This window comes from Anoplopoma fimbria, chromosome 22 (genome assembly GCF_027596085.1).
Source record: "Anoplopoma fimbria isolate UVic2021 breed Golden Eagle Sablefish chromosome 22, Afim_UVic_2022, whole genome shotgun sequence".
Taxonomy (NCBI): domain Eukaryota; kingdom Metazoa; phylum Chordata; class Actinopteri; order Perciformes; family Anoplopomatidae; genus Anoplopoma; species Anoplopoma fimbria.
This window is the reverse complement of record NC_072470.1, coordinates 1,178,720-1,302,533: the sequence shown is the minus strand read 5'-3', so window position 1 is coordinate 1,302,533 and position 123,814 is coordinate 1,178,720. Positions and strand designations below refer to the sequence as shown.

The window sequence follows — 123,814 nt, the reverse complement described above, 5'->3', positions numbered from 1 at the left end:
AATTTCTGCTCTTCTAAATAATTTTACTCCTGTTCAGAAATATTAGCTCCATATATTTATTTTTTATTTAACTTGCTTTATCCTAAAGCACAAACATTTTACCTGTATTGAATCTGGATAAAATTAATATATAATAATTCTTAAATTCACAGAGGACGTGACCTTCAAATAAGATTTAAACATTTCCTATGTTTTGGGACTCGAGAAAATCACAATATCTGTTTTGTCGGCCTTGTTATAAATTCATCATCATCATCGGAGGAGGACAGGACACTCACTCTTTGGGTCGGACGCCACCGTCTCCAGTCGGTAGTACGAGTCCTGGCTGTTGGCCTCCAGCTTGGGGGAGATGTTCAGCAGGTCGCCGTCCATGCTGTACATCTTCAGGATGTGGTGAGGCCCCACCTCCGCCGCCGCCCGGAACACATCTGTCAGAGGGAGAGATCAGACACACACATCTGTATGAGAACTGATGCTGCACCCAGTCTGTCGGGTTATTGATCCGTCTCAGGGTGACAGCAGAGAGGACAGAGCCCTTTAAGTGGAGGACCTGTCAAAACCACATGGAGCTCCGGTTCTCCCTCCAGAGCCACAGGAACATCACAAAGATCTATTTTACACACCTCACTGCTCATACAACTCTTTCTCTTAAATATTGCCTGTTTAAATAACATAGTCACACTCATTTATGTTATGATTTACATAAAAATCATTGGAAAAAAACTCTCTCTCTCTCTCTCTTACCGTTGACGTCTGCAGCAGAGCAGTCGGCTCCAAACTCTGCCTGCTCCAGCCTCCCGTTAACAGAGAAATGGATGATTTTTGTTGTCATCCTAGTTCCAGGTGGGCCGTGACCCGCTCCACAAAATGATAAATGACACCTCTTGACTCTGACATGAGCACCTTGAGTCTGTGAGGGGTCACCTGTGGCTGACAGAGAGCCCACCCACTCACCCACCCATCCGGCCCTCCATTTCAGTCCAACAGGCTTCACTGGCATGACACTTTTAACTTGATTTGCCAAAGCACAATCATCATAATGAAGGGAATTAATTAAACGTATTTAGATAAATAAATAGATGAATAAATAGATGAATAAATAAAGAATGCTTGGTGTTGTGCAAAGCAAGACAAACAAAGTTTATCTACTGATTATGACCTAAGAAAGATATGAGTACAACTAATATATATTAGTTCGATAGAGATATTTATTATTCTATAAATCTACAATTAATAAAACAAAATAAAAAGATGGTTAAAATAGAGTGTGGAGGATACAAGACAGCAATTAATCTACAATTAAAAAAAAGAGTATCATTTTTTACAAAGAATTCAAAGGAAAAATAAAATAAAATATTTGTATTTTATTTTAAGGTATTGTTTAATTGTTATATAAATGTAATAAAAAATAAGTGAAAAATAAAATGTAATTTAATAAAATGTAATACAATTTAATAAAATAAATATAGTTAAAATTTTAATAAAATAAAATGAAAGTAATAAAATGTAATTTAATAAAATACAATACAATTTAATAAAATAAAAATAAATATAATTAAAACTTTAATGAAATAAAATAAATATAGTTAAAATTTTAATAAAAAGAAAAATATATATATAATGAAACAAAAAACAAAACTAAAATAACATTTAATTTAGTAAAATATAATACAGTTTAATAAAATAAAATAAATATAGTTAACATTTTAATTAAAAAAAATAAAATATAATAAAACAAAAATAAAATAAAATTTAATAAAATGTAATAAAATAAATACAGTTAAATACAGAGTCTGGTCTTCTTTTAACCTCACTGAGCGGCTGGTGGAGCTCCACGTTTTTATGGGATTGTATCATTGTTATAAAAATGTAAAAAAATAAGTGAAAAATACAATTTAATTTAATAAAATGTAATACAATTTAATAAAATAAAATAAATATAGTTAAAAGTTTAATAAAATAAAATATAATGAAGCAAAAATAAAATAACATTTAATTTAATAAAATATAATACAATTTAATAAAATAAATATAGTTAAAATTTTAATTAAGGAAATATATATAATGAAACAAAAATAAAATGTAATTTAATAAAATGTAAAATAAATATAGTTAAAATTTTAATAATGTAATGTAATTTAATAAAATGTAATACAATTTAATAAAATAAATATAGTTAAAATTTTAATAAAAAGAAAAATAAATATAATGAAACAAAATAAAATAAATTTTATTTAATAAAATAAAATATAATGAAACAAAAATAAATAAAATTAATTTAATAAAATGTAATACAATTTAATAAAATAAAATAAATATAGTTACAATTTTAATAAAAAGAAAAATATATATGATGAAACAAAAACAAAATACAATTTTATTTAATAAAATGTAATACAATTTAATAAAATAAAATATAATGAAACAAAAATAAAATAAATGTAATAAAAATAAATTTAGTTAAAAATGTAATAATAAAATAAAATATAATGAAGCAAAAATAAAATAACATTTAATTTAATAAAATGTAATACAATTTAATAAAATAAAATAAAATATAATGAAACAAAAATAAAATAAATGTTAAAAATAAATATAGTTAAAAATTTAATAATAAAATAAAATATAATGAAAAAAATAAAATAACATTTAATTTAATAAAATGTAATACAATTTAATAAAATATAAAAATTTTAATAAAAAAATATATAATGAAACAAAAATAAAATAACTTTTAATTTAATAAAATATAATACAATTTAATAAAATAAATATAGTTAAAATTTTAATAAAAAAATATATAATGAAACAAAAAATAAAATAATTTAATAAAATGTAATAAATTTAATAAAATAAAATAAAATGTAATGTATTTTAATAAAATGTAATACAATTTAATAAAATAAAATAAATATAATTAAAATTTTAATAAAAAAGTAATAAATTTGAATAAAATAAAATACAATTTTATAATAAAATTTAATTTTAATAAAAAAAATATAATGAAACAAATATATATTTAATTTAATAAAATGTAATACAATTTAAATAAAATGTAATAATGAAACAATTTAATAAAATAAAAATTTAATAAAATAAAATATATAATGAAACAAAAACAAAATACAATTTTATTTAATAAAATGTAATACAATTTAATAAAATAAAATAAAAATGTAATAAAATAAAATAATAATAAGGGTGTTGTTGCGCGTCCCTGCCGGTGGGTGTCGCCTCGCTGCGGGCTCTACGGTGTCCGCCACGGGCCACGCTGTGACTTACTAACGCGAATCAAGAGTCTGGTCTTCTTTTAACCTCACTGAGCGGCTGGTGGAGCTCCAGCTGAGTTTTATAAAGTGTTCAACTAATTGTAATAAAAAATAATAAAAATAAGTGAAAATAAAATAAAATAAAATGTAATTTAATACAATTTAATAAAATAAAATATAAATAAATCTTGATAGAAAAATAAAATAAAATATAATGAAACAAAAATTGTAATTTAATAAAATGTAATACAATAAAATATAAATAAATCTTGATAGAAAAATAAAATAAAATAAATGAAACAAAAATAAAATGTTAATTTAATTTAATAAAATGAAACTAAAATAAAATGAAATGTAATTTAATAAAATATAATAAAATAAAATAAAATAAATATAAATTTTTAATAAAATAAAATAAATATAGTTAAAATTTTAATAAAAAGAAAAATATATATAATGAAACAAAAAAAAATAAAATTTTATTTAATAAAATGTAATACAATTTAATAAAATAAAATAAATATAGTTAAAATTTTAATAAAAAAAATATAATGAAACAAAAATAAAATAACATTTAATTTAATAAAATGTAATACAATTTAATAAAATAAAATTATAGTTAAAATTATATAATAAAAAAAATAAAATAATAATAAAATGTAAACAAAAAATAAAATAAAATAATAATTTAATTTAATAAAATGTAATACAATTTAATAAAATAAAATAAATATAGTTAAAATTTTAATTAAAAAATATATATAATGAAACAAAAATAAAATAATATTTAATTTAATAAAATGTAATACAATTTAATAAAATAAATATAAATATTGTTAAAATTATAAAAACAAAAATAAATAATGAAACAAAAAAAATAAAATACAATTTTAATAATAAAATGTAATAAAAAAACAAAAAATTAAAATAAAATGTAAAAAATAAAGTAATAATAAGGGTGTTGTTGCGCGTCCCTGCCGGTGGGTGTCGCCTCGCTGCGGGCTCTACGGTGTCCGCCACGGGCCACGCTGTGACTTACTAACGCGAATCAAGAGTCTGGTCTTCTTTTAACCTCACTGAGCGGCTGGTGGAGCTCCAGCTGAGTGTTTTACACTTTAATGTAATAAAAAATAAGTGAAAAATAAAATAAAATGTAATTTAATACAATTTAATAAAATAAAATATAAATAAATCTTGATAGAAAAATGAAACAAAAATACATTTTAATTTAATAAAATGTAATACAATTTCATAAAATAAAATAAAATAAATATAAAGAAACAAAAACAAAATAATTAAAATTTTAATTAAAGAAATATATACAATGAAACAAAAATAAAATTTAATTTAATAAAATGTAATACAATTTAATAAAATAAAATAAATATAGTTAAAATTTTAATAAAAAGAAAAATATATATAATGAAACAAAAACAAAATACAATTTTATTTAATACAATATAATACAATTTAATAAAATGTAAAAATAAAATAAAATGAAACAAAAATAAAATTTAATTTAAAAAATGTAATACAATTTAATAAAATAAAATATAGTTAAAATTTTAATTAAAAAATATATACAATGAAACAAAAATAAAATAAAACTTAATTTAATAAAATGTAATACAATTTAATAAAATAAAATATAGTTAAAATTTTAATAGAAAAATAAAAAAATATATAATGAAACAAAAACAAAATACAATTTATTTAATAAAATGGAATACAATTTAATAAAATAAATAAATATAGTTACAATTTTAATTAAAGAAATATATATAATGAAACAAAAATAACATTTAATTTAATAAAATGGAATACAATTTAATAAAATAAATATAGTTAAAATTTTAAAAAAAAATATAAATGAAACAAAAATAACAAAAATAAATTTTATTTAATAAAATGTAATACAATAAAATGTAAAATTTAATAAAATGTAATAAAATAAAATAATAATAAGGGTGTTGTTGCGCGTCCCTGCCGGTGGGTGTCGCCTCGCTGCGGGCTCTACGGTGTCCGCCACGGGCCACGCTGTGACTTACTAACGCGAATCAAGAGTCTGGTCTTCTTTTAACCTCACTGAGCGGCTGGTGGAGCTCCAGCTGAGTGTTTTACACTTTAAAACACCTTCAGCATTCAGTATAAAGTGTTCAACGTGCTCAGAGGAGGACGGGGACCCGGGAGTCTGCAGGGCGGCGTCGCATCCGGTCACCGGCTGAGAGGAGAGCTAGCAGCTAATGTGGCTAACTGGAGGAGCTAACTGCTAAACACACTGCTGGGGCTGGAGGGTCACCTGGGCAGGTAAGTCTACGAGGGGCGGGGCTAGTGTCTGCGGGGCGGGGCTTATGAGCAGTCATGTGACATATGCATCTCATTATAGATCAATCATGTTACTTATAATGAGATGCATATGATCAATCATGTTACTTATAATGAGATGCATATGATCAATCATGTGACTTATGCATCTCATTATAGATCAATCATGTGACTTATGCATCTCATTATGGATCAATCATGTGACTTATGCATCTCATTATAGATCAATCATGTGACTTATGCATCTCATTATAGATCAATCATGTTACTTATGCATCTCATTATAGATCATTCATGTGACTTATGCATCTCATTATAGATCAATCATGTTACTTATGCATCTCATTATGGATCAATCATGTTACATATAATGAGATGCATATGATCAATCATGTTACATATGCATCTCATTATGGATCAATCATGTTACTTATGCATCTCATTATAGATCATTCATGTTACATATAATGAGATGCATATTACATACATTACATTACAGTCATTTAGCAGAGGCTTTTCTCCAAAGCGACTTACAGTCAGTAGTATGTTACATATCATTCACCCATTCACACACTGATGACAGGCTACCATCAAGGTGCCACCATCAGACTCTAACTAACATTCATCATCCAGTCCACACCGATGGCCTTCAGGAGCAACTTGGGGTTAAGTGTCTTGCCCAAGGACACATCGACTGCCGAAGCCGGGTATCGAACCACCGACCCTCTGATTGGAGAACTACCTTGCTCTCCACTACGCCACAGCCGCCCCGGCTAAATGAATGATCATTCATGTTACATATGCATCTCATTAAAGATCATTAAAGATCACTGCTGGCCTTCTTGACAAGTGTGTTTGGTAGGATCTAGTTTGTAAACGTCCCCCTCGTTGTGTTTGAACAGGAGCATGCAGCACAGTGTGGCTGCACAGCGGGAGGTCACGGTGCTCATAGCGGCTCATCCTCCATCAGCAGCCGCCTCTTAGGGACCAGAACCGGCGGAGAAAGCTGCAGCAGCTCCTGGAGACGGTGAGGGGGGACACAACGACCAGCTGGGAGTCTTGAATGGAGCAGGAGGTGAGCATGGAGTACCTGCTGGAGCAGGTGCTGCAGAAGGACGTGGGCACGAGGCTCCAGGTGGGTCAGGAGGTCACGGAGCTCATCCTGGACCCGGGGAGGTCACCCGGCATGGAGGAGGACCAGACCCTGCTGGACAGGACGGTGGACGCAGTGGCCAGCTCCTGGGTCAACTCCAGCAACTTCAAGGTGAGCTCAGTGTGTCGATTCATGGAGGTGACTTTCAGCTGTTGCATCACATCTGCTTGGTGCATGATAGTGGAACAAAGAGACCGAATCCAGAGCCTCAGACGTTTAAAAATATCACAAACACAGATGTTTTGTTGGTTTGATCTAGAGCACGGTGTGTACTGAGCAGAATATAACAAAACTTCATATCATTAGCTGCTGTGATCTTCTTCAAACGGAAACGGAATTTCCTTTAGTTAAATATAATGCAATCATTTTGTTATTGTGAAATCCACTTTATATTTTTTAATTCTTTGGTTTCCTGCTAACAAATGTCACGTTTTACATCTTACAACTCCTGTGACTCATCTGACTGAAACACAGAAACCTAATTCAGTTATTAGAACCAAACTACATAGTGGTTACCAGGAACCTTCTTTTAAGTTATAATTACATTTCAGACCAATAAATCAAACTCTTTGTGGGTTGAAATACACTTCACTATCCCAAAATAAGGATTAGATTTACAAAAATGAAAGAAATGTCCAGAAAAAAGGCTAAAAAATGGGTTGAAAAAAGACATTTACCAGCAGAGAAACAATGAGTTTGACATAAAATGAATCCCCAAAAGCAAATAACTCAATTTTAAATGTTTACTGTGAAAAACAACTGTGTTTCTCAGTTTTTCGGTCCACAAACGTGTCGCTCTATACAGAAAAATGAACGTTACCAAGCTCCTCTCCCCGTTAATCCCTCCAGCTGTGGAGTTATGATGACGGGTGACACTGCAGGAGGGGCTTTAGGTGTTAAATCAGCTGATTCCTGCAGGTGATCGGGGACAAACTGTCCTCGGGGAGCGCTTCATTTACTAACCTATATCTCCCTGTACATGCACTGCAGGCTGCTCCCTCCTCCCGTTACCATGGCGCATGATTTGCATGCCGTCCGTGAGCATTTGCGTGTCATTTATGCAGATATGAGGCACAGAAATGTGACACAGAGCTGCTGCAGTTTAATGAGGTGTTTCCGTGCTAATAGTACTTCAGTAATAGTAGTAATACACTGAAATGTGTCACGTAGCTTCACCATATTTCCCGTTTATGGATTAATTTGTAGTTCTGTGTTGTAAAAGGTACATTTTCCTTTTTGATTTCTCCAGATGTGCATCACTTTTTCCACTAACACGACTTTATTAAACAATTAAAAGCCTTTAGTGAAGTGTTACTGGAGCTAATGTTCCCAATTCCTTTATAATATCTTCTTAAACGTGTATTTTAACCAAATATCTATTACTTTATATTATATTTTGTTCAGATAAACTAGAGATAAAGTTCCATACAACTCATAGGGACCTTTATATTGTTAGATTTTGATCAATAGATTAATCAAATATGAACATTTAAATTAGTTGCAGCCCATTAAATGTATTTAGATTCATATAAATAGAGCCATGTGGTGAATCTCATGTGTATCTAATATTTAGTTGTTGACACCACAAGGTCTATTTAAAGCCTTCCCCAGCAGAGTCGGTCTGTTGTGGGACTGGAACTGCTGAAGAAGACCATGTGACCCCATAGAAAGCTCCAGAACAGACACTCTACTTTCTGTCTAGATATTTATTTGGGATTAGATTTTAGGAGGCACTAAAATGCCAGATTTGTCAATGGAGTTTTGTGTGATGCTCAGGCGAGTTGTACATGTACACACACACACACACACACACACACACACACACACACACACACACACACACACACACACAACCAATCACATCGCTGCCGTAATGGGGCCGAGGCTCTCGGGTGGCGTCTGCGGCGGCGGCGCGTCTTAATTTACCAGAACCATTAGCCCAGTTTCCTTCACTCTGTGACATCCAGCTTCCTGCTCCTCTGTGGCAGTAAAACCCTTCAATGTGCAGACACACAGATGGAGTTGATTTAGTGTGTGTGTGTGTGTGTGTGTGTGTGTGTGTGTGTGTGTGTGTGTGTGTGTGTGTGTGTGTGTGTGTGTGTGTGTGTGTGTGTGTGTGTGTGTGTGATTCATCAGCTGTTGATGACCACAGACAGCTTGATGGTGCAGGCCGACAGCTGAACCTTGTTTATTCACCCTTTAAAGAAACGGAGAACAACGAATTCATCTGTTCAGTAAATCACGCTGCCACGGGCGGCTACAGCTGACAACGCTTCATTTAAGTGTAGTCGTAGTTTGTCTGACAAACAGCATCAATATATATTCAATTTACCATTTAATTTACTGTTAATCAATAGTTTCAGCTCTAATATGAAGTCACAGGATAACATTTAGAGAAAGAAATGTTTGTCTTACACTCGAATTTCTGTGTTTTTGCATAAAAATAAACAAATGTAAACACATTTTCCTACTAAACATTCTAAATTTAACATAATTTGAATGCATAAAAATCACATATTAAACCTTTAATACACTTTAATAAGCAGTTTTAATCATTAAATGTAATATAACTGTTTGTTTTTTTACATAAAAGTATACAAATGTAAACACATTTTACTACTAAACCTTCTTTAAATATATATATGACAGCATATTCATTGTACATTAACATCAGTGTAACAAAATACACAATAAATGACAGTATTTCAGGAGTACTTTGTATACATGTAGGGTGTATTTTTAATATTTAAGTAAATGTAAAATGTCTGTTTACCTCTCAGGTCTAAATTTAACATTATTTTAATACATAAAAGTCACATATTGGACATTTTTGGAGCAGTTTTAATCATTAAATGTAATATATTTTTTTTTTTACATAAAAGTATACAAATGTAAACACATTTTACTACTAAACCTTCTTTAAATATATATATGACAGCATATTCATTGTACATTAACATCAGTGTAACAAAATACACAATAAATGACAGTATTTCAGGAGTACTTTGTATACATGTAGGGTGTATTTTATATTATATATATATATATATATAATATATAATATAGATTTATAAATAAGTAGATGGAAATGTCTGTTTACTTGTCACGTCTAAATTAACATACTTTAATACATAAAAGTCACATATTAAACCTTTAATAAGCAGTTTTAATCATTAAATGTAACACCACTGTTTTTTTACAGAAAAATGTACAAATGTAAACACATTTTACTACTAAACCTTCTTTAAATATATATATGACAGCATATACATTGTACATTAACATCAGTGGAACAAAATACACAATACATGACAGTATTTCAGGAGTACTTTGTATACATGTAGGGTGTATTTTATATATATATATATATATATATATATATATAATATATATATATATTTATTTATAAATAAATGATAAAATGTCTGTTTACTTGTCACTAAAATTAACATACTTTAATACAATAATAATAAGCAGTTTTAATTATTAAATGTAACACCACTGTGTTTTTTTTACAGAAAAATACAAATGTAAACAGCATTGTACATTAACATCTAAATTAGAACAAAATACACAATAAATGACAGTATTTCAGGAGTACTTTGAATACATGTAGGGTGTATTTTATATATATAGATATATTATTTATAAATAAGTAGATAGAAAATGTCTGTTTACTTGTCACTAATTTAACATACTTTAAAACACAAAAGTCACATATTAACCTTGAATAAGCAGTATTAACATGCAGTACCACTCGTTCTCCACCAGAGGTCGCTGTATGTAGTTCACATGTTTTTATGACGTGTAGTTTTCTCTCCTATTATAGAGAGTTTTTTCCAAAAATTGCGTCATAGCCCAAGCGTGACGCTCAGGTGACGCGTAAGTGTTGCTATGGTGTTAGCAGGGCGGCTCTCACGACGCGTTCATTGAGCCTCCCGTTCCACCCCATGACAAGGAAGGTTACAGCCCCGACACGGGAGGGCGCTTTGTCACACCCAGACACCGTCTTCACTCATGGTGGTGTTTTAAAAAATAAATCTGTGTTTTACTTCATGGAATGAAAGATAATATGATTGTATTTGTGTTTTACCGCAATAAAACTGTTTGTTTTGGTGTTTTTGTTTTATTTTTTTAATGAAAACTCTTGTTTTGGGAGGATTACCCATGATGCTTTGCAGCACACTATTCAAATCCGTCTCTCCTGCGCTGCTCCTCTGTTGGAGTTAAAATAAGATAATCCTTTATTAGTCCAGAAATGTACAGGATTAGTGCAAACAAGAGACATAGTACAAAAAACAAGATCAAAATAAGTATAAATAAGCAAATGAGCAATAAACAAAACAGTAAAAAACAGTAAAGAATCCACAGTAACTGAAATATTATATATACAGACATATACAGAATCCACAGTAACTGAAATATTATATATACAGACATATACAGAATCCACAGAACTGAAATATTATATATACAGACATATACAGAATCCACAGTAACTGAAATATTATATATACAGACATATACAGAATCCACAGTAACTGAAATATTATATATACAGACATATACAGAATCCACAGAACTGAAATATTATATATACAGACATATACAGAATCCACAGTAACTGAAATATTATATATACAGACATATACAGAATCCACAGTAACTGAAATATTATATATACAGACATATACAGAATCCACAGAACTAAAATATATAACAGACATATTCCACAGTAAATTTATATATACAGACATACACAGAATGTAACTTTGACAGAAACTATTAACTATTGTATTTCACAGTGTATTTGTATTGCACAGGTTTTTAGTGTCATGTGGTCTACTGTTGTAGTTGATGTGAATGCTTTTCTTTCTGTTTGTTTTGTGTCTCAGGTGGTTCTGCTGGGGATGGACATCCTGTCCGCTCTGGTCAGCCGGCTGCAGGAGAAGTTCAGGACGCAGGTGGGGACAGGTGAGCCGCTACACAGGGTTTTAAAGGATTTTAAAGGCACTAAAGAGGAAAAACAACATGATGATTTAAAGGTAGAGCAGTGAAAATCACTGTTATACTGTCTATAATTAATATATCTATTTATTATATGGATTATATGTAATGTAATGTATATTTGCATTATGCATTTAACAATATTTAAAGGCTCAATCTGTCATTCCTGACTATATGAAATAACGGTTTGTTAAAATATGTTCCTTTATCTCTATATTTACAAAATAAAAGAATATAAACATTTCAATATTTCATGTTATTTTATTACATAAATTTCATTATTTATGTTTTTTTCATGCTTTAAATATAAATGTCATGTTTAATTTGCATTTAAAATTTGCTTTATTACAAATCAGGTTTTTGACGCTCTCATACACTTTAGATGTTTATATGTTTATATGTTTTTTCATGCCCTGATCCTCTTAATTACTTATTTAATTTGATGTACCTGTTGATAGGTATCCAAAAGACACTTAAGAAGATACATATATATATATATATATATATATATATATATATATATATATATATATATACATTTTAATTACGGTTTCTCCTGCTCATCGCACACATTTGTATTTAATATATTAAATTAAATTAAATAAAAAGAAAACTCTAACTGATTTAATCTAAATATTAATCTTTTATTAAAAAAAATTAAATGTCTTTCTTAAAACTAGAACTACCTGGAATTTTATTTTAAAAATGAATAAATATGTATTTAATAGCGTACTGAACTGAAGACGTGCAGGCGTTTCTCTCTCTTCATGGTCACATTGTGTCTCTGGTCTCAGTTCTGCCGAGCCTCATCGATCGGTTAGGAGACTCCAAAGACCAGGTCCGAGACCAGGACCAGGCGCTGCTGCTGAAGATCATGGACCAGGCTGCTAACCCTCAGGTAAAGCACACCTTTTTAAAAAAACACTCACCATCTTTTGTTGCAGATTTCAACACTTTTCACAGACTAAAAGCTTCTCTTTGTGTCTTTCTCAGTTTGTGTGGGAGCGAATGATGGGAGGCTTCAAACACAAGAACAACAGGACCAGAGAGGGACTCTGCCTCTGTCTCATCTCTACACTAAACGTGTAAGTGAAGACATTTTACATGATTCTTATATTAAAAGTGGGGTGAATTAAAATAATATAAATATGATAATCATTCTTTGGTCTATTAAATATCACAAAAGACTGGAAAATTCCCCAGATCTCAATTTGACGGCTTACTTATTGTAACTTGTGTACAAACAATATTATTTAATTAAATGACTTTAAAACTAAGAAAAGCATCAAAATATTTTCATTTGAGAAGCTGGAACCATTATTACTGCTTGAAAAACAATTAAATACTATTTATAAACAATTAAAGACTATTTTCTAACATTATTTAACATTTATTCTGTATTTTTTGTGGGTGAATGTTTGATTTTTTATGAATTTTCTCATTTTTACAGCTTTAAATGACTTTTTATGTACAAATAAAAATAAATACATTTAATGTACTTAAATGTAAAACAAAGAAAATAATCAAAATCTTCACATTCAATAAGCTGGAATCAAGAAATTCTTATAAATTCTGCTTGAAAAATGATTAAATGACAATTTTATTAGCGTTACAAAACATCCACTCTCTGTTTTACTTATGTGGTTGATTTTTCAAAATAAAACAACTTTGTGCAGAAAGCAGCCTTATCAGGCGTTACAGAGATATTCTCAAATGATGTTGTGTCTTGTGTCCTCAGGTTTGGATCTCAGAGTCTGACGCTCAGTAAAATCGTCCCTCACATCTGTAACCTCCTCGGAGATCCCACCAGTCAGGTACAACACCTGGACGGCCCTCTGCTGGTCAGACACACACACTACAGCGTAGCAGAGGAGAACCCATGTTCTCTGTTCTCCTTCTTCTGCGCTTATAAACATGCAGTGAGTTGATTGGCTGCAGAGGTCTGTCATCACAGGAATCTGACTTCCTGTCCAGAACAGGAAGCCGTTCCCACGAGCTTCCTGTTTGAATCCAAACTCTCCCTGAAGCACTCGTCCTCTCCAACACGATGAGCACCATCCTACATTATTTATATCTGCCTTTGTGGTTGTTTTGAGGACAGAAGAAACTCCAAAAACACACATAAATATAATAAAAATGAAGGAAATTGGAGGCAACAAAAGAGCAAAAACATAACTTTAAAATAAATCATACATTTTACATGATTTTTAAGAGAGAAACAAACTTTTCTACAAACAACACATACCTGAACTGCTAATAAAACACACTTTCTCTTTAAAGGTGTAAACAAGGTGATAAGATGCAGTTTTGATTGACAGTTTGTGTTCACCTGTTGTTTTTTAGGTGCGTGACGGAGCCATGAACTGCCTGGTGGAGATTTACCGCCACGTGGGAGAGCGAGTGAGGATGGATTTGGGAAAGAAGGGTCTTCCTCAGTCACGGTGCGTTCAAATGCTCTCTGGGACAATCTGTGATTAACTTAATCCCCCTTGTGATCCGATGAGAATACCTCTGTGTTGGACGATTGTTAACAAAATGTTTATTTATTGTAAAATGTCAAAACAGTTAAGACCAAAATAGATTTAGTTTACAAAGATTTAAACCAGATAAAATCAGCATCTGTAAGCAGAGAATTAATGCAACCTTTGCCACATAAATGATTAAATAACTATAATAATAATTATTTCAGCCCCAGCGTGGATCGTTTGTTTTATTGTGCGGAAGATTGTGGCATCAGGAATCCTACAAAGTGACATAAAAGCCTCTCTGTCTTTGTTTTTATTAACATCTTTAGAGAAACATCTCTCCCTGAAATGAAGGTTGAGTCAACAGATACTTGGTGATTATTGATAATCAGATGTTTCTGTGTATTTCTGAAAGCACAGACTGTTTCTTTGACCTATGTAACGGCTCTGGGGAGTCTGACGGGAGCCGGATCTCTGCTGTGAACCTTCTGCTCATTCTCTGTCCCCCCCCCTTCCTTCAGGCTCAACGTCATCTTCAGTAAGTTTGACGAAGTTCAGAGGTCGGGGAACATGGTCCTCTCACCTGTGTCAGGTAAGACCCCGTCTCCTGCTTCTGGTTGCCATGGCAGCATGGTTTTGTTTTTGTTTGTGGATTTGTATTGTTTGTTGTTTAGAGACACCAACATGTGGTCATTTTTATGAATAAGTGACACTGTGAAACATTTGACGTTCTAACATGAATACCTGCAACGTACATTTATTTTATTATCTATGATGGCGTTTTAGGGCCATTGAAGGTTAAATAATAATAATAATAATAATAATGGAGACAGGAGAGTAATATTCTGAGGAAAAAGTCAAGAAAAAATAAGAATAAAGTAGCGAAATAAAACACAATTTTTATATGCTGTGAGATTAATACGGCATATTTCATATCAGATTATCAAATAATAAAATCTGCGATAAAAACTCAGAAATTCTCTGATATTAAATCAATAAACTAAAAGAGAGAAACTCTTTTGAACATGAAAAATACTCTAATATTTTCTGAGATTTTAATTCATTAATTTGCGAGAAGAAACCTGATATTAAAGTTCTTAATTTACAAACAAACCCCTCTAAAAGTTGTGTCTTTTGGTTTCACTTTTAGAGGTCGGCGTGGCGTGTTTTATTCCTGCAGTAGATGCAGATTCATCAATAAAAAAACGGCTCTCGGTTCGTTTGTATTTCTCTGTTGTTCTCCGTCACAATGAGCATGTTCTAACTGGGAACTCCCCGTTCCTGATTTCCACCGGTCCCAGTGGGGTGTGTTCACTGTCTCTCAGTAAGAACGCAACCTGAGCCCGTTCTCTTTGTGCTCGGGGAGCTTTTCAAACAGGAGAATATCACATCCACAGTTATCAGCAGCTGTACACGTTGAATTTGTCCTCTCTGGTTCAACAATCAAACACAGATTCAGAGACAATAATAGTCACAGATATAAAAGACCTTCCTTTGGGGGAAACAACATGAATGTGTCATTGTTATTATGTTCTTTTTGTGGACGGACACAATTAAAGCATTCTAGTAGTTTACGTGTTAAAAGCTTTTAATGTGAAGCGTGTGTGTTCATCACATCAGATTTAAAACATTAAAGCTCTTCACAGCTTTAGTTTGGGTGTCTGTTAAAAAAATAATAATATGAGAAGGAGAGAAATGGACTGAGGAGTTTGAACAAAATAAACTTTACCTACATTAAGATACAGAGAGAGAGAAAGAAAGGACAGAAAAAACTGAGAACCAAGGAGAGACACAGCCCAGGGCTCTTATTTTGTAGGAGTGGTGTCAGCTCCAGTCACAAGACCAGGTTTTAGGGAGGAGGGAGGAGGCAGCAGTGCTCTTGCTCCAGGTCAGGGTTTCTCCTGCAGCCGCTCCACAGAGGAAAGGTATCGCCTCACAAAAAGGTAAATCCATCTCAAACAAGAACCCGTCTGTCACGGAGAGGAAATGTCTTTTTGTTTTCACACGACTCTCTTCCTGCTCGTCAGCCTTGATAATTAATCTGGGATCATAATTGGGAAGTGAATGTCACAAGTGACTGGAGCTCAGTGATGCGTTTAATCCTCTGTAGCTTTCTGCGTCTAATATATTCTGATAATCCCGGTGATCGTGGTGGAAATAACGCTGCTGTTTGGAGGTGTGTTTGTGCTGCAGGTGTTCTGTGTCGTGTGACAGGTGACAGGTGAAACGTTGTGCAGCAGAGCAGGTTTATAAACTTTATTTATTTGGCACTTTTCTTGACATAGAGACAAAAGTATTCAGTCGACAGGAAAAAACAGATAAATCAGATTAAAAGGTGGGTTTGGAGCGATCAGTTGATATAAACTTATTTATTGGAGCAATAAAAATCCTTTTAGAATATTGTATATAAAGTTATAATAATCCACAGAGGAATAAACATCTCTCTCCTGCAGCCAGAAGCAAAAAGATGGTTTAAATTTAGAGATAAAAACAACTATTCATGAACGTCCCCAGCAGTCCCTTTAATACGTTCTTTTATTAAAGACAAACAGCCTGAAGGTTTTCAACAAAATGTTTTGTGTCCTTGTTCTAGATTTTCTTTTTAATATTTATAACTAAACTATTCATTAAGCAAACAATTCATTTTTTATATGAATTGTTTGCTTAAATAAATGTCAAATTATTCTTAATTTTTGGTGCATTTTTGTTTTGAGTAGTTGATTTATCGTTGCAGATTATTTCTTTTTCTGTCACTAACAAGTCAAGCTACATAAATGCTTGATGTTCGTGTGCTCTTTAAAAGTTGTTTAACGTTATGTTGCATGTACATAAACAAAGAGGACAGAAGCAGAATCAAAATTATATAAATAAATAATATTAATGTACTAAAAATAATACTGGAAATAAATATAAGCATTAAATAATTGATAAAATGTGACATACATTTACATTTATTTATTTGTATTTTAATTCCCCTATTTATTTCCTTTTTTCCTTCTATTATTTTTAAAGTGGCCCTGTTATGAACTGTTTCTCTGCAGAAAAACACAACAGGAAAAAACTGAAGGATCACAAACAGGAAGTGGTTTTCTCCAAACAGGAACAGAGACGCTAAAGACCCGACATGTCAACAAAAACATACAAAGATACATGCAGATAAATATGTATATGTATGTCTGTAAAAAATGATGTCTCATCTTTTTAAAAAGAAAATCGAAAGGAAAGAAGCTGAATTTATCTTTTGGAACTTGTTTATTAGTCCAGCGGCTTCTACAAAGTCCAATAATTCCAAAAAAAACAAAAACAGTTTAATAGACAGATAATTGTCTAATTCTGATTAAGTATTAACTCATATTTCAAAATAATAATAATAAATAATAATTTACTTATTTATTTAAATAATTTCTGAAGCAAAATCATTCTCCAGTACGGATTTGCTGCTTGTCTTAAATTTATATAATTTTAAACTGAATATCTTTTTGAACAAAACGTGACATTTGAAGACTAATGCACGAACCAAAGAAGTTATTGATTAATCCCAAAAACTGCATGCAAAGAACCGTAAGATCCTGCAGTCTGTCGCCCACTTGAACTCATCTTGGTTTCCTGATCACTCTGTGGGAACGTCCCTCTGTGGGAACATCACTCTGTGGGAACATCACTCTGTGGGAACGTCCCTCCCTCTGTTGTTCTGCATTCATCCACAGATGTAAAGCCTCACCTGCATCAGGTGGGAGCTCACCTGTTGAGCTGCTCGGTGCTTTCATTGTTGGTTTCAGTGGGAGGAGATTAGAAGCTGCAGCTGCAGGGCTCTGAGCTTCTCTCCCACGCCTCCCCTCCCCCTCCTCCTCCTCCTCCTCCTCCTCCTCCTCAGTCATTTTATGAATTAACTTTGGGGCGATCAGCTGTCAGACTGCATCAGTCTCCGAGCTCCCAAAGACTTTGAGGCGCTGCCAGGAGGAGAACCTTTGACCCGGCGTCCAGAGAAAAGGATCAGTTATTAATCACGTTCATCTTTATCTTTCTCAACAGAAAGTTATTATTTAACTTTATCACCCGTCAAACACGATGAACTTGTGTGTGAAAACACTCGTGTGGTGTCTTCTGGGACTCTGGGCGAGCTTCATCAAGTCCCAGAAGAATGTGAGCGTTAAACAGGCTTCAGGTGCATTGTGGGAAATTAAGTAACCATTGTCTGAAGCATGCAAATGACTAAAAGGCATGATATTTATGTTTTTTCCAACATTTTAGCGATTAAAAAAATTTGTGCTACACATTTAATCTCCCTGCAAGAAGAGATAAATATATAATGCATTTTTTTAATTAACCCAATCATTGTTAATCATCAAATATGAGAAAACAGCAAAAAAAAAATTAATGATCTGATTGTTTTGACTCTAAATAAGATAAATGCAAAGATATAAGAGTCATTTTTCCATTTCTCCACCTAAAATACAGGGACAGTTCTGGAATGAAGTGTTGTCTGGAGCGTTGTTGTTGTTGTTTTTGTTGTTGTTATTGTTGTTGTTGTTGTTGTTGTTGTTGTCATGGTTTCCTTTAAAGCCTTCAGGAACTGGTTTTCCTTCAGGGTCACATGTTGTCAGATTATGAAGAATAGAAGTCGGTTGGATAAACTCTTGTGGGGAAACAGCTCCATCTTGTGTGGAGTGAAACTTGTAGTCAGATATCTGGAGGAGAACTTGTCATATTTCTTCATATATATTTATTTTAACTGCTCCATCAGCAGCACGTTAACATGATGTCGAACTGAAATATGAATTTATGCAAAACTCAGATGATTTCATTTAAGTTTTAGTTTAAATTTACAGCCAAATTTATCTTGTTTTCAGAGAATATTATTATAGAATATGAAGCTCATTGTGGGAAATGTTTTCCAGCTTTTACCAGCTTTTAGTATTTTCTAATCAGCCGGTGGAAACTAATTAAGGATATGAATGCAGACAGAGGTAAAGAAAAATCAAGTACAAGTTCTCATGACAAATAAACAACAGTTTCAATAAAACATATTGACGTGCAAAGAAAGAAATATTAAACTCAGATGTTCCAAAGTTAAAATGATAAAATGGTCCTGATATTCATATATATACATACTATATATATATATGATAGTAAAACAGTGAATTTTTGACAGATGTTAAATAAATACTAAACATTAGAATAAAAACAACCTGATGATATTGAAGTTATTCTACACGTTTAAACCTCCTCCTCTCCTGAGTCATGATGACACCAGAGCTGTCCCTCATCTCTGACTCCTCCTCCCTTCTCCTCCCATTGGTCCTCCTCCTCCTCCTCCTCTCCTCCATCGCTCCTCCGTCCTCCAGCGGGTGAAGTAAACCGGAGGACAAAGACGGAGAGAGAGGAGGATCAGATTTAGATGCACATGCTTCCAGACAGGAGAGAGGGGGGAGGCCAGCTTCCTCCCCTCTTCTCTCTCCTCAGCTGGAGGAGGACCATGTGAGGAGCTCAGAGGACTGGAGGACCACCTGTCTGTCTGTCCACCTGTCTGTCTGTCTGTCTGTCTGTCTGTCTGTCTGTCTGTCTGTCTGTCTGTCTGTCTGTCTGCCGGCATGCTGAGGAAACTGGTCTGCAGGCGGATTTGCTCCTGTAAGCTGCTGCTTGTAGTTTAGAGGAGGTGATGGAGGAGGAGGAGGAGGAGGAGGAGGTGCATGGTGAAACCAGAAGGAATGTGTCTCAGCTGGAGGTTGTGTGGACAAAACACAGGACTAGTTTGTCTCTGAGGAGCTGCAGGAAGAGGAGAGTTAATATAATTCTGTTCATTATTTATTTAGTGTTTAAACTGAATAGTTCTGTCGTTGTTGTTTTCATTTACGGCTATTTTCTAGATTAATTTGGTGTATAGAATGTCCATACAGATGTTGTTTTTGTGAGTTTGGAAAAAAAGATATTAAGCTTAATATAATCTATATAATCTTCATATTTGAACGGCTAAAAGCTGAATTTAAAAACTACTTTTACGACAAATCGACCATCAGAATGGTTATTTTTCTCTCGTTGAAGCTCAGGTATTCAGAGAGTTGTGTTTCTGATGCATCTTGGGATCTGTATTTCTCTATGAAGGGCGTGTAATATATTTAATTTAGTGTCTTTTGATTTAAAATCAATGGTTTTTTCTCACAGTGTTAAACTCCTGGTCCGAACTTCTTTTAAACTGTGATAGAAGAAACATTCAGGTTGTTTGTTAGAAATGTATCTTTAAGGGATTCTCTCGCTCTTCATCCTGGTTCTCCTCCTCCTCCTGCTGTGTTGATGTTAACGTGTTAGACCTGTCACACACACACACACACACACACACACACACACACACACACACACACACACACACACACACACACACACACACACACACAGTCACCTTGCATCATGCTTTGATCCTGCAAGGAGAGAAAAACTGCATCCTGATGGGAGATGAATGATGTGTTGGCTGTCTGTGTGTGTGTGTGTGTGTGTGTGTGTGTGTGTGTGTGTGTGTGTGTGTGTGTGTGTGTGTGTGTGTGTGTGTGTGTGTGTGTGTGTGTGCGTGTGCGTGCGTGTGTGTGAACGGTAAATAATGGAAGAGGATTGATTGCTCGCTGTGCAGATTCCTGAGCTCACGTGACGCTCGATTGTCGACCACAGGAGTCATTTGTTCTGCTCTCAATGTTATTATTACGTATTTATTTATTTAATTATGTGTATGACTTTATTTTGAAATGTTCACACCTGATAGATTAAGCAGTAAACATGGATTTCGACTTCAAATTTGAGCTGCTAATCGATAAATATTCCCCAATTCCACCTTTAATTAATTCATTAAGAAACAGAAACGCAGATAACTGAGATATTAAAGCACATTTCAGTCATAGTTCCACTCCTCCTGTGGTCACAGTGGGCGTCTTACTGGGAACACTGGACATATTGTCTGATGAAGGAATGTGAGTTATGTCCTCTGGATCAGCTGTTCAAACGTCCGCCTGCGTCCTCCACATCGCTGGGATGCTCTGAAGTCCTTCAGTCATGTGACTCTCCTCTTCCTCCTCCAGACAAAAACTTTGAGGACGATGACTCCGGGGACGGCGGTCGCTCCTCGTCGTCGTCCAAAGGGAAGAAGGCGGTGAGCATGGGATCCTTCCGACGCCCCCCCGCCTCCGCCTCCAGCGCCAAGTCTGCAGGTCAGACATCACCAATAAACCCCAGATAAAAAAGGGCGATGCATTAAAACGCTTCATTAATGCAGACATTTACATTTTAATACCCTTATTGGCAACAACCAAGAAAAACTGTGTGTTTGTATTCTTGGAGTTATCAGCTGTATGTGACATTTAGAAAGTGAAGCAATATAATGGTCATAAATGGTCAAATTTAAATAATAGGTAATTATAAAATTAAATTTAAATTCACTTTAAATTTTAAATTATGATTATTTAATTTATTTTATTTATTATTTATTTATTTATTATTAACTTTTCTTATTAAAACATTTTAACTACTGCTGGCTTTTTTATTTACATTTTTCTTCATGCTCTTGTTTATCTATTATTTACTTCTTTATTGTTTTACTTATTTTTATTAAACATTTTTTATTTAGAATGTTTTTATAACACTACTGCTGTTTTTTTATTACATTTTTATTCTTGCTCTTATTTATTTCTATTATTTACTTTTTTATTGTTTTACTTATTTTTTATTAATACTTATTACTTAGACTTTTTCACATTTATTTTTTACTTTTTCTTTATATATTCATCTATTATTTACTTATTATTGTTTGGATTCATTTTTTCTATTATTTATATTTTTTTACATGTACTGCTACTTTTTTATTTTTTATTATTTAACTTTCTTTATCCACTTATTTATTGTTTTTACTTCTTTTTTATTTATATATTTTTAGGTAGATTTATTTCTATTTCTATTTATTTTTATGTTATTTATTTACTTATAATTATCAAGTGGTTTTTTTACCATATATTTATTATTTACTATTAACTAACGCTATCTCTCTGTCACCCATACAGAGGTATTAACCTTTGTACTTTAATCCGTCTGGAAATCGACGTTCAAAAATTCCAATAAACAAAACTGTGAAAAATAAAAGAAAACAAACACAGGTTTCACAGGTTGAAGAGCCCTTTAGAAGGCGAGGTGGCTTTTTATTTTAATGTATTTATTTTCCTAAATGGCCTGCAGGGAGGGATGTTGCTGGAGCTGTGGACGAGGAGGACTTCATCCAGGCCTTTGAGGACGTCCCCACCGTGCAGGTCTGGAGACGTTTCACTGATCCTTTATAGTGTCTCCATGCAGTGTCTCATCCACCTTCTGCTTCTCCACCAGATCTACTCCAACAGGGAGGTGGAGGAGGCCATGACCAAGATCAGAGACGTGCTGTCTGACGATAAGAAGGACTGGGAGCTCAGAGTGGCGGCTGTAAGTCGTCTCCGTCCTCTCTCTTATTCTGAGGACCATGGAGGTGATTATGTCTCCTTATATCTCCGTCTCTCCTCTGTCTCCGTCCTCCTCCAGCTGAAGAAGGTCCGCTCGCTGCTCCTGGCCGGCGCCGCAGAGTTCGACGGCTTCCCGCAGCAGCTGCGCCTGACGGAGGCGGCGCTCAAACTGTCGGCCAAAGACCTCCGCTCTCAGGTGGTGAGAGAGGCCTGCCTCACTCTGGGGTGAGTTTACCTCCCAATGAGCCGGTGGTTCTCTCTCTGTGGTGGTGTTTAGTGGGTGAAGCATGGCTCACCTGTGTGCTTTGATGTCACCAGACACCTGTCGGCGGTGCTCGGCAGCCGGTTCGACCACGCCGCGGAGGCCATCATGCCGATGCTCCTCAACCTGGTCCCCAACAGCGCCAAAATCATGGCCACCTCCGGCATGTCGGCCATCCGCCTCATCCTGAGGGTAGGTGGAGGCTTCACTTCCGGATGTAGATGAGACTTATTCTCCTCATTGAGGTTTTGACAGAAGTTTTCTTGTTGCTTTGCAGCACACACACTACCCGCGTCTCATCCCCATCATCACCAGCAACTGTATCTCCAAATCTGTGGCTCTCAGGAGGTGAGAGACTCAGATATGACTTTTTGTTGTATTTATTGTATTTTCTATTATATTATGTCTTTATTTCATTTATTTGATAACTCTCGTTAATTGTTGTTAATTTAATGAATTAATACTTTTTATAAATATTTATTTTATTTTGTTTAGGTATTTTTATTTAATTGCATTTATTTATTTCTATTTAATTAAGTTTTTTATGTATTTGTTTTTTATCTGTTTCATTTTATTTATTTATTTTCTATTTTCACTATTTCTATTTAATTATATTTATGGTTTATTTATCTCTATTTTGTTAATTGTAATTCTGTTTTATTTGTTTTTGATAATTTCTACTTCATTCATTTATGCATTTTTATTTATTTATATATTTTTATTCTAATGAATCCATTTATTTAAATGTAATATTTACATGTTTTTATTACATTTTATAAAATTGAATTTATTGGGTTTATTTATTATATTATAATTAATATTATATAACATAGAATATGTTTCATTATATTGACTGCTCTTCTCCTATTATTATAATTATTATAATTAGTAATATATTTATTTTCCAAGCTCCCTCCTAAGCTTTGACACCTTCTCGTTCTCGGTTCTTCTGTGTTTCAGGCGCTGCTTCGAGTTCTTGGAGCTGCTGCTGAAGGACTGGCAGACGAGCTCTCTGGAGAGGTGAGAACCAAAACACACATCGGGTTCACCAGGTATTAGTACGACAAGTACACGAGTACTACACGCCTCATGTTGAGAAATGTGACACCGGCCGGGTCGAGGTCTATCTCAGCGGTTACCATGGCGATGCCAGGTCGGGGGGTGAGATCTCTGCATCCAAAAGCCTCTTTGTGTTTCAGTCCGGCTGCTTCCTCTCGCTGCCAGGGAGAAACCTGACCCCCCCCCAACACCAGGGGAGAGCTCTGGTTCTCATCGATCAATCAGAGTGTGTGTGTGTGTGTGTGTGTGTGTGTGTGTGTGTGTGTGTGTGTGTGTGTGTGTGTGTGTGTGTGTGTGTGTGTGTGTGTGTGTGTGTTATATACTCTGATTGTGATATAAATTAATAAGAATCTATTTTATTTAAAAGTGTTTTCAGATTTGAAGCTGCAGACGGTCGACTTTAAAACTATTTTAATCGAGCGGCCTTGTTTCACGTCTGTGACTCAGGCATCCCATAATATACATATCAAAAAAAATATATTGATTAATGGAGCTGTAAAAGCCCAAAGTGTTAGTCCAGCTAATGGAGTCCAGACCACAGAGCAGATGGGAGGTTTCTGACTCATGCAGGAGGTCAAAGGTCGCTGTGCATGACTTCATACTGTAGTGTGGTTGTAGAGTATAGCACTTTATCAATAAAGTTTGGGTTTTATTACCTCAGAATATCCAAGATTAAAGATTTAAAAAAATCTTGAATATTCTCTGAGATTACAAAATCCTAAATATGCCTGAATTCCTCTAATTATATATTTTTTATAAATATTTTAACTTTAATAGCCCTGATCTATTCCAGCTGCGATTTTCTTAATTTTCACCTCTGATAAAACGAGCTCCCTGCAGGAATCCCGTATCACATGACCCGAAGAACCTTTAATGTTTGATGATTGTTTGTTCCTCGTCTTCGTAGACACGGAACCGTTTTAATGGAGACCATAAAGAAAGGGGTCCACGACGCCGACGCCGAGGCTCGCTCTGTGGCCAGAAGGTGAGTCACACCTGGACCAGTCATGAAACCCTGTGGTGTGGAGAAACAGGAAGCAGGTCAATAAGATGGTTTTTTTTACCGTTGCAGGTGTTACTGGTGTTTCCACGGTCACTTCAGGCGGGAGGCGGAGCTTCTGTTCCAGGGCCTGGAGTCGTCCTATCAGAAGGCTCTGCAGGCTCACCTGAGGAGCGGAGACAACACGATGTCGCTGCCGGCCTCCGACCGCTCCTCCTCCTCCTCCCAGGAGAGCCTCAAGTGAGACGCCTCCTCCTCTCTGATCTGTCGTTTATTATTTGATGAACAATATGTTAAATATTTGTTACAAGCTGTTCTATTTTTGCTTTTTGCTTTTCCCGAAAGTGACGCTAATTATTATGTTTCTCAAGCTGTTAACCAGTTTTAATTTTTTTTTGTTTGTTTCCTGAACAAAGTTGTTAACCGATATTTTTCTCTTTTCACTTTTTGTCTCCACAGTCGACCGCTGCCGGTAAAAAACACCTTTGGAAGCAGCTCAACAAGATGTAAGTCACTTTAAATTCACTCACAATATGTGAGTTCAGATTTAATATCAACTAAAGACTTTTAAGGTGAAAGTAAGCAGGAAAATATATGGTAATGATTTTAATTTTAATAAGTAAGTAAGTTCAATAAGTTCATAAATATACAATAGAAATTGCTAAAAATAAAAATGTACTAATATAGCTTAGATGTATTTAAAAAAAAGAATGAAATAAGTGAGTTTAAAAAGTGCATAGATATATAATAAAAATGAAAAAGAAAAAAGAATGTAATATTGATATAAATAAAATGAATTTGAAAAATAATAAATAAAATAAGTAAGTGCAATAAGTTCATAAATATATAATAAAATAGTAAACATTTATAATATTAATATATAAAATATAAAAATAAAATAAATGCATAAAAAATATAATAATGAAAAATAAATAATGAAAATAAATAAATAAATAATAATAGAGCTAAAATATATAAATTAATGAATAGTAAGGGGTGCTAAATATTGCCATGTCATGTCATGTTGCAGCCAAAGCTTCCCACACCAGGACTCCGGCCGCCTCCTCTCCCGGCTCCCTCCAGCGCTCTCGCAGCGACGTGGACGTCAACGCGGCCGCCACGGCCACCGCCCGAACCCGGATGCCCGCCGCGCCCTCCGCCCTGCAGTCGCCCTCTTCGCCCTTCGGCTCGGCCTCGGCCCTCCCGCCCGGATCCTACGCTTCACTGGGTAAGATGGAACTCTCTGCAGTATTGAACTACATTTCCCTTCAGCTTCAAACTACAAACAGCATGAAGAGCAGCCAGTCAATACTGTTTTCTTCCAATAGAAACAATCACTGTTAAGATTTATATATCAGTTTGTTCACTGCAGAATTTACTCTCTTTATTTGTCAAAAACTAAACACAAAACTTTATTGACAAAACACTCTTGAAAGCTTTTGCACACTTTTCTCTAAAGAAAAACACTCTTTCCTCTGTGTTCTGTGCTCCAGTATCTTTAACTATCGACTGTTAAAACACTCAAAAAAAGCTCTCGATGCTTTGGAGTGTCATGAAATACGTCCAAGCTGCACAGACAGCAGGTCTAATAAAGTTAAAGCACATTTAAACCCCTAACGTCTTGACCCTTGACCCTTGTTGTGTCTCTCCTGGGCTCCTCCGGTCAGACGGCCTGTGGTCTGTTAATGCAGACGGTAAGCTGCTGTGTGTTTACATGTGTGTGGGCAGAGGGGGGGTTCTGTGTTGTTTTACCCCTCCATCGGTTCTGTAACGGTGGTCGTCTGTGATGGAACTGTCCGTGCATGGACTGTCTGTCTGCGCATGTAGCTTCACTCGGATCAGTCTGTCGATAAATTCTCTTTTAATGATACACAAAAACTTAAGTCTGCTATGGAACATTTTAAAACATGATGTGATGTATTTCAGAACCAAAACAAAACAAAGAATGGGATTTATGTAACCCTCTGAATCTAAGAATATATGGAAACTAGGCATTTTTGACGATGTGTTTGTTGCTGTGATACTTTTTCTTCCAGGTGAGGTTTAATTTCTCCATGCACTCTAAAAACAAAACTTTAATTCCTGTTAAGGACATGAGGAAGTGGTGCACGTCAGCCTCTTGTGGTGGGAATTAGTATTACAACAACAAACACAAAAAAGTACTTTTTTCATCTGTTTTTGATTTATTATTAGTTTTCTTCATTTATTATTAACTATTAATTATTTTTCAAGAGGAAGATAATTAAGAAAAAAGTCCTTGTTTTTAAGAATCTATTTTCATGAAAATGAGTCTCTCATCTCTCACTATTCTGTGTTTCGTATCTTCTGTCACGTTTCCCTCCTTATGATTTTAATTTCTCTGTTTCTGCATGACAGAGGTGTAGAAAACTTAATTCTCTGATGTTTGATTGAAGGTGTTGAGTTTTCTCTCTGTGTGTCTTTTTCTCAGGTCGAGTTCGAACCAGGAGAACGAGTTCAGGAAACGGTCCGTCAGTGACGGACAGCCGGGGGAGGAGTCGAGGGAAGGTCGTGTCCCAGTCTCAACGTGAGCGGCTTCTCTTCTCATATATATATATAAAACCACACTTAACACATCTGAACTCTAAATATCTGAAGTGGTTTGAAATATTTTCCTTAAATAAACCAGAAATATTCGTAAAAATCTCCTGCAATCATTAAAACAGGTTTTACTTTATGTGTTTCCTTGTTTACTTGCTGGGTTGTGTTTTGACATTTTCTAAGTTTCTTTACTGATCACAAAATTATACAATTTTCAAAACTGTATTTTTACCATAAAATGCTTTTACATAATAAAATGCCTTTTTAAAATTGGAGAGAATTATTTTAATTGGGAACTATTTGATGTCATATTTTCTACATCAACTATATAAAACACATGCGGTTTAAAACATTCTTAAACCGACGACCTCTGAAGTTCTTCCTCTGTGTTTCAGCCGGCAGCAGGTCCGGTTCTCCCGGCCGTCTGCTGAGCTCCGGCTACGGCAGAATCCCGAGGACGAACATGGGTTCCTCCTCCGCCGCCGCCGCCAACACCACGTCCAGCGTCCTCAGCGACAAGACCCGACCCGAGGTCACCGCAGCCACGGCTGCAGCCGAGAGACCAGCCCCTCCAGATCAGCCGCCGGTAAGGAGGGCCAATAAATATGTATTTCATAATAACAGTCTGTTATAAGAAGAAGAACTGCAGAGGGAACATTTAAACCAGAGTCACAAAATGTGGAATCTTTAGGACGGTTGAGAGAAGTGAAGCTGCAGTTTGTGATGCCTTAAACACATCTTATACCAAAATAAAACATATTTAACATTTTTATCTGAATGAACGTCTTCAGAGGTTTAAGGAAATCTTTGGAACAAAAAGCTCAGATGTGAGTTTGAAGGTCGACAGAACATGAATTGTTTTGCATTCTCACCACACAAAGACCTCCTCCTCCTCCTCCTCCTCCTCCTCCTCCTCCTCCTCCTCCTCCTCCTCCTCACACTAACTCTGAACCTGCAGCAGTCTGACTCTCCCTCTCTCCCGCTCCACTAACACTCTCTGCAGAGCTTCAGGTTTGTCACTGTCTGGCTGTCTGTGCTGCAAGCTAATCTCTCCCCTCGCGCTGCTGTCTGTCTGTCTGTCTGTCTGTCTGTCTGTCTGTCTGTCTGTCTGTCTGTCTGTCTGTCTGTCTCTCTGCCGTGCTCCTCCAGCCCAGAGCCGGATCCCCCGGCCCAGCATGAGTCAGGGCTGCAGCCGGGACACCAGTCGGGAGAGCAGCCGTGACACCAGCCCGGCCAGGGGTTTCTCCCCCCTGGGTGAGTACTGAAGACTCCCCCCTCTGACTCTGCTCATGTGTTCTCTCCTCTCTGACTCTCTGACTCTCTGACTCTCTGCATGCTCTGTATTTAAACATTCTAATCAAAGCCTGCAGCTGCTGCAGAACCCCTCCTCTCTTAGCTGTGTAACAGTATCAGTGTGTTATCTGTGACTCTACGTCCTCCTGCAGCGACGCGCCGTCACTCCCGCTCCACCAGCGCCCTGTCCTCTGCAGAGTGCTACTCAGGTGACCACAGGTCCACTCAGTCAGATCTGAGTCATCCAGCTCAGTGAAGCCCTGCATGTCCTCCTCTGAGGGGGAGATAATCACCATCATTTATTTTGCAGCTTCGTTTTCATGCAGTGTGACGGACTTATTATTTTGATGAAGCATTGCTGCTTCACTCGATTTTGTTTTTGTTCTTTTATGGTCTGTTTTGTATTTATTTCTGTTGCATTAAGGTCATGCTCTCTGCTGAGATTTATTGCATCGTCATAAACAAAATATCTGCTGCAGCTTTCTTTGGGTTGGGTTTGATGTCTTCTCCTAAAACTACGATTGACACCTGAGAAATTCTCTAAATCTAATTGAATGTGTTTTATAAATGCTGCAATGACAGAACAGAACCCAACCTAAACAATGAACTGTTTCAGACACTCCTCACTCCATCTGATTGGATTTCAGTACAAATACCACTTTTCTTTTTCAGAGTGAGGAGTGAATTGTGTTCCTGTTTATTATTTAGTTTAAACACGCTCCTCTTTGACCTTTTCTTTGTCAGACCGTCTGTCCCATCAGGCTCGCATCTCGGCCTCCGTCAACGCCATGAAGATCCTCAACACCGGCACCGACGTCGAGGCCGCCGTCGCCGACGCTCTGGTAGGAAAATAGATGTTTATATTAACAGAAGTTTCCATGTGGACAACCTTGGATGAAAAAGAAGCTTATTTTGTTTTAAAGCTGGTTACTAAAGTGTCTAAAGTAAAAACATAGTAGAAACTAAAAGTCTGGTCTTTGTGAACACCAGACTGGTCCTTTCATCTGAATAAGCGCTGTTGTTGGAGCTGGTTCTGTTCCCCCCTTCAGTAACTCCCTCTGTCCTCTCTCTTCCTGGACTTTGACATTCCAGCTCTTAGGAGACTCGAGGAGTAAGGTACAATAAGAGTTGAACTTTCCGTCTTTGCATGCAGAGCATGAAGCCCTGAGGCTGTTAGCAGGTTGGGATGAATCTCAGCAGAATCCCTCCTTTGATTTAACTCTTCTGTCTGAAGTGTTTCTAACATGAAGTGAGAGGTGAAGAAGCATTAACAACCTCTCCATCACCAGCATGTCTCTGTAGCTGCATGGTAGACCTCTAGCCTTCTCAGAGAGCGTTCTGTCCGTTAACCTCCTCTCTCCTCCGATCAGCGGCGGCCCCCGAGGCGGCGCTTCGAGTCCCCGGGGATGTACTCGGACGACGACGCCAACAGCGACGCCTCCAGCGCCTGCTCCGAGCGCTCCTACAGCTCACGCAACGGAGGCGGAGGCGGGGGGGCGCCGCACTACCTGCGTCAGACGGAGGACGTGGCCGAGGTGCTGAACCACTGCGCCAGCGCCAACTGGTCCGAGAGGAAGGAGGGGCTGCTGGGACTGCAGAACCTGCTGAAGAGCCAGAGGATGCTCAGGTTAGAGGGAGGCTGCTCTGTGGGAGGCTGCAGAGGAGACACATATGAGACATATCTTTAATAAGTAGTAGGAGTTTAAGGCAGCTGATCTGAGGCTTTTAGTTTCAAGTTAAAGTTCAGTTAAAGTCTTAAAACACATCACTTTTGTTCTGGAATTCAAGGTGTGAATGTTTCCTAAAATATATTTATTTTAAGAAGTAATGTCCGTGTATAAATACTTTGTCTCATGCTGTATCTGTATTTTATCTTTTTGTTTATGAAAGCTTCTGTAATCCACCTTTTAATCCAGAAGAAGAAGAATAAATTGGGGCTCAGAAACACCTGAACATCTTTTGTGTCATGTAAATGTTTAACTCTCCATCAGAACAGAACAGATGGACATTAAATATGAATGTTCTGCTTGTTTTCAGTCGCGTGGAGCTGAAGAGGCTCTGTGAGATCTTCACCAGGATGTTTGCAGACCCTCACAGCAAGGTGAGAGCTCCTCATGAAGCAGGTGTTTGTGAGTCAGAACTAACTGAAGCTCAAACTCACTCTGTGTGTCTCTGTGTTGCATGGCCCCTCGCTGCTGTGGACTCTAACAAACAGAGAGTAAGTGATTACCCAGCATGCTCTGCTCAGTCTGCAGCGCTCTCTGTGTGAGTTTACTGACCCCCCCTTCCTCTCTCAGGTCTTCAGCATGTTCCTGGAGACCCTGGTGGACTTTGTGATGCTGCACAGAGAAGACCTGCTGGACTGGCTCTTCGTCCTGCTCACACAGCTGCTGAAGAAGATGGGGGCCGACCTGCTGGGCTCCGTCCAGGCCAAAGTCCAGAAGGCCCTGGACGTCACCAGGTGGGCAGTTTATGAATCCTACAGAAACATTTGCACACTTCAAAAAGTTATACAGCTTTTTATATATATATATATACTTCCAGCCTCTCCTCTCTGTCTGTGTTCAGAAGCCTGAAGTTCAGTCAAAGTTTCACAGATTTGTTGTCACATGACTGTTGGTCTCAGATGAATCAATCATGTCTTCATAGTTTCTCTGAGGAGCTCAGAATTTAATGTTTTTTACAGAATCCGGTTAAACGGTTTATTTGTGGAAGAGATTTTAAATGAGACATGTTGAATAAAATGTTTGATGAAATATCATTTTAAGCTTTGTTTTGGCTGCTTTTTCTGAGGGAAGGGTAAGTCAAGCATGGTGTGTTCAAGGACCGTCGGAAAGATAATAAACTGAGGATAATGACAGTGGTGGTGTAGTTTTGGTGATTGTTTGTGACACGTAAATATGTTGTGTCTGCAGAGAGTCCTTCCCCTACGAGCAGCAGTTCAACATCCTGATGCGCTTCATCGTGGACCAGACGCAGACCCCCAACCTGAAGGTGAAGGTGGCCATCCTGCGCTACATCGAGGCGCTCGCCCGCCAGATGGACCCGGCCGACTTCGTCAACTCCAGCGAGACGAGACTCGCCGTGTCCCGGGTCATCACCTGGACCACCGAGCCCAAGAGCTCCGACGTCCGCAAGGTAGGAGGGGCCGACACAGCTGATCTCTTTCACTTCTTTTTGTTTCTTTTCGTTTTCACATCTTCATTTTGGTTTTTTTTCCAAATCGGCAAATCTCGTCTCCACCACGCCCCTCCAGACCCTTCATAACTGGGCGGGGGAGGATTTGTCGGGCCGGGTCGGCACCGTGGCCTCTCTGCCCGGGGAGGGCAACCTGGAGGAGAGGTGCAAGCAGGTAGAACCTCCATCCAACAGCATGACAGTGAACCGTCTAACCTCCTCTAACCAACAGGAGGTCACATGGTGTGAAGGCCTCTCAGCACTAACTGCTCCGGAGACCTTTAAACGTGTCCGTGCATGAGATTCTAACCGTGACCAGCTGAACTAAACTGTTCCTGCAAGTTCTGCATGAACTCTTTAAACACGTGAAGAAGAAGAAGAGGAAGAAGAAGAGGAAGAACCGGAGAGGAAACTGCATTTTTTGATTTGTCCGGACATTCTGCACGTTCACTGCAACAAATTCACTTCTTAACATTTTATTTACTGACATTTACCTTCAAGTTCTCTTTCTCTTGTTTCATGCATTTTCTTTAAGTGAGTCAGCGTTTTAAAACAAGATTAAAGCCTCGTTATCTGATTTATCTCTCAGGGGAAGGTCAGGAGATTTATATTTATAGGTGTGACAGATTGAAGTCGACTCATTTACTAGAAAAGAAAAGAAAACGGTTATTAAAACAGGTGTAATGTCACGTTTCAGTTCTTTTATTACACTAGAAACGTGACATACATTTAATTTATATTAATTTCTACACTGAAAACTCTTTAATTAAGTCAACTTGTATTTCAAACTCTTTAAGATGCTGCAACAGAAAAAGAAGAGGAAGTTTACAGCTGTAAAAATATGAAATTATTCATAACATTTCAGCTGACAGCTCATTGCAACAGCAGACACACAGATGGAGTTGATTAATTGTGTGTGTGTGTGTGTGTGTGTGTGTGTGTGTGTGTGTGTGTGTGTGTGTGTGTGTGTGTGTGTGTGTGTGTGTGTGTGTGTGTGTGTGTGTGTGTGTGTGTGTGTGTGTGTGTGTGTGTGCAGGCGGCCCAGGTGGTGCTGATCGCCCTGTTTGAGCTGAACACCCCGGAGTTCACCATGCTGCTGGGCGCTCTGCCCAAAACCTTCCAGGACGGGACCACCAAGCTGCTGCACAACCACCTGAGGAACGCCAGCGCCATCAGCGGCATCAGCATGGTGACACACACACACACACACACACACACACACACACACACACAATTACAGAGGCCGGTGAGGGGGTAAAGTAAATTTATGAAAGGAACTTGAATATTCTCTGATATTATAGAGTCACACATTTGCATTAAAAAAAATAAAATTCTTTACTGAATTTAAGGTTTAAATTGACGGAATTTCTGAGTTTCTTTTATGGAAATTTACCTCTTTCACTTTTGATTATATTAGAGGTTAGATTTTTCTCTTGAATGTACCACTTAAATCTCAGACAATATCAGATTTATTTACAATATCATTTTTTTAATTTTTTGTACATTTACTACTTTAATCACAAATATTTTTTTATATATAATATCGATATAATTTAGAACTTTAACTCAGAGAATAGTTTAGCTTGTTTTCCTAAATTTGTGATTTTTTCTCATAAATTTACCACATTAATCTCTGAGAATATTTAAATTTTTAATACCAAAATTTTTCAATTTCTTCTCAAAGATTTACCACTTAAATAAGAGGAACGTTTTTTTTTCAGAAAGTTTTTCTTTCCACGTAAATGCATGATTTTATTTTGTAAATATACAACTTAAATCCCAGATTTCGCTGTGGTGTTGAACATATTTTCCCCATGTTTTGTCTGAAACCTGTGGTGTGTGTTTGTTTTGTTTGCAGGCGTCTCCCAGTAACTCTGCGGGTCGGACGGCTCCGCGGCCGCCCAGCAGCCGCAGCAGCCCGCTGACCTCCCCCACCAACTGCTCCCATGGGGGCCTTTCTCCCAGGTACCACACCGCCATTTTTCCCACATAAATCTGTTATTTTGTTACTCTTTTCAAATATAAAAAAAATAATAGAAATCTTTCACATTAATCTTCCAAAGGGGAATAAAGATTACTAAAAAAACAAGTTCTTCATAAGATTTTTCCTCCTGATTCTTTCTTGTTCTGTGAAACCTCTAAAACTCACCAACAGACTCACCTGTCCTTCACTGTCCATCCGTCTGGTTTCTCTTTTTCACTTTGTTGCTTTATAGCAGAACCGTCCTTCATGTTTCTGTCTTTCTCTTTGCAGCATGCTGGAGTTCGACAGTGAGAACCTGAACTCTGAGGAGATCTACAGCTCCCTCCGCGGCGTCACCGAGGCCATCCAGAACTTCAGCTTCCGCAGCCAAGAGGACCTGGGGGAGCTGCTGAGGAGAGACGGGAAGAGGGACGGCATGGTGAGGAGGAGGGAGGAGAGGAGGGAGGAGAGGAGGAGAGGAGGGAGGAGAGGGTGTTGGGTTCAGGAGATACTTCTGTATTAACAAGAGAACTCTATTATTTCATGATCAAATCATCTGCAGTTCATTCAAGTTTTTACATTTATATTAACAACTTTAATCTCAGAGAATAAATAATTAATTTCTTTACTGTATTTTGCCAAAACTTCCTTATCATCATTTGAATCTCAAAGAATAACAAAGGATTGTTGTTTTTTCTTCATAAATCTCAGAGAATTTCAAGAAGAAGAGTTGTTGTTTTTTTCGACTTATGAATTGCTTGTTTATTTTAACGAGCACATATCCACATGTGAGAAGATCATTTTTGCCTAAAAACATTGAATTGATCCTCCACATTTCTGATGATAGAATCTGTAACTCTGGTGTCATCAGATGAACCTAAATGAAACATCTGTAAGTCTCCCACCGTTCAGTGTCTCTGCTGTGGGAACCAGACAGATGAGCTGTTTGTGTGACGCTGTTCTCAAACCTGTGGTTCTTCAGTCTGGCGTGGGGGCGTCCTCGGACTCTGACGTGGTCGGCGGAGGACGCACAGCCCTGGACAACAAGACGTCGCTGCTCAACACGCCGTCGCCGCGCTCCTTCTCCGGGCCGCGCTTCAGAGACTACAACCCGTACAACTACACGGACGCCATCGGCACGCTGGACAAGGCCGCCCTGAAGGAGGCGCTGTACGAGGACGCCGTGGAGACGCTGCGAGACGGTGACGGCCTGAGCTCTCTGTGTCTTTGAGGAGTTTGGTTTCTCGTGTTTTGTCTTTAAACTGAATGTTTTTCTTTGCAGGAGGCCGACAAGAAAGTGTGGAGAACAAGATGGGGAACCCCAAAAGCTTCCCAGGTAAAGAATGATGTTCATGAAACCAGAAGATGAACAAACTGTCTGTTTTTCTTAAACCATGACCACTCCGGGTTCTCCTCCTCCTCCAGCGGTACCCGCCGAGCAGCTGCAGCTGGTGGGGGAGCTGCTGAAGGAGCTCTCCGGGAGCCAGGGGGGGGAGCGGGGCCCCGAGGAGCGCCGGGGGACCCTGCTGGAGCTGCTGAAGGTGGCCCGCGAGGACAGCCTGGTGGTGTGGGAGGAGCACTTCAAGACCATGCTGCTGCTGCTGCTGGAGACGCTGGGAGACAAAGACGTGAGGACAGAAACCCACCGGTGTCTGATGAATACTCTGAGACTCCTTCTGAGCTGACTCCTCCCTCTCTCTCCCTCTCTCTCCCTCTCTCAGCACACCATCCGGGCCCTGGCCCTGAGAGTCCTGAAGGAGATCCTGAGGAACCAGCCGGCCCGCTTCAAGAACTACGCCGAGCTCACGGTCATGAAGACGCTGGAGGCTCACAAAGACTCTCACAAGGAGGTGAGGACGTTCTACTGCTCTCATTAACCCTCTGAACACCAAGAAGCTCCTTCCTGTCACATTTTTCTCTCTGTGGTTTTGTTTTTCACTTCAAAATAAAAGTTCTGCTCCTCTATGGAAACAGAAGAATCATGACTAGAAGTAGAGAGAACTGAAGCATGTCTTTAGTGCAGAATAACACAGTTATAATGACATAAATCATAAAAACAGAAGATGAATTTTGTTGATTATTTATTAATAAAAAATGGAATCTATATTTTCAACATGTTACAAAGTGTTTACAAATGTTACCAATGTTAGAAAAGAAGAAATGGAGGCTCTACGTTGTAGTTTTGGTGATTGTCTAACAAACGCTTCCTGTTTGCTCCCTGCAGGTGGTGCGTGCGGCGGAGGAGGCGGCCTCCACGCTGGCGGCCTCCATCCACCCGGAGCAGTGCATCAAGGTCCTCTGCCCCATCGTGCAGACGGCCGACTACCCCATCAACCTGGCCGCCATCAAGATGCAGACGAGGGCCATCGAACGCATCACCAAGGAGCCGCTGCACCAGCTGCTGACCGACATCATACCTGGACTCCTGCAGGTGAGACGCCATCGCTGTCTTAGCAGAGCTTTCTTTAACCTCAGAGCGTTTCCTCTTCACGCCGTCTCTGATGTTGCAGGGCTACGACAACACGGAGAGCAGCGTGAGGAAGGCCAGCGTCTTCTGCCTGGTGGCCGTCTACTCGGTGATCGGGGAGGAGCTGAAGCCGTACCTGGCTCAGCTGACCGGCAGCAAGGTAACGCCACCTCCTCTAACCTCCTCTAACCTCCTCTTACCTCCTCTTACCTCCTCTAACCTCCTCTTACCTCCTCTAACCTCCTCTAACCTCCTCTTACCTCCTCTAACCTCCTCTTACCTCCTCTTAACCTCCTCTAACCTCCTCTTACCTCCTCTAACCTCCTCTAACCTCCTCTAACCTCCTCTTACCTCCTCTAACCTCCTCTTACCTCCTCTAACCTCCTCTTACCTCCTCTTACCTCCTCTAACCTCCTCTAACCTCCTCTTACCTCTACCTCCTCTTACCTCCTCTAACCTCCTCCTCCTCTAACCTCCTCTAACCTCCTCTTACCTCCTCTAACCTCCTCTTACCTCCTCTTACCTCCTCTAACCTCCTCTTACCTCCTCTTACCTCCTCTAACCTCCTCTTACCTCCTCTTACCTCCTCTAACCTCCTCCTCTAACCTCCTCTTACCTCCTCTAACCTCCTCTCCTCTACCTCCTCTAACCTCCTCTAACCTCCCTCCTCTAACCTCCTCTAACCTCCTCTAACCTCCTCTAACCTCCTCTTACCTCCTCTTACCTCCTCTAACCTCCTCTTACCTCCTCTAACCTCCTCTAACCTCCTCTTACCTCCTCTAACCTCCTCTTACCTCCTCTAACCTCCTCTTACCTCCTCTAACCTCCTCTAACCTCCTCTTACCTCCTCTAACCTCCTCTAACCTCCTCTTACCTCCTCTTACCTCCTCTAACCTCCTCTTACCTCCTCTTACCTCCTCTAACCTCCTCTTACCTCCTCTTACCTCCTCTAACCTCCTCTAACCTCCTCTAACCTCCTCTTACCTCCTCTAACCTCCTCTACCTCCTCTTACCTCCTCTAACCTCCTCTTACCTCCTCTAACCTCCTCTTACCTCCTCTTACCTCCTCTAACCTCCTCTTACCTCCTCTAACCTCCTCTTACCTCCTCTAACCTCCTCTAACCTCCTCTAACCTCCTCTAACCTCCTCTAACCTCCTCTTACCTCCTCTAACCTCCTCTTACCTCCTCTAACCTCCTCTAACCTCCTCTAACCTCCTCTTACCTCCTCTAACCTCCTCTAACCTCCTCTTACCTCCTCTAACCTCCTCTAACCTCCTCTTACCTCCTCTAACCTCCTCTAACCTCCTCTAACCTCCTCTAACCCTCTTACCTCCTCTTACCTCCTCTAACCTCCTCTTACCTCCTCTAACCTCCTCTAACCTCCTCTTACCTCCTCTAACCTCCTCTTACCTCCTCTAACCTCCTCTAACCTCCTCTTACCTCCTCTAACCTCCTCTAACCTCCTCTAACCTCCTCTAACCTCCTCTAACCTCCTCTAACCTCCTCTAACAGCGTCAGAAGCTTCAGAATCTGGCTGCAGACAGTGGGAAGGGCTTCAGAGGGAGAACAATCACTAAAATAACATACCATACATATGTAATCTAATTTAAACATCCACAACGCCATATGTGGAGTGTTTACCAGAGAAAAACTCAGTGAGAAAACTACAAAAGTCTTCAGATTAAACATAAAACTGTTTTTAAATGTGTTTTCATATTTCTGACGGTCCTTGAACACATCATGTGCAACGGAACGCTTTCGTCAGATTAAAACAACCAAAATGAAGCTTAAAATTGTGATATTTCATTAAAAACGTTTTATTCTACGTCTCATTTAAAATCTAGCCACAAATAAACCGTTTACTTTAACCAGATTCTGTAAAAATCATTAAATTCTGAGCTCCTCAGTGAAACTATGAAGACATGATTGTGCTGGGGTGTCCACTGGATACGGTGGAGGTGGTGGGAGACAGGAGGGTGATGGCCAAGCTGTCATCCCTGATGAACAACACCTCCCCCCCCATGCAGGACACCCTGGCAGCTCTGTGCAGCTCCTTCAGCCACCGGCTGCTTCACCCCCGGTGTGTGAAGGAGAGGTACCGCAGGTCCTTCCTTCCTGCTGCTGTCAGGCTGCACAACCAGCTCTGCTCCCAGCAGACCACATGACATGACAATAATAACCTGTGCAATACACTACACCGTGCAATAGTAGTTAGGAAAGTTAAAAATAGTTAAAATAATTGTTGTTTTTTTCTCTGTCTGTAAATATAATATTTCAGTTATTGTTGTTTTTTTTGTTTTTTTTTCTACTGTTTTTTTATTGCTTATTTATAATACTTGTTTTATTTTATTTTTATTTCTTTATTTTTTATTCTTAGCTTGTCTTCTTCTACTATGTCTCTTGTGTGCACTTTACTCTACGCTGTTGTAAGTCTGCAAATTTCCCCGCTGCGGGACTAATAAAGGATTATCTTATCTTATCTTATCTTATCATCTGAGACCAACAGTCATGTGACAACAAATCTGTGTAGAAAATGTATTATTGTAAAATAAATAATCAAAGAAATTCAACTTTTTTAATGATTTATGCCATAATAACTGTGTTATTCTGCACTAAAGACATGTTTGAGTTCTCTCTACTTCCAGTCATGATTGTTCCATTTCCATAGAGGAGCAGGACTTTTATTTTGAAGTAAAATCCAAGACCACAGAGATTAAAAAGCTGTTTCCCTTCCTGCAGATGAAGCTGCTGAACCTCTACATCAAGAGAGCTCAGACCTCCACCAGCAACAGCAGCAGCTCCTCCGACATCTCCTCCTACTAGATCCTCCTCCACCGATCATCTCCAGCGTTCCTCCCATTCCTGGAGCTGCTTCGTCTTTAGGAGGAGAGCTGATCCTCCTCCGTCTCACCAGCCTTAAAACTTAAATCTTCCATCGACGCTGGAAACCAGGTGATGATCCTGAACCAGGTTTCTGAGCGTTATTGTTAGCGTAGCATCCGGACCGCTTCCTTTAACCTTTAAGAGTTCAAACGGAGCAGGAGGAAACCCGTCAGTATTTTTTATTTATCTTTAATATTTAGTTTTGCTTCGACACATCAGACCTTCTTCTATATTGAATGTATGTTTTTATGTTTCTGTTTCTCCTGAACCTCATCCACCTTAAAGAAAAGCAACACTGTAGTAAAAATACTCAAAAAAAAAAACTGTGAAATCCAACTTCCTGTTAGTTTGGACCGATCATTTGGCTGGCCAATGATGAGAAGTGCTTCAGAGTTTGAATATTTTGGGGCCAATCACCATCAGTGTTTATTTAAAGAAGAACTTCATTAGTTCTGTGTGACACTTATCAGTTCATTTCCTGTTTAATCATCTAAAATACACTTTTTAACATTTAACTGTCTTAATTAATCTCCATTCAAATATCTACCAGATGTTTTTGCAGACTCATAATATATAAACAATATAAATTATCTCATGCATGTTGCGTTTGTTAGCTCGTGAATCATTTAAATCAAGTTTCATTTAATTACAACATGCAGAATTAAGTATTTTTAGGTTTTTATTGATCAACTCTGCAACAAAATAAAACTCTTAGTTTAGTTTTATCACCAGATTATAATTATTTAGTAATTTTAATGTAATATCTGATTAAAACATCTGATTATATTCATGTAAAAACAACAAAATTATCTTTTTATTATTTATTATGTATATTTTATACGTTTCATTTATTAATATCATTACTTCAATTTAAATCAAAGTATTATTAATAATGTTTGACATTTATTTTTTGTTAAACAAAATTATAATAATATTGGGATCAATAAATATTTATGCCAGTTAGTTAGATAGTTGTTGTTTTATAATGGGACCAAACACACCGCTGTTAAAACTATAAGAATATTTTTTATGTAAAGAAAAGAAGATTTTAAATAAGTTTTCTTTGTCAATGTAGTAAAATAAAAAATCTTCAATTTAAATGTATTTGATAAAAGTTTATTGATTTAAATGGAAATGAAACTGATAAGCGTTACATCAATATTTATATATTTAAAATTGGATTTTGAAAAATGAAAGTTCACACGAGTTACTGAGTGAAGCTAAAGTTGTTTAAACTGGGAGTTTAATGGTTTTAATGGTTTTATAACACTGAAGTTTCCCTTAAATACTGTAATATAAATACACAAATATATATATATATATATATATATATATAATACTACAGTTCAAAAGTCCCCTAAAAGTCTCATAATGTGACTGTTTCTGTTTTAAAGAGTTCAAACTGAATGTGAAACGACTTAAATCTGACCGACAATCTGAATGATTAGATAATTATTGATTATTAAACGTGAGAGAGATCTTCAGCAATAAAGTTCAGGTGGAACACTGTAAACTAAACCGCGTGTTCATGTTTTTAAATGTTACTGCTGCTTGTTTCAACACTAACAAACGCCTGGTTGAGCTTCCTGGTGCTAAGCTCCACCCATCAGGCACACGAGGGAGGCTAAAACAAACGCTACAGGGAGGATCAAAGATTAATACCGCTCTCATGTGAATATGAAGCTGTTACTTTATATTATCAACTGGTCTAAAAAGTTATTTTCTGCAATAATTTGTTGTTTTTTAATGTTTAAAGTGTTTAAAGCAAATGGTGCGTTCAAGTGCTCCTGGGATAATCCTGTTTTCCAAAGTTGGGAAGTAGTTCTGCAGACTTTGATGTGTGCGTGACCTTTTGTTTGTATCGATTAAAAAACGCGGACGCTACAAAAAGCTCAGAGAGTTTAAACAAAACGCTGCTCCGACTTCTCGATCTCATTTTTCCCATTATTCCTACAACACATGAACGCAGCACGAATTCACAACGCTAACAAATGTTTAAAATAATTAGTTTATCCCTTTAAAAGGTTCTTCCTTCTACCAAGAGTCATGAGTTTATCTGTAATGCTGCTGATAAACATAAATATTCACATATTCACAAAAAATGACTCCAACAATTAACCAATTATCAAAATTGGTTAATTGATTTTCTGTCAAACAACAAATCAATTAATCAATTTCTCTTTAGAGTTCTGGTAAAATATTTCTATGTAAACTGAACTAAATGTTTATTTCTTAATTCAGCTACAGATGAGACAAATGAGGCTAGCTGTTTCCCCCGTTTACAGTCTTTATGCTAAGCTAAGCTAAGCGGCTTCATATTCACAGAGCAGAGCGGCATCAATCAGCAGGAAGGTGAATAAAACTGAAGTCCCTGAAGGAGTCTGGGCCTTATACCTCCTCTTCAGACTGTTAATGTACTTTGTACCTCTGGACTGAATGTAGAAGTACTCCAGAGTTCCCTTTACTTCTTTTTGTACACGTTTAATAAAAGTACAACTTGTGAAAGACGTCCGCATGAATCCGTGTCAAACGAAGTCGAAGCTGTTATTTCCTGAATGTGTGCCTCACCTGAACTAACCATGCTGCTGCTTCACTAAAGAGCTGTAAATATGAACGCTCACGACGCATGGCTCCTGTTTATCATTATTATTATTATTATTATTATTATTATTATTAGTTTTACTCCACGCTACACTATATTTATGTTTTACTGTGTATATATATATATTTACATGTTTAGACTTTGCAGAACTTGAAATAAACCGTCAGACTTCTATCTTCTTGTCTTTGTCCTTATTTGTCTCAATAATATATTTTATTGTATTTATATTTTAATATAATATTTATATAATATTATAGTATATAATGATCAAAAACTTCAAAATGATCAATAAGTAAATAATGATTAATTAAATCAAATAAGATAAATCACATTTTGTGTAATATTTATATATATTTATATGTAAATATTGTACTTTTTACTGTACTACACCTCAGAGGTACATATTGTACTTTTTAATGTACTACATCTCAGAGGTACATATTGTACTTTTTAATGTACTACATCTCATAGTAAATGTTGTACTTTTTACTGTACTACATCTCAGAGGTACATATTGTACTTTTTACTGTACTACATCTCAGAGTAAATATTGTACTTTTTACTACATCTCAGAGTAAATATTGTAGTTTTTACTACATCTCAGAGGTAAATACTTTGTACTTAATCTCAAAATATTGTAGTTTTTACTGTACTACATCTCAGGGATACATAATGATTCTATAAATACTATTAATAAATACTGCAGGATAAGTACTTTGAAGTACCAGTTGCTACTAGTAAGTATACATTATTGTGGTACTTTTATTGAAGTCAAAGATCTGACTACTGTTTCTGTGGAGCTTCTTGGAAACTACACATTTGAACTACACTTCCCAGGTGCCTTTGCGTGAAGAACCTGCATGTTGTTAATTAGACACACCTGGATCAATCAGGAGCCAGAGGAGCTGAAGACTGATTATCATGAAACAAAGCTCATTTTAAGACATTTAACCCTTTAAATGTTCTGAATGGATGAATGGTGAGTTCATATGTTTCATTAAGTTGTTAATAGTTAACAATTCTGTGTCAAATAAAGAAATAATCAAATAAAATAAGAATAGTAAAGCAGACCTCCACCAGAGGGCGCTCTCAGCTCTGTGTTTAATGAAGCTGTTTCTGTCCATTAATCTGCTTTTGTTGCTCTTTCTGTGTCAGGTGGAGACATTTTGCTGCAGTGGGGATCGAACCTGTGACTGTTCCTCTGTTCCTGGCTCAGCTCAGGATGTGGACTCAGGACTTCTGCTGACCCCTACAGACCCCCATGAACAGTAAGACTTTCACTTTATTTATTAAAGAGCTCCAAAGAAGGAAAATAAAATGTCAATGATATAAATATTTATATATTTCATTCTGATCCACTGAGAAATCAAATGAATCTTAATATAAAATAATATTTTAACTAAATATCAAGAGTTTTTCTGCAGTAAATCAATTTAATCATCAGTTTGAGTGGGTGTTTCTATTATTTTGTCCACCCTGAATGAAATAAATGAGGACAAAACAACAACATAAAAATACAACAACACAAGTTTAATCTTTAACAATAAAAAAAATATATATATTAATTACATGAACTATAAGGAGACACTCAGGTGACCATAAGGAGACACTCAGGTGACTGTAAGGAGACACTGTAAGGAGACACTCAGGTGACTATAAGGAGACACTGTAAGGAGACACTCAGGTGACTATAAGGAGACACTATAAGGAGACACTCAGGTGACTGTGAGGAGACACTCAGGTGACTGTAAGGAGACACTCAGGTGACTGTGAGGAGACACTCAGAGACACTCAGGTGACTATAAGGAGACACTGTAAGGAGACACTCAGACTATAAGGAGACACTCAGGTGACTGTGAGGAGACACTCAGGTGACTGTAAGGAGACACTGTAAGGAGACACTCAGGTGACTGTGAGGAGACACTCAGGTGACTATGAGGAGACACTCAGGTGACTATAAGGAGACACTCAGGTGACTGTGAGGAGACACTCAGGTGACTGTAAGGAGACACTCAGGTGACTATAAGGAGACACTCAGGTGACTATAAGGAGACACTCAGGTGACTATAAGGAGACACTCAGGTGACTGTAAGGAGACACTCAGGTGACTGTAAGGAGACACTCAGGTGACTGTGAGGAGACACTCAGGTGACTATAAGGAGACACTCAGGTGACTATAAGGAGACACTCAGGTGACTATAAGGAGACACTCAGGTACTGTAGGAGACACTCAGGTGACTATAAGGAGACACTATAAGGAGACACTCAGGTGACTATAAGGAGACACTATAAGGAGACACTCAGGTGACTATAAGGAGACACTATAAGGAGACACTCAGGTGACTATAAGGAGACACTATAGGAGACACTCAGGTGACTATAAGGAGACACTCAGGTGACTATGAGGAGACACTCAGGTGACTATAAGGAGACACTCAGGTGACTATGAGGAGACACTCAGGTGACTGTGAGGAGACACTCAGGTGACTGTAAGGAGACACTCAGGTGACTATGAGGAGACACTCAGGTGACTGTGAGGAGACACTCAGGTGACTATAAGGAGACACTCAGGTGACTGTAAGGAGACACTCAGGTGACTGAGGAGACACTCAGGTGACTGTGAGGAGACACTGTAAGGAGACACTCAGGTGACTATAAGGAGACACTCAGGTGACTATAAGGAGACACTCAGGTGACTATAAGGAGACACTCAGGTGACTGTAAGGAGACACTCAGGTGACTATAAGGAGACACTCAGGTGACTGTAAGGAGACACTCAGGTGACTATGAGGAGACACTCAGGTGACTGTGAGGAGACACTCAGGTGACTATAAGGAGACACTCAGGTGACTATAAGGAGACACTCAGGTGACTAGGGTGACTGTAAGGAGACACTCAGGTGACTATAAGGAGACACTCAGGTGACTGTGAGGAGACACTCAGGTGACTGTAAGGAGACACTCAGGTGACTATAAGGAGACACTCAGGTGACTATAAGGAGACACTCAGGTGACTGTGAGGAGACACTCAGGTGACTATAAGGAGACACTCAGGTGACTGTAAGGAGACACTCAGGTGACTGTGAGGAGACACTCAGGTGACTGTGAGGAGACACTCAGGTGACTGTGAGGAGACACTCAGGTGACTGTAAGGAGACACTGTAAGGAGACACTCAGGTGACTGTGAGGAGACACTCAGGTGACTGTGACTGGAGACACTCAGGTGACTATGAGGAGACACTCAGGTGACTATAAGGAGACACTCAGGTGACTATGAGGAGACACTCAGGTGACTATGAGGAGACACTATAAGGAGACACTCAGGTGACTGTAAGGAGACACTCAGGTGACTATAAGGAGACACTCAGGTGACTATAAGGAGACACTCAGGTGACACTCAGGTGACTGACTCATGAGGAGACATAAGGAGACACTCAGGTGACTATAAGGAGACACTCAGGTGACTGTAAGGAGACACTCAGGTGACTGAGACACTATAAGGAGACACTCAGGTGACTATAAGGAGACACTAGGTGACTATAAGGAGACACTAAGGAGACACTCAGGTGACTATAGGAGACACTATAAGGAGACACTCAGGTGACTATAAGGAGACACTATAAGGAGACACTCAGGTGACTATAAGGAGACACTCAGGTGACTATGAGGAGACACTCAGGTGACTGAGGAGACACTCATGTGACTGTGAGGAGACACTCATGTGACTATAAGGAGACACTCAGGTGACACTCAGGTGACTATGAGGAGACACTCAGGTGACTATGAGGAGACACTCAGGTGACTGTGAGGAGACACTGTGAGGAGACACTCAGGTGACCATAAGGAGACACTCAGGTGACTGTAGACACTCAGGTGACTGTGAGGAGACACTGTAAGGAGACACTCAGGTGACCATAAGGAGACACTCAGGTGACTATAAGGAGACACTATAAGGAGACACTCAGGTGAATATGAGGAGACACTATAAGGAGACACTCAGGTGACTAAGGAGACACTCAGGTGACTATAAGGAGACACTCAGGTGACTATAAGGAGACACTATGACTATAAGGAGACACTCAGGTGACTGTAAGGAGACACTCAGGTGACTATAAGGAGACACTCAGGTGACTATAAGGAGACACTCAGGTGACTATAAGGAGACACTATGAAGGAGACACTCAGGTGACTATAAGGAGACACTATAAGGAGACACTCACTCAGGTGACTATAAGGAGACACTATAAGGAGACACTCAGGTGACTATAAGGAGACACTCATGAGGAGACACTCAGGTGACTATAAGGAGACACTCAGGTGACTATGAGGAGACACTCAGGTGACTATGAGGAGACACTCAGGTGACTGTGAGGAGACACTCATGTGACTATAAGGAGACACTCAGGTGACTGTGAGGAGACACTGTGAGGAGACACTCAGGTGACTATGAGGAGACACTCAGGTGACTGTAAGGAGACACTATGAGGAGACACTCAGGTGACTATAAGGAGACACTCAGGTGACTGTAAGGAGACACTCAGGTGACTATAAGGAGACACTCAGGTGACTCAGGTGACTATAAGGAGACTTCTCTCTATAAACACGTCTCCGGATCACTGGCTCCTAATGGGGCGTTTGATTCGTTCATCAGAGCGGGGCGGTGTTGGCCGAGGCCTCATCAGCATCGAGCTCACGCTGTTGAAAGTTAATTTCATTAAAGGCCCTCGTAGTGTTTGATTAGCACCTCCTCCCCCTTCCTCCTCCCCCTTCCTCCTCCCCTCCTCCCCCCCCACCTGGCTGGGAGTGACGCCGGGTCGGGAGGTCGCGTAAATGAAAGAGAGCAACTTCATTGTGAGATGACTGGCCCATAAATCATCGGGCGTTTTCTATAAATCACGGCAGATGGCGGGGCAGCGAGCGGGGGGGCCCGTGGGAGCTGGCCGCGTGCCCCTGTGCATGATGGGAAGGGGCCGCGGGCGGAGGCTGGCAGAAGCGCCGGGTCAGTTCCAGTTTGCAGAGGAGGCGGGGCCTAGAGGACTCACCTGATGAGACTCGGACCCCCGGAGGTCCAGGACGCCGCCCCCCCACTTAACAGGGCTGATCCGCCTGCTGAATATGGAGGCGGATCAGACTCCCCCGTCTCCCCCGTCGTCTCCCCCGAGCTGCTCTGAGACCTGTCAGCTCCACTCTAACTGTCCACTCACGTCTTCATTATTCATCAGGGTTATTTAACAGAACAGGAGCCGCTCTGCTGCAGACACCAGGAAGTATTAAGAACAACTGTTTACATAAAGAACACAGAGACGGAATGAAAACTACAAACTCACTAAAGTCTCCTACAGTTAATCATAATGTAAATATTGTAGTTTTCTTTCTGTTGCAGCAGATAAGGACTACAATCAAAATGTTGTCTTGTATTTGTCTCAAACAGAGACGTAGTTCCGGTTGTCTCCTCTAGAGGGAGCTTCAGAGCTGCAGAGAGACAGGATGTCCTCCTCCTACCTGTTAGACAGGTAGGTGATCCTCCAGGAGGCGCTGTCTTCTTTTAAGGGTTTACTAAGACCCAGTTCTTCTTCTGTTCTCTTAAAACACGTCGCTCATCAGAGGAAGGTCTGCTCAGCTCTTCTGGATTATTTTAGGAGTTTATCAAAAGTGTAACATCCCCAATAAAGGGCCACTTACTGGTTTGTTGTGCTCATGGACTTCCTGTCCAGCTCGTCTTAAACTTGTTCCGTCCTGCATCTTTCATCTTTAATGGACGGTTTTAGAACTTGATTGATCGTTATGGACGTTTGCTCTTAGGTGTTTTAGTCCTGATTCAGCTTCAGAAATGGATTAAATCCCATTTAGATCTGGAATAAACTGCCTTTTATTTATTATAGAGGCTGTGATTAGTTATGTTTATTTCTCTCTTTGTGTGGAGCCTCTATAACTATTTAAATAACCCACAATTTGTATCTTTCCATTAACATATAGACAGAATAAAGAGTGTGAATACTGCATAAAATTAGTTTGCAATCACATCAGATTTTGCAATAAATGAAATGATTGGTTGTTCTGTAAATGAGGGTTGAATCTTTTCCTAAATATTTGAGTTTTTAACGGCTGTTTGGATTAATTCACCAGGCGTCTTCAATCTTCATCTTTTCTTTATTTGAGCAGTTGTAAGAAAGTTAATGTGATTTTTAAAAAAGCAACAAAGTGAAGAAATTATTTAAAGAACTGAGTTCAAGTCACCTTAAACTTCCTCTCATAGTTCACCTGAAACAATGAAAGGTGTTCTTAGAAAAAGGTTTTCTTTTTACTGGAGTTATATAAAGTTATGAAGCTTTCTCTCATATTCCTCTGCTGTGTTTTCTTAGTTTTGTTTCTGTAAAAAGAAAGTTAGAAAAAGTATTCTCTTTTCTTAAAGGAAAGTGAACTATCCCTTTTTAAAGGTTAAACAATCTGTTTTTAAATATATATAAATAGGATATATTCTGCACCATAAAATCTTCAAACCTTTGCACCTTTTAAACTAATATTCTAGAAGTCTTTATTCAGACATTTTTCTCTGTAAACTCCTCAAATGTCTGATTGCTGCATTGACGGCGTTTCCCGATGATCCGAGGTCACATGACCGCCTCTCTCTAGTGTGTGTGTGTGTGTGTGTGTGTGTGTGTGTGTGTGTGTGTGTGTGTGTGTGTGTGTGTGTGTGTGTGTGTGTGTGTGTGTGTGTGTGTGTGTGTGTGTGTGTGTGTGTGTGTGTGTGTGTGTGTGTGTGTGTGTGTGTGATGTTTTCCTCTTAAAAGCAGCAGAGCCTCTTTTCTGTGTTTTTATTTCTTTTTCTGGATCCAAACCAGAAGAAACCAAAAGTGTCCCGTTGTGTTTTTGGGGTAAATATTCATAAAATGATGCTCAACACATCCAGTCCACTGTCGGGGATGTTCCAGAGCTTTCAGCTGCTGCAGAATGGTCTTCTTCAGCAGCATTTAAAGATGCATAAAATAAGTTAGTAAGAAAATACTCAAAAAGAAGAATATATATATTTTCATTTTTGATTTCATGCAAATGTTTACCAGTCAAACTGCATTTTTAAGGAACATATTCTGCAGGAAATTAATTCATAAACAGTCTGAAGCATTGACGTATAAATGAATATGAAGGAGGACCCCTCGTTCCCCGAATATGTTTTCCTTCATAAAATGTAACATTCAGCTTCACAGATGACTTCACATAATCATCATAAATATGTGAAGGAATAATTAATGTGTGGTCGGACAGTAGAGAGCTCTTCATGTCCGTCTGCTCCGTCAAGTGACGCCTGACATCCTCTCTTTGAGGAGGGGGGGGAGGAAGGGGGAGGCAAGGGCACGGGCGTCTTTTGAAGGTGGACTCTGGCTCTAACAAGCCCCCCCCTCCTACTGCATCTCTGCAGCCATTAATGCAGATTATGCTCTGATAATTTAATAAGTTCTCCGGCCTGATCCGTCCTTTTTATTACAATTATCATCAGGCGGGGGGGTTACGTTCCATCATCACAAAACAAACACCATCGATCATCCTCGCCGTGATTAGCCGCCGACAGGCCGAGGCTGGCGCTGCATAACGGGGCTGTAATGTGGAGGAACGGGGGGGGGGGGGGGGTGTTGGAGCAGCTTGTAAAGAACCACAGAAAAATGTTGATTTATGAAGTTAAAGCAGCGTTGCATCAGGAGAACGTTCCACGTCTGTGTTCTCGCCCCGCAGCACCAAACCTCCACTCTGTGGGGAACCTTCTTCTCTCTGATTGCTCTTCTGAGCAGTCTGAGAGCAGAAATCAGCTTTTTATGATTTCAGGTAAAATGTCTCTGTTTTCATCGGGTAATGGAGGAGGAGGAGGAGGAGGAGGAGGAGGACGGCCTTCTTTCCAAACAGAGCTGCTTTGTTCTCCATCTTTTTAGTTTTTACGTCTTTGAACTCTCCAGGAGAACCAGTGTTTTCTTTCTCCTCCTCCTCCTCCTCCTCCTCCTCCTCCTCCTCTGCTGTCCAGATCTGTTGTGCCGGATCAAAGATGGCTGCCCCTCAGGTTCAGGTGTTTCTGACGGAGGGTTTGTTGTTGGAGGCTGTACGCTGTTCAGACGTCTTTATCACATTCTTAACTCCCAGTTTGAGTTCAATATGATCATTTATCATTTATCTCAATGGATCCATGTCGTATATCAGATATCATGATGCTCAATAAAGTCGTCTAAACTGGTAATAAGCACAAAGAAATGGGATATTTTTTAATACTACTGACAGTCACGCTCTCCCCAACATCAAAATACCTTTTTTCAGAAACAAACACACCCAGTGCTCTTCTTACTCTACAGGTATGAGGTACTTGTACTTTACTTGAATATTTCTCTCTTATGCTGCTTCATAATTCTACATTTATCCGACCGCTTCAGTTACTTTGCATATTAATAATACTAAATATGATCAGGATGTTTTATTATAGTTTTATTATAGTAGTACTTTTACTTTAAAGTGTCTCATATAAATAATACCCACAGTATGAGGAGGAGACGATCTGAAGGTTTCTAATCAGAACCCTCCAGCCGTCAGCAGACACCTGGACACGTTTACGGAGCGAGTCCTCCCAGAAGGTGGAGCGGGGTGATGAAGAGGAGGAGGAGGAGGAGGAGGAGGGCAGAGCGATGGGGGCGGAGTTTTAATGAGGACCTCCATCCTCAAACCTCCGGAGAGCCGAGACCTGGAGGACCCGGCTGACCTCCCTCAGCTGAAACCCCGACACCTCCCTCAGCTCCTCCTCCTCCTCCTCCTCCTCCTCCTCCTCCTCCTCCTGGTCCAGATTCAGGCTTTTAAACTTTAGTTTGAAAGTCCGCCGCAACTTCCTGTTGAAGAGCGGAAAAAACAGAACTTTTTGCAGCCAAATTATTTCTATAAATAAAAATAAGATTTATAGGAAAAAAAGTTATTATTAAAAAACATCTTTAAGGTTAAATGAAATATTTAAAGATTTACACTTTTTTACAGGAAGTGTATGTATTTTGTTATTTTGTTATTTCATATATATATATATATATATATTTATATATATATATATATATATATATATATATTTCACAGTAGATCTCCCCTTCTGACCACCACAAGTGTTCTTTTAAAAGCTCTCAGCGTTTTAATATCACAAAGTCCCTCAAACAGATGGCATGTTGTTGGAAAACAGATGTTATTTTGCATAAAAACATATCATGAATATTCATGATAGATTAGTTCATGACACTGAAGGCCCTCGATGCTGATTGGCCGGCTCTCAACTCATCAACAACCATGAACAACAACCTTTAACTGCAGACGTTTGTTTAAATGTTTAAAAAGTTAAAAGCTGCAGAAATATGAGACAATATGAGGGGATTTAAAATTCACAAAGCGTTATTTTATCAATTCATTTGATTAATCTATAAAATGGTCTTTTTTATAAATGTTTTGTACCTCAAAATATTCAATTAATAATTGAATTAATCCAGTTTTATTAGAGGATCTAATCATCTTAAAGGACACAAAAACCAAAAACATAATGATGTGAAAACTCAGATAAACAGATTTTATATTGAAGTGAACGCAGCAGAGTGAAGCAGAAAACACTCAGAAATCTGTGATATTGGATTTAAAATCTACGGCACAAAACCTAACAAATATCCCATAATAAGACTTAAATCATCAGAATCCGGGCTGATCTTCTGTCTGCTGGACCTCCGACCCTTAAACCCGCTCTCCCAGCGTTCCCAGTCCCTTCCCAGTGCTGGTCGGCGGGTCGGCGTGTCGTTTACCTCACACTGCTGCGGCTCCATTAAACATTTACCGCTCGGCGCCGCTCGTCTTGTTAAAGGAGCGTTCCGCTGTTTCCTCGTCCTTTAAGGCCCGGCGGCGGCGCTGACCTCCCGGTTCCTGAGGACGGGGATTATTCAGACGCACTCGTTAATATGGAGCAGACGGAGACTGGGAGGCCCCGGCTGCTCGATCCCAGCAGCGAGGTGGCCCTATTGAAATGAGAGGAGCCGCGTCTTAATAATACATTTGTCCCTCAGGGGCCACCGTGCAAAAAATAAAAAAAGAAGTTCTTCTCTGGAGGTGTGAGGTGCTTCGGATCATATAAATCATGACGCTGTACGGAGAGACATTCATAAAACTCCACAACTGGTCAAACTGGTTTCATGATGAAGACAGAAAAGTACCTTTTAAAGTACTTCAGGAGTTTGGGAATACCTCTTATATTTGGCTTTAATGTGTACTGCAAACTAAAAAGACGTTTAGGATCAAAACTGAGACGGATCATCGTTTAAACTTTCACTGGTTTTATCTCGTCGTTCTTTAACGTCAGTTTTTGAACAAATAAACGGATTTTAACCCAAAATACAATCTTTTCCTGAACCTAACCAATACTTTAGTTACGTAGGTAAACCTAAAAACTAAGAGAACCTGTGTTATATTGAAAATACTCTATGCATGTAATGAGCAGACACTGTACCTCTGCTGTAAACAGTACACTTTATTTTGAAAATACACTATGCATGTAACACGTGAAAACTGTACCTTTCCTCTGAACATGGAAGTTTATTTTGAAAATACACTATGCATGTGACCAGCGGAGACTGTACCTCTACTGTAAACACAGAATTTTATTTTGAAAAAACTCTATACATCTAACAAGCTGAGACTGTGTGTTCCCTCGGAACATGGAGGTTTTGTGAACACATATCAGCTTTAAGTTCACTGGTTTCTCTGTTCCCAGTGTAGTTTAGTGTTTAGAAGCTTGTGGCGGACTGGTTTCCAGCGGACTGGTTTCCAGCGGACTGGTTTCCAGCGGACTGGTTTCCAGCGCCGTGCTCCTGCTGATGGCCTCCTCTTCAGACGGACTGAAATGGAGAACGACAGACTGGTTATCCTCCAGTTTGAGCAGAAGCTTGTGGAATTGATTGGTAAATGAGTCGGCGCTCTGGAGGGATTTACATATCGCTCTAATAGAAACGAATGAGTGCAGAGCGCTATCCATCATCTCGCTGACACCGGGAGCCCGAGGACGGCGGTTAGACGCTGTCAGACCGTCACATGACGTGTGATAATAACTCCCATAATGCCGAGCGGCGGTAATGTGATGTGGTGTCATCGGAGGCTGGTGGAGGTCAGAGCGGAGGGCTGACTGTCTCCTTCACGTCAGACTGCGTCTTCTTGTCACAACTGTAATCGAGACAGCGGCGTCCGTGTTTGCCCGGTCGTCACTTTTCATATCGTCACGGCGACGACAACGGCGACTTTGGCGTCTGACCGCACAGAACGCAGAGACTCCTTGGATAAAAACAATAACTTTAATAATACATTCAATCTTTTAAATCAATCTTTTCATAAAGAAATAACTTTAAAACCTAAAAACCTTTTGAATAAATAAATTAAATAAAAACCTAAAATAGAAAATCTTAAACAACAACGTTAATAGTAAATTAAAGGACGTGGAAATCTTTAAAATAATTATTAATAAATGAAAGACCGAAAAGATGTTTAACAAATATATAGATGAATAAAGAAAAACTAATAACCTTTAAAAATAAATAATTAAATAAATTAAAACTAGATTAAAAAGAGCTAGGAAATCGTAAAAAAAAAAAATAAATAATTAAATAAAAAAAAATTTTTAAATAAATAAATAGAAAACAATATTAATATATATATAATATATATATATATATATATATATATATATATATATATATATATACATTTAAAACCTGATAAACCTTTAAAAATAAATAAATAAAAACAGAATTACCTAAAATATATATTTTTTAATATATAAATACATAAAAAACCTAAAGCCCTTTGAAACAAATAAATTAACTTTAAAAAAAAAATCAGTAGATTAAAGACTGAAAAATTGTTAGCTTTTTGTGTTAAACTTCTGTTTCCAAGGTCCAGAATGAACATTCACACATGAAATATTATATGTAGTACAAACATGTTGTATATTATTCAAGTATTCAAAGTACCAACAGGAACTGACCCCTTATAGACGTTAATCAGTGCTTTGTTGGAGATGAACCAGTTAAACTCAGATTAAAGGACGTCTATAGATTTAATACTGCATTTGTTCAGATTTTTCAGCTTCAGTTTGTCCTTTTAAAAAAAAAAACAATCTCAAGTATTGAATCATGTGAGTAATAAAGCTCATAAAGCGTCTCTCTAACTCTAGAAAACACATTCCTCTGAAGCCCGTTAGACTCTCAGCAGACAGACAGTTTATGTTGACTGTCCCACAGTGAAACCTTTAGGAAATCATTAGTTTATGATGTACTAGATTATCTGTACAAATACAATAAATAACTGTGGCATGCTTTATGACACGGTGTATTCTAGTGGATCTCTTGGTCTTTGGTTACTTGCAGGCAGGAGGTTGTTTGTTGAGTAAATATTGCAGTTTTTGATGAATGTCATACGTCATATCAGCACACAAACAGGTGTCTAGTCTCTGTTCTCAGGACGTGAAACACAAATTTGTGCCTTAAATTAACACTGAAGTTTATTGGCCTGGATATGATGTAAAATAAGACAGAAGGTTTAAAGCCTATATAAAGGTTACATTTATTCTAATAGGCTTTAAAGGAGAAAAGAGACTCTGACTTCTGCTCTTCTTACTCTACTAAACACCTGATAAAAGTTTGATTTTAAACACCTGAAAGGATTTTGAGCCGCACAAATATGGAAATAAATGAGTTGTTTCCTAATTTTATGAATCATATCTGCCCTCTGAAATCATCCTGTTTAGTCCTTTTCTATAATTGCATATATAATACATGGGTTTATTGTCTGAGTCTCATCTCCATCAGTGAATGGAGGCGCTGGTGAAGCCTGATTCCTACATCTCTCCTCTCCACCTCTGGCTTCGGGGGTTGGATTTCACAGCCCGAGGCCATTTTCTCTCCCACTTCACATCTCTGAGAGAATAAGGAATTCCAGCGGCAAAAGCAATCAGCAGCTCTGCAGATCAAACGTATCCTCGGCTGGATTCCCTGACAGACTAAAATCATTTGTTCCTCTCGGCGCCGCGTTGCTCTCAGCTGCTTTTGTTTTATGTGGTTTCAGCAGCGGCGTTCCTCCGGGCCGCTCTGTCAGAGCTAATATTGAAGTACACTGCAGCGGCAGCAGGGTCGGGCCTTTTCCCCTCCCGTTAGCTTCCTGTTTCATCAGGAGGATTTACATTATGTCAGGCCGAGGTAGGACGAGGTCAGGGGAAGTTATTTCAAAGAGGCGGCGTGGCGCTCCGGTCCGACATTCAACCAGACAGGTGAGAGGAAAGTGCGATGTCTGCAAAGGCTGCAGCAACGTGGCTTCAAAGAGCCAAGTTTAGTCGTTGAATTATTGAAGCGATCAACACGCCTCCTCCTACAGGACGGATGAATAATAAGAATTACAACCAGGAGTGAGGAGAAGACAGCTGCTTCAGGTTCATGTTAGGCTCAATGCAGAATCAATTTCTGTTCTTCACTTTGTACCTGAGAAGCTTCAATAAGACAAAAGTAGAGCTGCAACTCCCGATGATTTCCTCTAAAACATCAGGAATGTTTCGCAGGACGTTCGTCAAATGTCGTCTGAAGCCAACAGTGTTGTAAAAAGTGTTATTATTATCCCTTAATAATATATATATATATATATATATATATATATATATATATATATATATATATATAATATAGCTTAATAAAGTTTTTCTTCGACGTAGATGTTTTGTAACACAAACTGTGATCTTTCCTAAACTCTAACCTCTGGTTCTGAAAAGTGAACTCAAGCTTCATGTGTTAAAGCTGCATTCTCTCTCCTGTCCACCAGGGGGCGACTCCTCTGGTTGTATAGAAGTCTATGAGAAAATGACTCTACTTCTCTCTTGATTTATTCCCTCAGTAAACATTGTAAACATGAGTTTATGGTCTCAATCTCTAGTTTCAAGTCTTCTTCAATACAGCATGATGTTCATTTAGTAAATGATGCTCCATTTAGAGTCAAACAGACCATAAAGCAGGGGATGCTTTAGGGCGGGGCGACATAGTGATTGACAGGTATCTGACATTCATATGAGTCATTATTAAAGCATTGGGTAGGTCAGGAAGCTCTGTTGGGTTTTTTAAAGCAAAAAGAAACATTTAGTCATTCAATAAAATCTGCATAAAGAACAACACAAACAGCATCTGTTTAAAAAAATCAATGTCAATATTGTATTTCTTAAAAACGTACAAATTATATTTACATTCAAGCAGCGAAAACAAACGGGTACATCAATGTACATTTGGATTAATGGGTTCATAATGAAGTCTCTGACGGCCGACACTGGGATGTCACAGTTAATCTCAGCAGCAAAGCAGCAATCAAAGAACGGCTCACTGAGGACGGTGACTGTAAACTTGAAACGTTGTGATGAAGAACAAAGTTCAGCTCGAGTCATTTACAGTGTAGAACAAGTCGGTGGTGACGCTACATTCCAAACACGCAGGTATCAGAATTCACCTGGTTGCATTTACACTTTTTAAATGTCGTTTTGGCTGAGCCAGGCACTTAGTAAACTGATCTGACTGCAGACCTGTCACGTTTACTGCCTAATGCAACAAAAAACAAGAATTATGGCTTTTCAAAAAGATAGAAAAATGCCATTTTTAAATAATTAACAAATGAGACTGTACATGAAAACAAGCGTCACACATTGCCGAGGCTTTTTGGGACCAAATAATACAATTTTGAGTTTGTCCATTGTGCATCAGGAGTCCATAAAACCGTTTGCTACGACATCGAGTTCAGGAACTTGCTCTCTTCCGCCAGAGCGGTAAGCAGCGAGCTCATGTCCCCGATGGCCATGTTGCCCGTCCCCGCCGGCGCCGAGGGCAGCGTCACAGAGTTCCTGGGCGTTGTCAGGCGGGAGGAGCTCCGGGAGAAGCTCTGGAGCAGACCTGGACTCAGGGTCCCCGACACCAGGCTGGAGTGATCCCCGTCGTCCAGCATGCTGTCAAAGTCTATCTGCTCCTGCTCCAGAGTCGCGTTAACGTCTAAAGCCCCGGACGGCTCGCTGTTTTCAAAAGGAGGTACATCCACCACGAGAGAAACATGGTGGTCCAAGTTCCTGTTGGGCTGAAATACTTGTATCCGTCCTGTGTAGTACAAGGCGTTGTCGTCAGAGAAAACTCTACTGGGTAATTGGGAGGCAACATCCAGGTTAGCGTTACTGAAGTGTCTGGTTTGCTGCATCACTTTTGTCCCTGAAAGGTGCCTGTTCAGAGATTTCGGTTCTGTCGGAGGCGTCGGCCGGAAGTGGCTCCGATTCCCCTCTTGCAAGGGATTCTGGTTGCAAGTCTGCTGATCTGAAATCATGATCGACTCGTCACAGTCTTCAATTTTAACTTGCATGGGCTGAAATCGAGCAAAGGGTATGTCCACAGTCTCCATGTCAACCGTCTCCTGTTTGCATGTGGGGCTTAGCATGCTACCGTTAGCTGCTGTTGTGTTGCTACACGGAGGGTAGGTGGCGTTATCGCTCTTATCGTAGGGACTGATGCCGTTGTTGAACCTGCAGTGAGAGCCAAGTGCTTCGTTGAGATTTGACGACTGCTGGAATCTCTGATGGCGGTAGTAGTTTGCTCCTGATTCGGTATTCTGCTGCGTTGTGTTCAGGGTTCCAACCGTCTGCTGGTTGGAGCTAGGATTGTTAGGAAAGGATCCAAACTCCAGGTTCCCTCGGACCTGGAGTTTGGAGTAGTGCTGGCTGGTATCGTTCCACTGAGCTGGTAAGTTGGCTTTACTGTCCCTCGGTGGTGGTTGATGCCCCGGACTCACTACCGGATTGTGCAGATTCACAGCGGCCATCTTTCTCTGATGGTACGACTCATGATGGAGATCTTGTTGATTGGTTGACACTCTGTTGGTTGTGTCTCTGTTGTCAGGCAGCATCAAGTCTTCTTCAGGGATGTCACCCGTTATCATCCCCAACGAGACGTTCTCCGAAATGCTGGGCGGTCGCTGGATGTAAGGGTAGCGGTGGAGGCTCGGATCCGGTCTCATGTGGCCTTGCTGGGATAAATGGGGATGCATGACCGCCCCTCCACGCAGTGTCCCCATGCTGTTGTAGCGCTGCATTTGTGGCTGGCTGGAATAATCCATGGCCGAGGATTTTACGGGGTCACTTGCTCGGCGGGTGATGTTAGACGGGACCTCATGGGGCATCATGCTCCTCGTGGTGTAGGAGGAGGACTTCTGGGAGTCCCTGCACAGTGCTTCGTGGGTCTTCAAACACATTCTGTCCATGTATGGTAGAGGCGTAGGCGGTGCACCCCCAGTGGCGGCGGCGTACTTGGCCTTGAGGCGGTAGTGCTGTGCTGGGGTCAGGCTGAGAGGGCTGGGGAAGCCTCCTCCGCCGTATCCTCCAGTTCCTCCGCCGCACTGGCTGGACTGACTGGAGCGCCGGGACATGTCGGCGGAGATGGGGTCGTAGGAGTCGGTGGAGCTGAGGTTGCTGGGGCGGTTGGCGCCGAACTGCGAGGCCTGGCTGGAACGCCGACTAGAGTAGCAAGGGGAGATGCCTGAGGAGCGGCGGCTGAGGGTGTAAACTGAGCTCAGGGTGCTGGAGGTGCTGTCGCGGCGTTCGGAAAGAGATTCCAGCAGAGTCGTTTTACCGGAGCTCAGATCACCAAAGCCGGAACCAGGGAAGGACACCGGACCACCACCCATACTCTCCAGGAGGGACCCTGTGAAGGACCAGATGGAAATGTTAGACCAGAGCACTATGCAACGCATTGCAACGGCCCCCAAAAAACGCCCTTTTTCTTTGCGTTTCTAGCAACTAATTTCTAGCAACCCGTTTCTATTGACTCGTTTCTTGCAACTCGTCTCTTGCGACTCGACCAAACCAGAGCTAAAATGTGACAATCATCCTGCCTTCCCACTCACCGTTTGCCGGTATGGGTGGGAGCTTGGTGCCGAGGACCGGGGCCGTCGGGTGTCCGGCCCACCGACACGAGTCCCTCACCGTCTTCAGCTTCTCCTTCTTCAGATGCTCCAGGCGTCGGCTGGTATCGAACTGCTTCCGGAAGTGGAGACCCAGCACCGCCACGCCCCCGCCGGTGTACCCGTCACACCCCAGGGCCTCCATGTAGGGCGGGTCGTCCAGGGCGCTGAGGTCCCCCAGGCTTCCCCCGCTGAGCGCCGCCATCTCTACTCCACTGTCATTGTTGGTGGCGCTGCCAAGCGGTGATGGTTCGCTGCTGCATGATGACTGACCGCCAGGGCTGGACTGATACATCTACGAGGACATGAAGAGACGTTAGAGAACTGTTTGTCCTGGATAAACAGTTTCCAGAACAGAAGTGGAGCAGCGGTTAACGTGGACATCTTTTATCCTCCCCCGGCTTAATTGTAAATAACGAGTGTTTTTCTAGGGGGATGGGGTGAAGAGGTGGGGGGGCACCACAGATTACAGGCCGTCTTAGTCCGTCTGTGAATTAGAAATGTGCAGAATGAAACGCTGCCTGAGCGCCGAGGCTGATCATCTCGAGATGTGATCACGTTTCTACAAAATAAATCTCATTTAGGTGAGCAGGACGCTCTGCTTGTCACAGCGACTTGTTTCAGTTAGATTAACAGTAAAGACGTTTTCTCTCTTTCACCTTTCATCTTTTAGTTTTATCATGTACTTATTGTATTTCCTGCACACTGGTAATTCATTTGTTATATATTGTTCAACCCTGAAAATAATCCCCCGTATATCTCTGTAACAACGGTTCCATGCTTCTCTCTCGGTTTCCTCGCAGACTCTTAATATATTCGCTGATAAAAGCCGTCTTGATCACGGCGTGATAGTTTGCACAGAGCGCCACAACCAATTCCCAAAGTTTGAATATTAATCCTGCAGCGTCTTTTATCTCTGACAGGTGTGTGATAGGTCTCCACTGTAGGTTTAACTGGCTGTGTGAAGGAGCAGGGACTCACACGGTGTCAGAGACGACATGCAGAGCGAGTGTTTCATCGGTAAAATGATAAACCTCTGTTCAGTATGACCAACATATAGATACAGTCCTAATGATACAAGTATTCTTAAAAAGTAATCTGTACAAACAAAATATATTTGCCATTAAATGTACGCAAAAGATAATAAAAATGTTACAACTCTTTTCTCTATTCTGAAGGAACGTCTCAGACATCTTAACTAATTAAAAGAAATAATACAGAAATAATCTATTGTATTAAATAAATGATTGAAATATTATATAAATAATTCCAAATAAATTTTAAAATTGAAAAATAATTGCTAAAAATGTATAAATAAAGGGGTGAATTAAATAGGGAAGTGAATAAAAACAAATAAATAATGAATAAAGAAACAAATCAATCATATTTAATCAACAAATCAAGGACTATATTTATTTTGTATTTTATATTTTAGTACATTTAATGGCATATTGATTTATCTATCAAGTCATGTTTTTATTTGTTTTCTTTGCCAGCTTCAAGCCTCCATACATATATACAGTTTGATTCCAAAATATTATACAATTATATAATATTATTTAATATTGTACTTTATTAGTAAACATGATTTTATCATTTATTTATTGTTTTATTTAATGGGCAAAATTAAAATGTTTATCAATTTAGAGATTATTTTTAAATGTACTATTGAAGGAATCAGCATTTCTCTGATTGTCATTATATTAAAACAAGAATACTTCCTCATTTTTTTATTGGCCATTATCTCTTTTTGGAATGAAAATATTTATTTGATGGAGTAAAATGGATAAAAGATGGTTGAAGACATGATAATAAGCCACAGGTGAGCTCACCTGAGTAAGGTCTGTCCATAAGGAAAGTCAGAAAAAGGAGAGAAGTGAAGATCATCAAGCAGCAAGAAGAAGAAAAGTCAGAATAAAGAGGCGTGTTGTTGTTATTGAAGGACAGATGGACTACAAGTAAACACTGGAGGTTAATCCCGTCAAAATAAAAGTCTCTTTAGTGGCGTTAGTCCTCGTTCTTACCACAGAGGTCTCCGTCTTGATGTTCTTGACGGTCAGGTAGTCCTCCACGCCTCTGGGGGAGCCGTTCTCCGACATCTTGTCCTCCCTGTGGAGTTGGTCTCGGTTCCCCGCCTCGTTCTCGCCGTTCTCCCTCGGCGGCCTCGGCGGCAGGTCGGACCGCTGCTTCTTGGTGACGTGGGCCTCGGGGCCGTGGACCGTCTTCACGTGCTTCCTGAGGGAGCTGGGGTCCGTGTAGCGCTTCGTACAACCGGGGATCTTACATACGTAGGGTTTCTACGGAAACAGAAATGTACGGACAGGGGTTAAAGGTTGTGTCTGAGGTTGTCATTTATAGTATTATTATTATTATACCATCTTTTCTTAAACCTAACTAAGTATTTTGGGGCCTAATCCTGACTTGACGTTTATTTTAAAAAGACTGTATTCATAAAGTTGCAGACTTTTGTAGGAAAATGCACAAAAATGAGGACTGAACTTCTTCATAAGACATCTTTAAAACTGTTGATTTGTTGCTGTAGTAAAAGTAATGATCGCTGCTATGAGTCACTAAGACTTAAGGGCTGAAAAATCCCCCAAAACTACATCAAAGTTCATCTGGATTTACTCATTTTTTTAAACAAACTCAGTAAAACATCTGAATAATTTGGAGCTGGTTCCGTTTTTATTCTAGACATCGTTATTTTTTGGTTAGTCGTCATTTTGCTCATCAATCAATCAGAGCTTTGTAATAAAGAATGTGGAAGACTGATCAGTTTTGTGTGAGTGTGTGTGTGTGTGCATGTATATATTATGTGTGTGTGTGTGTGTGTTTCGTTCCCTGTGATGGATAAGCAGCGTTGTTTTCTGAAAAGCTTCCAGGTTTCATTTTGTATTCGCCGTCTGCAGGTGGTCTCACTCAGTGGGACCGAGGAGGAGGAGGAGGAGGGAAGGGGGTAGGCATGATTCGCCCTAATGCATTGTGGGCTGTCGTGCTCATTAACTCTACACCTCATTATTTACACACATATTCACACCTGCATGGAGGCAAACGATGGGTTTCCTGGAATTGAGGGGAAAGAAATGTGGGACAATGACGACGATGAACTCAGTGTTTCATCTCCTCGGCTCTTTAAGAGTCAGTGTGAGGTTTAATAAAAGTCTGTGTGAGGTTTAATAAAAGTCTGTGTGAGGTTTAATAAAGGTCTGTGTGAGGTTTAATAAAGGTCTGTGTGAGGTTTAATAAGAGTTAATAAGTCTCTGAGTTCTCAGTGTGTGAGGATCACCTCGTTGGAGTGGGTCCGGTTCTGGTGCTTGGCCCGGTCCGAGGCGTTGGAGAAGGCTTTGTTGCAGCCCTCGTGCTCGCAGACGTACGGTTTCTCTCCGGTGTGAGAGCGCAGATGAGTTTTCAGGTTCTCCAGACGGGAGTAGGCCTTAGAGCAGCCCTCGAACTGCAGCGGGACGGAGAAAGAACAAGTTCTAATGTTAAATATAAAGGGTTTTAAACATCAAAATGTGACGCTTTCTGATTTGACAATATTTTAAAATCATGTGTAGAACACATTAAAGCGAGACTACTTTTTAACAAATTAAAGATGAATTAATAAGCAGGAAAAACAAAACATTTTCAACAATTTGTCGAAAAATAATACATTTATTTAACCAGAAAATAATCTGCAGATGGATTGATATGGAAAATAATCAGCATTATGAGAATATTCGGGTAATTCTCATATTTGCTCCAGTTTCATTCTTTCATTTAAACACTTTCTTGTTAAATCTATGAACAAACATTTCAAAATTTCTGCCAATTTGTGGACAGAATAATCATCTAATCCAGAAAACAATCTGCAGATGGATTGATATTGAAAATAATCCGCATTACTACTACTTTTATTTTTGAATGGACAGATTTTTAGTTGTCTAATTTTCATATTTGCTCCAGTTTTATTCTTTCATTTAAACCTTTTCTTGTTAAATCTATGAACAGATGTTGATCTTTTTTATTATAATGTCCAAAATAATCCAGTTAAAAACCTGCTGCAGTAAAAGTCTCTCTAAACTCTGTGTTCTATGTTTTATTGACACAAACAAAGAGATCTTCCTCTCCGTCCTCCCGGGACTGTTGGTGTGTGTTTACTGACGGTATCTGTGGAACATGCGTGTGCAGAAACATGTACGGTGTTTAGAGAGTGTGAGCGGCCGCCCTCCGGGGGCCCGTCGGGGGCCCGTCGGGGGCGTCCGGGTTCATCCGTTACCCACCGTGCACTTGTGTGGTTTCTCCCCCGTGTGCCGCCGCATGTGAACCACCAGCATGTACTGAGCTTTGAAGGGCTTCTGCTCCCGAGAACAGTCCTCCCAGCGGCACACGAACTCCTTCTTCTCTCCGTGGATGTGGTCATTATTGATGTGCTGTGGGACGCACACACACACACACACACACACACACACACACACACACACACACACACACACACACACACACACACACACACACACACACACACACACACACACACACACACACACACACACACACACTGATGTGAGAGGTTTTCTGCAGAGAGTTGTCCACTAAGAGCCTCTCATGTTGTTCTCGGACGGGGTTTTCTGCAGGAATCCATCTTATGAGGGTGAATCTCAGAGGGACGCTGCAGCAGAGAAGCTGTTGCACTAATTAGGACGGAGACGGTTCTTTTACTTCAGCGATGAAAGACGATGGAATCAACAGTGAAGTCAGAATATTCTCTGATTTATCAGTAACGTCTGTTAAAGTTTTATCTTTATTGTAAAAAACTGCCAGCGCAGTAAAAATATTTCACTACTATTTTCTAAAATAAAGTAGATTTTTCTTGATGCTACTGAAACAACTTGCCTTATCTTATTATAACATTATTATTATTATTATTATTATTATTATTATTCTGTCTTTTTTCCTGACCTGAATCCCCTTCCTTGTCACAAATAGTAAAGTTTATAGGACTCAATTTTAGACAAAGATAATTAGATTGCAGTGCAGAACAGTCACCTTCTCATCATGTAAATTTAGTCTGTAATTTAGTCCTAAAATCTCTATTTTCTAAAGGAACATTTTAGAAATGTGAGCTGTCTTCCTGAGCCTTAGGACGTTAGCTTAGCTTAGCATAAAGACTAGAAACGGGTGGAAACCGTTAGCCTGGCGGTGGTTTATCATTTCTTTAATCCGTGCAGAGAAAAAAAGAAACAGTTTGTTTTTTAAAGGGAGTCACATTCTGGGACTATTTCTTGTCGTATCCCTCCGCCCAGCACTAAACCTCAGATATAATCTGTGAGCACAGGTTTTGGTTTCTGCAGAGGATTAATCGGACCAAACCTGGCAACCTCTAAAACTTCCTACTCTGCATGTTACGTCGCTTTGTAGCAGCAGAAGTAGAAGAAGAAGAAGAAGAAAAAGAAGAAGAAGAAGAAGAAGAAGAGGGCGCTGTTCCTCCAGAGCACACAGAGTGAAATCTCTCTGCAGAGCTGAGACATGTCGATGTTTATCCTGAAATCTACAGAGAACCTCTGGAGGAGACGACAGGAAGTAAAGCAGTTTATGGGAAATGTGGTTTTCATCTGAGAGCAAACAAAGTGTAACAATACTGGAGGCCTCAAGTGTTTACAGGAATCAGTTCAAAGCATCAGAACCATGAATCAGTCCGAGGTGTCCCCCTCACTAATCCCTCCCCCTCCTCCCCCTTTCTCTCTCTCTGCTTCACTGGAAGGGAGGAATGCTTAAGACTCTTTAACTGACACTCTGCTTGTTGTTAAGAAGAGAAATCCCTAAAAAATAGAACATAAAATATTAAAGGGAGAATTCAGAGGCGGCTTTCTGATCTCGACCTTTTGAACAACAAGTTTGAGGAAGAAAACTTACTAGAAAAATCTAGAAAGGTTTTCTTTGAATGCACATTAAAATAATATATATTTTCGGATGATCTCATCTGAAATACATAATCAATTTGTTTCAAGGTAACTGTTCTTTTTCAGGTAAAGACAACTGACATTTACAAGTAAAGACAACTTACGATTGCAAGTTAAGTTAACTTCATTTTGCTAGTAAATTTAAGTCGACTGTATTTGCATAATTAAGTTGAATTCACTTGCAAAATTATGTTGATTTTACTTTAAAAAATCAAGTGATTTTACTTTAAAAAATCAAGTGTTTCTTCCTTACAAATTAAGTTAGTTTACTTGCAAAATTATGTTGATTTTACTTGGTATTTCTTTGTTTATTTTACTTGAAAAATGAATCTGACTTTACTTGGAAAATGAATTTGTTATGCACAAAACATTAATTCGATGTATAAGAATTTGATGCAAAAAGTTGCCTTAATTTTATAAAGTAGAGAAAGCCGTTTATTTGTTTTTCATAAATCTGTCAGAAGTTTCATTCAGTCTTTGTGTTTTTTCGTGTAGTTTCACATCATTTTCTCCAGATTCTCGTGTTTGAACGTCTCCAGATGTTCAGCCCGTGTTGTCGTTTAGAGTGTGTACTGTTCTCACAGACGCTTTAGTGTGTATTTGTATCACAGACGGACACACACTCACGTGCACCAGCTGCTCCTGCGTGTCGTACTCGTTGCTGCAGCCGACCCAGTGGCAGTTGGTCTCGTAGACGGCCTCGGGCTCCTGCTTACACTCGTCCCGGTCCCCGTCCTCCTTCAGGTCCAGAAGGCTGCCGTGATGGTTCTGTGGAGGGAACGGATCAAAAAGCTTCCTCTCAGAAGGAGCTGGATCATGTGGATCATGTGGAACATGTGGATCATGTGGAACATGTGGAACAGTTTACGGCGCTGTTTGTTCACGTGTTTCACCTGATGTGAACACCAGAGACAGTAAATTACAGACTGAGTCCATCATGCTTCACTGCACTTAAACATTTGTTTGGACAACCTTGGACTTGTGTTTAGGACTCCTGGTCCTCTTTGTAATTAAGAACCTCAACCATCCCACAACCAGATCTCTGTGATTCTGGTTCTGGTGAGATCAGAGTCAACGTCTGCAGGTCAGGACGCTAAAACTAAATATCTACTTTAAAAAGTCTTAAAAATGCCAGAAACACACGATGCTTTCAACAAGTATCATCCGTAGAACCGCTCTTTGAGGACAAAATGTCCTCACTGATGTTCCAAAAAAAGTTTTAGCTTTCTAAGAATGTCCTCTCTTTCTAAAAATGTTTTCTCTCTTTCCAAATATTATCCAAACTTTCTAAAACATCCCCACTTTGCAAAAATTTCCCAACTTTCTCAACATGTCCTCACTAATGTTCCAAAAACATCCTGCTCTTGTTCTTTATTTCCCAAAAAATCATAAAGTTCCCAACTGTCCCAACTGTTTCAACAAGTGTCTTTACTTTCTAAAAATATTTCTTAATTTTCCAAAATGTTTCACTCTCAAACACAAAACCTTCCAAAAATGTCCTCACTTTCCAAAGTGTCCTTATTTTCTAAAAATGTGCTCACTTCTCTCAACTGTCCCAAGTTTCTAAAAATTTGTTTTTTTTAAATGTCCTCGATTTAAAAAAGTTTTCACTCCCACAAAATGTCTTAATTTTTCAAAAAATGTCCTCACTTTAAAAAAACGTTATCACTCCCTCAATATGTCCTCAATTTGAAAAAAATGTAGGACTTTTTTAAAATGACATTACTTTCTAAGAAATTTGTGATTTTCCATAAATGTCCTCTCTTTTTAAAAGTTTTTTTTATTTCCTATAAATGTCCTCACTTTGAAAAAATGTCCTTGCTTCCTTGAAGTGTCCCAAAATGTCCTCACTTTCCCAAAAAGTTTTCAGTTCCTAGAAATGTCCTCACTTTGAAAAATGTCCTCACTTTGAAAAAATGTCCTCACTTCCCTCGAGTGTCCCAGGTTTCCGAAAATGTCCTAATATTCCAAAAATACCAACTGGACCTTCCAAAGACATTTTCTCTTTCCTTGCATGGACTCAAATGTCCAAACTCTAAGAAACCAACCTTTTTCAATTTCAAAGAAATGTCCTCACTGACCGTCTAACACTCAGTTTGTCCTCACAGAGACATTTGTATTTAATATGTTTGCATTTGTGAGACAGAAGCTGACACACAGCCGGCTTCCTGTACGCCTCCTCACCCACACACACACACACACACACACCTCCACACACACCTACAACGTGCTGACTGCAGCATGTTTGTCTCTGCGCCGCGCTCGCTCGCTATCTTCATCAATTGTGGAGGCCCCCAGACGCCGGCGCTCCGCCGTCCTCATGCATCACAGACGGACCGCCTCGCTATCGGAGGGGAGACGCAAATTTGTCAAAAGAAAGAAAAAGGCTCCTCAGATGACAATAAAGCCCGCACGATATTTCATGAAAATGAAGTGCTCTGGCACAGTTTACAGTAACGGGGGAGAGGGGGAGAGAGAGAGCAGAGATGGTATCATCGGGGGTTTTCTGTCTCCCAGACGTCTTCCTACAGGACGGTCACAGGAGGCCACGAGTCATCACGGATCAGGACGACATCACTTTACACGTGTGACCTCCTCGCTTCTCTAAACTGTTTAAATAAAACTAAACAAAATGTCCTCGTTATATAAAGAAATTCCAAAATGTCTTTTCTTACCAAAACATCAAACCTCTCCTCTCTTGAAACAATGTTTTGACTCCAAAATGTCTTCATTGTTTCTCTCTTTCCAAATATTATCCCAACCTTCTAAAACATCCTGACTTTCTCAAAACTGTCTTCACTTAACAAAAATTTAAACTTAAAAAATGTCTTTAATTACCAAAATATCAAAACTGTCCTCTGGTGACAATGTTTCCACTTTCTAAAATGACTTGATGTTTCAAGAAATATCCACAGTTTCCAAACATGTTCTGCATTCCCAAAATATCCTCTTTCCAAACATAAACTCAACTTTCTAAAACATCCAAACTCTTCTTTACTTTCCAAAATGTTCTCCATAAATATGTCCAAATTACAAAATGTCTTGAATTACCAAAATATCAAAACAGTTTTCTCTTGAGACAATGTTTTCACTTTCAAAATGTTTTCATGTCCCTCTGACTTTAGAAACATGTCCATTATCAAATTATGCAAATTGTCCTCTTTCCAATTAAAATGCCCTGATTTTACAAAATGTCCTTGTCATTCACAAAAAAAATTCCAGATTTTCCAAAATATCTTAAATAACCAAAATATCTAAAAACTGTCCTCTCTTGAGAAAATGTTTTCACTTTCTTTAATGTTCTCTTTCAAAATAAATTCCTGACTTTCCAAGAAATGCCAAGAAAGAAAATGAATAAATGTCCCCACTTTACAAAAAGTTCTCACTGATTTAGCAAAATGTCAAAAGTGAAATCCTGACTTAACCAAAAATGTCCTCACTTTCAAAAACTACCTCAAAAATTCCTCCAAAGTCTCCACTTTTTAAAATGTCTCATTGTCTTTATCAGACAATTGTTACTAATATTATTTAATATAATTTCCTTCTTGAATTAAAAACAATCGTTGAAAGTCAATCTTTGCATATTTTAACCTAATTTATTAAAACCAGCTCTGATCTGAAGTTTCTCTCCAAAGAATAAATTCACTAAAAAAGTAGTGACGTTTTGTTTTCTTACCGGTGAACAAGGGGACAGCGACCTCAGTCCCTCTGCCTCCGTCTTGACCTTTGACCTCTTGGTGATCGTGGGGTCGACGGTGCTGCTGACTGCCGAGTCTCCTCCGTGGTTCTGAGGAGAGGAGGAGTGACTGATGAAGATCGATCCGATCAAACAGAAACGTCTCACTTCTTTTGTGGATTATAGGTTTATGATTTCATAGAAATAGAGACGGATCTTCTTGTTGACGTTCACACGTTTGATTTAATGCTGAGTCACAGATTTATGCTGTGAGTGGAGGGTTTGACTCAGACTCATCTGAATTACTAATATATATTTATATTTATATTAAATATTTAATTAAATTAAATGACATATTACGTAACGTTACAGTATATATAAATATTTTTTTAATTTATTTAAATTATATTAAATTCAATTAAATAATATTATTTTTTCTGTTTCCTTTTTTTTTTTTTAATTAAAAAAAAAAATATATATATATATATCTATAAAGAATGTTTCAACCTGATTCTAATATAAAATATATGTCTATACAAAAAAGATTAAAGCAGCTCGCAATATTTCTTTTTCAGAAATATTTTTATAAAAGTTTATTCTTTTTTTAATTCACAGTATGAAGAAAAATGTATTTTAGAGAAATAGATTCTGATAAACGTTGATTTGAGCACATGAATAAAATGAAAGTGTCTCTTTACCTTTGACTGCAGGTCACCGTTGTGGACGGAGGCCGACAGCGAGCAGAGGCCGAGGCCCGACTGGCGAGCGGAGAAAGTGGGCGGAGTCTGGAGGAGAGGCGGAGCGTGGCCGAAGGCGCTGAGCCCTCGCTGCTGGGAGAGAAGCTGCTGGTACGCCATCGGGTTGAGGGGGTGAGGGAAGGGGAAGGAAGGGCTGCAAGGAGACGAGGAGGAAGGAGACATGATGGTCAGATTTAGCTCGGAAGGGCAATAAGGAAGTTGGGAAGAGGAGGAGAAAGCAGGAGGTGGAGAATTAAGGCAGAGGAAAGGAAATAAGGATGTAGGGAAGGAAATTAGAGGATAGGGGACAAAGGTTGAAGGTATGAAAGGGAGTGGGGGGGATGGTGAAGAGATGAGGAGGTAGAGAAAGGAAATGAGAAAGGATTAGGGATGGAAGGAAAGGAAAGAAGAGGAAAGGGAAGGTAGGATGCGGGGGGAGGTAGGTAAGGAAAGAGGACAGTACTGTAGGAAAGACATTTGGGAGGGAAGGACAAAAGTTAGTGAAAGAAATTAGGAGGTAGGGAGGAAAAAATGTGTGAAGGAAAGAAACCTTAAGAGGAGGTACAGAAGGGAAAAGGGAGGTAGAGAAGGAAAGGAGGAAGTAGGAAAGAGAGCTGAGGAAATAAATGATGAGTTAGGAAACCTCAGGAGGAGGGAGAGAAGGAAAGGAGAAGCAAGGGAGGTAAGAGGAGAAAGAAGGCGATAGGTAAGGGGACGGATGGATGGTGTGGAAGAAAAGGAATTAAGAAGGAAATGAGATGACAAGGAAGGAAACATTGTGAAGGGGAAATACTTTAAGGGGTAGGAAGCAACACAAGGAGGTATCAAAGGAAAGATGGGATTGGGAAACAAATGAGGAAGAGGAGAAAAGTAAAAGAAAGTAGGGAAAAAAGCAGGTAGGGAAGGAAATCAAGAGGGAGAGTAGGAAAGAGATTTAAGGAAATAAATGATGAAATGGTGAAGGAAAGACGAAGCAAGGGAACATAGAAGGGAGGTATTAGGAGGACTAGGAGGACTGATGAAGGCTGAACAGGAGGCTGTGGTGTCTCCTCAGATGGTCTACCTGAGCCCCCCCACCGACAGGTGTCCGTAGGAGCTGCTGGCGGCGGAGCCGGAGCGCGAGCTGTTGATGTAGGCGACCAGCGAGCTGGGCGACGTCCGGATCATCGTCTGCAGGTCGATGCTGGCGTCCGACAGCGGAGACACGGACAGAGCACGCTTCCTGTTCAGACGGGGCGCCAGTCTGGGGCCGGAGAACCGGGACACTGAGGACACAGGTGAGGGGACAACGGGGTCACTACGCCGCAGAAAGTAGTCCCAGCTGAGGGACTATTTAATGACGACTCCTGGTATTTAAATTATAAAAATTATAAAATAATTTATTAAAAATTGAAATAAAAACAAAAATTACAATTAAAAACAATAACCATAATAATAATAATTATTATTATTATATAATAATAATAATAATAATAATGATGATGATATTATTATTATAATACAAGAATAATAATCATAATCATGATAAATATTATTATTTAATATTGTTTTTATTATTATAATTATTATTATATTTATTTGTATATTACATATAATTTAATTTAAACATTTCAAATAACAATAATACAAATCTTATTACATTTATTTGTATGTCATATTTCCTACTCACTATATAGCTCAAAGGTCTGTGCACTTAAAAATAAATAAAAACAGAAACTTATCACAAATAAAAAATACTAAAAGTGGCAGAGAGAAAGCATTTACACTACAAACTTACATTTAAAGTTTCTTCAGATTCTCAAATTTCAACAGATGAAAAAATAACTGGAAGACATTTTAATAAAATAAAGTGTTTAAATGCATAAAAGCTCATTTGAAAGAAGCATGTTGGACATAAAGTGCAGCTATAAAAGAAAAGCTCCCATTAACATAAAGGGTTACTCTTTAATGTCTAAATAAAATAAGATTTATTTATTGGGTTAGACAATGTAATAAAATGACAAACCCTAAAATGAACTCTTAGAACACATGCAGCGACCTCCATTAAGCCTCAGACCAAACAAATCAATTAACTGCAGATAAACATCAGCGTCTGGTTTTGTGCCTCGTGATGTTTAATGAGGGCAATTTACAAAGAATTGATTTCAAACTGCGAGAAAATATATGCAGAGAGATCGGATCGATGTCTGAAATGTAAATTCAGATGACGACTCGAAACATAAACGTGGAGAACTTCCCACTAATCAATCAGTCTAAAAGTGGGAAAGGAAGCTGGTATTTTTGCTTCCTAATGGATTAGAATTAAGAATTCTGAAGAACAGGCCTCTTTTTAATTTAAATAGTTGATCAGTGAAGTTAATAAATGTACTTTTAGATCAATACAACCGATATTAAACGCTTATATTATATCAGAGGAGACTAGTTTCCAATCAGACACAAAGCAGGAAGTGAGTTTTAACTGGGAACAAATCATGCATTTAATGTTCTTTTGCTTTCTTAATTTTGCAGCCTGTTTGTGCAGCTTTAAATTCATGTTTTGTGATCTGTGTTTGTGCATTAAAGTCAGCTCTGCTCGTTAAATCATCAACGTAACGCTGAATGAAATCTACCTAAATATTTCCCTCATGATCTGTTCTGATCAGTGTTAATGTGCAAATAAATGTAGAACAGAAGAAGAAGACTGCTGGTTAGAAAACATGGATGTGAATGCAGGTTTTAAAATGTTTAAAAAGACAAAAGGAAAAGTTTCTGAGGAAGTTGAATGTGGGTTTTTTTATGCCAAAACCAGCTGAAAGTGATAAACTGATGCTCCCATAGTCCTCTGCAGGATTTAGATTTAAAATGCAAACACATGAGAAATATGACTTTATCTTAATAATGAAGGTCCTGGTTCAAAACAATGAAGAAGATGAGATTAATGCTTGTCTTTTAACCAGTGAAAGCCACATTATTATTAGTATTATTCATAATTGTTGATTTATTTAATAAACTATCATCATCTGGGGGAGAATTTTCTTGCTTTTCTTGCAGAAAAAACAGATTTTATCTCTGAGTTTTCATTTGATGCTTGAAATCAAATAACCGAGTTAAAGGCACGTTAAAAGTAATTTAACACGCCTCGTTCAGACTCTTAAAACTTAAAGTGTACTTCATAACGTCTCCTTAAAAACTCCTCAGGGTCCCTTTAAACCCGTCCACATCCTGACACCTTTGGTTTGGGTTTCTAAGAATCCCCTCTGCTCTCTAACACGTGTCTCTAAATGCCCGTCTGCGTCCTGGGACGTCTGGAGTCTGAATGATAACGAATCCACCACAGACGTTACCGCTCTTCCCCCGGTGCCATGGGACGCTAATATGGACATTTAAGCAGCTAAAAAGTTGAGACGGAGCTCCGGCTGACGGTGGTGTGTGTGTGTGTGTGTGTGTGTGTGTGTGTGTGTGTGTGTGTGTGTGTGTGTGTGTGTGGTGTGTGTGTGGGGTGGGTGTTGGGGGCGGTGCAGGTGTAGAGGATCAGGTGTGTGTTTTTTGGAAGCAGCCGTATTCATCTCTGTTACTTCCTCTCTCCTCTGGGGAGACGTGTTTATTAATGTGCCACTTCCTCTGATAAATGGACCAATGGAGGAGCTCCGCTGCACCTCCTCCTCCTCCTCCTCCTCTGTGATTTATATCAGGGAGTGTGTGTGTATGTGTGTGTTTGTGTGTGTGCACGCTGCAGCCCCCAAGGCTCTCGGAGCCGCTGTGGTCCGACTCTAACTGGACTGTTTGAAACCAGAAGGTTGACGGTTCAAACGATGCCACAGCTGCTGGGAAACATTTTGTGGAGAGAAGAAGAGGAAGAAGGAGAAGGAGAAGGAGACTATGACTAAGAGGAGGAAGAAGAAGAAGGAGACCATGACTAAGAGGAAGAAGAAGAAGAAGGAGAAGAAGAGACGATGACTAAGAAGAAGAAGAGGAAGAAGAAGAAGAAGAGACGATGACTAAGAAGAAGAGGAAATGCTCCGTCCTCCTTGCCGGTGTTTTCATGTCACAAATATTGTGCATGACTCACTCTTTTTCTAAACTTGCACAAGAACGATAAGTTGCAAATGAAACACATGCAGCTTAGTTTAAAACTTTAAATTTACCTCTGAGGGAAACTTTTCCTGCAACTAAAAGTATGATACTTCAGCTGTGTGCAAAAACATACTAACTTTAGAGAGTGTTACTACAGTTAATACTATGTTCTGTATGTTGAATATGTTTTCCTGCAGCTGTTGGTTTTTGCATGAAAATCTTCTTGCACAGAGGTGAAACTGTTTTAACCTTTAGACTAAACACACTCTGATAAAAAGAAAAGCAGCTCCTCTCTAAGTCCAGTTAGATCTCTCGAGCTTTCCTCCCTCTCCTCTGGATGTGCAGAGCAGTAAACTTTCTTTTCCCACAGCTTTCTGTGAATAACTTAACAATGACATTCCTGGAGAGTCGGAGGCAGAGCGTGCTCTCCGTTAGTTTCTGGCCTCGGCGCCTGCAGAGTGTTCGGGTCGGCTGGAGGTTTCTGACAGCTTAACGGAGACGGTTTGTTGGCTCGTTGTCAGAGCTGAACCGCTGAGCTCTGCATGCAGCAGCTTCGGTTTGATCTCTGGTCTATAAAGACGAGGTTTAACCTTCTTTTAGCTTCAGTCCGGACCAACAAGTCCGGAGTCTACAGGTGCGTTTATTCCAGAGAAGAAGAGCGGAAACATTGGATTTAAATGCTACTTTCTTTCTGTTTATCAAATGTGCACTTAAAGCAAAAGGCCGATCACAACCCTGAACAGGAAGTGTCCCTCCACCAGAGGAGCAGGACGGATGACGTTCCTCTCTCTGGTGTTCATCACCAGGAGTTCCCCTCAGACACCGCCTCCCTTTTAAGGTTCTTTAAAGAGCACAGCGTCGGATCAAAGTCGGCGTTTATTAAGAACAAGAAGCCCGACGACGGCGTGCACAAGGAGTCCCGGCTCAGGGTCGGCCGTTTGAAGATGTTGGACATGAAATATGCATGCAGGCTTTTTTCCTGTGATCTTTGTTTCATCGTTTCATCACCTGATGGGAGTTTCATTCTCCCTAATCACTGTGAGAGCAGCTCATTGGACAGTCTGAGGACAACCTGACTAAACACCTGCAGGAGACGAGCTGGTCGTCTTCAGTCGCTCGGCTCTCGTGCAGAGAATTTCAAACACAGCTTTGATAAGTTACAGAACATAAAAGGCCGTCTTTGCAGTTTTTCTGACCTGGAACACCTGCAACATGTTTCTGAAATGCAGCAAATCAAATCTCTCCTGGTCAACGCCCAGTTACCTCAGCGACAACAATAAAGGAAATGCAGAAAATGAATCTGAATTCAAGCTGCTCAAATGTGAGGGGTTGAGCTTTTTCTCTGTTTTCTACAACAGAAAACTGAAGATCATTCGGTTTAATTAAAAGACCATAATGGGCATTTTCTGATTCCTAATTTCTTGCTCAATCAAAGCCAATTAAAAGATAATGAATATAAGTGTGAGTTGCAGTCATGGATGACTTTTCAAGATGTGAACTCAAGACACAAAACATGCAACCAGACGACCAAAACCAGGAGCTGAAGACTCACCGTCGATGGGGGTGATGTAGTCAGACAGGTGGGCCCCGCCGGTGGCCCCGCCCCCCTGCATGAGCAGCTCGCCGTAGGGGCTCCGGTGGCTCGCCATCAGGTGGTAATACTCAGCCGGACTCGCCCCGGGAGGAGGAGGAGGGAGGCCGAAGAGCCCTCGCTCTTTTAAATGCTCGTGGGCCACTGAGGAGGAAGAAGAGGAGGAGGGTTAGGAAAGGATGCAGGGAAGGAGTTTAAACACTGAATGGAGACGGGTGAGTTCATGCTGAGGGGATCCATGAAAGGACTTAAGGGTCGGGGGCGGGGTCGCGGATGTTCAGCGGCCCGTGGAGGTGATCCCACCCCTCCCCCACCTCCAGGCCTCCGTTTCCTCACTCTCAGCAGGAAAACAGCATCTCTGCTCTGAAGACGCTGCAGTCTGGTTTTGAAATGACTCACTTCCTCCTCACTACTACGTTTAAAATGCACGTCTTATTCTACGTTTTAGTTCGGAAACTCTGGGTTTGTGTTGTAGTGCGGACGGGAAGAAACGTAGACTTTTGAAAACATAAGGTAGACACCCGTGTTCACTTCCTGATTGGTCACGCCGCCAGAAGAAAACGTTGGTGACCTTGTTGTCTTTACTAGCAGCTGCTGTTTAGTTAAATTCTGCATTTTATATTTCTACTACTGCCGGAGGACTTTGCTTTTCTTATTGATGCTTATTTTGTTCTGCACAACTATTGTGAAGTTCACAAAGAAACTGTAAAGGAACAAAAGCATAAATGCTCTCCAGGACGTAAGAAACTTCAGCCACTAGCAGAGCTACGAGTGAGAACAGACAACCACGAAACCAAAGGAAACAAGTTTAATGACCCATAATCTAGTAACTAAATGAGGGAAATATAGAAATATATATATATATATATATATATATATATATATATATGTCGTATTTCCTGTAACAAAGCAACCAATGGACTTCCTGTTTACCCCGGCACCCGTATGCCCAGTTTACGTGAAACCCGTCTGAAACGCTGAGTTCAGACGGAGAAAACTAAATCGTAGTCGTGTGGATGAAGCCTGAGAATCACTCCACCTTTCTCCTGGAGACGCCGGTCTGCAAACCAAACGCCCCCACCTTTCTTCTAAGTGATCTTTCAGACCACATTGAGGTCCCTGAGCAGATGGTTCCTGAAGTATCTGAACCTAAAGAATCACATTCCACCTTTAAAGAAGTTGTAGATGATGAAGAAGGAGGAAGAAGATAAAAAGCGAGGTCACCTGGAACATAAAACTCTATTTGCATTCCCTCCGCCGTACTTTTCTATCACGGCCTCGTCTCTTATTTAAGTTTAAAAGCGTCGCCACATTACCGCCGACAGACGGTAAAAGAAGATTTATACGCCGTCCGCCCGCCGCGCTGCAATCTGTTATTGTAATTCAGCGCTGAGGGAGGAACTGTCATCACCTTGGTGTAATTTAAAGGAGCGGATAAGTATTTCTGTTATCAAGCTTTCAACAATCCATAGTGTTTGGATGCAGCCACTTTATTACAGTCATGCGTTTACGCTGTTTAGACAGAATAAACAGTTAAGATTTGTTTTAAAAATCAACTCCATAAGCAGTAAGTTAAATCAAATAATATTACAAAAAAATATTATTTTTACATCTTAGATTCTTCACTTTAAATTATATAAAGAGGCAAAAATAAATCTAATAAATTAAAGAAAAGGCAGAAAAAGGAGCTTAATTTTGTGCAAAAATCATCTTTTTTATCCTTTTATTCATCTTGTGACCTCTTTAATTGGAGAAACCTTTGACTTACACAAAAAATATTGAATTTATATCAAAAAGAGATTAAAACAATGAAAAGAAAATGTGAACGCAGATTTAAAAATGTGAAAAGAGCACATGATATTTGTGTAAAAATCTTTTTTATACTTTTATTCATCTTGTGACGTCTTTAATTGGAGAGACCTTTTGACTTGCACAATAAATAATTAACTTATATCAAATAGAGATTTTAGCAATGAAAAGAAAAGGTGGATTTAAAACATTTGAATTGTAGAACTGTGAAAAGTGCACATATATTTGTGTTAAAACTGGACTAAAATAATCTGAAGTTTGACAAAAACAGCCTCTTTTTACCCAGATTTAATTTTTCTCAGAACCAATGCAGCCTGTGAAACTCTACAGAGAAGTTCCTGATGAGTTTTATGTCAGAATTGATCAGAATAATCAATCAGAGGAGAGATAATCACAGCACTGGACTCACGGTCGGCGGGGCTGAGGCCTCTGGCCGCTGAGATCATGGAGAGGGTCGGGCTGCCGTGCACGGAGCGGAGGTAGTGCTCCATGTGGGGGTGGACGTACGGGTGAGGAGGGCTGAAGGGGGAGTCACCCGTCGCCACGGCGCCCGGTGAGAGGCGGATCAGGGAGATATCGGAGATGACGGGGCTGCCGGACAAACCGGGGCTGAAAAAAGAAAGAGAGAGAGAGGAGGGAAAGAAAAGAGGTCAATAAATGAGATGTGTAGATCCAAACCTACACTTTAAAAAGATTCAGTCATGCTTTTGTTTGGGGACTACTTTTAACGGCGGAGGGTTATGAGACAATTGGTAGCATAGCAAGAAACACAGACATGAGAGGTGTTTAGCCTCTTTCTGTTGTTTTGTGTCTCTTTGTAGTCTTTTTGTGTATCTTTGTGGTTGTTAGGCTCCTTTTCATTCTTGTGGTGGGTCTTTTTGGTCTGTTTGTGTATTTTTTGCAGCTTATTAACATCTCTTTGTAATCGTTAAGTGGAACTTTATGGTCATTTTGTGTCTCTTTTTAGTTGTTTTGAGTCTCTTTGTAGTTGTTTTGTGTCTCTGTAGTCGTTTTGAGTCCATTTGCAGTTGTTTTGAATCTCTTTGTAGTTTTTTGGGTCCCTTTGGAGATGTTTTGTATCTCTTGGTAGTTGTTTTAAAGTGTCTGTAGTTTTTTTTTGGTCTCTTTGTTGTCATTCTGTGTCCCTTTGTAGTTGTTTGTCTCTTTGTAGTTGTTTTGACTCTCTTTGTAGTTTTTTGTATCTCTTTGTAGTTATTTAGAGTCTTGTCCTGGAAGGTACGCGTCTCTTTTAGTGATATTTTTCAGCTGTACCCTGTAGACCCAGTCATGTACATTTGTTGCTGTAGTGAGTGTTTGTATGTGGGATTGAGTCTGAATACACTACGGTGTGTTGATGATGATTAAGAAACAGTGAGGCTATCTGATGTGTTTTAACGCAGCTCTGATACTCTGAAAACCTGAAGACTTGAAATGCTTCGCCGTCAGCATGAAGCACGCTTTGACCACCTGAAGCTGCCTCACGCTCCCCAGTGATCCACCTGTAGACCTGATGCTCGTCTAACTGACAGGATTCTTACATATCTATAAATGAAAAACACATCAGACGTTCTAAACCCCCGCAGATGAAAGTGAATCCACCAGGTCATAAATCTCATACCTGACTGCTTCATTAAAAATACACATCCTCCATCATCATCTTCCCAACAAAGGCTTCAGCGCCTCGCAGACACATCGCCGGGTTGCATCACGACTGAAGCGGTGCGTTTCTTTCTCTCTGATTGTTCACCCAAAAAACATAATCGGCCCCACAGTCAGTGTGAAATATTAAAGCTCTCATCGTGTTACAGCCGGCAGGTGAATCCAGAACAACGTCCTTTGTTTACTGAGATAACAAGCTGCTCCAACAATCGCAGCCTGAGTGGTGTAAATATTTCTCTGTGCCGTAAAGGAGAGGGCACTTAAGAGCTGATGGAGGTGGATAAGTTATTTCATATTCAGATATTCAGAGAGGCTGCGGGCGAGTTTTCTGGGCTCGGCCTTTGGAGCGTATCCTGGTTCAGCAGAGACCAGACAGAGAGGGAGGGGTTCATATCCCGGGTTCATATCCCTGCATTCTCTCTCCTGTCCAGCAGGGGGCGACTCCTCTGGTTGTATAGAAGTCTATGAGAAAATGACTCTACTTCTCTCTTGATTTATTCCCTCAGTAAACATTGTAAACATGAGTTTATGGTCTCAATCTCTAGTTTCAAGTCTTCTTCAATACAGCATGATGTTCATTTAGTAAATGATGCTCCATTTAGAGTCAAACAGACCATAAAGCAGGGGATGCTTTAGGGCGGGGCTACACACTGATTGACAGGTCTCTAAGATTTGATTTACAACTTTAACCCTTTCACAGTGTGTTTTAACTTCATGAAAGTTAATTGGAAAATGTGTAACCCCACTCCTGTTGCGTAAAAACTAAAAAAGACGCCGACAATTAAAAACAAAGACGACAACCATAAAACCAGATGGCGACGACTAAAATCCAAAATGGCGACATCCTTTACCAAGATGGCCAAGGACCAAAAACCAAGTAGGCGACGGAAAAAAATAGAAAGACGATAACCAAAAACAAAGATTGCTTCGGCACAAAACGAAACTGCTTACTGCCAAAAAACAAGAAGACGCTGGCCAATAACAAAGTTGGCGACGGCCCAAAAAAACAAACCAATGTCTCCTGAGCTCACAAATTTTTAATGTTTTGAACCAGAACCTTCTGTATTTGGATAAAGTAGCTTGTGAGAAACAAGGACTGTCAGATGTTTAACAATATTGTAGATATATAGATATATATAAATATCAGATCTGACTCAGTGAAGGTGTCTCTTTAGCTCCTAGTTCTGTCTTGAAGGCTCACTTCCTGTCCCGCTCAGTCTGCAGACCAGCTGATTAACCCCGTCTCCGTTAGTTTAACAACCGTAGCAGCTGCTGACACCACGTGATTAACCTTAAAGAGGAGTGTGATGTGTTCAAACACACCGTTTGTACACCAAAAGTGTTGGATGTCTTTAGTTCAGTCATTAAAGGTATCACTTCATACATGTTTCTGCAGCTTTTAACCTGGAATTCAGTTATAAATGTCTTTATTAGCTCATTTAATCCAGACAGGAAGCACCACTACTCTTTAAAATCATCATAAACTCTTTGTTATGTTTGATTAGGTTCTCCATCTACTGGGCCAGTTACTGGTCTTACTGGCAGCAGGAGCTTTAACTGCTTATTTTATTGGAACAATAATTAAATTCAGTTTTATTTTCTGAAGATTTAAAACAAAGAAAAGCTGCAAATCATTCCGTCGGAGAATCTTTAAAATGTTTCATATGAAGAGATGAATCTTTCAGAGAAATGTGTGCAGGCCATTCCTCTGCATGCATCGAAAGCGTGTGTGTGTGTGTGTGTGTGTGTGTGTGTGTGTGTGTGTGTGTGTGTGTGTGTGTGTGTGTGTGTGTGTGTGTGTGTGTGTGTGTGTGTGTGTGTGTGTGTGTGTGTGTGTGTGTGTGTGTGTGTGTGTGTGTGTGTGATGAATTACAGTGTGACAGTGACTCTCGTCTCCGGTGTCGGGCTCAGGGAGCTCTCTGATTTAGATAAATCACGCCGTCCTGCGAGCGGCTGAATAAACTCCCTCTGTAGGTTTATGAGGAGCGGACGCCTCAAACTGAACAGTCTCTGTATATGTATGACCTACATACAAACAAACACATCACAGCGCTGCAAATCATGGCCTCCTTAAAAAGTCATTTCATCATCTCGTCCTGCTCCCCGACGGAGATGTCTCATGGAGGAACTCTTTGGGAACTTGTTTCTTTAATTCAAAATGTGGCCACATGAAAATAAATGCATGTTTGATTAGAGGAGGTTAAACTTCCTTCTTCACGGGAAACAAAACTATTTAGTAAGGATTAAAAAAACATGTTGTAGTTTGGATTAAAGTAACTACAGAAGTTGGTTAAATACAGAAGTTACGTGACACGTAAAATAACAACCGTGGTCCTCCTGAAGGAAAGACTGGTGTTTGTTTTGTGACTTCTTGTGGTCTTTATACTTCCTGGTTAATTATCATGTGGATTACATACAAATTGATTTCCTGGGACCACCGTTCCACGACTGTATTATATTCTATTATATTCCTAAATTATTTGAGTTTAATTCAACGTAACCTCATACAAACTGTTCATGTATCTAAAGAAAAGGTTCTCCTTATTGTTCTTGCATTTTCCTGCAAAACTCCAGCAACAATTAACAATTCATTTCTGCTCTTTACATTAATATAGTCCTTTAAAATAAACTTCCATCTTTACAGGAAGCAACACAGTTAAGTTCAGGCAACAAAACTATTTGGTTTCCTTTCGTAAAAGATTGTGGTTTGGGTTAAAATACATTAACAGATAAATCAAGTTTGTTGGACTCATCTTGTCCTGTGTGTGTTTTATTGTTCATGATTATGTGGATATCTACGAGTTATTGCGCATGTTGTTCGTAGGTCTATCTACTTCAATAATTAAATAACAGTAACCCTCCTGTGTTTTATCAGTCAGCATGTTTTTGCAGTGTTTTTGTGTTTTAAAGGGGAGCTGTGTCTCATGCTGCATTAACACAATATGTTTCTAGAGCTGCATGCTGGGTAAAGTTTTAAATCTCACATGTTGCAGCCGGCTCCGTGTTTTCCCCCCGAGCCTCTCTGTGATTGGCTGCCGAGGGAAGAACCCGAGCGGGAAGAGGACTAAGAATAAAAGGGAGGCGGCTTCTTTATGACAGGCCTGACAGAATAACCAGCGCTCTCATTACGCTGTATGCAAACAATGATGAAGGGGACGGCGGCGGGATGTCATGTTAGACAATCACGGAGGCGACCTCTGACACGCCGCCACGCGCCCGTAACAAAGTGCCGCGCCGGGCGACAAATGACACCGCACTTAATTTGCTGCGCAGTGTTCCTGTAATTAGGTGAATTTGGCTCAGGCAGGGCGGAGCGACAGCTAGATCAAGGTCCTGATGAATTGGGGGTCCACTGTCAAGATCAAATCACATTAATCAAGGTGGCCGAGTGCGCCGACAGCCCCCCCCCCTCCCCCACTCTCCCACTCTCCCACTCTCCCAGCCGCCGTGATGAATAGCCCTGCTTCCGCCAGGCGCGAAGTATGCATCACCATCAAATCTGTGAATCTAAATGTAAGAGGACTATTTGGAGAATTCTATTGACTTTTCTTTTTTCTCTCTCCTGTGATAAAGTAACTTTAAAGTCCTGCTGGAGCCGCGTGGTTCTGGTTCAAGGTTTGCATTGGATGTAAAACAGACATTTAAAATCATCTGACACAGTTTTTACATTCAGCTGAGAGATGATAAGAGAGGTTACATCATCATGCATTGTTGTTCATTTTAAGCTCCAGGTCCGTTAGAATAAAGAAGGTTCTGTTTGCAACTCGTCATAAATTCATTTATTTATTTATTCTTGGATTAAACAAACCAACGTCATAAAGAGTTTAATGTCCTAATCAAACGTCAGCATCTGAATTCTTCTATTCTCTTTGATGGTTTTATATCAAACTGACCCTGTATTTTCATTCAGTTGACAGCTGATAAAACAAGTTACTTTGCAGAATAAGATTTCATCATTTAATATAATATCATGCATTCATTTTGGGATCTAGAAAATAAGGACATTTCATTGTCATTCATTTAGATAAAATGAACCAACAACATAAAGACTTTAATGTCCTCAAACATCAACTTCTGACTCATCAAACTGACACTGTGAACATCCATGTTGTCTGAGTTCCCACACTCATTCGACACTTAAACAAAAATATATATTTGCAAAAACAATCTGCAGATTTTACTTTTCAGGCATAAAGAATGTTCTTTAACACACAATAAGTTTATGAAATCCTCTGCTGAACAACATTAAACAACCTCCAACATCTAGAAGTGATTTTTTTCACCTCTCAGATCCATAAAGTAAAATATTAGAGCAGTGTTTCCCCTGTTTCAGCGTGCCGAGCCTCCCTGAGGAGAATAAATGGGCTGTGTTCCCGCGGTGGACTCACCACCGGTGCTGCAGCCCGCGCCGTGACCTCTACACTCGGGGAGTTTAATTACGGCGCTGGCTCGGGGGCAGAGCGGCCTGCAGCACACAGATTAGCTCCACAACAAGCCATTAATGAATATAAAGAGGTGGCGGTCGGGTGTGCGATGTCGTCGGTGATGGATCCGGCCCTGCCGATCGCCGCTAATGGAGCGAGCTGCAGGTTGATACGAGCCGACTGGCAGAGATTTATGTGTCTTTATTATCAGAGGAGGTGGAGGCTCACCGGAACGTTTGATCTGCAGCTACCAAGACTTTGCTTTATGATACCAAATACTTTTAACAAATAGGATTTCATGAGTTAATAAAACAGGATGGTGTCTGTTGCAACTCTTGACTTCACGACAGAATCCAAATCTCCTCTCATGGACTTTAAGGCTTGTTCTAGCTAAATCTGTGATTGTTTAGTTCCGTCTCACATCGTCGTCGAGTGTTTGAATCTCTCTCTCAGACATTTTGAGTCCTTTTATTAACACTTTTTATAAGTCTGCATTTCTGCAGACTTTGCCTTAGTGAATTTCCCACAATTCAAAGCGTTAAACACGGGGTTACTAGTGGAAGCTAGAGAGGTAACAGCGAAATATTAAGGATTTAAAATGGAGCATAAAAACACATTATATAGATTGTATTAAACATCTTGTTCATTCATTAAAATTTGATTTAGTTTTTGAAGCTGTTTTGAAAAAAACTATCACGTCTCATTTTGTGAGAAAAAAGCCTGAAAGACGATTAAAAAATATGAAATAAATACCCAATATAAGCCTTTGCAGCCTCTCACACTCAACCATTCATCAGGTTAGAATTTTGTTAATTTTTTATGATTATTTTTATTTAATTAAGTTTCTTAATTTTCTTTTAAAAATTATTTTTTACTTGTCATTTAAATGTAAAATTGTTCCCAGCTCTTTTTTATCTGTTGAAATTCTTTAAAGATAAATGCAGACTGTATGCTTTCTTCCTACCACTCTCATTTATTTTATCTGTAAAAGGAAAGTTTTCTGTTTTTTATTTATTTTTTAATGTTCAGCACTTTGAGCTACATAGTCTGTATAGATTATTATTATTAATATGTCAGTGAAGTCCCTGAAGGTTCAGGTTTTTTTTAGGGGGGACTTTGGGACTTCTGACATCGTCTTCCTCACGTTCACACTCAGTATGATCTGGTCTAATGCCTTGCTCAGAGGCTCAGAGGCTCCTCAGCAGATCTCTCCTCTCCAAACTTCAGACTCCTCACAGCTTCAGAGCCTAAAAACATCTTCACCCTCATAATCAAACCGGATCAGAGACCAGAACCAGCATCCGTTATTCACTTTACGAGTCAGCGTGTCGTCGTCTGCTTTTGATATTGAACTTGGCGAACGCTCCGCTCTCATCAGCGCCGGCTAACATGTAAACCCTCCAGAGCCGGAGAGGAAAAACAAGCTCTGAACAGGAAGTGAAGATCAGCATCAGAACCCATCTGAGCAATCAGACGTGTGACGTGCAGAAGAAGAGAACACTTACCCGTGCATGGCGTGCAGCGCGTGGGGCTCGTAGTGGTACCGACCCTCGTGGTGCCGCATGTCGATGGGGATGGGAGTGTGGAAGGTGGGGAAGATGTGGTGGGGGGGGCCTGCAAGAGCGGGGGAAAAAGCAAAGAAGAAGAACTTCAAAAAAACGAGATTTCAAAGGCCGAACAATAAAAGCAACATGGATTTCAGAGCACGCTGAGCACTTTGGTGTAAAATATTGGCACTATCACACCAGAGAAGAGGGATAAATAAATAATCACAGTGCTGCTAAGAAGTCCGACATGTCCAACATAAAAGATCTCCAGCCGGGCTTTTGACAAAGACCTGCAGCTCCGGGCTCTTTGATGGAGGGAAGCTGCAGACCCGACTCTCAAACCGGGTCTGACGGCGCCGGGAGAAGCTCTCTGCTCCGTCACGTAACGGGACCGTTAGCTTCCTGTCTTTAGAGTCCTTCTGGAGCTTCAGAACGTTTAAATGGTGAACATGGAAACAGACTTTTGGTTCTCAGTTTGTCTCATGCTCCATAAACACTGGATCCTACATTTCCCATGATGCAACATCACCCTTTTTAAGCTCCAAACCCAAAGACAATCAATTAGGAAACTCAGTCAGCTCCTCTCCTTTGAGAAGCTTAAACGATGAAACCAGCAGTTGTTTCTGAGATGTATTTCCTGTTTCCTGTTTTTTATCGGCTGTGATGGAAGTCTGCATTTCTACAAATTAGAGTTTTTGTCTCACTTGACACTGTGAATTAGTTAAATTATTTGGAAAAGAGTCCAAACAGTCTGTTCTTTTTCATAAATGATCAACTCTAATGATGCAAAGTCTGGTTTTCACAGCGAAAAAACCTGATTTATCGCTGATGAAATTAAAGGAATTCATTAAATCATGATTATCTACGAAGAACAGAAGAATAAAAGCATGATTATGACAGAACACCAGCAACAAAAACACCTCCAACATCTGACATTTAAAGCTTTTTGTTCTTATAATCAGGACGCAAAAAGTTTTTAAAATCTTTGCATCAACTTATTTTGTGTATCTGACATAAATAAATCATCTAAACTAACATAAAATCCTTTCGTCCTCTCAGGGTGAATATGTTTCTGCTTCCACTTAGTCGTCTCCGTTTAATAGAACCCTGTTTTTAAGAGGTTTGTGTCATCGTGCATCCTTATTTTGTATTTTCACATTAAAGCTGCAGGAAGTTTACCAGAAACATCAGAACCAATTATCTGCTGCGACAACAGAAAACCACAGAAGAAGACTTTATTTGACCCTCTGGGCTCTCTGTGGTTCTCGTTAACATTTCTCAACACTCTCGTCTCCTTCAGATCCCGTTAATGGTAACCTGGTGTGTCTGGTCTACCGGCGGCGGCAGCGTTGAGAGGAAGAGGAGGAGGAGGAGGAGGAAGGTGAGCCAGCTGATCTCTGGATCGCATTAAAATTCTTCTGCTGTCACATGACGCCGTCTGGCGGGATTTCTGTCTCAGGGTGACCGGGGAGTTTGAGGAGCGGGGGGGTCAGGGCCATGGATCATTATCTGCCCCGGGTCCCAGCGCTGGGAGGTGGGGTGGGGGGGTTAACGGCGGCCTCTCGGGGCTCCCGGGGGCCCCTGAACCTGAATGAGTCAGCAGGTCCAGGTCCATCCCTCTCACTCTGCAGGCTGACAGAGTGACGGACAGAAATAACCCTCTTCACTCCGCTTTGGGGCGGCGAGGCCTGACGGGTCGATTCCCACGTCACACGCTTTTAGTTTGGAAGAGAACGCCGGTTTCCTGTCGCTGAGAATAAACAGGGACCCGTTTCTCTGCAAAATAGCCTCAAACGGTGTGAAAGACGGCTAAAGGACCAGAAGAGACGGGTTCTGTTAGCATTTACCGATCGATTATCGGTTCTTTTGCGAGAAAAATTAGACAAAGAATCCACATTTCTTTATTATTCTTGTATGAAAACAAATAGTGTTTCTTGAGCAGCAACACAAGAAGTTCCTAAATCTTTAAAACACATTGTCATCTGATCAGTGATCTCCAAACAGGATAAACTGATCATTTCTGCAGACTGATGTTCTGCTCGTTGTCCAGATGTTGTGATAAACTGCTGCTGTTTCCTCCTTAACTTCGTAGCACTTATTGTATTCGTATCAGTTGGCTGCACTTACTGTATTCATATTCGTTTACTGCACTTATCCTATTCGTAGTAGTTTGTAGCACTTATTATATTCGTATTAGTCTGTTGCAATTATTGTTTTCGTAGTAATTTGCCTCTGCACTATACTTTTGCTCTGGTTTATGCTTTAAGATGCTTGTTTAAGAAAGGAGATGCACTTATGACTTCTGGTGACTAGTAGTTCTCTTGAATACCTATGTTGAATACACTTCCTGTAAGTCGCTTTGGATAAAAGCGTCTGCTACATGACTGTAATGTAATGTAATGTAATGTAACTTGTGAGGGTTTGATTGAGTTTGAGACGACGAGTTTAGTCGCTGTGTAACGAGTCTTTGACGACGTTTGATTTCCAGTTTGTGACAAACAGAACATGAATAAACCTCATGCTTCATCTGGAATCAGTTTTCAGGTGAACTCAGAGTACTTTTCGTTCTTGGACTTTTTTCCCCAACAAATCTTCTCACAAAGTCACCTTCAATGTAGAATGAGATTTTAAATTGAAATTGTCTTCAAAGAAGTGTAGTTTCAGCTAGTAAACTTAGTTCCAGTAGATATTCTGAGTGCACTGCAGAGGAACACAAGGTTTTTAGTATTCTCTTACAGTCAGGAATGACTTGTTCTACTGTTGCATTGTGGGTAACTTTAACAGCTCTGTACTTTAGATCCCAGATGTAAATGAAACAGCTGTTCCTCAGTTCAGCAGCTCCTCTAAACCTCTCTCTCTCTCTCTCTCTCTCTCTCTATTAATATCTGTTTGTTTTTATTTATTTCTATCTCCATTTTAAAGACTATTTCTATCTCTATTTATCACTCTCTCTGTATCCTTCCTTCCTTCTCTTTCCCTCCTCAAGGACTCCATTCAAAGATCAGCTCCAGTTAAAACTCCATTCATAAGAGTTGGGGGTGAGATATGGGGGAGGAGAAGGGGGGAGACAAAGAGCTGCTAAATCTGGGTCACTGGAACGTGACGAAGAGTCTTTGGATCCTTTGCTCAAGTGAAATACTGCAGTACAAGTACAAGACAGAGTATGCAAAGTACACTCACTTAAAGTAAGCTCTCATTTCTCCCATTTTTTAAAAAGTGTTTGTGCAAATGAATAAAGATTACGGTAAATGAACATCTGTAGTGCAAAAAGGAAGGAGAGAAATAAGAAGCATAAAAAATGGAATAAGAAAAGATATTGATTCAAAAAAAGCAGAGAAACAGAAAACTAAAGATCACAGTGATGCTTCTCTAGATTCAGTAAATGTGCTTCAGTCACATACGATCCATGGATTCTAATAAATCCCACAAAAGCAGAGATAAACGTCTCAGATTCCTCTTCCTGTTTGGACCCGTTGGACCTGAAGGAGACCGGTCCTCCAGGTCCTCCTCCCCGGCTTATTCCATCACCCCGACAGCTCCATTGTTCTGCCTCCACAGGAAGAACAAAAGGCGAGCACATCTACCTGATTCACCGGTCCCCCCTCGGGCGCTGTGGCCCCGCTGAGGCTCCAGCCATCTATTAGTCTTAGCCTGATGACATTTGTTTTACCGTCTGCAGAGGCCCGACTGCACTTCCTCACAGTCAGACCCCTGCTTCCTGTCGGAGCGCTGCAGAAACTCTGCGTTACATCTTAAAGTTTGGTAGCATCTAAAAAAAGGAGAGCAGATTGTGAGCATGACCTTGAGTTCTTCTAAAGCTTCTGCGGGAATTCAGTTTGTCAGAAGATGTTGAGAAGTCGACCTCGAGGTAAAACACGAGGTTTCTCTTTGGCCTCAAACTGTTTGTGTTCTTGGAGCACTCAGACCAGATCTTTGACATTACTTTACGTTCCTCATTCCTTCCTTTCCTGGAGATCCTCCAGCTGATCATCTCTCTGACTGGAACATCCAGACAGTAAAACGTGAAATCTTCTTTTTCTCTCTTCTTCCTCACTCCACCAGGAAGGAATGTGAAGCTCTTGGCAGGAAATGACAGCATAAAGAAGTTGGCTGAATACACAAACTGCTGCACACACTCATGATTTCTTCACATCATAGCAGTTCTTCAGAACAAACAAATAAGTGCATCACTTCCTGAGGACTTATCCCAGAAAACGGTGACGAGTTCATTACGTCACTGCAGGAGGGTTTAGAAACTGACTCGTCAAACCTTTTCCATTCCAATCTTTATGGTTTGTCTCCTTAAAGTAAAGTGATGTTTGCATGTTTAATATCTTGTTTATGAGTTGTGGCTGGTTAAAAGAAAAAGTTAGTTTCTCTTGACTCCTCAGATTTATCTTGTGACCTGTAGCGGCATCGCCCCCTCAGATAGTTTTTGATTGTTCAGCTCTTACCTAAATCAAAATCCATTTTATTATCCTTTTTTCAAACATCTGTCAATCCATCAATTCATCAGTTCATCCATTTGTTCCTCCATCCATCCATCCTTCTGGTCATCCATCTATCAGTCCATCCATCCAGCCGTCCGTTCATTCATTCATCCGTTCGTCCATTTGTTCCTCCATCTTTCCATTCATCCATCTGTTCATCTGTCCATCTGTCCATCCACATAAGATTCTTCCATCCAGGCCCAACCTCTGTGTGGCTGTAGCTTGGTGGCCCCGTTGGCCCCTGTGGCCCCGGTGACAAACCCCCACGAGGAGGAGTCACTTATCAGCCGTGGACAGCTGTGCTGAGGCCGAGTGCTAATAACCTCCATGCATCAGCGGCTGAAGGTGAGCGTGCGGCGCCGACATGAACCAAACGAGGCCGCTCCTCCTCTTCATGTTGTTAGCATGCTGTTTGTGCAATTTAGCTCCTTAAAAGACTGCGAGGGCCTGAAGACTGATTGCCCCGCCGAGTAATCACCCTCCTCCGATGCTCGGCTGATTTATCGGCCCCTCTCTTAATAGCGCTGCTTAACACACAGGTTTGTCCAGATTAAGTAATTACCTTAAAGCAGAAGTTTATTATCTTGTTGGACGGGCGTGTGATAAAGGCCCGCTGTCGGAGGAGAGCGATAATTAAAACACACTGAATTAAACAGTCGCCTCCAGGGCTGTCAGCGGGCTCCACGGCTAACATCCATATTACCCCGCTGGCACCCTCGCTAGGGGGGCAACGGGGACTACGCCTCGGCCCGGAGGGTGGAGCGCTGGAGCGGTGGAGCAGCGGAGCGGGAGATTACTCCAACGGGCCATCAGTGAAGAAACAAAGAACCAGTTCTACTGAAGAACCAGTTTTACACTTTAACTGAGGAGGCTCATGATGTCTTAATGAGGAGGGAGGAGGAGGAGGAACACAGGGGACTCCTTTGACTGATGCACCTCTTCTTCTTCTTCTTCTTCTTCTTCTTCTTCTCCTTCTTCTCCTTCTTCCTCTTCTTCCTCTCCTTCCGCTTCTTCTTCTTCCTCCTCTCCTTCTCCTTCCTCTTCTCCTTCTTCCTCTTCTTCCTCTCCTTCCTCTTCTTCTTCCTATTCTTCTTCATCTTCCTATTATTATTATTCTTCTTCTACTCATTCTTCTTCTTCTTCTTCTTCTTCTTCCTCCTCTCCTTCTCCTTCCTCTTCTCCTTCTTCCTCTTCTTCTTCCTCTCCTTCCTCTTCTTCTTCTTCCTATTCTTCTTCATCTTCCTATTCTTCTTCTTCTTCTACTCATTCTTCTTCTTCTTCTTCTACTCATTCTTCTTCTTCTTCTTCTTCCTATTCTTCTTCTTCTACTTCTTCTTCTTCCGGTTTGGATCTACAGAAATAGATGGAGGTCGTCTCCGTGGCGTCAGCAGTCGTTGGCCTCCCGTGTCGCTAAACGCTCCGCTGAGCTCCTCCCACATTCTGCTGAATCAGGACTGCTTCTATTTTTTGACCCGTCTGCTCCCCCGGCGCCGCCGTCCTAACCGGCTCTTGTTTTCCCGTAGTCTGACGGGTTGGCGGTGAGCATGATGGAGCGCCGTCCTCTGGAGGACTCCCTCAGTCCGCTTCAGCTCGGATAAATGTTTTCAGACCTCCAGAAGCTTTGTTTCAAACCTCTGACCCGAATCAGAGGATGAGGAATGAAGGCCTTCAAAAAACAACGGTGGAGGTCGAGGAGTCGAGCTTTACCTTTTAAATACACAGTTTTATGAATGAATAAATTGTACAGGAAGTGACCATATATGGACTGAGCAGGAGTGACGTAGAGACGCCGTATACGTCTCTGGTGTCGACCTGTCAATCAGTGTGTAGCCCCGCCCTAAAGCATCCCCTGCTTTATGGTCTGTTTGACTCTAAATGGAGCATCATTTACTAAATGAACATCATGCTGTATTGAAGAAGACTTGAAACTAGAGATTGAGACCATAAACTCATGTTTACAATGTTTACTGAGGGAATAAATCAAGAGAGAAGTAGAGTCATTTTCTCATAGACTTCTATACAACCAGAGGAGTCGCCCCCTGGTGGACAGGAGAGAGAATGCAGCTTTAAGACACTTTCAGAACCAGAGGACTCCGTCGTAACTTTCTATTCTAAAGAGCTTTTACTCTGTCAGCATGTGAAGTTGTGTTCCTCACCGTGTCTCAGTTTTACACAGTCATGCAGGCATTTTGAACTCGCCACATAAATAAGCCTCTAACAATGTTTATTCTAAGAGTGATGACTCAAAAGAAATTCCCAGAAACGTTTCCTTCTGGTTCCTCTGAACCCCGTCGGGACCTTTGACCTCAGGACTCCTGCCTCCACACAAAACCCTCTTCACACACACTTCAAACTGACCTCAACAATAGCAGAAGCATGTGTGAGACGGCTCCGGAGGAAACAATAGAGAGGAGGAGGGCTGCATGTTAAAGACACTTCATATACTCTATAGCTTAAAATGTGCAGTATGATTTCAATGCAACAACGTCCTAAAACAAAGAGTTAACGTGGAGGAGGTGATGAGCTGAGAGGTTTAAATTACAAGCCGAGGATGTGGATTTGTTTTGACGTCCTTCACCACCAGAATCTCCTCCTGGACGGGATGACACGTTACACAAACTCTCCCATAAACAAGCTGCTGAGGCCTCTAATCCAACAGAGAACCAGAACGTCTCATAAACACAAACTGAGGCTCAAAGAGAAGACTGGAGGTGTGATTACTTCAGGTGGACCAGCAGATATACACACATATATATCACTATCAAACTAAAAAATAACATGAGTTTAAAGCAGACATGCAGATTCTCCCTTTTCTTTCACCTAGAACGTTCTCCAGAGATCCAGAGTGTCTCAAATATCCCAACTTCAAGTTCCTAAACATCACCAGTTTACAGAAACCTGACTGAGCTCTCATCCTGATTGGTCTTCCTCAAGAACAGTTTGACAAAAGACACTCAGCGTCAATTAAAAGCAGAATAAACTGCACAAAAATCATAAAATACTCGCCTGCCAAGATCATACGTCTAGGGCTTTTATTGTGAAAGGTAAGAAGGGAAGCAGTGGATCTTGTCTGTGCTGCATGTGTCAAGGTTGAAAGGAGTAATAACATTTGTCGTGTTGATTTAAATAAAAGTAGAGGGCCATGATTGGATGATGATTTTATTCCTTATCAAAAAGTCAACCTCGTTCTGATGAAAATGACGTCACTTTTTCACAGCATAGTATTTGCGTTTTGTGTGAAGAATTTGTGACAAAAAACTGTTAAAAAATAAGAAAATTGACGTGTAAATTATAGAAAAAGTCAGGTTTAAATCGACCAAAAACATAATTTATTCCGGTGTTTTCTATAAGTTTTCAGGTCAGCCAATGAGAACTGAAAAATATATAAAAAAAGGACTAAAGAAACTCAGTAGTCAGATCTATAAAAGTTTCTCCACAAAAGCACCAGTTTAAATCTTGTGTTTCTCAGAGATGTACTCATTAGTTTCTTCCAAACCAGCATGAAAGCAAGCATTACAAAAAGGACAAATGTACTAAAGAGATCTCAGTGGACGAAGAGGGAAGACGGTTTCCGTTCGGTTGTGTTTCAGCTCTTGGCCACCGGTGGCAGCACTGAGCTCAAATCCATTTTATGGTTATTTTAAGACGTCAACACCGAGGACTGTGGTTTAGTTTCAAGACCCTGACCAGAGTGTAGTATTGATCCTCCTCCTCCTCCTCCTCCTCCTCCACCCTTTGACCCTCACAATTCAGCCTCTGAAGAAAGGGGGCAAAAGCAGTGTGTGATGATAAAGTGCTGAGAAGAAGAAGAGGAGGCTTCACACAATGAGCCACCTCATCTCCTCTCGACTCAGTGACTCCAACAAAAGACGGAGAAACAAAATGTTTCGGGAACTTTTTTAAAAGTCCAAACTCCAAACAGAACAAAACATAAAACATGAACTTTGTTCCCGCTAACGAGACGTAGCATCATTCCTGTGATTCGTCTCTAACGACTTCCTGCGACGGCTGTTTGGACTCATGGAACAAACGGGAGCAGCTCTGATATGCAGATCTCTCTCTGCTGACCTTGTTTCGGTCCGGGCCTGGCCTGGTTTGGTGGATAATTAGCTTGTGCAAAACACCACCAAGACGAAGCACATCAGGACAACAATTAGTCTGAAAGAGCCGTTAGCTGGGTGAACCGAAGAACTCACACACATACTGCAGATGAATCAACGCTTTCATCGCTGCATCCATCATGTTGTTTTTAGCACTTTAATGTGCAAACAAACCGACCTCTTCTCATGAGAAGATAAATAAAGACCACCGCATTCTGAGTATTTACACATTTAACGCATTTCAGGCTTTCTGCGTGTCATTTTACGCCACATGTTACCGTGAAACAATTCGTTATGTTTAGGCTGCAAAAACACTGAGTTAGGTTCATGAAAAACATCCTGGTTGGGCTTCAAACAAGTAATATAAGTCCGGAAACATCTCTTGTAATTCCAAAATCATGCTACGATGCTACATCACCAAATACGGGTGTCTTTTCTACTTTATTATTTCTTATAATTATGAGATTCTAACCCATAATACCAAAGAAAACAAATCTGAATCTGTGAAGTAGCTTCTGCAGTCTAAAGAGAACTCTCTTTCAGTGCAGATGTGCTTTGAAACAAGATAGTCATAAATGCCAAGAACATGAGAAATGACTGTATGTCGTGGTTGAATCCATCACATCCCACTGCTGGATGCAGCTGGCAGCAGAAAGCTCAGGGTGGGGGGGGGCCTTGATTAGCGGAGACCTCCTGCTGAGGCGTCACGTCGGCCCTCAACGCCGCTCCGGCTCGTGTTTCCTGGCGGAGGCCCAGCGATCGGGTTTCCCCGGCAGTCAGACATGTGTCGTTACACCCACGACCCCGACGGTCTACACGCTCCGTCCTCCAGGAGCTGGAGGAGGAGACTGATTGAGTTCTGAACTTTAACTCCAGACGCCCTCCGTGGAACAAAAAGAGTAAACTTCTCTCTTCCTCCATTATCTTATTGTCATCGGTTTAAAAGTCATCTTTAAGTGGCATTGATTACATTTGATCTGATGGTTTGACCATGATCAAGTTTCTTCTCTTCAGAGAGATAAACAGAATGAGTTCTTTAAGTTGGATTCAGATAACTTAACGTTGTTACGTTGTTACGTAACGTTGCTACGTAATGTTTTTATGCTGAGCTGTTACCTGACGTTGTTGCATTTCATTGTTGCGTTACGTTTTTGAACGTTTTGTTACATTGTCTTGTTACATTGTCTTGTTGCGTTGTTACGTTGCGTTGTTATGCACATTGTTGCGTTACCTTGTTACTTTAAATTGTTACGTGACGTTGTAACTTTACATTGTTAAGTTTTTATTCTATGTTGTTACACTTGCTACTTAACATTAAGTAATTAAGTCTGCAAAGGACAGTTGTTTATTCACAATTTATTCACACTACATTTTCCCAGAAGCCTCTCTGTGTGATGAGCTGGCGATGGGAGCATTGTGAGGAAGACTCTTTCTGGAGGCACAAAGCCTCGGTTGGTCGGTCAGGCGGAGAGGGAGGAGTGGATTCAGAGTCCTGACCCCGTGTGGGTTCACTGTTGTCAGGCCCTCTGAGGGCTGGAGGGGGGCGTCGCCGCGGCAACAAAAGGGCGGCTGAGCGATTCAATTCAGAAAAATAAACCGGGAGAAGAGACTGAAGGGTTCGGCTTTCTGTGAGAGGAAGAAAAACTGAACAGTTTAATAAAGATTTTATGTTTGGGGTTTAGCAAATGAAGGAAAAGACCAAAATAATGTGGTTAAAATATCTAAATTTAATTTCAAAAAGGCTAGTTTAGACTTTAAGGATAAGGAAAAATCAAAGTTCTTCATAATGTCATGAGGTCATCCAGCTGTAGCTCCTTGCTTACTTGGCTATTTTAAAGAACACTAAAAAACATGTTAAATATGACCTCAGAACAAACCCAACCTCCTGCTAAATGTTTGTGTTCAACCTCTTAAACTCTGTTTTACTCGCTCAACAGATCAATAATGTGAACTGTAAATTCTCTCTTCTGACACGATCGTTTGAATCCTCTTTCAAAGCTTTTTCCCAGGAACATAATGGGACAAAATGACAACACTTAAATCCATTTAGTTTGTTTTAAAATTAGCTGACAACATCTTTGAGTCAAGAGATAACTACTTAACCTAAACACCGTGGACCTCAAGGATGGTGATTCTTATTATATTGAATAACATTCCTTCTCTTAATCTGATCTTCTCTCCATTCAAATCCCTCCGAGCGTCATCCATTAAAGGGTTATTCCCACAAAAGCTCTTTTACTGAGGCTCTAATCACTTTCATTGGCTCTCAGAGTGTCGAGCTAATGGGGAGCCTCTTACTTCAGAGTGTTTATGAGGGGAAATATTCCTCAGTGGTGTACCGAGTCGTATTTACAGTGTTTTAACCGTTGCTAAGGGCCACTGGTGAAGCAGGCGTGGGTTTGAAACACAACACTCCCTCTCAGACCGGAGCCTTTAAAATCCACCAACGTGACAACCCGGCGCTTCATAAAGATTTATAATCGCCAGACAAACACCACACTGTGTGTTTATCCTCATGTGCGAGCTTTGATTTCCACCGTCGTCGGGCTAATTAGCTGTTATTGCTAATCTCCAGCTGCTTTCTGCAATACTTACAAGGCAATTAGTGTGCGTCTTCTCATTTCACTGTAACTTTGTAAAGACGGTGCAGCTGTGGGCTTCAGGCCGTCTCTGTTCTCACTGTGGCAGAAACGGGAAGTGAGACTACAGTTTAGTTTAGAGTGGAATGAAGAGGGGTTCTGTTCAGGTACTGACAGTTATTAGTCATTTGCACTACGCTGGTACGGCTGTAACAGGACAGTGTTGGGTAGTTATGGTACGGTTGTTACATCACGTTGTAACACTGTTAAGCTGTTACGGCTCTTGCGTTACATTGATACGTAACACTATTAAGTTATGTTATTACGTTGTTGCGTTGTTTCATTACGTTGTTAAGTTGTTACCTTGTTGTATTACATTATTAGGTTACATTGTTGCGTTGTTTATTATTAATTATTATTTATTAATACATTGTTACATTATTATGTTGTTCAGTTGTCAAGTTCTTACGTTGTTACATTGTAACATTGTTATTTAGTTGTTACGTTTTTTCATTACATTAAGTTGTTACATTGTTACTTACTGTTGGGTAAGAAGGTTAGCTATGGGCAGTTATGTGTTTACGTAATATTGTTATGTTACATTTGTACGATATGTCGTTACGTCATATTGTTGGTTACGTAGTTATGTTGTTACTTAACCTTGTTATGTCACGAACATAGAGTTCTCTAAGGGCAGTTTATATTTATTTACACTGTCGTTAGGCGTTATTACGTTACATTGTTACTTTACTTTGTTTCTTAACATAAAGTTACAATGTAACATTGTTATGTTACATTGTAACTTTATGTTGTGTTACTAATTGAAGACAAATGATATTTAGTTTAACCTTAACCAAGTAGTTTTGTTAACTACATTCTACCAGCCTGATCAGAGACTGATATGAAACATATCTTTGCTCAGAAACGTCCACATTCAACGTATGCCTTTGTTTGTAGAAACGTACTATGACAACATTTATTCTGGGGACTGGTTTGTTCTTTTTACCTCCTTCAAAAAGATGAAGAAATGTAGATTCTCTCCCTTCTTTAAGTCTCTTCACACTGTGAGATTCAAGGCTTTAATGTTTTAGTTCTGAGTGCAGTGAGACTGAACGTGACGATGTGGAGGTTTACTTTCTGTGGAGGTTTACTTTCTGTGGAGGTTTACTTTCTGTGGAGGTTTACTGTCTGTGGAGGTTTACTGTCTGTGGTTTGGTGTTTGAGTCAGGACCTGACGTCGGGGGATTTCCATCAGCTGGCAGATCGGGAAGGACGGGGGGAAAATCCTGGATGTGAAACGTTAAAGTGTTTCTGTCCTGTTCCACCACGGTGGGCCTGCAGACTGCGGTCGAACTGGTCAGAACCATAACGAGCTGCTAAACCCCAAAAGAACTTCATTTGTCTGGGCTTCAAAGGAGCGATCCATGTTTGTCTGAATGATGGTTCAGAGGCTTTGGAGTCACTACAAGATGTGACCGTAAAATTAGTCAAGATGTAAAAATGTGGCATAAAATCTCTTGTTTGTTTTGCAGGAGATGAGGGCTTTAAAGTCTGGATCCACAGATCAGATCAGAGACTAGAGGTGAGACTACAAGAAGACTAGATCAGGACCAACGCATTCCTAATTACCTGAGCAGCTGCTGAGACTCCTGGCTTTTAAAACTCCTTTAACAACTTAATACCAAGTTCTAAACCAAATTTGTTTTTAAAACTGGTAAAACAAGGCTAAACTAAGTTTTTGAAACTGGGCAAAGTTTGGTTATAAAACTGGGCTAAATTTGACTTAAAACTGGACTCAATTTTGTTTTAACACTGGGGTAAATATAGCTTTAAACTGGGCTAAATATTGTTATTAAACGGGGCTACTTTTAGCTTTAAAACTGGGATAAATTTAGCTTTAAACTGGGCTAAATTTGGATTTTTTAAAACTGGGGTAAATTTGGCTTTAAACTGGGCTAAATATTGTTATTAAACGGGGCTACTTTTAGATTAAAAAACTGGGCTGAATTTGGTTTAAACTGGGATATATTTTGTTTGTAACACTACTAAGTTTTGTCCCCTTTTAAACCAAACTTAACGTTGTTTAAACTCCATGTAGTCCAGCACTAAAACCAGCTCCTAAACCTGAACTCCTGAGTCATTAAACATGATGCAGGTGAGAAAAGCTGCGATTTCAGAAGACGGCCGTTCAGAATCCTTTGCTTTGATCCCGACCGTGTTCCACATCTCTCCAGTATGTCTCGTAGCTCTGCAGTGTTGATATCCAGCATAATATTCTGCTATAAACAAAGAACCAGCAGTTTGTTTTAGCCGTTTACTTTACCCGCTCTGTGAGAGCACTCCGGCCTCCACACTGACACCAACACTGATCCCTCTGTTTGCTTAATGGGTCACAAGTTAAGCCAACACACACACACACACACACACACACACACACACACACACACACACACACACACACACACACACACACACACACACACACACACACACACACACACACACTCATGCAGCACTTCCACATGTGCAGCGTTTCATTCAGACTCGTGCAGATGTGTTTGGGCTCGTAACGTCAGATCTGAGCTGAGTCTTCGTCAGAATGTCCCACGCCCCGAACTGTTTATACAAGACGCTACAGTCTGTCCTCCTCCTGCTCCTCCTCCTCCTCCTCCTCCTCCTCCTCCTCCTCCTCCTCCTCCTCCTCCTCCTCCCTCAGTGTGTTTATCACGTTTAGGAAACATCTACAGTTCCTTCAGACGTTCAGAACGACTTTCATGTTCCTCCTCCAAGAAATAAAGTCATACAGAGTCTCTTACTCCATCACGCTCTGATTCCACTTTTAGCATTAGCTTAGCACAAGTTGAGTTTGTGTTTGCATGTCATGAGGAGTCTCTGGATGATTCTGGATAAAAGTAGAGATTTGAATGCAACAAGCTGAACATGTTTTTTATGAGACAGAAATAAATATACTTTATCTCGTTCATTTTCCTAAAGCACGGTTGATTCTGCATTTGAACAAAAGCCTCCCTCAGCCCTCGATCCGTATAGAACAGTGAAGCTGTGGGAGCGTTTGGGTCTAATCCTCTCAAACATCCTCACATCTCCGGCTCCCCTCAGCTGTAAATCTCCAGGAATGTGTCCTGTTGTTTTTGGAATGAGTGCGGGGAAACCTTAACGGCTCGGGGAGATTGATGCGTTCAGCTCGTGGCTGCATATCTCAGTCGTCCTCACTGAGAACACACTTTGATGAGTGCTGTTGTTTTAAACAAACGGAGACAAAGTCAGGATATCTACTTTTTTATATTGGTTAATAATGATGTAAAGAAGGATTTTTCCTATATCTTAACGTATACTGTATTCTTCTTCTTGTTCTTTTTAGTGTTCTAGAAATGAGGATTAACGAGAAGAACAAAGCAGTGAAACTCCCAAACTTTGTGTTTTTACTCCCTCACTGATTTATTAGCACTTGTGAGGTGATTTGGAATAAAAAAGATATGCACAGAGAATATTCCCAGCTTTACTTTCCATATGTAGGATGTGTTTCTGGTGGAATATCTAGGCCATGTTTTTTTTTTTTCCTTAATGACTGTTCTAAAGGAGCCAGTGAGGGCAGAGAGTATTTATCCAGTAATCTACAACGGCACTATAAATAGAAACAAATAAGAAAATGTCCACATCTGAGATAAAACAGGACGAGGACATCTTGGAAAGTCAACAAGCTAAATGTTTACTAAGAGTGTGTGTGTGTGTGTGTGTGTGTGTGTGTGTGTGTGTGTGTGTGTGTGTGTGTGTGTGTGTGTGTGTGTGTGTGTGTGTGTGTGTGTGTGTGTGTGTGTGTGTGTGTGTGTGTGTGTGTGTGTGTGCAGAAACCCCATAATTCCACATGATTGTAAAAGCTCTGTTATTTCTGCACACTGCTGCATTAATAATCTGACTTTAGGCTTACATTGTCACCTGTTAAACAGAAAGGAAGCTCCTTTAAATGACGCCATAAAGTGGAAAAACTAAAAGATGTTCAAATGATTCCTCATCCTGGTTTTAAATGTGTTAAATCTAGTTTAAAGTGTCTCGTTCACATCAGGAGGAGCGTTCAAAGACTTTAAAAGCTCCAAAAACGCTGCAGGTTCTAGGAAAGATGAACGTAGTTTTTCTGAGCGAAGGTTTCAGGAGTCAGTAAAGAACAGAAATGGACCAACGTTCCACTTTACAGTTGTACAAAGAGAATAAACCCACTTTATCAGACAGAATGCATGTAAATACATGTAGTTTTAATGCTTTATGAGTAGGTAAACCATCAGTCTGAGCAGATGTCTTTAACAAAATCATCATCTGAGATGCATCTGTTTCTATTCATCTGTTCATAAAAATAAACTTTATAAACAAGCAGTTTTCAGCAGCAGACTGTCAGTTAGATGATCGATATTTTGGCGTTAATACTCAACTCGCTGTTTGTTGCATTATTCTATGAAACACCAGAGGATGAACAAACAAAATGAACTATAAAGAATCCAAAAGACAATGAGTGTAACTGTCAAAAAGCCATAAACCAACCTTTATTGCCTGTATACAAACCCTTTAAAGAAACTAGTCCAGTATTAAACGTATTATAAAGAAACAAAAGTTGAATATCCGGTAAACTATTTGCTTTGGCTGCTAAATATTTACTCAAATGTAGATTTTTAAGACTTCTAAAAACGTATTAAAAACCTTATCAGTGGATATTTGTGTTACGTCTGGGAACGTTCAGTCTAAACTCAGTTCTGATGTCAGGGGTCTCTTCTTCTTCTCCTCCTCCTCCTCCTCCTCCTCTTCTCAGGCAGATTAGTGGTCCTCCTTTAGAGTAGGAGGAGGATGCTGAGGCTTTTTTTTCGTGGTCACATTTCTCTCTGCCAGCGTCCTGACCCCCTGAGTGCAGCCCGGTAGCCGGCGGTGGAGGCCGGAGCATCAATTACTCCACCCGTCCACCAGATAAGGAACGGCGTGCTTATCTTAAAACACTCTTTACACAACCAGACCTCTTCTAAACACACTGCTCCTGATGGGCAGCTCCTCTTTGACTCCTTATTTACAGAACGCTTGTTAAATAGTACAAACCTCCACACATCATTGGTGTTTTAAAAACGGAGCATTTCAGCATCGTACTAGAGAAGATTTATGCTTTTGTTCCTTTACAGTTTCTATGTGAACTTCACAATAGTTTTGCAGAACAAAATAAGATTAATAAGAAAAGTTAAGTCCTGCGTTTTGTGTCCATCGGCCTCTTCAAAGCGGCAATCCATGACTATAATCGTTCGCTCATGGGTCTGATAACGCCGCTTTTCAAAATAAAACAATGTCAGTAGCGTTTAAAAAATAAATAATTAGGGTTTAAAACGGCGGAGTAGCGTGGACGCTAGGTGTAAACGTAGAAGAAGATATGTGTTTTTAAATACAGTAGTGTGGTTGTTGTCTGTTTAGCCTGTTTAGGTCTGCCTCCCCTCCCCTCCCCCACACAGAGCAGCCGAGTCGGTGCTAAGTACTCGGGGTTTGTCCCTGCGGACCAGCCAGACTCAGCAGAAAGACCTGGGAGGGGTGAGGGATGAGGGAGGGACATCAATCTCCCTCTGAAATGACAAACTCACTCTGAGCTGGATGAATGTCATGAGCCTCCACAGCCAGTTAATCAAATCATTAGCAGCAGCCGGCAGCTTCCTGTGGCCTAGTTTACCCACGGAACAAAGCCTCCTCTGCAGCAGGAAGGGTTTTAAAATACCTCAAATATCCAAGTTATCTCACCACACCCACTCTATTTATGGCTGTTTATCTGTGGATGGAGCTGACGTAGAATTGTTCCTTTACAGCGATTTAAATGGATTTAAGAATTCTGCTCTTGAAGATAATTTCATGTGATCAAAAGCTCCAGAACGGCTGCTAAATGGACTCTTAAGGGAGTTGTCATTTTCTGCAAACAGCAATACGATACAGGATTTTGAAAGTCTGCAAGTAGGAAAATGCCACCTGCCATGAAGAACATGTGACATGGCTGAAAGCTCCAGAACAGCTGCTAAATGGACTTTTAACTACTGTTCTAGGAAACAAGAAGTCCTCTCAGTGTTCAGAGGAAAAACAGAAATTTGAAAGTCTTAAATTCTTTGACAACAAAGGCCATCTGCTGATTACGAACATCTGACATGGCGGAAAGCTCCAGAACGGCTACATAACGGACTTCTAACTGCTGTTTCCGGGGAGTGAGCAGAACTTTCAGTGCTCAGAGAAACAAAAAAAAGAAATCTAAAATACACAAATTGTTGACAACAAAACATGAAGAGCATGTGACACGGCTGAAAGCTCCAGAACGGCACTTTGTTAGATCAAAAATGTTTATTTTTGCCCCAAAAACTGGACTCTGATTGGCTCCCAAATGGAGGATTTCCAGTTCAAATATGATTAAATGGAGCGTCAGGAGCCAATCAGGACGGAGTTTCCTGGACGTTAAAGAAGGATGGGTTTCCTGCTCAAAGGCAATAACTCTCCATTTAACCAATGGGATTTAAAGAAATCGTCTTTCTGTGACACATGCATCATTCTCCCCGCTCTCTAAATACCTTTGGTTATTACCAGCGGAGCCCGGCAGACAGATGCGCGCTGTCACAGGAAATACAGGCGCTCATTTGAATCTATTTAGCAGCAGAGTGGCGGCTCCGCCAGATCGACCCCCCCCCCCCTTTTTTAGTTTGGAGCTGACATCCCAGAAAGACGGCGCCAGAGTGTTTTCATTTCCTGTTGGAGCACCTCCGTGGTCGGTGGCGGCGTTGGCGTGGACGGAGCGGGGCCGACCGGAGCCACCTGCGTCTGTCCTAATTGAGTCCCCGCGTGTCGGATCCACTCTTTAAACAAAGTGACTCACTTCATTATGCACTCCCCCACATTTCCATAGGCCTCTGGGAGACGGGGCCCCGGGGCCGCCGGCGTAAAACAAATGACCGCTCCGTGATAAATGGTTCTATTAGCAATCCAGATTGTTAAACTGTGATATAACAGATCGGGTCGGCAGCGCCGGGGCCCATTCATTTTCCTGCCTTCTGCACACATGCACACATAAATGGCTTGTTTTTTTATGTGTAAATAACATATTAAAACTCGGCATTAGCCGTGAGCTTTGATAGAGGGGGAATTGTTGTGAATAAATAACGCTGGACGGGATATAAAGCGTGGCGGCTGTTAGCGGAGGTGGCATGACTTAGGTGACAGGAATGAAACCAACATAAAACCAGCAGCCGTATATTCACAGGTTCAAGGACCCGGGCTCTGCTGCATATTCACTTATCAGGACCCGGCTGCAGGAATAATAATGCATATTACGCCCATAAGTAATCGCTCTGTCTCCACACGCTGGCACACGGCTGTGGGTTTTTAGCGCTGGTATCTGATTGGTCGAGACTCGGAGCTTCTTGTTGGTTTAAGATTAAAATACGTTTGGCTTTACAGGAGGAAGACGATAGGGAGGAAGAGTTATGGGAGCATGTTTTAGGGGAGAGGAGATTAAAAGAGTCAGAATATATGAAAAATACTGTCCCTGTAACGTGTGTTTAATAAAGAATGAGAATAAAGTGAGGTTCTTACTATATGAAGGAGACTCTGACAACGTAAACGAGAGGACGTGTGTTTTAAACCGACTCACGTTGACAGAAATGCTCCTGAAACCTGGACGACTACATTTGGATGAGCAGATGAATGTCTTGCTCAAGGACACTAAGGGATCATGCCAACAGCAGGTTCATTTTAGGAGTAACACGTTAGTTTTTACACGTTTGACGTTTGGTGTTAGAAGATAGAAGTTAGGCGTAAGTTTATGGCGTTTGACGTTAGATGTTTGCCGTTAGACGTTAGGCGTTTGGCATTAGAAGTTAGGCTTTAGTTGTTGGCATTTGACGTTAGACTTTAAACGTTAGACATTTGACGTTAGACTTTAAACGTTAGACATTTGACGTTCGATTTTGCTGTTTGACGTCAGACGTTTGGCGTTAGAAGTTAGGTTTTGGTTGTTTGTTGTTGGCATTAGATGTAAGACGTTTGGCATCTCCATCAGTTTTTCCTACAGCACAAAGCAGCATCATCAATTGTTTCCTCTGTCCCACCAACAATCAAGTACAAAACAATGAGTCAGAGCAGAAGAATCTCCCGTTGAGAACCTTGAACCACCAAACGTTCTCCTTTAAAATGACTCTGTTATCTGCTAGCTTTAGTTAACATGAAACACCAAAACGTGACTAAAAAGGTTAAAACTCTGTAAGTCTTAGAGGTTGTTCTGTTCAGTGTAGAAAGTGTGTCCCTCTAATCCCACCGAGAAGAGTTCAGCTTTGTTCAAATATTAAAGAGGACCATGTGCAGAACCACTCCAGCTCCTCATGTTAAACTGCCCCACATTGATATTCTCTAATCAACATTTAATGTTGGATTTCTTCATCATGGCGGGCCACCAGGTTCTTCATTAAGGAGAAGACGTGTCGCTACCTCTCCGGCTGGATTTCCATTTCAAACGTAAGCCGTCACTCTGCATAGTCGTCCTCTCACTCTGGAGGTACGAAGCAGGTCCTTTAACCTCGTTATGCCCGGCTTTCATCACGCCGGCCCTGACATCGTTACACACGTCCTCCACGAGAACAACCTGAGCAGGTCGATCGTGTTCTTTAAAGGCATCGTAACACAACTGCCTCCTTCTCTTTATGGTGCTGTGTTTTTTAAATTAGAGAAAGCAAAACTGGTTTATCACAAAAACCAAGTGTGACACTCTAAGAAATCTCAGAAAATGTCTAATTATTACAGTTTACAGACCCACTTCCTGCTTCAACTTTGACGGATGACGCTTCATTTCCTGATGATTTCCAAAACATTGACTAGAATAAACTATGTCTTTATCATAAGCAGAGCTTTTTAATTAGTGTTTAATTAGTACGCTCCACTTAAGCATAAACTGTGACATTTTAAACTACAGATCAGTAAAATGAAGCTTCGTCTTACCGTATTTACTGTAATTGTATGCAAAATCAATATTTTTAAAAGTTATGTCTTAATATAATATCTTCTAAACTATTGAATGGCTACTTTTTTTTTTAACAACAAACCAGAACAAATCAAGAAATCAACATTTCGTCCAATTAAACAACAAATATTTTTTCTTCAAATGTTGTCCCAGCATAAACAAATATATGCTTGACAAATACAAAATAATAATTACATTTGAATAAAAATAAATAAAATAATGGCAAATATATGGACAAAAAGGCAAATAAACTAAGGTTAAAGTAAGTTAAGGGACGTTCAAATCAAAAGTTATCGATGTAGACGCATATCTTTTCTTTTTCCATAAATATCAGCCTCAGTAAAATGGAGGAGATGTTTGTAGTACAGGACGACCCAGGACTGTTTTAGTTTCTTCACCGTTTGAACTGCTGGTTAGCTGTAGGACCCTGTTTCCTGTCTGTATGCTAAGCTAGGCTAATCACACCCAGACTCTGGCTCTTCTCATCTTACTCTCAAGGTGAGAAAAGAAGTGAGACGTCCAGACGTGTTTCTGTGCAGAACATGTGACTCTTTGGGATTCTAGTTGTAGTTTTTTTCTTGGTTTGATTCCCATCTTTGTTCCTTCGTTATCAATTAATGAGTGTTTCTTTATAATGGCAGGCCACCAAGCCCTTCATTAACGAGTAAAAATGTCACTAAATCACGCGTTTAATTTCCATTTCAAAGGCGGCCCGTCACTCTGCATCTCTGTCACTCTCTTTTTTATTTTATTTTATACTCTGGAGGTAAGAACGAGGTCTCCGAGCCTCATTATGGAGAGCTTTCATCAGGCGGTCATCTTTAAAACATGGCTGCTCTCGTTCTGCTGAGAGGAGATCGGTGCTGCTCTTCATTTCGTTCAACAACACAAACGGCGCCGTGTTCTCCGTGTTCTCCGTCCGTCGGTGTTTGCGGGGCCACGCCGCCCCCGCCACATTAACGATGCTCTTTAAGGACTGCTTAGGAGTCTTATCACACCTCTACTGTACGTCACCTCTGACTGAGGAGAGCCGGCTCCTCAGGTGACACCTTATCTTTAAATGCATATTTCATCACCGCGTTCGTGGCCCCCTTTGGCCCCCAGAGAGCTCTGCAGCCTGCAGGGGCCCCGACACACAGCCGGACGACCACACTCACATCCTGCAGAGCTTTTAAAGAATATATATATGTGTATAGCGTTACCTCTGGTCTCCAAGGGTTTCTTCTGGAGCTCAGAGAAGCCGTCCATGTTGTCTCGTTTCTCTCTCGATGGGGAAGTCTCCATCGCCAAGGGAGCTCTGAGAGGGCAAGGAAACACGGAAGGAAACACAAAAGGAGACTGTGAGTGCAGAATGAGTGGAGGGTGTTCACTTGGGAGGAGACGAGGACACTTGAGAGGGTTCATGAAAAGGTTCCTCAGGAGATAAATACCACTGAGTACGAAGTCAGGAGACATTATATCAAATATAAAACATGAAAGAATACATCAAGTACGGAAATAAATGTGTTTTTAAAGTAGAATATTTGTACAGTTTGTGCAGGAATGTGCAAAATATTGTCCTGCATCAGTTCATAGTATAGAGTTTAAAGAGTGTGTGTATGTAGGGAGACAGTAAAGATGAAAACACACCTTTTATTGTCTGGAGTTAGCGAAGATTAAAGGTTATCTTGTCTTATTTATGCACTGGAAGTATTATTTATTTCATTATTTATTGGAGACAAAACACAGAAATAACTAATTGTATTTATTAAATTCCTGGCCTTTTTTATTTTATTTAAATGTTGGCGGCAAAACAAAAAAAACTTTTTATTACTGTTAGATATTTCATTTATTTACTTTATTTATTTAAATGATTTTCAGTTTGATGAAAGTACGTTCTTGACCGTAGAAACAGGAGCTTTCTCCCACATCTCATGGTCTTCCTCCGTGGTCATCATGTGACTTAAGTATATAGTTTAGTTCCTTCTGCATCAGATTACCCTCCAGAATAAAGGTCCATGAGATCTGACTCAATCTGGGGGCTTTGGGGTTAAGGGGACGGGGGTCACGGGGTCACCAGAGTTTATTTGACTGTGGACCTTTGAGCAAGCACTATTCAGACGGGACAATACCATTTATCTTCAAAGAGTCACTGAGAGGTTCCTCTAAAACGTTTAAGCTTCTTCATGGAGCCAGAGAAGGAGTATTTGTACATGTTTAGAGTATTTATACTTTCATTGAAGACACATGGTAAATGCAGGACTTTCACTTCTAATGCAGTATTTGTACATTTTAGAAGTATTTCTCCTTTTATTAAAGTTACACATTGAATCCAGGGCTTTCACTTCTATATTTGGAGTGTTTCTACTTCAATGCAGTATTTGTACATGTTTGGAGTATTTCTGCTTTAATGCAGTATTAGTACATGTTTGGAGTATTTCTACTTTAATGCAGTAATTGTACATGTTTGGAGTATTTCTACTTTTATCAAAATAACATGTTGAATGGAGGACTTTTACTTTTCTTGCAGTATTAGTACATTGTTGGAGTGTTTCTACTTTAATGCAGTATAAGTACATGTTTGGAGTGTTTCTACTTTAAGGCAGTATTAGTACATGTTTGTAGCATTAGTACATGTTTGCAGTTTCAATTTGAATGCGGTACTAGTACATGTTTGGAGTATTTCTACTTTTATAAAGTAGCATTTTGAATACAGAACTTCTTATGCGGTATTTGTACATGTTTGGAGTATTTGTCATATGTTTGATACTTGACTTTTCCTCCTAATGCAGTACTTGTACATGATGGTAGTATTGGTTAACTGTCGCCACATTAACTTTAACTATCCGTTAAATGATCTCCAGGTGAAACCGTCCGTCTCTAACGGGACACATATCTGGTCCCAGACTCTCTGGTGGTCCCAGCATCCAGACCAGTGACCTGCTGGTTTTGGGGTCGGCTCCCAGTAGCAACAATGTGCTGGTTTGAGGTCACACAGTAGTTAGTTAAAGAGCAAACCCAGTTTACTGCCTCTTTAACAAACGCCCAGCGACTGACTGACGCTTGTGTCTGCTGTCTTTATTACTGTGGATGAATCAGTGTAACAGGTGTGAGAGGCCCGGAGTGAAGCATCATGGGAAGTCCTTCACACACACACACACACACACACTTAGTGGAGGTGATATACGAGGCAGATAATGGCGTTCTTTCACGCTCGCAGTCCTCTGATCAGTGCTCACAAATCATGATTAGTCAGCTCAACATTTGCTGTTCACACGTTTAGCAGCGAGCTGATTGTTGTTGTTTCTGTAGCTTCAAAGATTTAAACAAAACACAATGTTCATTTACTACGAAAAGTACCAGTACTACAGTGTAGAAGTACTCCGTTACAAGTAAATGTCCTGCATGCAAAACTGTACTGAAGGAAATCAGCATTTAAATACATTTAAAGGACCAAAAGTAGAAGAATTCAGAAAAATATATATAATATAACTTTATTATAGTGACTGTTAATAGGTTTTTTAATATATTCATGAAAAAGTTTGTCTGAATTTTAGGCAACTTGTTAGCTGTTAGCATCTCGTTTAATGTAAATTAAATGTAAATATTGCAGCTTTTTAACAACAGTATGTTCTTAAAAATATATATATTCCTGAATATGTTAGTTGGTGATTGTCTTCTTTTATTAAGCAAGAGTAATACTTCTTTAAATAGTAAATACAGCTAGCTTAGCACAACTAGCTAACAGGGAGTTTGTTGGCTGTTAGCATCTAGTTACTTGACGATTGATGTTAGCTTTGAAGCCTAAGAAAGGCTTTTAACATAAGTTATAATTAGTAGTATTAATTAGTATAATTGGTCAGTATTTTGTTCTTTGAAAGCTAGTTTGCTATTGTTTAATTTAATAGCACAAACTCTACATTTAGCTTCAATAGCAAACACAAATTAGCGCTGTTAGCATTGCGGCCTTTAAATAACTTTCAACCGCGGTTTAAGAAACTGTCAACTTTATAGTATATCTATATATATATATATATATATATATATTTTAAACTATGGCTTCATGATATATTCATTAAAATGTTAGCGCTTAATCTACCTTTTTAATAGCGTAAATACTGAGAGGAAGTTAGCATTGTAGTTTTTTAAGAGCATTAAACGGTAATTTAACCTTTTTAATATGCTGTATTATATTCCCTTGTGTTTGGTACTTTAAAGTCTATATTTAAGATAATATCAGGTGTTGCAGCAGCACAAAGACAGAAACACTTGGATGTATAAATAACAATAAAACTAGAATAATAACAGAAGTAGAGATATAAATTAAAGAGGTAAAGTAGCATAAACCAGAATAATAAATAATGTGATTAAGTTGTGTTTTCTGCATTAATATAAAAACATAATAATGATATAATGTAAGACAGAAGTAATAGAGTAAACATGAATGAACTGTTCCGTTGGCAGTCAACAGCTCAGAGCTGTAATTAAGCGTCCCCTCCGACCTTTGACCCCTCAGAGGCCACACAGTGATTCATTTGAGTATAATAGCCAACAAAGAGATGCTTACAATAAAGTTATTTAAGGGAACAACACCTCCCCCTCCTCCTCCCCCCTTTTCTCCCTTTGTGTTAAAATGAATTGTTCCATCACTTCATTCCGTCTCTTGTCTTGAGTCAACACTTCTGAGAGGAACATGGACTCTCAGCTGTTTGTAGAGAGACAATGCATGAATATTTAAAGACATTCTGCTGTTTAACTTTCACTCAACTCAATTAAGAAACATTTAGAGCACCTTGATTCTGCAGGATTATCACAAAATGATGGTTGTTGCTATTTTGCTTTGATTTACTTAATGATTAAATTGTGTCTGATTTGATATTGCAGCTTCTCTTATTTGCTTTCACGTGGATAAACATTTATTCCACATGGTTTCTGCACAATTAGCACACAATTTGCAGTTTTACTTTCACTAATTTAATTAATACCTTATCTCCATTTTGAATTTGTACATTTATACCACATCTTTTCTGCACAATTAATGCAAAATTATGTTTTTTGCAGTTTACCATCACAAGATTATCACAAATTTGTGCTTTTTGCAGTTTAACTTGCACTAACTTAACGATGTAAATTATGAATTTCGACATTTATACCACAGCTTTTCTGCAAGATTATAACAAAATGATGGTTTCTTCAGATTTATTTGCACTAACTTCATGATTAAATTAGGTCTACTATTAAACTTTACTTTCTTCTATGTGCATGTACATGAATTTGAACATTCATAGCATATTCATTCTGCACAATAACCACCAATTTATTAGTTTTCTTGATGATTATATGATGCCTTCTATGAATTTTGACTTTATTCTATATTCTTTTACATGAATTTGAACATTTAAACCACATAGTTTCTGCACGATTATCAAACATTTATGTTTTTACTTGAATTACCTTAATAAGAAAATGATTTCCACTTTTACGTTTGACGTTCTTTACATTCATGTGAACATTTATACAGTATCTTGTCTGCAAACTTGTGTTTTTTTTAAATTTTACTTGCTCTAACTTATGAGTTTTCACCTTCATGTGCTTTTACATGAACATTATCAGTGAAACATTTCTCCACAGATGTCACAGATGCATGTCCTTTGTAGTTTTATAAATCTTCCATGAATGCTAACATTTGTTCTCCTCTTGCAGGAGCTGCAGGAGTCTGTTGATGCATCATGAATCCTCCCAGAATCCACCTCTGACTCGGGTAAATTAACTAACGGCGTCCTGGCGGCGTGCAGTCAGAGGGGCTTTCCTCGCGTCGGGAGAACAAATGTCTCCTCGTGGAGCTACAGTTGGGCTCATCACCGGGTATCAGCTGCAGCCGGCGGCCTCCTGAGTTATTAGAGCCGCTCTCGTCAACCAAACAAATGAGTCTGTCTGCGCCGCAAAGGTCACGGCGGAGCGGAGTGAAACCACGGAGCATGCAGTCAATTCCTCCTTTTTCTGAGGGCCACTTGCTGGAATTTATGGCGGGGCCCTGCACCTATTCTCCTCTGAATAATAGGCGTCCCGTAAAAGGAGCCCAGGTCGGCGGAGAGTCTTAAATAGAAAGCGAGGGGGGGTGGGGGGTTGTTTATTGTGCGAGCGGCGGGTGAACAAATAGAGGCGAGCGGTGACATTTGAATTTATACCCACTTCAGACTCTTAACTTCAAGAGGAGCAGAGACCCAAAATGTGGAGCAGAGAGGAGGAGGAGGAGGAGGAGGAGGGTTGGTCTTTTATCTCCTGTTTGTCCTTCGTTGGATGGAGACACCGAGGACAGACGGACTGAAGGGGATAATATCCTGTGTCTGATCTCCTCCCGCCGCTCGCCAACACACAACAGATGTGGAGTTCAGAGGAGAAACCCTCGACTCCCACCTGACCTCCTGCAGCAGAGAGGAGGCCTCCTGTGAGGAGTCAGTGAACGCATCGTTTCATGCATCTGTTGGAGAGCGTGTTTGGTTTCACGCCTGCAGAAAACAGAAAACATCCCCTCTGCTCTGGTTAATCTCTCATAGTTCCACTCATACAGCCTCACAGAGGATTCCTCTTCATCTCCACATGAATGAACAAACTTCTGAGGGTTCAGGAGGAGTTTAGAGGTCGAGGTTTAGAGGTCGAGGTTAAGATGCATAGAACACTCAGATTGTCTTCAGGTATGAGGCTCGAAGCGTGTCACAGGTTTGATTCTCTGTCAGAACCAGTTAAAGTGAAATGAGAGTCCCGTTTCTAAGGTGTTTCCTGCCATCTGTGCTTCTGCAGCTCCGCCCACACGCCCGACACCGCCGGCGGCGTGAAGTCCTCCGAGGTGGACCAGCTGCTCTGATCCCTGACCCCCTTCTGGACCAAATGGTCACCGTTTGGACCTCTGACTTCCTGTCCAGCAGCACCTACAGTGAGTCTGCCTTTCCCTTTACTCCTCACTGTCACACCTGAGACGACGTCAGGAGACTCATGTTCTAAGGACTGAGTTTAGAGTTTAGAGGTTAAAAACACAAACTACCGTCTGGACTGTGACGTTCTGCAGAGACTCGAGATGAATTTAAAGAAGCTTTTTTTCTGTTTTTTGATTTTGGTTAAACCTCTGAAAGAGAAAGTGTGTGTTTAGATGAAATGCATCCAGGGAAACGTGTGTGTGTGTGTGTGTGTGTGTGTGTGTGTGTGTGTGTGTGTGTGTGTGTGTGTGTGTGTGTGTGTGTGTGTGTGTGTGTGTGTGTGTGTGTGTGTGTGTGTGTGTGTGTGTGTGTGTGTGTGTGTGTGTGTTCAAAAGCGTTGATTCTGTACGTTACGTCAGAAACATAGTCAGGATGTCTCAGACGTTGTATTCTTCGTGCTGCATGTTGGTGTGCAGATGAAGAAATAAACGTCTGATCTGTGTGTTAATAGAAGATGAGAAATTATGCAAAAGTCATATTTATTTTAAATTACAGAGTGAAATTAGAGGTATTTGAACTTTATCTGCAGCTGCTTTATTCCACTACGTTTATTATAATTTAGAATAAAAGTGTTTAAACCTGAGTGACACGGTGGGAACCTGCTGAGGCCTCCAGGGGCCTCCAGGGGCCTCCAGGTCTGTGCCCGAGTTAGGCCTCCCTTTTCTGGGTAGAGGACAGAAGGAGGCGTCCTCCATGTCTGTCCGGTTGAGCTCACGTTAAAAAAGCCTCGGTGGTTTGATTCCTGAGGAGTCCCACATGTTTCTGAACGCCGCCGTGCTTTCTGCAGCTCTTCTTCTTCTGTGGTGGAAAACAAAACCGCTCGGTGACTCTGCGTCTGTCAGAGCCGATGATGGTTCCTTCAGGAGTTTATTAACGGACGCATCAAAGACGGGTCCCACAGAAAAGGGGCGGAGCTACAACCCCCCCCGACCTTTGATTATCTCCAGAGTGATGCTCTGCTCTCATCATGTGTGATCTCTGCTGCTGCAAGTTAGAGACCCGACTTCCAGAGGACGTGTTCCACTGTTTGACGTGTTCCTCTTTAATGTTCTATCAGCGTTAGAACAGAGAACCCTCTGAAACGTGAACCCACTCCGGCTCTGAACCAAACAGCTGAAACATGTATGACATCAGAGAACAGCAGCACGTTTCTGACACTTTATCAGAGAATTATTGGTATTTATTCCTGATTTATTTATGGTTTTGCAGTTTTTTCGAGCAACAAATTCATATTGATTTCAAAATGACCAACTTTAAATTATCTTAAACATTTATTCTTCTGCATAATTTTGCTTTAATTCTCACATTGTGCTTTAAAACATCTGCAGAAATAAATAAAACAATTATAGCAGATAAATGGATTAATTGTTACGGAAATGAAAAGGAGTTTTTAGGGAAACAAAAAGAATCCCTTCTCGTACTTCATACTTCAGATATCTGAGTGTGTGATCATGCAGATAGATCACTAATAATGAAAGTTTTTCTATAAATGTAAATGTTCTCCAGCAGGTTTTAAATGTTTCTTTTCTCTGGATTTATTCTCTACTCGTCTAAAACCTCCGGAGCTTCTTTTTCTCCACAAACATCACTTTACTTTTGTTATTTCTTCATTATTTTTTGTTTTAATCGTCACTCGTTCGTCCTGCAGTCTTTAAACTTTCCTCAGACTTTGGGCGGTGAAGGGTGGAGGTGTGACATTGCTGTCACAGGTTTGATTCCCTCCTCCTCCTCCTCCATGTCATCCTGAATAATGTGAAGGGCCCCATTACCCCCCCCCTGCTCCCTGACTGTTGGAACTCTTCATTCTGCACAAAAGCAAAACTTTGTTCTGATGCAAATGATGCAACCGGCCTTTCAGAATAAAATACAAATAAGAATCCACTCTGAGAGGAGGTTTTTAAAAAGCTTTTACTTTGTGACATTTGTCTTTTTAATTATTTAAAATTAATGAGCTGCAACAGGACACGTGTGAGGCCTTTTTACACCTCCAGGAAACCACTTGTATTTAAGGGGAAAGCTGCAATAAATGACTTTTAGTTATTGAAATGATTAAATGAATAAAAAACTGATAACTAAGGAGGGAAAATGAGTTTTTTTCTGCAGGAGGATTTACTAGAAATGTCAGTGCAAACTTCTACATTCACTTTAAAGCATTTTAAAATAATACAAATAAATAACAGCCATGAATATGAGCACCAGTTCAGCTCCCAGTATGAACTGGTTGAGTGATGGAGACACTCATGGAGCACATGGCCGACCAACTCACCCCAAAGTGTCCGGTCCTGAGCTCCTCTCGGCCGGCTGCGCTCCTCTCGACCTCCTTCAAACTTCTCCTCTAAAGTGAAACTTTAATAAAAATATAAAAGCACCAGGAATCCATCAGCAGGAGGTTCTGGGAGGAGTTAGTCCGGATCAGAGGAGCGGGCACCGGGCTCCGGGTCTTGATCCGGATCCTCCGGAGCTCAAACTAACACAGAGGAGACTTTAACAGAGAGGAGACCGGACTTCAGAGGGAGGCTGCGGGGCTTCTTCCTCCTCCTCCTCCTCCTCTCCTCCTCCTCCTCCTCCTCCTCCTCCTCCTCCTCCTCCTCCTCCTCCTCCTCCTCCTCCTCTCCTCCTCCTCCCCTCATCATAACCAATATATAATCAATAAACCAATACAGATTATTAATCATTTAAATATCCCCAGACTCATAATAATAATTCATTTATCTTAAACTGATTAGATATAATAATTTATATTAATAAGAATTATTATAATTATTAAACATATTTATCTTTATTTGTTTTTTATAATTCACACTTTTATTCACTTCTTTTATTGTTCAGGATTGTTTGCACTGTTTTGTTTAAATAAAGGTTGAAGGAATCAAACATATTGTTTAATATTTAGGAACAGAGTTTGATGTGTAATTTCCCCTTTTTCTAAAATGTACAAATATTATTTTATTTCTCCTGCACTTAATTTATTATTTTTTATCAATTGAATCATATTTAATATTTATTCTTATTATCAACTTTAAATTAAAATGTTTTGAGGGAAGTAATGCAACAAAACTGAACAATATTATTAGTAATATTTAGAATATTATGCACAAAAAAACCACACAATAAGGTGCAAAAACGATGTACATATATCACATATATTTAAAATGATTAGCTGATTTTATTATTAATATTTAAAGGAAAATAAAGTGCATTTAATGTAGATTAAATATCATAAAGAACTCTGTGCTGTTCTAAACAGATCATGTTTATATTGATTCCAGGATCAATACACAGTTTATTCCTCAGTGTGTATGATGGGATGTTCTGTTTATTTCAGATGAAACAGCGACACCTTCTGGTCATCTGAGGGAACTGCATGTATATCAGTCCAAGAGCTGCACTAATCAGATCAATAAGAATCATATTTAACACATTAGGAAGTACATTTATGACTTCATATGTTGGTTAGAATGTGAATATATGTAAATATATTTTAAAAAGCAACATTATTTATAGACACCTTAGTGTTGTGGTATAAATAAACATCACAATCTTTATGAGTCAACGGAGCAGAAAGAGACAAATCATAACTCAGTTATTGATCAGTTTTACTTCTTTAATTGTAAATAATATAAAAACATCTGGATCAAACCTTAATACACAAGATAAAAAGATTAATAACAGACATTTATATCTAAAGTTCATCCAGATATTTATTGCATAAAATGCTTAAAGTCAGATTGAAGGATGAACTGAGATGAAAGACGTGTTAACTGTAAATAGTGATTATAATAATAATTTAATACGAATATAAATAAAATAAATCATGCATTCAAACAGGAATCAGAGAAGTCCTTCATATATATATATATTAGTTTTATTTCTATGAAATATTTCGTGAATCTTTTCTTATTTTAAAGTTTTCTGAGTCAAGATTTTTAATTATTATGAACTTCATAAATATATTGATATGAGATCAGAAGCTGAAGTGAAGTTATTGAAAGTCATTTATTCATTAATTTAGGATTTAGCTTCATATTTAAAAAGAGAGAACAGCTCCCCCCTGTGGACAAACTGCACAACACTGTTTACAACATGGAGATTCTAAACGTTTTATTCTTTTGGATCTAAATGTTTTTGCAAGATTTTAAACAGTGAATGAGGAGTATTAAAGTGTTATAAGATCCTTATAAGTAAAAAGCAGAAGTACAATAAAAAATACTGCTTTCAAAATAAAGTATGAGCTTAAAAAAAAAGTTGAATTTTTCAAAACTAAAATAATCGTGACTCTCATACAGTTTGATTGACATCAATAGTTTTATCAAGAACATATTGAATATTTAATAAATATATATATATACAAACACTATGTGTTGCAGTCTGGAAGCAGGTAAATGAATGTTAGCGCCACCTGCTGGTGTTCAGTGAGTTCTTACAACTCTTCAGTTTTCACAATAAAACTTTTATTTTGTCAAATTACACATTTCTCCAGTTATTTAAATAAATAAATAGTCTCTACGAAATTTAGATTGAAATATAGAAAGTTCTTTCATTTGAAAATATTAAAAAGTATATTTAAAAATATGGGGAATAAATCAACATCCTCCTGTTTTTGGTTTGTCCCTCATAAATAAACAAATAAAATAAAGTTCTGTCTTCATGCAGAAGTTTTGACCTTTGAACCTTCAGTGAAACAATAAAATACCTTTAAACTCCGATGAGACGATAAACTGAGTGAAATGAAAATGAGACACAGATTCTATCATAACTGTTAAAGAACGATGCTATCAGCTCATAACGCTGCCATGTGGAAACTATTTAACGTCTGAGCAGAAACAATAAGAATATCTTTAAAGGGTCATCTGATCCTGATGACTTCCACAGAGCGGCTTCCTGTCCGGCACCAAAGTACGTCAGAGCTGCAGCTGTGCCCCTGAGCAAGGCACCGACGGGATTATAGTATAAATGTCACTATCACGTAGCTTCAATCTGTGTTTACTACGTTTCCCAGAATGCCAGCTGTTGAAGGTGAAATGATCTCTGATGAAATTTAGACTTTAAAGTAGACTGATGACAAAATTAAATGTTTAAATAGAACTTTAGTTGAAAAATAACATTTAAATTTATAATTCAACATGAGAAACAGGTGAAAAAAAGTGACTTTTCTTATCATCTGTGAAAAAAAGGTGATTAAAATATATATTTGACAGGATAATTGTTGTTCATTTGTTGTTGTAGTACTCATTTCAGCCACAAGAGGCTGAAGTGCTTCATGTTTTCTTCCAGGTGAGTTTAAACACGAGGTGCATTTAATATTGTGTTTAGCAAGTTGTGTAAATTAAAACTCACCTGGAAGAAAACCTGAATCCTGTTAGTCTTATTTAGAACGGCCAAATCGAGTATTACAACAGTAAAAATACACCTGCAAAAACTTATTTTATTTACCTGTTTTCAAAGCAAAAAAAAGAAACTTGTAAAGATCATCATGTTCTATTCTCATAAACACAGGAGAGAATACAGTCGAGATCAGACTCAGAAAAATGGAGATCTTTTGTTTCTCACTTCATGGCTTCCTTAAAATCTTTACAGCCAAGGAGGTTGCAGATGTAAAATCAAAAAGAATAAAATAAAATAAAATAGAATAAATAAATGACCTGTAATAGAAGAAAATAAATGTGAAAATAAAATATAATAAAAATAACACAAATTAATAAAATAAAAAGATCATAAAATAATATGAAAAAAGAAATACAAAAATAAAATCCAATAAAAATGAAATTAAGTAAAATAAAAAAGAATAAAATAAAATAAACTAAATGACCTGTAATAGAAGAAAATAAATTGAAAAATAAAATATAATAAAAATAAAATAATACAAATAAATAGAATAAAAAGATCATAAAATAATATGAAATTAAGTAAAATAAAATAAAATAAAAGTTTAAATGTTTTTTTCCACCTGGAACACAATTGCATCATTAAACAAAACTTAAACTTAACACAAAAATACTCACAGAAATTCAAAATATTTCATAAGTATTGGCTTTAAGTAGATTATTTTTGTAAAAGTTAACATGTTTTGATGCGTCTTCGAACTAAATTAGCACCTTAAATGTAAAAGTTAATGATCAGACATAGAGCTTCATGTTTAATTTAGGGTTTATTAATAAATAAATATAACAATGAGGGCGACACATTTAAAGAAGTTGTTAAAGTAAAAACAAAACATATTAAATGTAGTGAATAAACAGTGACTTCATTAAGAAGCTGCTATCGGTTAAAAAGGTAAACATCTGTAGAGGCCGAGACTCTGACTCGTCTGCTTCACTCTCAGAACAAACACATGCTGGACGACCTTTGACCTTTAATATCCGCTGACTTTATTTGGGACGCCCCCTCCTCCCCCGCTCCGTATTAAATCAGATATGCTGAACGTCTCCTACTTAACCCTGTGACCTCAGGTTTCCCTCATAACTGGATTCAGTTGGAGTCTCTGTGTTTGCTGTGACTGACCGGCTCTGTTGACCTTAATATGAGCGGATTGGTACGCGGCCCGTCTCTGTGTTGTTCCACGCGGAGACGCTGACGTCACGGACGTCAAAGGAAACAGGAAGAGGTTCTCTGGTTCAGAGGGACTGAGACCACCGGTCGGTCCTCATGAACCCTGAATCAGAGCCGGAGAATCCTTCAGTGTCCGAGGACTCTGAAGAAGACCAGGAGGTCTCCCACAACAAGTGACCAAGATCTGTTGCATAAAACTAACTAAATAGTGTTGTTGCCTTAAACTAAGGTCGTATTTTTGTTGCCTTAAACTAATGACGTAGTTTTGTTGCCTCAAACTAAAGTCGTAGTTTTGTTGCCTTAAACTAATGTCGTAGTTTTGTTGCCTTAAACTAATGTTGTAGTTTTGTTGCCTTAAACTAATGTCGTAGTTTTGTTGCCTCAAACTAAGGACGTGTTTTGTTAATCACATGATGTTTGGTGTTTGTCTTTCATGTGTAAAACATCTCAATCGTTTGATCCATAAAGTCCCAGACGAGGACGTTTTCTGTTCTCAAGTTTACGAGGAGCCCCTGAACGCACCGTTAGTCTCTGCTCACAAAGGAGATAACTCAGCTTCTTTCTTGTTAAATGTCAGTTTTTTCTTCACATAACTTTTTAAAACCTCATTATTTCTAGATTATATTCTTTGTTTTGTTACAACCTCGTTTTTCATGAGTCAAGGAAACGAGGAGGACACTTCACTCTTGACCACTTAGAATAAAGGATTGCCGTGTTTCCTTCTCCATTAGTTGCGTGTTTGACACTAATAGTTGGTCGATCCGTCCTCGTCCTCCGTCCTCCTTTCATCGGACCAGCCGCCCCAGAGGTTCCCATGCTGAGCCCGCTCTATGTAAATGTGTGTTTGTCTGCTGGCCGCGTTCCAACACGAATCCGTCAGTCCTTTGCAGACCCGTCAGCGTTCGTCCCCAGAGGACAATGAGAACCCCCCCGCCCGTCTCCGCCCGCCTCGCTAACCGATGACACCGAATCATTCACGCCCAGCAGGTCGGAGGACGCTCATCACTCGTCTCCTTCGTCTGGGACGGCGGTGACACCGGGTTCCTCCGATAACGGCGGCGAGGAGGTTCAGCACTCAATGGACCACTTACTGGGTTTTTAAGAGCTTTCAGCTGTTTCTCATGGTCTTCATCTGCTGCAGATGTTCTTTTCCTAGTTGTCTGGATCTACACCTTTTCCATGGAAATGGACGGCACCGAGTTTTGTTGAACTACACCTTTTCCATTTTTTCTGAGAACTTCTAACTCCATTCTTGACTTTAACAAAACAAAGTCCACTAAAAGTCCACTTACTGGCCTTTTCTGGAGCTTTCAGCTGGATCACATGGTCTTCATCAGCTGCAGATAATCTTAAACTGTCTTAAAACTGCAGATGATCAAGCTTTTAACTTTCTGAGAACTTGTAACTCCATTCTTGACTTCAACAACGACCTCCACTCAAAGTCCACTTACTTTTCTTCTTCTGGAGCTTTCAGCCGTCTTCTTTATCAGAAGTTGTCTCAGTTATCGAACACTGTGGTATTAGTACTTTTATTGTAAACTAGTGTTTTTACAGTGTGGTATTAGTGTTTTTTACACCTATAGAATACGACGTGAGCCATATAAACATAATATTAGGAGTATTTTGTTCATATAAACATAATATTAGGAGTATTTAGTTCATATAAACATAATATTAGGAGTATTTAGTTCATATAAACATAATATTAGGAGTATTTAGTTCATATAAACATAATATTAGGAGTATTTAGTTCATATAAACATAATATTAGGAGTATTTAGTTCATATAAACATAATATTAGGAGTGTTATCTTCATGTAAACGTAGTCTTCGTTGAGTTCTCTTGGCTTTGCAGCAGAAACATGAGAACCACAGTGTGTAAAAACTCCATCTTCTTAATTGATTGTCCTCTTAATCTTCCTGGCAGCGTGGCCCTTCTGGTTCCACAGATTACCCCCAAAACTCAAAGGGGCCATTGAGTACTTTTCTCTTGCTCAAGGGCTCTCGAGCACTCAACCTGCACCGACTGTTCTGAGTCAGAGAGCGTCAGAGGGCCAAGACGTCTGAGCTGATAAGTCTCTTTGTGGCGCTCCGGACTCGGGTCTTCCCGCTCCGCAGACCGTCCGTCCTCCCGTCCGTCCTCTCTTCCGTCCTCTCGTCCGTCCTCATGTATGGAAGCACTTTGTCTCAGACGACTGGACGCACGTGGGCCTCTCCAAAAACCAGTGACACGCCAACAATGCACGTCAACGCCGTCGCCGAGGCTCCACGCTGGGCGAGGCCGAGGGGGGGGGACACTCGTCTCCTCTCAGATCACTCGAGTGTGACCCCCCCCCTCTCTACTGCGGAGGTCCCGTCACATCTGACCGGCCTCCGTGGAAAAGATTATCTCTGAGGTTTTTATGAATATCGACGAGTTAGAGGCTGTTTTTACTGGATGATGTGAGAAAGCTTCATTACAGAGACAAGAAAAGGTTCTTTAAGGAGCTGCAGAGTGAAAAGCAAGAGAAGAATATAAGGACAGGAGTTATATCCTGCAGCCAAGTCTCATGGTAGTTTGTAAAAGTAGAATGTGCATGAGCATGTGCATGAATTGTCAATTTTGAGAATGTAAATAATGCCAATTTAAAATATGGAGAAAGAGAACTTTCCAAAAATGGACGGGTCCAAAAAACACAGGACTTTAAAGTCAATGAAAGTTTATTTATTGAATTGGTTTATTTAGTGGGACAGTGCACATTAATAAGATTAGATAATCCTTTATTAGTCCCACAGTGGTGATATTTGAAGGATTACAGCAGAGTGAACAACATAAGTAGAAAAACAAGATCATGTGCATAAGACAGGCCTGAAGATCCTGCAAACATTTCTGCAGCTTTGCACGCAGCAATTATTTAAGTCACAAGAACTCTAACCCTCTCTCATGCATAAAAAAGCATAAATACATTCTGGAAATTTGAACTTCTGCAAGTTAAAACAAAAGTTTCTTATTAAAAAAAAAGAATTTACATTTTATTCATTCAATTATAAGTCGATAAATGTGGAGACTTTCAGGAATTCAGTCCTGAAAAGGCCCCTTCAGGTTCCTCTGTGTGTGTGTGTGTGTGTGTGTGTGTGTGTGGTGGTACCTGTGTGTGTGTGTGTGTGTGTGTGTGTGTGTGTGTGTGTGTGTGTGTGTGTGTGTGTGTGTGTGTGTGTGTGTGTGTGTGTGTGTGTGTGTGTGTGTGTGTGTGTGTGTGTGTGTGTGTGTGTGTGTGTGTGTGTGTGTTAATTGCTGCATTGTGTTTTAATTAGATCTCCATTCAAAGCTCTCCGTCCGTCACTAAACCCTTCAATCAGCGGCCATTTTGAGCGTCTGACAGGAGAAACCGGGACGCATTGTGTCGACACGCCGCATGGTGGGCCGTCATTTGTCCGGACGGAGGCGCTGAATGAGGGACAGGAACCAGATTAGAGTCTGGATTCAGAAACCCCGGGTGTCCTATGAGGCATTTCAAGAGAGACCTTCTCTGCATTCTCTCTGCTGACCACCAGGGGGCGACTCCTCTGGTTGTATAGAAGTCTATGAGAAAATGACTCTACTTCTCTCTTGATTTATTCCCTCAGTAAACATTGTAAACATGAGTTTATGGTCTCAATCTCTAGTTTCAAGTCTTCTTCAATACAGCATGATGTTCATTTAGTAAATGATGCTCCATTTAGAGTCAAACAGACCATAAAGCAGGGGATGCTTTAGGGCGGGGCTACACACTGATTGACAGGTCGACACCAGAGACGTATACGGCGTCGCTACGTCACTCCTCCTCACTCCATATATGGTCACTTCCTGTTCACTGGTTATATAAAGCAAAGATTCTATAACAAATATCTTGGTCCTTCTCTCAATATAACTTTATTATTCACTCATTTATCAGATCTCCTGCTCGATGGATGGTGTCGTAGAGACTCCTCCCTCCATAACACCTCCTTTCCTTTGCATTAAAAAGCTGCTGATTTTCCATCCCGTGTTGACGGAGGTGAGCGAGGTCATCCAGGATTATTTGTCCTGATGGGTCGACCACGAGAGAGAAAGCAAACGGCTCTGAGAACACAAAGCGTCTTCAGCTGAACAAACTCCGATGCGGTTCTCCTCCTCCGGTTCCACGGCCTGTTTCCAATGTTCTGCAGGCTAGAGGAGCTTTTCGTTGCAGCGTGAATTAAACGTTGACCTAAAGCTTTTTTTACGCTTTTTGTTAATCCGGCGTGACGCTCTGCAGGACGAGGCAGTGAGTTCACAAAAAACACCTGCAGCTGTCGGCCACTAGAGGTCAGTAAGCAGCTGTGGGCTGGAACCAGTCTGCCATACATTTCTAATGGGACGACATTGAACTTGAAGGTCCAAGTGCATCCTGGGAGCTCATGTTTAATGTTCTGACATCCCACTTTGTTTGAAAACAGAAATAAGCATCAGTTTGACCTTTTTAAAGTGTCTCTTATTGAAGAAAATGTCCAAGTTCAGCAGCAAATGAAGGGAAATTCTTCAGAAATGAGAATGCATTTTCGTCCCACATCTTGTTTTTAAGAGTTAAAAAGCTGTTTGTGCAAATTGAGGTTCATATTTACTATATTATCTAAATTCTTCTTCTTTATTTCTCATTTATCTTCATGCAAAGGTAAATATCCGACTGTTTGATGGATGCCGTTGTGCCGGAGGAGGGGAAGGCCACTGTCCCATGTCGGGGGGGTGTATCACATGACTGCCTCATCCATCACCGAGCAGCAGTGTGTGTGTGTGTGTGTGTGTGTGTGTGTTAGTGTTTCCGTACATCACTCACATTAAATATTTAGGATGAACTCCATCAAAACTAGCTGCCAGAAGTCAAAATGATCTTTTTAATTTCACGCCGTCCGCTCACACTTTTACCGTGATGGATTTAAAATACAGTTCCTGAATGACCATGTGAGTAATAGTGGAGAGGTCAAAGGTCAGCGGGTGTAAGGGAATATCCCTGTGACCCTGCAGTGGTCAAGTCTGTTACACGAACGTGAGCAGAGGAAATGAGATTTGTTTTGTTTCTTCAGAACAAAGAGGAGGAGAATGTGAGTTTCTCTTTTATTGACCTTTAAATTCTCCGTTAATATGCCGATGATATGATGAAGTTTGTTGCTCCATGTTTTGATACGAGCTCCACTGGATGAATTATTAATCAGGACTCGTCAAAAATGGGATAAGTTTAAATATTAATGCTACATATCGCTAACAATTACATGAGAGAGGAGGGCTGATGAGCTACCAAACACCACTGTCAAACCTTTGGTGGAACTCGACAAAACCACAGCCAATATCCTCAAATCAATAATATAAACACTGAAAATGAATTTAGTAGAAGTGCTGCGTTCTTGTTCAGGCAGTAAAGAAAGTGAATCAACTACTTTTGTACTTCTGTGATACAAATAAGAATTCCTAGAAAGAAAAGCTCTGTTTAACCCCAAATAAATATGTATTTAATATTGGAAAACTTTATTCTTTTAATATATTGAATTGTGGACAAACCTGCAGACAGATCTCATGTTTCTCACGATTCATATTTGTCTTTTAATGAACTGTGATCACACCTTTTTCCATAATTTAAACAACATGCACCTATTATAAAAGATAAATGAATTAGCAGCTTTTCATTTGAGATAATCAGGGGTTTTGCGGAATATATAGAAATATAGATTTGTCACTTTGACGTGAAGAAAGAAACCAAT

General features: G+C 39.6%; 2 protein-coding genes, 1 long non-coding RNA gene and 1 other non-coding gene across 4 annotated transcripts; 2 read left to right on the top strand and 2 right to left on the bottom strand.

Annotated features, from left to right (window-relative positions):
- Positions 1–5,318: 5,318 nt before the first annotated feature.
- Positions 5,319–39,381, top strand: LOC129111503 (CLIP-associating protein 1-A-like). Its single transcript, XM_054623472.1, is given in 38 exon segments — positions 5,319–5,576; positions 6,497–6,858; positions 11,643–11,721; positions 12,549–12,652; positions 12,748–12,839; positions 13,493–13,568; positions 14,098–14,195; positions 14,741–14,811; positions 21,284–21,412; positions 22,431–22,501; positions 22,575–22,667; positions 22,764–22,909; positions 23,003–23,138; positions 23,224–23,294; positions 23,907–23,966; positions 24,913–24,990; positions 25,078–25,245; positions 25,465–25,511; positions 26,036–26,233; positions 27,455–27,550; positions 27,960–28,091; positions 28,094–28,150; positions 29,602–29,699; positions 29,950–29,973; positions 30,228–30,484; positions 30,895–31,075; positions 31,155–31,318; positions 31,773–31,995; positions 33,071–33,223; positions 33,893–33,999; positions 34,289–34,436; positions 34,980–35,199; positions 35,280–35,333; positions 35,423–35,625; positions 35,719–35,847; positions 36,222–36,428; positions 36,508–36,624; positions 39,205–39,381. Coding segments are annotated over 37 exon segments (4,572 nt in total). The 5' UTR covers positions 5,319–5,576; positions 6,497–6,657; the 3' UTR covers positions 39,289–39,381.
- On the bottom strand, positions 10,583–10,711 carry LOC129112022 (U4atac minor spliceosomal RNA). Its single transcript, XR_008532358.1, has one exon. It is a non-coding gene; the product is annotated as a U4atac minor spliceosomal RNA (small nuclear RNA).
- A 3,461-nt stretch (positions 39,382–42,842) lies between the features above and the next one.
- On the top strand, positions 42,843–46,933 carry LOC129111534 (uncharacterized). Its single transcript, XR_008532328.1, has 3 exons — positions 42,843–42,929; positions 43,106–43,218; positions 46,852–46,933. It is a non-coding gene; the product is annotated as an uncharacterized LOC129111534 (long non-coding RNA).
- A 9,291-nt stretch (positions 46,934–56,224) lies between these two features.
- LOC129112000 (zinc finger protein GLI2-like) lies at positions 56,225–106,513 on the bottom strand. Its single transcript, XM_054624172.1, has 14 exons — positions 106,488–106,513; positions 105,782–105,876; positions 84,347–84,455; positions 77,168–77,367; positions 74,911–75,093; positions 70,369–70,570; positions 69,267–69,459; positions 68,569–68,679; positions 65,520–65,660; positions 63,213–63,362; positions 62,237–62,401; positions 60,975–61,247; positions 58,894–59,245; positions 56,225–58,691 (listed from the first exon to the last, which is right to left on the bottom strand). Exons 1-14 carry the CDS (start codon positions 106,511–106,513, stop codon positions 56,737–56,739), a joined length of 4,155 nt encoding a protein of 1,384 aa, XP_054480147.1. The 3' UTR covers positions 56,225–56,736.
- Between the last annotated feature and the right edge of the window lie 17,301 nt (positions 106,514–123,814).

Excerpts from the sequence above, each read along its gene's own strand:
- LOC129112000 (XM_054624172.1), bottom strand. The coding sequence starts at position 106,513 with ATGACCACGGAGGAAGACCATGAGAT. Across the intron at positions 84,456-105,781 it reads GAAACCCTTGGAGACCAGAG|GCCCCCCCCACCACATCTTC; the intron begins GTAACGCTATAC and ends CCGCTCTTGCAG. Across the intron at positions 75,094-77,167 it reads AGGCCTCAGCCCCGCCGACC|TGGCCCACGAGCATTTAAAA; the intron begins GTGAGTCCAGTG and ends CTTCCTCCTCAG.